Source organism: Pipistrellus kuhlii, unplaced genomic scaffold, assembly GCF_014108245.1.
Source record: "Pipistrellus kuhlii isolate mPipKuh1 unplaced genomic scaffold, mPipKuh1.p scaffold_m20_p_12, whole genome shotgun sequence".
Classification (NCBI taxonomy): Eukaryota; Metazoa; Chordata; class Mammalia; order Chiroptera; family Vespertilionidae; genus Pipistrellus; species Pipistrellus kuhlii.
The window spans coordinates 35,092,611-35,236,789 of record NW_023425427.1 but is presented as its reverse complement, the minus strand read 5'-3'; the positions used below and the strand labels follow the sequence as shown (position 1 = coordinate 35,236,789).

The 144,179-nt window shown below is 42.3% G+C and overlaps 4 protein-coding genes and 1 non-coding gene across 17 annotated transcripts; 2 read left to right on the top strand and 3 right to left on the bottom strand.

Annotated features, from left to right (window-relative positions):
- Positions 1–2,563: 2,563 nt before the first annotated feature.
- SPATA6L (spermatogenesis associated 6 like) lies at positions 2,564–37,516 on the top strand. Of its 3 annotated transcripts, none has more exons than XM_045580166.1 (13): positions 2,565–2,734; positions 6,898–7,035; positions 10,894–10,942; positions 11,398–11,439; positions 18,265–18,389; positions 20,196–20,273; positions 23,098–23,340; positions 25,541–25,643; positions 28,711–28,745; positions 29,553–29,749; positions 32,157–32,250; positions 33,001–33,103; positions 37,304–37,516. In XM_045580166.1, exons 1-12 carry the CDS (start codon positions 2,696–2,698, stop codon positions 33,088–33,090), a joined length of 1,233 nt encoding a protein of 410 aa, XP_045436122.1. In that variant the 5' UTR covers positions 2,565–2,695; the 3' UTR covers positions 33,091–33,103; positions 37,304–37,516. The 3 variants fall into 3 exon arrangements, with proteins under 3 accessions (XP_045436123.1, XP_045436122.1, XP_036289845.1); XM_036433952.2 differs by having other exon boundaries at positions 32,154–32,250; XM_045580167.1 differs by lacking the exon at positions 23,098–23,340 and having other exon boundaries at positions 2,564–2,734; positions 32,154–32,250.
- Positions 4,725–6,710, bottom strand: PLPP6 (phospholipid phosphatase 6). Its single transcript, XM_036433953.2, has one exon. The coding sequence runs from the start codon at positions 6,552–6,554 to the stop codon at positions 5,661–5,663; it is 894 nt and encodes a 297-aa protein (XP_036289846.1). The 5' UTR covers positions 6,555–6,710; the 3' UTR covers positions 4,725–5,660.
- Positions 29,900–30,003, bottom strand: LOC118716802. Its single transcript, XR_004987263.1, has one exon. It is a non-coding gene; the product is annotated as a small nucleolar RNA U13 (small nucleolar RNA).
- A 16,006-nt stretch (positions 37,517–53,522) lies between the features above and the next one.
- On the bottom strand, positions 53,523–119,997 carry SLC1A1 (solute carrier family 1 member 1). Of its 11 annotated transcripts, none has more exons than XM_036433945.2 (12): positions 119,767–119,990; positions 93,633–93,773; positions 77,781–77,961; positions 74,751–74,843; positions 72,424–72,466; positions 70,766–70,870; positions 66,966–67,150; positions 65,695–65,802; positions 63,523–63,645; positions 62,748–62,942; positions 57,234–57,367; positions 53,523–53,927 (listed from the first exon to the last, which is right to left on the bottom strand). In XM_036433945.2, the coding sequence occupies exons 1-12, from the start codon at positions 119,855–119,857 to the stop codon at positions 53,857–53,859; spliced, it is 1,470 nt and encodes a 489-aa protein (XP_036289838.1). In that variant the 5' UTR covers positions 119,858–119,990; the 3' UTR covers positions 53,523–53,856. The 11 variants fall into 11 exon arrangements, with proteins under 11 accessions (XP_036289838.1, XP_036289832.1, XP_045436120.1 ...); XM_036433939.2 differs by lacking the exon at positions 53,523–53,927 and adding an exon at positions 54,899–55,874 and having other exon boundaries at positions 57,233–57,367; positions 119,767–119,987; XM_045580164.1 differs by lacking the exon at positions 53,523–53,927 and adding an exon at positions 54,899–55,874 and having other exon boundaries at positions 57,233–57,367; positions 77,781–77,958; positions 119,767–119,987.
- LOC118716543 (60S ribosomal protein L30) lies at positions 82,767–83,243 on the top strand. The gene has a single exon (XM_036433954.2). It carries the CDS (start codon positions 82,846–82,848, stop codon positions 83,191–83,193), a length of 348 nt encoding a protein of 115 aa, XP_036289847.1. The 5' UTR covers positions 82,767–82,845; the 3' UTR covers positions 83,194–83,243.
- Positions 119,998–144,179: the final 24,182 nt, after the last annotated feature.

Sequence of the window (144,179 nt, the reverse complement as noted above, 5' to 3'; positions counted from 1 at the left end):
AATACAATAGCCCCCTAGCAACATGTAGCCATTGAACACTTTAAATTGTGACTAGTGAGCCTGGTTGGAGTGGCTCAGTGGTTGAGTATCTACCTATGAACCAGGAGGTCATAGTTTGATTTCCAACCAGGGTACATGCCTGGTGTCTGGGTTGCAGGCTCGATCCCCAGTGTGGGGCATACAGGAGGCAGCCAATCAATAATTTTCTCTCATCATTGAAGTTTCTGTCTTTCCCTCTCCTTTCCTCTCTGAAATCAATAAAGATTTTTTTTTTAATGTGACTAGTGGGGGTGGGGAGTGAAGAATTGAATTTTAAATTTAGTTTTAGTTTATTTAAGTTTAAATATATGTGTGTGTGTGTGTGTATATATATATATATATATATATATTTGTAATCATGAGATTCCACCTTGTCACCTTGTCAGGGAGAGTGGCCTGGTTGGGATTTGTAAATCTGTGTGCCTATGCTAATCCGTACATATAGTGAATGACATCCTAGATAAAGAGTATTGTGAGGAAAGAAAAGGGTCTAGAAATGTTGCTTAGGCAGGTAGAGGAGGATGAACAGAGACAGAGGAAGAATAGCCAAGGAGTTGGAGGGAAACCAGAAGAGGGCTATGTCCTAGAAGCCAAGCAAGAAGAGCCCAGTTTTATCCAGGAGAGTTCAGTTGAGCAAGGAGAGTCCAGTTAAATCTAAGAAGAGCATAAGATGGGATATAGAGTCTCTAGAAAGTCTGTGTTACAGGGACAGTGACATGGCAGGATATACCTGGATTCAAGTGTGGCTGCTTCCCTGTAGTTAGCTGTGTGGCCTTGGGCAAAAGGCCATCTGATCTCATTCTACAAATTCTGCATATATAAAATAGGGATATCTTCCTCAAAAAGTTATTGTGGGGGTTAAATGAATTATGCATATGCAATGTGTCTAGCACTTTGTAGGTTCTCAATAAAGACTGATTCATCCCTGCTGAAACCGGTTTGGCTCAATGGATGGAGCGTCGGCTTGGGGACTGAAAAGTCCCGGGTTCAATTCAGATCAAAGGCATGTTCCTTGGTTGTGGGCACATCCCCAGTCGGGGGTGTGCAGGAGGCAACTGATCGATGTTTCTCATCGATGTTTCTAGTTCTCTATTCCTCTCTCTTTCTCTCTGTGAAAAATCAATAAAATATATATATATATAAAAAGACTGATTCATCCCATTTTGTCTCTGACCACTTATTCATTTGTTTGACTCATTCTCCTTGATTGATGACTTAGCTGTGGTGTTGATGATGACTCACTTGTAAGGTTCAACACAGGTCTGTTCCTCATATATCACTATACTTGTCTGCATGCCAGCAAGCTGTTATGAGCTGACAAATCAGTGCTCTGGATACTGTAGGGAGTCAACCACCCACTTATGTACCTTTTGATCTGTAGACAGAGCACCCAGGATTGGATAAGGACACAATATATACCCTTCTTCATCATCATATTCATCATACTCAGTTTTTCCCTTCCAGGGAAAGGAACTCCAATTACCAAATGAATACCTAATTTTTGTCTCAAGACATCGTTTTGCACTTGCATTTTGCAATTATATAAATCTCTAATACAAAATATTAATAATAAATGACTCATCACAATTAAATATTTTTAGAGTCAGCCTTGGCCCTGCCAGATTTTTCCAATTTGCTAGAAGCAGCCATTCCCTTAATTTTTATCTGTTAAATACAGTGAATGGGGGGAGGGGAGGAGGGGAGGAAATGCAATTTTCCCTACTGGTTAATAACTCTTGCCCTGCCTGCCACCACTGAGGATTTTTGCAGTGTAAGCCTGGTTCCCAACTACCCATTGGGAGATAATTCATTGTTAAGCCCCCAAAAGAGAGACTGACAATTTCTATTGTGGCTAAAGTGGGATACCTTTTTTAAAACCTCTTTAGAAATTATCCTTATATTTCTAAATAGCACACGTTGAATTTCTTACCGACAGTGTGTGCTTTCCGAACCAAACATGAGGACATAGCATTTCATAAACAAGAAGAGTACCTTTAGGGACAGGCTGCTATGTTAACGGAAACATCTATGTGAGAGAGACATATAGATTGGTGTCCTCCCACACAAACACCCGGGCAGGGGCCAGGAATGAATTTCCAACCCAGATAAGTGCCCTCGACCTGGAATCAAACCGTCGACCTTACGAGGTGCACGTGCCCACGCTCACCGGCCAGGGCCACATCCACTTTTAGACGGACACTGTCAGCATTTGGTGTAAAGGGAACCAGGTCCCTTAGCATCTCCCCACCTGGCCACCATCTCCTCAGTACCTGGTCCTTCTCTCCCTCTAGCGTACAGTCTGGCGAGCGGACCTTGGGACCGGGATTTCCTAGCTGAGCATTGAAGACGTGCATGCACGCCTGCGCCTTAGACCTCGCTGGCGTTCCAAGGTGGAAGATTGCGAGTTTGAGTTTCCATGGCAACGCGACGCTTCCGCCTTCTGGAAGCCTTAGCTCCCGCTCCGGCTGTGTGAGACCCCGTCCGGGAGGGAGGGAACCTGGGCACTGGGGAGCAGATGGGGGTAGGAGGGGTTGTGGGGGCTGGGAAGCTGCTGGGGACATTTGCCCCAGGGACTGAACTAAACTAAGAAAGATCGGTCCTAGGCTCAGCACGAAAGGATCTTTTCATTCCGGTCCTTTCGCCCACGCAGGGAACGATGCCTCTGGAGGTGGTGGTGGAGTTGCAGATCCGGGCGGTAAGAAAGATCAACGAACCTCCCCCTCCCCTGGCCCCCAACTCCTACTCTTCCCCCAGGTTCTGAAAGGGTCCCTGGTCATTCCCACCACCCCCTCCCATCCACCACACAAACATCATCTTCTTTTGGAACAAATAGTACTGTGTCTCTGCGATTTTCCACACTGGTCTTCCCTGACTTCCTGACCTTTACTTCAGCTCAACCTCTTCCCACTTTCCTCCCCCTTAAAGCCACTTGTTTCTTAGCTTTATTTTCTGTTCTTTAAAAATAATCCTGTATTAAGTCCAAGAAGGATTTTATTTTATTTTATTTTATTTTATTTTATTTTATTTGCAGGATAAAGATTTGGGAAAGGTTTAAAAATCTCTTAAATAACCAGGTTAGAATTTTATTTTATAAAGCCCCATCACTTCCTGATAATTTTTCCCTTCTAGGAACCAGTAAAATATTTCAAAGCTATTTCCCCTATTAGCTCTTGTTTGCTAATTCCAAAGGGGAAATCAATCAACTTTTATAATTATCCACTGAATCTTGCTTGCTTAAGTGAGATACTGTGGGAAAGTGACTCCCTTGTTCCTATTTGGGGTCAGTCATTCCGCTTATTTCAGTTCCCGTTTTCTGATCCTTCCATCTGTAGTGACAGGCTGTGTGCAGCTTTGCCTCCTCACTGTAGGGGCTTCTCTCCTGGCCATGATTACAAGCAAAAACACCACACAGGTTATGGCTGTGGAAAATACGGTTAGTCTCTATACAATTGACAAATGCAGTTTCATTACACACGCAGCTACAAAATAAAGAGCAGAATTTCCTGGATGTTCCACTTTGACAGCAAATAGAACCAGGCTGTATCAGCCATGCAATATCAATTTCGAGCTCTCAAAGTGTGTAGTAAGATGAAGGAATTCTTGAGAAGCTGAGTGATAAATCAATCTTCCTCTTCATCAAGGCAAAAATTAAGCACTTTCATTTCATTCAACATTATTGGTTAATTTTATTTTCATTCTTAAAAGGCATTCCTCAGTATACAATTAACAGTGAAATCAGTTTTCTACCCTACGGTACTTGGAATCCTCCAAATATAGGGTGAGTTGATTTGTGCTTATAGCCAGCAAACTAGGCCCCAGCAACTAAGATAGGGAATTCCAGAACTGTATATAGCCAGTACCCAGAGGTAAGCCTAATTTTGAGCCTCTAATATTCAGACTTGTGGACACTGCAAGAAATGTCAGGCTTCCAAATATCTGGCCTTGAATATTGTTACCATTAAACTAAAGGATCCTCTAAGATTAAACAACAAAGCAAACTACTTACTGCTTCAGCAAGTGAAGAGGTAGTCTGTGTTCAGATAAGGGAATGAAAATTTTATTTGAAAAAGCTACTCTTTTATTTTGAAGAGTAGCTATTCCTCTCTCAGTGTGCCTCTCACACTCAGAAAATTTGTTTCCACCCAATCATAGACTACTTGTGACAACCATTCTCCAGATTCCTATGTGCCCTTCTACTAGCATTCAACAGATCAAAGTTTATAATCCATTCTATTTATAAATGTCAAAACAACTGGTCAAAGGTTCTTAAAGTTTCTTTTCTTTAAGAAGAGAAGCATGTAAAGCTTACCCTTTCAGTTTCTCTTGGTCAAAGGATAATGAGCAGAGTCCACTCTACATATGGTGGTCTTGGCTCTTGTGATTTGGGGGGAGGCACCATGAAAAAACTGCTTTAAATGTAAAGGTCAATGTAAATTTAGGAGTCAGTTGTACCTTGTATAGCAGCAGACTCCCCTGATTAATTTCAAATGAAATACTGTTACTTATAGTGTGCTGTGCATAGGGAAACAGAATTCCATATGAAAAACTATTGATACACAAGGTCATCCTTGTGGTATATATGGAAAAGCTCACACTTTTGAATTGCAAAGATTCACATTATTTTCCCATTTTATTACCTCAGTGGAGGAACCCTTTTTTTTTTTTTTTTTTTTTTTTTTTTTTTAATTCAGTAGAGATGACAGGTAGCAGGGCCCCATCTCTTGCCATACTGGTCCATTGACATACTAGTAGTATGTGGTTAGCAACCCCCAAACTCTCAGTTCCCCCTGGACATCTCAGTAGCTTATCTTTTCTGTGTAAGGCCATTGTTCTACCCTTCCTTTTTGTCCTCGAGACTATAGATACGCACGTCTTTAAGCGCATCTTCTTCAAGTAAGTTCCTGGCTTGTTCTCTGAACGCTAAAAGATAATATTAGAGAATAGTGGGAACTAAATATAAATGTAAAGATCTTTTGAAGAGGTAAAAGAAAGATATGTAATATAATATCTCTTCTCACTACCAAGTCCACAAAGATGGAAGAGACAATAAGCTAAAGATGCTTACCAAGAAAATCAAGATTAAGAGGAACTCTCCCCAGCTGTGATAACGGATCTTCGGAGAATAAACTAGAAAAAGCTATGTCTTAGACTCTTAAATAACTAAGAACTATGACTAGTATGCAGCTTATCTGCCTGTATATTCATGGAATGAAGATCCTGTTTCTTTTTTTCAAAGTTCAGTTTACAAGTGATATATTGACATACAGGATCACTGCAAAATACAATTTTTCTGACGTCAGTTTTGAAAAAACAGCAACATTACAATCACCCCAGCTTGGTTTCTTTGCAGTTATCCTGGAGATACAAACAGTTGTTGAATGTATAATAGTGGGATTTCTTTCTTTCTTTCTTTCTGTAATATGGCTGTGGCTTCAGCCTAGCAGCCCATCAAGAGGGACACCTAAAACTCCAAAGGAAGCCTGAAAATGTCCTAAGAGGGCCAAGCGGTGTGGAATGGCTGCTGGTTTATGTCAAGCAGGATGGCCGCTGGGTTACGTCAGCGTGATCGCACGTGGAAAACATTGCTCTCTCCCTCGGTGCCGCAAGGAATAAGACGGTGTTCATTGTTGGCTCCACAGTACAAAGAGGACTGGAGCATTGTGCGGTGACAGCCAGCAGTAGTCCACGACGCTGTACTGCAGGTAGCCCAGAAAAAAGCCACAAGCCACGTCGGTGACATTGTGTCGCCCCAGCATGACCCGGGACAGGCCCAGGATAAAGGCCCACAGCACCACCAGCACCCTCAGCGGGATGGCCAGCACCAGGTGGTTCAAGATGAACCGCGACACCAGGGCGGCCCGGGTGGCATGGCCCGAGGGGAAGGAGTACTTGTCCACCGAGAGGGTCACAAACATGTCCATCTGGTTGTGGGCGGGGCGGCGCCTGCGGACCAGCCCCTTGAGCAGGGACACCAGCAGCAGGTCCAGCAGCAGCGCGAAGAGCAGGTTCATGAGCACCTCGCGCCCGGCCCAGCTGTCGCTCCGGGACAGGCAGTAGAGGGTGCCCAGCAGCCAGGGGATGCCGTGCCCGGAGATCTCCAGCAGCTTCATCAGGGGCCGCACGCTGCCCCAGGACGAGCTCTCCCCGGCGCACACGCCCAGCTTCTTGGACAGCCACAGGTCGATGGCGAGCAGGGAGCGCAGCGCGATGGCCAGGAAGGACGGGTTCAGGTCCAGGCGGCCCTCCTCGGGCAGCGGGGGCGGGGGCGCCTGCGCGGGGGCGGCGCCCGCCAGCGGGAAGGAGCCGCGCCGGTGCACCGGGCTGTCGGACACGCGGAGCCGGGCGCCGGCGGGGGGCTCCCCGCCCGGAGCGCGGCTGCTGAGCAGGGACTGGAACTCGAACCTGCCGCCGCCGCCGCCGCCGTGGGCCGGGCTGCTGGGGCTGCTGCTGCTGGAGGCAGAGACGCCCAGGGCGCCCAGGGCGCGAACCTCCGCGTTCCTCCGGGGGCTCGGCATCGCGGCGGGCGAGCGGCCCGGACCCCAAAACCCGGACGGCCGACGACCAGGCTCCCCGGCCCTGCAGCCTCTTCCGCTTCCGCACGGCTCCCCGGGAGGGGCGGGGAGAGGAGGGAGCGGGAGGACGATTGTGACACCTGGCGGAGACGCGGGATGAAGCTGGCATTCCAATGGGAAGAAGCAGAGGAGTGGGAGGGTGTGATGGGGGGCATCTATCAGGGGGTCGTGGGAGGAGCTTTGACCTTGTCTGTGGTTGGTTAGGGGAAAAGAGAGTCCCGTTTAAAAGCAAACCAACCCTGTTCTCTTTTTTTGTGTGTGTGTATTTTGTATTGTTCTTTTTAAGATTTCCTGCCCAGGGGTGTTCCTTCCTGACAAGCAAGATGTGTACCTTGGGGTGTACCTCCTGAATCAGTACCTGGAGACAAACTGCTTCCCCTCTGTGTTCCCTATTATGATTCAGCAGAGGATGAGATTTCAAAAGGTGATCTTTGGCTTTCTCCCTGCTACATAGACATGGGAATGTTGCGGTCTGGAGATCATGTTAGTGGTTCTCATAAAGGACACAGGTTTTATAAAGTTGTTTTGCAAATTTCCCAGTTTAAAACATTGCTAGAAGGCCCCTGAGCACGGGGCAGAACCATTAGTTGGAAGACGACGTGCTTTTGCAGCCCAGGTCAGAGCCAAGTTTCTGTCAGCCTAGTGCTAACCACCCTGGTCAATGACGTTTTCTATTCTGGGAACTCCCATGGCACTTTCTAACTGGAGCAGAGAGAGCAGTTTCTGAATGTTCTTGGAGATGTTAGAGGCAGTGGCATGGTATTTACGACAGGGATAATCAATAAACTAGTGGACCTTAGAAACAAACTTTTTAACTAAAAAACAACAACAACAACAAAAAAAACTATAACCAAATTAGTTACATCCTGTATCTGAAATCCAATAACAAAACAAAAAGCCTCCTCAGACTTGAGTTTTCTTAGGCCACACCTGGTTTACTTGTGATAATGATATAAACTAGAGGCCCATGAAATTCGTGCACAGGGAGGGGGTGCCCCTCAGCCCGGCCTGCACCCTCTCGGAATCCGGGACCCCTCGGGGGATGTCTGACTGCTGGTTTAGGTCCAGTCCCTGCAGCCTAACTGGTAGTCGGACATCTCACTTGCAATCCGGGACCACTGGCTCTTAACCACTGGCCTGCCTGCCTGATTGCTCCTAACCACCTCTGCCTCGGCCCCCACCGTGGCAGCTTCATCTGGAAGGTTGTTCGGCTGTCTGGTCTAATTAGCATATTATGCTTTTATTTTTTAGATAGTCAAGAACATGACCAATCTTTCCCCTACTTTGAAATATTAATCACACAATCACAGTCCTTTGAAGTTTTTGTTTTGGAATTTGGAAATTAACCTGATTTATTGAATCTTGATAAATCTGATGGTTTTGCCCCAAACAATATCACTGAGGTGGTTCTTTGGGGGAAGAAGGTGAGTATGGGAAGGCTCCAGGTGGTCCATCACTTTTAAAGGTATGGATGGTGGTGCCCAGAAAATGACCTGTTTTTGCCGAAACTGGTTTGGCTCAGTGGTAGAGCATCGGTCTGCGGACTGAAAGGTCCCAGGTTCGATTCTGGTCAAGGGCATGTACCTTGGTTGCAGGCACATCCCCGGTAGGGGGTGTGCAAGAGGCAACTGGTCGATGTTTCTCTCTCATCGACCTTTCTAGCTCTCTATCTCTCTCCCTTCCTCTCTGTAAAAAATCAATAAAATATATTAAAAAAATAAAAAGATAAAAATGAAGTGATGTCATTAGCAAACTAGAAATGTTCATTAAAAAAAAATGACCTGTTTTGACATGAGACTACTAGAGGAGATGAGGATTGATTGCCTAAAGGGCTAGCGTTATATGTAATATTTTAATACATTACAGTATTAATTTAAATACAGTCTACAAAACTGGTTGGATGATAAAGAAGAGGAACAAATGGATATTACCTTGGAACACTCAGTTAGAATCCAAAGTCGCCCACTTCTACCATTTAAATGTTAGTAGTGGTAAAAAGTGGGTGGTAGAAATCTAGTCTATTTCTCTCCCCCCCCCCCCCCTTAAGAATGTCCTTATGTTATCAATTTTAACTTTGCTGCTATAAAATATTTTTAAAATCTTTTTTTAATATATATTTTATTGATTTTTTTTACAGAGAGGAAGAGAGAGGGACAGAGAATTAGAAACATCGATGAGAGAGAATCATCGATCAGCTGCCTCTTACATAGCCCCTACTGGGGATGTGCCCACAGCCAAGGTACATGCCCTTGACTGGAATCGAACCAGGACCCTTCAGTTCGTAGGCTGATGCTCTATCCAATGAGCCAAATCAGTTTTGGCTAATTTTTTTTTTTTTTTTTTTTTTGTAAGAAGCCCAAAGATACAAAGTCATAGAAGCACAGAGTGATAAATTTGTAAATGACTTTGAGTCATTTAGTCCAGCCTCCTTGACTTGTAGAAGAGGAGAGTGAGCCTCAGAGTGACATTCTGGAGGCCACTATTGCTCTGTTGCAAAGCTGTGCTTATGAGATTACTAGTTAGACATACCATGGAATATTTTTCATCTTATACATTTTAATTAAATAAATGCTATATTTTGTATTTAAAATGCTTTTCTTTAAAATTTGAAAATTGCCCTCTTGTGTGAGCTGATTGGGTTCACATTCCAGCTTTCTTTCAGTTTGCTCCAGTTTTGGCTGTACCTGTTCCATTCTTTTGTTGCAAGTTCTTGCGTCTGTCCCAGCAAGTAGAGAAAACCCTTTCTCCTTGGACCGTCTGTTATTCAGAATTGAATGCTCTAAAGTAGGGGTGTCGAACTCAATCAGAGAAGGGGCCAAAATCTAAAATCCAGCCTAAATCGCAGGCCGAATGGTTTATTGAACAGTCATAAACTGTCACTGTGATGGAAATGCAGCGGAGTGCAGTGATGACAGCGTGGTGCGGGCCACATTGCAAGGCCTGGCGGGACGGATTTGGCCCGCGGGCCTTGTGTTTGACACATGTGCTCTAAAGCATTTGGATAAACACATTACTCCTCAAGACTGCATGAGCCATTGTGTTTGAACAGTTCATGTTGGTCATTTACTCCCTAAGATCATACTTGAGGATATCCTTAGACAGATGAAGTGAAGGGCTGAAATAGTTTGGGGTGGGGGGTGGTGGCGATATCACCCAAATTTGCTTGGTAAATCCAAGTCAGTAACACAAAAATTACAGGGGACAGCCTCATTTTTGTAGTTAAAAATAGACCTAGTTTTGAATTAAGAGCAGAGTTTAACCATGCATAGGTTTAAATACTATTTCAATCAGAACTTTAAAGCCTGAAATTAAACTCTGCTGAAAACTTTTTTATTTTTTATTTTTTTTATAATGCACCAGAATTTGGGAAGAGGGAAATAGTATGCCTTTTATTTCAGTCCTATCCCAGGCCCTTTTAATCTGAAAGACAAAATATGAGAGTTGGCATTGGCTAGACAGATATCCCAGTTATTTTCTGGTGCTTCATGATACACTTAATTTATGAGGCTTTCCCTCTCTCTAGTTATTTTTGAATTTTGTGGGAGTGTAGCTTCTAGCACTTAGCTTTCCTTTTGTGATTCACATAGTTAGAATTTTTATTTATGTGTAGATGTTTTTTAGCACAACCAATTCCTTGACAAGATATAAGTCATTCATTCAGTTAACATTTTATGAATATCTGTGGCATGCAGACTGTGTTTTAGGTATTCAACACTCTTTGAGGTTGATGCCAGATATGCTTTTAGCAACAAACTGTAGGGTTAGGTCAAGTTGATGACATTTTGAGCATGTGGTACATTCAGCTAACTTAGATTTTCCTGGCTCTTGGTATTGTTTTGCTAATTCTCATTCATTTATCCCATAGTCATTTGTTGAACTTTTTTTTTTTTTTTTTTAAATATATTTTATTGATTTTGTACAGAGAGGAAGGGAGAGAGATAGAGAGTTAGAAACATCGATGAGAGAGAGCCATCGATCAGTTGCCTCTTGCACACCCCCTACTGGGGATATGCCCGCAACCAAGGTACATGCCCTTGACCGGAATCGAACCCGGGTCCCTTCAGTCCCCAAGCAGACGCTCTATCCATTGAGCTAAACCGGTTGCGGCCATTTGTTGAACTTTTAACCACATACCTGTTAAAGGTATTTCTGCTGAATTCTAAAATACTATATGGCTGGATTTAATGTGTGTTAATTATTTGGAAGAATGTGATCTATAATTTCTATAAGTATATATTAATGAAACTTTGAAATTTATTTTCCTCATTTTCCTCCCCTGCAGTTATTTGAAAATGCAATAGATCCTGGAGCTGTAGTAGACATTTTAGAAAGTAGGTACTTTTTATCCCTTCTCACCCCCCCCCCCACCCTCCAAATAAAATAGAGAGACTATTATATTGTGTGTCTGTAATTCACAGATATAAAATTCTACTATTTTCTAAGTTGTGATACTTCCATGTTTGATCTATGTTAATATTCAAGAGAATCTGTAAAATTTGAATCACATTTTTTTATTTGATTACAAATTCTTTTCTAGATATAGATGGGATATACTAGAAGGTGCAATTCAACTTGTTTATTTTTTATTTTTTAAAAAGAACAATATATTTAAGTCCCATTTAATTTTACTGTTGAGAATTCAAAGCTGGTTAATTCCGCCTAACCATGGTGCTGTTTAAATTAAATGGGAATTAAATGGATTTTATAGCAGTTTTAAACCTAGTAATTAATGAAAAATTCTGGCAATTTTCTAAACTATTAAAATCTATTTTTTTTTCTTTTGTAGGCATTTTAACCAGGTTTGAATTAATACAGCTAGTGTCTCCAGGTAATGTGCCAGTAAATGCATTTCTAATTTGCTTTTTTTTTTTTTTTTTTTTTTTTTTTTTTTTTTTAAAGTTTAAAAGGATTTTGGCATGACACAATGAGGACTGGTATTTAAAAGCCATCCCTTATATAAAACTCACTATTTCCCACTGCACCTCCTGCGCCCCCCCACCCCCACCCCAAACCACCAGTATGTTTCATTTTGTCCTCTTCCAGAAAAGTAACTTTATGGGTTTGGTGGTTTTTTTACTTTCCATTTTAAAAAATATATATTTTATTGATTTTTCACAGAGAGGAAGAGAGAGGAATAGAGAGTTAGAAACATCGATGAGAGGGAATCATCGATCAGTTGCCTCTTGCACACCCCCTACCGGGGATGTGCCCGCAACCAAGGTACATGCCCTTGCCCGGAATCGAACCCGGTATCAGTCCACAGACTAACGCTCTACCACTGAGCCAAACCGGTTTCAGCTAAATCTCTACACTTTTAAAATTGAGTTTATTCATATACTATAAAATTTATCATTTTAAATTCAATAAAGTTGTTTTAGTATATTTATAAGGTAGGGCAAACATGATCACTATCTAATGCCAGAAATTTTTACTACCTGGAAACAGACCCCATACTCATTAGCAGTCACTCATTATTCCTTCTGCCCCATAGCCCCTGGCTACCATTAATCTACCTTCTGTCTCTATCGATTTGCCCATTCTGGATATTTCATATAAATGGAACCAGACTACATATGGTTTTTTATGTCTGGCTTCTTTAAGGTAGCATGCTTCAAAGTTTATCCATGCTATAAAATATATCAGTAGTTCACTCATTTTTATGGTAGAATAATATTATTATATATGGATATATCACATATACAATTCTATTCTTTTATATGGATAAGTTTGCTTGCCCATTCATCAGTTGATGAACACTGGGTTGTTCCTACATTTTGAATATTATGAATAATTCTGCTATCAGCATTCATTTACAAGTTGTTGGGTGAGTACATGTTTTCAGTTCACTTGGGTAGACACCAAGGAGTGGAATTATTGGGTAGCTCTGTGCTTAACTTTTTAAGGAATTACCAAACTGTCTTCAGTTGTTACATTTCTAAAGGGTTGGAAATAAATTAAAAAATACAAATATTTAGTGATGTGAAAATTTTTAAATTCAAATTTCATTGTTCATAAAGTTTTATTGGAACACACCCATGTCCATTTGTTTAAGTGTTGTTCAATGGCTGCTTTCACACTGCAGTGAGAGTTGAATAGTTATGACCATGCTTAAAGCCTAACATTTTTACTGTTCTGCCCCCTGCCTCAGAGAAAAACAAAAACAAAACAAAATCTTTACTGTCTAGATTTTTGAAGTACTGGAATCATGGAGCTTTGGTGGGGAACATTCTATATGATGCCTTTGCTTTGTGGTACGTCTAAAATGCCTGGCGACCCGAGCTAGTGAGAGCGTAGAAACTGCCATCTGATCGCATCAGTTCTCATACATAGTCTCTCAATGTAGCTAATTATCTGGTAATTTTAGAGTCGTGTGTGTGTGTGTGTGTGTGTGTGTGTGTGTGTGTGAGAGAGAGAGAGAGAGAGAGGGAGAATGAATATACCTAAAAATTTCTAATTCTCTTCTGATCTTTGCTATTATACATTTTTACCTTTTCCCTTCCCCCAAATGAAAGAATCTTCATGGTTTTACCTTGTCATAAGTAGCATCCCCAAATGATGAGAAAACCTAGTTCTACACCATTATTTTAAATAGCTATAAAAAGCTTCATTAACTTACTTATGTGTTTTTATAGGTTTACTAGAGGCCCGATCACGAATTCATGCACCAGTGGGGTCCCTCCACCTGGCCTGGCCTGTGGGATTAGGTCAAAACTGGCTCTCTGACATCCCCCAAGGGTTCCACATTGTGAGAGGGTGCAGGCCAGGCCAAGGGACCCCACTGGTGCACAATCGGGGCCGGGGAGGGATCTGGAAGGTTGGCCAACTGGCATGTCTGGCCCATCTCACTCAGTCCTAATTTGCCAGACCCCAGCTGCAAGCTAACCTACCGGTTGGAGCATCTGCCCCCTGGTGGTCAGTGCACATCATAGAGACTGGTCGACAGGTTGATTGTCTGCCCTATGGTGGCCAGTGTGTGTCATAGCGAGAAGTTGAGCGGCTTTAGCATATCATTAGCATATTATGCTTTGATTGGTTGAATCGACGACCAGTGACTGGATACTTAACATATTAGGCCTTTATTACATAAGATAAACAGTATGTAATAACATTTTGGGTTTTGTTCTTTCATTCTGCATTGTTTACTTGCTTATAGTTTACTTGTTTGTCATTTTCAATAGCTATATATTTTTCTGTAGTTATAATTGTTTTTAAATTGGTATTGTGGAGCATTTAGTTTTCTTTGCCTTTCACATCTATATAAAAATTATTTTTCCTTTTGGTATACTTGCAAAGGACAGAATTACTAGATTGAACCATGTCTTGTAACCTGGGAGTAAACCAATCCCCAGCAAGTTTCCATTACTTCACTGGCAGATGCCTCAGCTAAAGCAGAGGTAGCTGTGGAGGTTTTATGAGGATCATAGGCCTGTCTACTGTTGCTGTCCTTGGAGCAGGTCAAAGCTCCCAGAGGAGTGGATCCAGGAGTCTGTAGTTCTTTTGTTTGCATCTTGGTTCATTAGCAGAAGCAGGCTCTGAAAATAGACAAGAACCCCATTCTCCATGGATCTAGGGATAGACACTTTTGTTAATGCCATTTATTTTTGTAGGTAGGCATAACAGAGGGAAGATCAGAGATGTCTCCTACCTTCTTTTCAGAAGTTTTCAGTGAATGTTTTTCAGCCTGAAAGTGACAGGCCAAAATCAGGGCATTGAGTTGTGTTTTTCCCCCCATAAGATTTTTTTCTTATCTGACCTAATTTTATGTTGAGACATAAATCTGCTAACAAGTTTTATTTTAGTGTGCTAGTAAAATAGAAGCAGGCCCAGTTTAGTCTTATTCCATTTTACATGAATTGAAAAACTACCCAGTACCTAATATTCTCACTATAACACCTTTAATTAACACAAATCCTGTAAAATAAAAGGCTAATATATGCAAGTAGACTAAATGGCAGAACGAGCAGTCACTATGATGCTCACTGACTACCACAGGGCAGACTCTCAACACAGGAGCTGCCCCCTGGTGGTCAATGTGCTCCCACAGGGGGAATGCAGCTCAGCCAGAAGCTGGGGTCATTGCTGGCGAGGGCAACAGCTGGCTGCCTGCATAGTTTTTACATAATTATCTAGCATCATAGACTAGAAGATCAAGAGGGACATCCCCCGAGGGCTCCTGGACTGCAAGGGGGCACAAGCTAGGTTGAGGGACTCCCCCAACCCAGTGCAAGAATTCTGTGCACCGGGCCTGTAGTTTTGTAAGATAAAAAACCAAAAGCCACAGCCATCAACAACTCCTGAAAATAATTACTATTAACAATTTGTTGTATATCTTTTTAGGCCTTCAAGATATATTTAGCATATATAATGCATTCAGTATATTCAAACAACCCTAAATTATATATCTATATATCTATATATATATCTCTATATCTATCTATCTCTATATCTATCTATCTATATCTATCTATCTATATATATATATATATATAATGTATCCAGTATTTATTATATGTATATTTAGTATTACACTTTGGTTGAATATATATATATTCTACAACTTGCTTTTGAAATTTTAATATATTTTAGGCTGCCATATGTTTTTCACATGAGCAGAAATTCATCTGTGGGAAGGTTGCAAAAATTGTTTAAAACTGTGGGAAGGTTGGAAGAATTGTTTAAAACTATGATGACTGGAGAATATTGAAGCTGGGTATATGCAAACTGTTATAACGCAAAAGTTAATCAGATACAAAATGGAGGCTTTATTATATTCTTATTTTTCTTTTGTCTACATTTCCTTAATTTCAGAGTGCAATTAAATTTGAATTGCTCAAAATAACAATTTTACCCAGTTTCAGATGTATTATAGACTGATCCATTACTTTGTCTAACATATGTTTATTGAGGGCATATATGCCCTACACTATGGCACTTCCTGGTATCACTAGGAATGTGGTGGCACTAGTCACAGAGTGGCAGTGATAAACCCTATTGATCTGTTAGTCCGTGATGCTTGATAATTATGTAAAAACTAGAGGCCCAGTGCATGAAATTCGTGCACTGAGGTTAGGGTGTCCCTCAGGTTGACCTGCTCAGTCCATGAGCCCTCAGGGATGTCCTACTGACAGCTTAGCCCTCCCCTTGGGGAGTGGGACTAAGCTGTAGTCTGGTCTCCCTCTGTGGGAAATGACCAGGCTGATCAGGTGAAGGTGCCACCTCCATCACCCTGCTGCTGCTGCCACTGCTGGTTGCTGCAGCTGCCAAGGTGCTTTTATCAACACAGTCTCCAGTCCCTTCAGCATGAAAAAAATGACAACTTTCTTTAGGCATTTTCAAGACGTGTCTTTCATGGAATATGACATTTCTTTTTTATTTTTAATTCTCACCTGAGGATATGTTTCCATTGATATTTAAAGAGTGGGGAAGAGAGAGGGAAAGACTGAGAGAAACATCACTGTGAGAGGGACACTTTTGATTGGTTGCCTCCTGCATGAGCCCTGACCTAGGCCCCAGCCAGGGAGGAGCCTGCAACCTAGGTACATACTCTTGATCAGAATCGAACCCAGACCCTGAGATCTGCAGGCTGAGGCTCTATCCACTGAGCCAAACCAACTAGAGCAGGATATGACATTTCTTAGCCCCTACAGCAATGGACTTTGGTTTTTTCCTTTAGCAGTGAGGTGGAAAAACCCTAGATCACCTTCTTGGATTTTTTTTTTAATATATTTTATTGATTTTCCACAGAGAGGAAGGGCGAGGGACAGAGAGTAAGAAACATCCATGAGAGAGAAACATCAATCAGCCACCTCCCACACACACGCCACTGGGGGATATGCCCTCAACCAAGATACATGCCCTTGACCAGAACTGAACCTGGGACCCTTCAGTCTATAGGCTGACACTCTATCCACTGAGCCAAACTGGTTTTGGCTCTTCTTGAATTCTTATTACCCAAGTTACCAAGAACAATGTGAATGGCGGTGTACAGGGAGTTTAGCCAATGAGCGGTCAGAAAAGGTGTTTCCTCTGCAGCTCACGCACAGAGGTCCCCCTGATGTGTGTCCGCTGGGGTGGGAGCATGCTCCAAGCTGGACCATGGCTGCTCATTGCACGCCCCACCTCTGTGTGTGTCCGCTGGGGGCCTGCTCCCTGCCGTGCCATGGAGGCTCAGAGCAGGTGCCCTGTGTGTTGTGTCTCCACAGCCCGTCCCCAGCCCAGCCTCCCTGCTGCCACTAGGGCTGGGGGCGGCAGGCAGTTCCCTCCTGCCCATCTGAGCAGGCAGCTCCTCCTGAGCCTGGCTAATTTGCATATTCTCTCTCTCTCTCTCTCTCTCTCTCTCTCTCTCTCTCTCTCTCTGTCTCTCTAGATGTGGTCATATGAGCCACATCAGGTTTTATAGGGACCAGTTCTTCATTGGCTGAATGGTTACTTTTCATTTTGCTGTATATATCACTTTACTGTTTTATGCGTTTTCATGTGGTTTTCAAACTGACTTATAGACAGAAGACAGATTATGATAATTAAACTAATGATACAGGTACCTCAGATTTGCATACAGCTTTGCTGCTTAGGAAAGAAGAGGTCCAATATTTGGCTTAGAAGCAACAGACTCCTCCTCCCTGGTTCTTTCGTTTACAAAGATGGGAAAGAGTGAATGAACGCAGGGAGGCAGCATAATCTTGGTTGACAGTGAGCTTGGTGCTTTTATTGACTTTAAACCTCTACTTTGGAATGTGTTATATATTCAGCCCAGATGTAAATGCTATTTTAGTGGGCACCTGTTCTCTGACTCAGAGTTGGACTTTATACTCTGTCATGATCTTACTAGCATCCCTATGTCACAGAACACATGGAACTCCAGTCTGCACTGTATCATTTGCATGAACAGGGCATTGTCGGCCTTATTCCTATTCTACCCTTAGGCCTGGCCCATGGTATGTCCTTAGAAAACATTTGTTGAATTTAAGAATGGATGGATGGTTGGATGGATGGGTGGGTGGATAGATGGATGAAAAGGAATTTTCCTCTTTGTTCTGTTTTGTAGAATAACCCTTAAAATCAGTGGTTCTCAACCTTCCTAATGCAGCGACCCTTTAATACAGTTCCTCATGTTGTGGTGACCCCCAACCATAAAATTATTTTTGTTGCTACTTCATAACTTCATAATTTTGCTACTGTTATGAATTGTAATGTAAATATCTGTGTTTTCCAATGGTTTTAGGCTCTACAGCATCGGTTCCCACAGGTTGAGAACCGATAGCAGGGTCAGAAAACACAGATATTTACTTTACAATTCATAACAGTAGCAAAATTACAGTCAGGAAGTAGCAACGAAAGTAATTTTATGGTTAGTGGTCACCACAACATGAGGAACTGTATTAAAGGGTCTCAGCATTGGAAAGGTTGAGAGCCACTGCTGTAGATTTTATCTCTCTCATAATTTGGGGAGGGTTCTAAAACTTGTCCATGAGATAGAGGGTAGTAGAAGTCATCTGACTCTTGGATAACAGGTACTGCATTCAAAATGTCTGTTTTTATCTGTGTGCCTTCTCTGCTGTCACCTATCCAAGCTTTTATGTTGTTGAACTTGGGATGAAGATACATCATTTTCCAGAACATAAATCTACTTCTGGACTTTTCTTTTCCTTCCTAGTGTGGGAAGAGTTGGCCTACTATGAAGAGAACACACGGGAATTTCTTTTTCCTGAGCCCAAGCTGACGCCTTCGAGCCCTGGCGTAGGCAGGGAGGTGCTCATGAAAACGGCCGCAGGTTTCCCAGTAAGTGATCTGTGCCCAGCTGGCTTCTGTGGGAAAAGCACTTCTTGGGGCCTGAGCGTTTTGTTCCTGATAGGGCTTGTTCTTGGACTGGTCACTTTATCTTGGGCAGTACCCCTGTTATTCTGTTTAGCAGTCTTGTTTATTTTTAATTTTTATTTTTTTAAATATATTTTATTGATTTTTTACAGAGAGGAAGAGAGAGGGATAGAGAGTCAGAAACATCGATGAGAGAGAAACATCAATTAGCTGCCTCTTGCACACCCCCTACTGAGGATGTGCCTGCAACCAAGGTACATGCCCTTGACCGGAATCGAACCTGGGACCCTTGAGTCTGCAGGCTGACGCCCTATCCATTGAGCCAAACCAGTTTCGGCAGCAGTCTTGTTTAGATGCCCCACTCGGAATGCCAAATTACACTGATTCCCATTATTGATCTGAGAGGTGAGAGTTTTACCTAATCTGGCTAAATCATTGCCATAGTCGCACTGTCACATAATTATAAGGATGATACATATATTTTTTAAACCTCCTCTTAATGCAGGTTAGCTGGAAGATTTTGTCAGTTTATTTAATTGCAGCTATTATTTTAGCAATAATAAGAGTAAGTAGGGCAGTAATAGTAATAATGCTACTTCTCATTTATTTTGCCAATTGGTTTTTCATATGATATCTTGTTTTCCTCATAACAGCTCTCAAGTGAGCTGAGGCAGATGCTAAGGCCTCCACTTAATGGAGGAGAAATGGACAGAGGTTCCCTGACTGACTAATGAATGTTATTAAAAGATAGGGCAGTCATTCAATCGATAACCTAACTGTTTGTGGGCATTATCTGAACCCAAATTTGAATATTCATTTTGATGTTATTTGTGATAATTTCTGACTTTGCAACAACTCTGTTGTTGGAATGCCTGGGTTCAGTAACCAGCTTTGCCATCACTAGCTGGACAAGTTACTATCTGCGTCTTAGTTTCCTCCTCTACAAAGTATAGAAACTAGATATTATTAGGACCCAACTTATGGGTTGTTTTGAGGATTAGATGAGTTACTATATGCAAAGCACTTAGGTCAGGGCATATAATACAATTTATGTGTTTAGCTATTCTTATTAAGTATATGCTATACTAGTATTTTATTTTTCATCTTTATGGCTATCTAATTGACAACTAAAAATTATACCCATTTAAAGTGTACAACTTGATGTTTTCATATATATCTACATTATGAAATAATTGCCACAGCTAATTATCATATCCATCATTTACTGTTACTAGTTACCATTTTCTTTTCTTTTGTGGTGAGAACTCTTAAGGTCTACCTTCTTAGAAATTTCAAATATGCAACATAGTATTGTTAACTATAGTCATATTGCTATACATTAGATCTCCAGAATTTATTCATCTTGCATAATGAAGCATTGTACCCTTTGACCAACATCTACCCATTTCCCCCATCCTCCAGCCCCTGGCAACCAGCATTATACATTTTGTGAGTCTGACTGTATTAGATTCCTTATATAAGTGAGATAATGCAATATTAATTTTTTCGTGTCTGGCTTTCATTTAGCATAATGTCTTTCAGCTTCTTCTGTGTTGTTGAAAATAGTAAGATGTCCTTCTTTTTAAAGGCCGAATAATATTTCATTGTGTACATATATTTGTTATGTGCATATTTTAGGTAATGTATATGGATAATGCCAACCACACAAAAGAGCAATTAAGTTCTTGCACAATTTCAAATTAGGATGGGATAGGCAAAAATACTGTTCCAATAATTTTGCTTGCTTCTTTTATGCTGTTTTATTTTTAGGGTATTGCTCCAAAAATAGAGTTTTCTACAAGGACAGCCATCAGAGAATGTGTGTTTCTGCATAGAAACAGATTTCTTGTAAGTATAATCAAGAAGCCAGTAATAGAAATGTCAGAAATTTTCAGTTTACCAAGTTTAGATACATCTAGATAAGTAAAAATGTGGAGACTTATTTCTAGTTTTGAATTTATTCAAACTATTTGCTCTGCCTGTCACATTAGACTGATTATGCTTGGCACATATTCATCAAGGTATAACTGGTAGAGCAGAATGGTCTAGGGCACATGTGTCAAACACAAGGCCCGCGGGCCAAATCCGTCCCGCCAGGCCTTGCAACGTGGCCCGCACCGCGCTGTCGTTACTGCACTCCGCTGCGTTTCCATCACAATGACAGTTTATGACTGTTCAGTAAACCATTCGGCCTGCGATTTAGGCTGGATTTTAGATTTTCACCCCTTCTCTGATTGAGTTTGACACCCCTAGTCTAGGGTTAAGATCACAAGTTTGATGTGTAAGCTAGTTAGCTTTTTTGTTTTTTGTTTGGTTTTATTCTTTTTGTTGTTGTTGTTAATCCTCACCTGAGGTTACTTTTCCATTTTTGGAGAGAGTAGAAGGAACAGGGAGAGAGACAGAGAGAAACATCGATTTGAGAGAGATACATCGATTGGTCACCTCCTGCAAGTGCCCCAACCACGGCTGGGATCGAGTCTGCAACGGAGGTACATGTCCTTAATTGGTATAGAACTTGGGACCTTTTAATCCGTGGGCCAATGCTCTATCCACTGAGCCAAACCGGCTAGGGCAATGGCGTTTATTCTTGATCTTATGAACAGTAATGTTTTTTTCTTCCTTATGCTGAAGCTGAAGCTCAGAGTTGTATTCATGGCCATCGGCAGTAGCTGTGAAGGGTCTTGGGCATCCATAAGCACTACCTCTATTATACTCTCTTGTTCAGTCCTAAGTTCCCCTTCATTCTGATTTATTTCCATGCTTCTTTTATCTTATTGCACACAAATTTTGTAACCATTTAAAGTCCTTTCTAGAACATTATGGAAGTGAATGAATGTGATATCCTTCTATAAATACTTGTCATCCTAAATCTTGCCTGATTCAGTCTAGAAGACCTTGAAATGTGTGCTGTGGATACTGAGTGACAAGGGTCTGTGCAGATCCATCAATCCTCTGGGCATTATAATTCATATAATTGGAGACCAATGATTCATTTATGGAAAGCATTAGCTGCTTTTTAGTTTTTCTTTCTTTACCCACTACTTTCTTCATTCTGTTTGATATGTGTGCACAGTGAGTTTTTCAATCTCTTTTTCATATCTCCTAATATATATCTTCATTTAAAGCCTTAACTTTTAAAAGTAGTATCTTTTATTTTTCTTGTAAGTACCACACTTGTTTTGGAAAATTATAAAATTTGAATAAGCAAAAAGATATAAAATTATGTTATTCTTACTATCTATAGATGATATGACTAATTTTTGAGTCTATTCTTCTCTACAACACACTTTTATTTTAAAGGATTAAGATCATACCATTTTGTACCCTTTCTTTTTCACTTAATATGCCATGATCATGTCCTGATGTCCTTAAGTACTTTTATACCAGGCAAATCTTCATGGCTTCATTGTATGCCATTGCATGGTAGTGCCATAATTTGTTTGGTAAATCATTTTCCTATTGCTGGGCACTTAGCTGATATGTCACAGTCCAGTGAGGAAAACAAACCACACATGTTATTTTAACAGAAAGATTTAATGTAAAAAAGGAAGGCTAACTAGGAGATAGAATGCTGAGAGGTAAAGGGTAACACTGAAGTGATGGGGGTAGTGACTACAGGAAGCAGCTCCACCCCTAAGGCTGAGGAAACAAAGGGAAGAGCCTAGAAGCTTGAGGAAGAGACCCCATAGAAAGGGGGTCCCATAGCAAAGGGACTCTGGGGAGAGGCTGCCTTCCTGGGTGCTTCTTCAGAAAATCAAAGTCTGACTCCCAGACTTTGATGAGCTGGGAGTCAGACCTCTAGGAGGGACACTACTCATCGCTGGTGCCTCAGATTCCATGGGGCGAGATTCAAATCCCTGAGTGCCGGTATGCCTGAGGGGGGCACAATGAGACTAGTTCCGGGATTATTGGAGTGGGGAGAACTATGAACTGGAACCATTTGCTGTTGCCAAGGTGAAGAATGGTTGCTGGGGTAGGATGCTGTCTGGAATAGAATGCAAAACTGGAAGTGGCCAGCTCCGTCTTCCTGATTCCATCCCGCTGTCTCCCTCTAGTGCTTTCTAGTGGTAGAGCCTAACAATAGCTGGAAAAGCAGAAGGGGTTTGCAGAGTGCCAGTGCTCCTCTAATAAAGCTGAGTATAAAAGGTGGGTTTGGGAGCTGGAAGACAATTGTTTACTCACCATTCACCAATCTGGTTGGTTTCTCACTTTGGAACTGTTTTAAGAATTTTTTTTTTAAAGCTAATACAAAGCGATAATTATTTCATTATCATAAATTAATTGAAGTGAAATGGCTGGATCCAAGTATATGCCAGTTCCCCCCCCCCCCTCTCTCAATCTCTCTTGATGTCTTTTTATCGATCAATCATCTATCTGTAACCAGGGGAAGTGTCTGATACTTTCCAACTGTCTCCTAATGCAAATAAACCTCACTGGTATTTGAAATGTAACATACTAGTGAGTTATAAATACTAGTGATGTTAAGCTGAACTGAAGAAAAATTAAGTAGAGAAATGCCCTTCCTTGAATTCCTATTTTATAAATCTAAGATGTGCAGTCTTCTACCTTAGTTAACAAAGTTCAATTAAATACAGTCATATTCTGTTTGAATTATTTTGCCCTCCACCCCCATTTTTGTTTTTAAAAGAATTGTTTCTCTTTTTGGTTCCAGGGAGAAAGATATAAGTCACAAAGGCCTTTATTTACATCATATGAACCAACATTCCTCTTAAATAATACACATATGAAGCCAAGAGAAACTAATCTCAAGAGACTGCCCCAAAGCGTACACTTCCAGGATCCCTTTCCATATTCTACCAAACGTTTCTTCCAGGACCAACCAGCAGCTCAACTGAACCTTGGAAATAATTCCAGAATCCCTGGAGAAAGCAAACCTCCATTTGTAGTTAGACATGTGAGCCTAAAATTCTTTATCAGAATTCTTTGGAATGGTGAGGTTGTGAATGAGTTCAGAATACAAGAAGTTTGGGTTATAAAAATAATTGGAATATATATATTCCAATTATATATGCATATATATATATATATATATATATAAGCAACCATTATGACAATGACTGAAATGACTGATCAACTAGTGGCTATGATACTCACTGACCACCAGGGGGCAGTTGCTCAATGCAGGAGCTACCCTCGTGGTCAGTATGCTCCCACAGACAACCTCCTGAAGCTGACCAACCTCTCCCAGTCCCTTACTGTAGCCCGCCAACCTCCTGCAGTCCCTCCTCCTAGCCAGCTGGCCAACCTCCCAAGGTCCCTCCCCCTATCCATCCACTGTCCAGCAGGTCCTGATTAGCCTGGCCCTGGTAGGGACTGGGCGATATGGCCCCAATTGGCCCTGATCTCTAGCCAGGTTTAGGGACCCCACCATGCACAATTTCATGCATCAGGCCTCTAGTATTAAATAAAGAGGGAATTCAAACTGAATAATAATGATGATTAAGTTATGTTATCTTTCTAGAGCCATATTCAGAAAGCTCTTATAAAGATGTCTTGTATAGAGGATTTTCTCAGTAAATATCAGCCATCCCTATGTTTAATTTTTGAGAATTATTGAGTGTGATGTCTACACATGGCAACTCACCATTTATCCACAAGAATTAGTGAACTGATGGGTGGAAGACAAAGTTCAATTATTATGCATAACAAAGTCTGGCATATAATCTGTACAATCTAAAACTAAAACTTCATCAGTTTTAAAGAAAACTGCTTGAGTTTTTTAATAAGGTTGTTGCTCATTAACCATACTTTAAAGAGCAGGGGAAAAAATATATCTGCAGGAAGAAGCAATGATGTGTCATATTCAAAGCACTTGATCCAACGTACCTTAGATTTAACCTTCAGGGAGAAGTGGGCAAATTTAATAGCATTAGTTCTTTTAGTCTCCTTAATTTTTTTTAACTATTATAAAAGTAATGGAAATACAGAAATGTTAAAAAAAATTACCCATAGTTTCACCAGTATAATAAAAATAAGTAATTCATTTTCTTTAATCTTTTTAATATTCATAAGACTTGATTTTTTCCTACAAAGTCATAGTCAATACTGTAGTATATACTGATTAGTTTCTCAACATATACAATTAATATTACATTAAAAACATTTTAAAAATATATTTTATTGATTTTTTACAGAGAGAAAGGGAGAGGGACAGAGAGCTAGAAACATTGATGAGAGAGAAACAATAACCAGCTGCCTCCTGCACACCCCCTACCAGGGATCTGCCCGCAACCAATGTACATGACCTTCACTGGAATGGAACCTGGGACCATTCAGTCCACAGACTGACTCTATTCACTAAGCCAAACCGGTTTCGGCCATTAAAAGTGTTTTGATATTATTTTCTATTCTTCATTAGCATCAGTCCATGTTCTAGTTCTCCAGTCGTTCTTATAACTCCAGTAATTAACTACTGATAATGTAAAGTTGATAATTTGACTTAAAGTCACTAGTGGTGATGTTTGTGGATCCCTGTTTGCAGATCATGTTGTCCCATTTATGAAAATATGTTCACTTAAGTAAAATAATGTAGTCAACACTATTCTTCTTTTCAAGGGTACAGACACTCAGATTGGCCCGGAATGTGAAAGACTGAACGGTGACCTTGTGATTAATCCCCAGGCTAGCACTGCCCAGACTGTTTAGGAACATGAAACTCTGTCCTATATTTATGTATTTATGTATTTATGTATTTATATTGTTGATAGTATTACAGATATCCCTCATCCCTGCCCCGCTTCCCCCCGCCCCCTTACTCCCTTGTCCTGTTTTTAAAGAATGTAAAATAAGCTTCACTTAGTCTCTTCTGGGCTTGACTTACCAGTGGTTAGACTATAACATGTGCCCATGGTTATTTATTTATGCTAACATTTAAATTTTAGCCTATCTCTTCGTGTTAGCCTTAGTGAAGAGAGGGACAAACAGCTTCCCCTATCAGGATAACGTTCAGCGTACATTGAGATTGTGATTTAATTTGTTCCCAGCTCTCTTTTCTCACCTGCATGACTGACAGGGAGGAAGGCATTACAGAGACTGTGGAGAAGGTAATACAAACCATGGTGGATTTACGTCTTATTTCTTTCCTTTTCTTTCAGGTGGACAGTGCAAAGCCCTTTGGTGAGGATATTTCAGAGCATTGTTCCCGGAAGTCTAGAAGAAAATCTAAGTTTCCAAATTTCCCCTTTCCTGTGAGAAGAGGTACTCAAGTTTTTTGTTACCCCTGTAATTTCTCTATGGAAGCAAATGCATCCTATTTCTAGATCTTCTTTCATTCTGTGGAATGGTTTTTTTGTTTTGTTTTTTGTTTTGTTTTTGTTTTTAACTTGGAGTTTAATTCTCAAGTACTCTCCAGCGGTGCAGTTTCCAGGGAAGGAGTTCTCATGGAGCAGAATCAGCAGAGAAGCTGTGTGAGAGTTCCCCTAGAGAACTCTGGGCACCCAGGGTGCTCTGGTTGCATCAGTTTCCTAGCTGGGCTAGAAAAGCAGAGAGCAGCTTGTTCTGGGGTGAACTTCTTGCAAAAGCACCATTGTTAGCCAACAAATAAGACTGGCCATTTCTGTGGATGGGAAAGAGCAGGAGATTGGCGATCAAAAGAGTGTATAACATTTGCTTTACAAGATTCCATGTTAGGGAGGAGGGGAGTCAACTCTGTCTGAAGCAGTTAGGTTAAGGCAGGGGATCTCAAACTGTCAGGTGTCAGGACCCTTCTGCATTCTTCTTTTAAAAATGTTTTTATTGACTTGAAAGGGAGAGGGAGAAGGAGGGAGGGAGGAAGGGAGAGAGAGAGAGAAGAGAGGAGAGAGGAGAGAGGAGAGAGGAGAGAGGAGAGAGGAGAGAGAGAGAGGTCAGAGAAAAACATCAACCTGTTGCCTCTCCCACAAACCCTGATTGGGGATCAAACCTGAAACTTGAAACCTAAAACCTGGGCACGTACCCAGACCAGGAATTGAACTGTGACCTCCTGGTTCATAGATCGATGCTCAACCACTGAGCCATGCCGGCTTGGCTAAAGGTTTATTCTTTTTTGGGGGGTGGAGGTGGAGGTCAATCCTCACCCGAGGATATTTTTCCATTGTTTTTTAGGGAGAGCAGAAGGGAGAGGAAAGACAGAGAAAACGTCTATGTGAGAGAGACATATTGATTGGTTGCCTCCTCCATGCACCCTGACCAGGGCCAAGGTACGTGCCCTTGACAGGAATCGAACCTGGGACCCTTCAGTTCGAGGGCTGAGGCTTTATCCACTGGGCCAAACCGGCGAGGGTCAAAGGCGTATACTTTTAAAGGACGGCACAGATCCTTATGTAACTCAAGCCAGTGCTCTTGGATCACAGTGACTGCAGCCAACGAAGGACAGAGTACAATTTGATGCAGAAAGTGCTTTATCACCTCTGACATTTAAGTCCTTTGGTTTGAAAATCACCGGGGTGGCCTAGAAAGGCAGCACTGCCTGCCCTATTACTGGGAAACCAAGCAAAAGCAAATGTCCTTTCCCAATTATGATAGCACTCGCACATCACACTGGTCTCGGCCTTTATCTGTTTCTAATCCTGGCAGGTGGGGAAGTAAGATTCCAGAGAGGTTATAGAATGTGTACAGGTCACACACCAAGTTTTTGGCAAACCTACATTTAGAGAAGACGTTCAGACCTCTGGGCTCAGATCCTGTAGCTTCCTAGCCGGACCTTTGCTTAGGTTACCTGTCAGCTCATTCATCCGGGCCTAAGATAGAATAAAGCGGTGCTTCTCCAGTTTGAATGTGCATTGGAATCACCTCGGGATCTTGTTAAACTGCGGATTCTGAGTCAGTGGGGCTGGGGTGAGGGCCTGTGATCTTTCTTTTCTAACAAGCTTCCAGGTGACACCGGTATCATGGGTCCATGGCCTGCACTTTGCGAAGCACAGGCACAAAGGCGAGCCCCCTGGGGAAGTAAGCACTCAACATCAGGCACAGGGGACTGGAGGGCAGGTTTGTGGCTAAAACTGGGAAGGGCCTTAGCACTGCTGGTTCCCTGAGAGCTTCTGGGACAAGAGGGACACACACACATACAGGCATGCCAAGAGGATGTGACAATCGCCAGGCTTTAAATTACCTTTTTATAGCTTCCTTCTTACTGCCAGTGGCACAAGGGGAATCAAACAATTCAGGAAAAGTTCCTTGTCGCTGCGTAAGCCCAGGCATTCGGCGTGGGGTGGGGGGAGAGCACCGTGACCATAGCATGGCCTTGCACATACTCATTTCAAAAGCATTTATTTTTTTCTCAACCCGGAAAAGTCCAATTTATTCTTGGTTTCATTTTTGTACATTCATATATTCACTTTCTAGTCCGTCTTACCATTAGATCTGGCATTAGATCTATTTACTTATTATGAGTATTTAGGGTAATCCTAACGACTTAAACTTTTGCTGCATCATGTTTCTGCAAGCTCTTGCATATTCATTGTCTCAACCTAACATTTATGTCGACCTTGGACAAGTATACTTAAGAGTTTCTGCATCAATAAGATTCCACGGAAACCAAATGTGAAGGGAATGACCGAAGAGGAAGAGTATATGCATTTTATATTTGAGCCACAACGGCTTTCTTATAGGCTCTGGGCTCCTGAGCAAATAAGAGTTTTCCAGGCTGTTGAAGGGTTACTGAACTCAGGGCTTCACTTTCTTCTTCTTCTTCTCCTCCTCCTCCTCCTCCTCCTCCTCCTCCTCCTCCTCCTCCTCCTTCTTCTTCTTCTTCTTCTTCTTCTTCTTCTTCTTTTTTAATATACATTTTACTGATTTTTCACAGAGAGGAAGAGAGAGGGATAGAGAGTTAGAAACATCAGTGAGAGAGAAACATCGATCAGCCGCCTCTTGCACACCCCCAACTGGGGATATACCCGCAACCAACATACATGCCCTTGACCGGAATCGAACCTGGGACCTTTCAGTCCGCAGGCCAATGCTCTATCCACTGAGCCAGACCGGTTTCGGCATGGCTTCACTTTAGACTTTCTTTTACTTTTCTCAAAGCCATGCATGCTATGGGAAGTAATTGATTGATAACCTCATTGTTGAGCTCAGGAGGACAGAAAAACTTGGAGAGAGTGAGTTGCTGTGACCCAAGGGAGATTTAAAAGTGATAGTGTCACTTATAAGGGAGCATTTAAGTTCTATCACAATTCATTCATTGTGTAATATTTTTGTGCTGCTGTGGAATATGTGGAACAGTAGTTTTTAAGGGTGATTGATAACAATAAGTCATTGAATCACCTGTTCCTCTTTCTTCTAGCTTCTTCTCTTGACAACCTTGCAGCTAACGTAAAGGTAATTTTAGAAGTAGCATTGGTTACGTAACTTATTTCCAGCTATCTAATGTTAACGCCTGTGCTTCCCCCAATGAGTGGTGAAAGTGTACTTCTAGCCAGCTGCTGATGGGATTGCTGTGGTTAGAATGGAGTTCAAGAGGTGCGCTGGCTCCGTTGGCTGCTTTGCTTCACCTTGTTTGTTCCCTCATGTACACTTTTCTTTCTCAGCAGGAGCGAGGGTGTATGTAGGCCCAATACCTACTTTATCAGTAGAATCTTCATTGATTTTTCTCTAATCAAATACCTTTATACCTAGTGGTGATAAAGCACTTGTTCTTGAGGCTTGAATGGCTTGTCAAGGTGAAGAGGCAGAGTTCTGTAATAAATGTATATATACAAAGAAAACGAAGTATACCGTGCTTCTTATGCCAGAGCATTTAAATATTTTGTTTCAAAAGGAAATCTTTGTAGCTTGGTAAAAAAAAGAATTTTTTTCCCCCCCAAACCCAATAATCTCCAGGCCTCCCAAATTAAAATTAAAGTTCAGAGCATGAATTTATTTTGGCTTGTTAACTCATGCCAGACAGAGATTTTAGTTATCTTTCCTTGTCCTCTTCTCCTGAGCATTTGTCTTTAGTCTTCTCTGCACACCCTCCCCCCCTCTCTTTTATTGCAGGAGAATCCTAGGGCAGGTATTCCATCTTGCTCACAATTCTCTTTCTTGTCCCACCCCACCCCACCCCACCCCACCCCACCCCACCCCAGCTTTGAATTAAGCAAACAAAAGTAAAACTATAACTAAAGAAGAATGCACATTGTCACACAGGTTATCAAAGAGCCAGATGAACGGATTTTTTTAAGGAATCAATCACCATCACCGTCAGGTCCGAGAAAGTTTAGAAAGCCCTCCCCCCATTACTGTAACCAAGGGGACGCGGATTTCCACCGGGGAACTTGGTTCGCCACCCCCCAGCACTCCAGGTCTCCCAGCCCTGCTCTGGATCAGCCCCGTCTCCGAGAAAGGTCAGTGGCAAGCGCCTGTCTCTTTGCTTGAAGAGTGTCTTGTGTTCTGGAAGGAGTAAAGCCCTGTCACCTCACCTGTTCACTTCCTCAGGAATAACCTGTTGGGGACACCTTGATATAAAAATTTATTATTTCTTTTTTTTTTTTTCACGTCAGACGGGTCATGTGCCATAGGCGTAACAAGGTTAATGGGCGGCACACCTCACACAGCCGCGTGAACACCCAATCATCACGCTTATGAACTCCGAAAGGATCGAAAAATTTATTATTTCTTTAAATATCTTCCTCAAAGTAAAAATTCTGCTTTTCTCTTGCCCCTTGGAAATCATATCTCAGGATGTTTGCTGGGAATGGGATAAATAGCTAACTTGACATAAGTGCTATTTATCTATCCATTTTTAGATGGGTATGCATTTTAAAACTCAATCTTTTCAACAGTGTGAAAGTAGTGTTCACTATTTAAATTTTGGAAACTACAGAAAAACAAAAATAAGTGGGGGGAAAAAATCACCCATAGTCTCGTCACCTAAAGACAAACATAAACAACACATGGATATATTTTCTTTCTCTCTTTCTAGACATGGTTTCCTGGTTTGTTTATATTATTGTTACAAATTTTAAAAACTGTGATTGCATATGTCTAGAGGGCAGGCCAGAGATGAACAGGACTCTTGATTTTCCAAATTTCATTCTCTAGTAACATGATTAACCATCTGGTCTGCCCAGGACTATCCTGATTTTAACCCTGACAGTCTGGCATTCTGGGGAAACCCCATAGTCCCAGGCAAACAGGACAGTTGATCACCTTCACTCCAGGGAAGTGGCACCAAGGGTAACATTAGTGAGATAATATTGTTCTGAATAAAGGATATGCAGTCTGCTTTACTCTGCAATATTAGTGATGAGAATAAGGTAAATCCTTATATCACAATAACACAGTTGCTCACAAATGGACTCAGTAAGTATCACTAAACAAGATTTTCATAATCAATTTGCTAATTCTGCCTCAGAATTTAGGAGTTCATACTTACCCCCTCCCAAAAATGAATGAATGAATTCAATCACTCAATAAATACTTATTAAACTAGAGACCCAGTGCATGAAATTCATGCAGGGAAAAGGTCTCTCAGTCAAGCCTGCAACCTCTCCAATCTGGGATCCCTCAAGGGATATCTGACTGCCTGTTTATGCCCTATCCTGGCTGTCAGACATCCCTCTCACAATCCAGGACTGCTGGCTCCCAATCACTCACCTGCTGCCCGCCCTGATTGCCCCTTACTACTTATGCCTGCCAACCTGATCACCCCCTAATCACTCCCCTGCCAGCCTATTCAATGCCTAACTGCTCTCCTGCTGGCCCAATTGCCCCTAACTGCCCTCCCCTGCCAGCCTGGTCATCTTTAACGGCCCTCCCCTGCAGGCCCAGTCACCCCCAAATACCCTCCCCTGCAAGCCTGGTTACCCACAACTGCCCTTTCCTGCAGGCCATCTTATGGCAGCCATCTGTGTCCACATGGGGGTGGCCATCTTTGACCAGATGGGAGCAGCCACCTTGTATGTTGGAGTGATGGTCAATTTGCATATTATTCTTTTATTAGATAGAATACCTACCATGATATTCAATACCTTTGAGACTCCAGGATGAACTATTAATCTAAGTGTTTCAGTCCCAATTTCAGGCTAGGAGTAGAAAGAGACATTAATCAAATAATGACAAAATGTCCACTAGGAGAAGTGCTGTAAATAAGGGGTAAATGAACTCTAAATGCATAAAATAGGGAAGCGGAACTCCCTCTTCATGAAGGGGATTGGGAAGGCCCTTCCCAGAATTCAGTAGTTGAACTAAGCTCTGGAGGGTGGGTAGGAGTTACAGGAGTGGAGACGGGCTGGAGGTGGCAGCCTTCTAGTCGGAGTGAGCAGGGCTGGGAAATGCCTCCGGAAGGAGAAAATGCTTTATGTTTGAGGAACTGGAAGATGCTGTGAGACCCGTAGTTAAGGCTGGGTCTGACTGGCCTAAAGTCAATGAGATAGCAAATTACATTCTTACGGTGGAAAACAATGGGATTAAATCTGGTAGGGAAATTTTTGGATTAAATTCTTAAATGTCAAAGCAAGATTTGTCCTTTAGAGAGAAATCTAAAATACATAGAAAAGGATGAAGAAGAAAGTCCCTCACAGCCATACTCCCAAACACAAGCCATTCTTCCACCTTGGTGGTTTTTATTCCCAGTGATGGTCTAGGCACAGGTTTAATAAAGACATTGAAACCACCTGTACACTATTCTTCCTGGTGCTGTGTTTTTCTTACTATTAAGTTATGAACACCAACCCACCCACACTGTTATGTGCTCTCACTATCCTTTTTATTAGCTGCATAATACGTCACCCTGTTTAATCTGTCCAGCAGGTTCCACCCTGGACCTCAGTCCACATGGAAGAAGATCCATGAAAGGGTATGCAGTCTTCTGACGTCCCACAGAGCTCGGCAACACCCAAACAAGGTTAGGGCTTCTAGCCAAACGGCATCTTTGCTGACAGAATAAGATGGGCCCTGGGAGACTTAGAGTTAAGCGTGATAGGCAGACATTAATGAAGTAATCACAGAAATCAATGTAAAATTTTGTGACACTGTCCAAGGAGGTACATGGTGTCCTGGGAGTGTAAGAAAAGGGGTATTTGATTTGGTTGGGAGTCAGGGTGGGTTTCCATGCAGAAGGTACAGTGGCACTTCTTCTGGACATTCGGCAAGGTGTGCATCCAGAGAAGGTTCTGCAGCAAGAGGGAGCAGGGGCCTTTCAAAGGACTAAGAGAAGATTGCGTAACTGGCCCCAAGCACATTCCCTTCCACCACACACAGGAGTTCTGGTCCAGGGAAGAATCCAGAGAAGTGTGTGTGGTCTGTGTAAGGCCACAGCATGGAAGAAAAGTTTTCCTAAAAACTGTTGAACAAACTCAAAAAGAGTCTGGAGGTTTTACTAGAAGTAAATGATAGATTTATTCAAGGGTTCTAGAGTTTGCAAATTGGGAACACAGAAAGAAAGAAGAAGAAAAAAGGAAGAAGAAGAAAAAAAAGTTACACTGAGAAGACAGTAACAGGAGTTTGCAAATTGTAACTTCTTCATATATGGGAACCCTGCATATACAGCATATATGGGATTCACAGACCTCTGAAACGCAAAACTATACATCCTGTTATCATTGCTCTGTTTTACATTATGAATAATGCAGTTGCTGCATTTGTTTTGTTATAGGATGATTTTATCTCTGACGTAAATTATACCCTAGAAAGACCAAGCTACCCTCTGAAGAACTACCCAGTGCATGCACAGAGATATTTTTAAGCTGATGTCTTATGTAAGTAAGCAGCTTAAGTGCTGCTTATTATGGTTTTCTAAAATAATTTTAGTTTCCAGCAGCCAAAATGAGGTAACTAGAAAACGTTGTGGACAAGAGATGAGGGAGAATTCTAAGAACCACATTCTTCTTTCACACAGTATAATAATGACAGGGCATATGTGGGTCTGCCAGCTCGCTCGCGCTCTCTCTCTCTCTCTCTCTCTCTCTCTCTCTCCTCCTACCCCAGCTCTTTCAGTTCCTTGAACACAAGCTCTTTCTGTTCTAAGGTCTTGGCACATGCTTTTCTCTCTGCCTGTGTCACACACACACACACACCCCTTCCGGGGCATACCTTCTTTGGTGCCCTGCACTTTCATAGAGTGTGACACAGTTTGTTGTTCTATGTTTATATGGGTTGATTGCTTACACACCTGCCTCTTCTAATTCAGTGAAACCTGTCTCTCCTGCTCCCTGTGTTATAGCCGGCATGTAGTGCATGACAATGGGCTCTCATTTAACTCGGGTGAATTCAGCCACACATGCCAGGCTTGTGCCCTCAACAGACTCCCAGTCCCACTCCCTACCTGCCGCTGTCTTTGTTTCAGACGACTCTACACTGTGCTTGGTGCTCAGTAAATATTTTTTGAACGAAGGTTTAATGAGGGAATGAGGTAGCTCTAGAATTCAGATAAGTGGCAAGTAGTTGGCTATAGAGTGGGGTATTGTCATTCTTCAGGTATTCTCTTCTTTTCCATTTCTAGCCCAGGGCCCAAGTAACACTTGCTCTTCATTATCAAGTCCTCCCGGGAGTGCCAGGACCCCAATACTCCACATCTATTAAACGAGTTAACATTGAATCCTCACAATCCTGTGAAGTAGTTATTATCACTACTTCCATTTTACAGCTAGGGAAACCAAGGCACAGAGCACTCAGGTGCCTTGCTCAAGGTGACATGGCTAGTGAATGGAAGTTGAACCTGGGGATGAGTCTGGCTTCAGCGCACACGTTGTGAACCATTACCTTCTAGGGCTTCTCCAAACCTCAAGTGTGTGATAGGAGAACCTGGGGGGGAGGGGGGCGGGGGGGGGCGGAGACAGAGCGAGCCCTTTGGAACCCCAGCAGAGCTCGTGGACATGCCCATGACCGTCTCCCACAAGGACCCTGTGGTGCTGTGTTATGAAGTCCCTCATTCTAGCCACTTGAAAATAGTCACGAGCCTTTTTTAAACAATAAAGGAGTGTGGGATGACAAGATAAGGATTTCCTTAGTTACGGTCAGGCTCCCAGCGTTGGCCAGGACTCCCTGCCTTCAGCGCGGAGGAATGTGGAGGACAGCTCAGTGATTGCCTATTCTGCGGGCTTCCACCTCAGAATGTTCTGCTTGGTAGATTAAAGGATGGATTCTGGGCCACTTAATGTCCCGTAGCCAAAACTGCCATCTAGGCATTTATTAGGTGGTTATTCGGAACATAACCCACGTAATTACCACTTAGGGAACACGGCCACCTAATTACCAAATGCCAGATCGCGTCGGATTTCAACATAGGTGACATCGAGTTACAGAGAGTCCTGGAACAGCGGATATGTGCTCACTGATGTGAGGGGATAGAGTGAAGGTGAGAAAAGCATTAGTAAATTCTGTCTTACAAAATAGGCTTCCAAGGTAACATGAGATCCACGCCACTGGCTTCTACCCCCACTTGCTGGGCCATGGATGGGTCATGGATTCCTGGTGAGGCAGGGGGCCTGGAGGGCTGGGTTAGCGAAGGTTTTCATGCTTGTAAAACACCCAGGCGACTTTGGCTGTCGTGAGCAAATAGGGCGTGTATTAGAAAGATGCCGAGTATCACAGGGAATCCAGGGAAGACCCAAATAAGCAGGGCCAAGCAGCTAATGCTGGGCCCCGCAGCCAACACAAACGTTGGGAATGCAGGCCGAGAGGAGCGCTCGGCAGAGGACCCGGTGGGTTTCCACGGCACGCCTCCTTCCCTGCTGCTCTTTTGAAAACAGTGCTGCACGAACATGCCGCATGTCCTAATAGCCGATCCCTCCCACCCCAGAGTAAGCCCCTGGGTGCTCATCTCTGGAGCGGAATGTTTTGTCAGACAGCGCAGATATGACACTTAAGGTGCTGTCATTATTCAGCTAACACACTGACTAGTGTGCTTCATCATTGACCACCCCAAATTCTGCTCTAAACACGCCCCCCCCCCCCCAAACACACACACTGATGGCGCTTATGTCCCACGTCCTGGCACAAGTCAGGGGGATTGGAGGGCAGCACCATTTCTCATCTCTTCCGGACCTTCTCCGCTTCCACTGTTTCATTGGTGATCAGCCTGCCCTCTCCTGGTTTCCTGGTGATCTCAAGATTAGGGGGAATTGAAAAAGTACGTAGATTCTTGCCACAGAAAGGCCAGGGATTTTTGAACCAACAAATAATGAGTCCAATGGTCTGACCAGGGAATGGGTAGAGGAAACGAGTCAAAGGGGTTGGAATATATTTCTTCTTATTCTGAGTGGGTTGGGATTTGATATTTTTGGTGTAAAGTAGATGATCCCTTGTATACTTTTAAGTGGTTAAAATGGTGAACTTTGTGTTATGTGAATTTTATCACAAAAAATTCCTATAAGCGCATGTGCATGCGCGCGCACACACTCTTCCTAGCTCTCTTAGAAGCTTCATGGCCTCTGTGTCCTTGTTCTTCCCATGTGTGAGCTGATCGCCCATGTCCACTGAGATGCCACTCGGGAGGATGGGCCTGTGAGGCCCTCTTCTGTGAAACCTCTGGGTCCCTCATGAACCAGGGCCTCTGCACTTGTCCTCCGCATGCTCTTGTTTCCCTCAGCCTTGTACTGTAATTGGGTTTCCTTATAACACTCTCCCAAGAAAGGGACAGAGGGCGGGAGGGGAAGTTCTCCAGGGAAGGAGAGGAGACTGCCCACATGGAGTGTTCCACACCTGTGAGCAGCGTCCTGTGATCCATTTCCACCACCACTGCTGGCCTTCAGGGGGCGCTAGTCCACCTGTAATGCTCCCAATCTGACGGTGAGCCAGGAAATCAGACACAGACAAGAATGATAGAATAAACTTTTCTAGAATTAAAGAATAGCCAACAGGAAATAAACCAAGAAAAAATAAATAAAGGACAACAATTAACTGAAGCACAAGTTTCTGATTCTGTCACCTTCAGCTCCTAAGAGTATGGTTTCCACCCTTACCTGGCAGCTGGCAGGCAGGAGCTGTTTTATTCCACCCACAGGGCCCCCTTCACCTCCAATATAACCAAAGCAAAAAGCAAACCGGACTATAGATTCTGAACTCCACCTGGGGGACCCTCCCTCTTTGACCTGGTCAGCAGTTTCTGCGGGATTTATCATTTGGTGGCTTGTGGGGATTGGCTCAATGGGTAATGATGCACCTCCCTTCATCGTTACCCATTGAGCTCCTGGTCCTGTCAGAGTCCAAGAGACCCCATAGGCTTGGCTGCATCCCTGAATCACAAGACAGACTCCACAAATGACAGAATCACGGGGAGCTGGGAGTGGGGCCCAGGCCCCACTGCAAACCAATTCAATTGAAATCCCCGTGGTAGTGCCCAGTATTTTTATAAAGGTCCTTTGGGGGATTCTGATGCACATTTAGAATTGAGAATCTCTACAGTAGGCTGCCAGTGCCTGAGGGTGAGGGACTTGGAACACCCCCCAATCCCATACTGACCCCACTCCACGTTCAAAAATAATTGTTTCAAAGAATAGAACTGATTGGGGGAATGGTTAACAGTTTAGCTCAGTGACACCTGACAGTTTGTAGTGTGCCAGGGACTAGCCCACGAGTGTTGTTCGGCAAACTGCGACTCATGAGTCACATGCAGCTCTTTGGCCTTTTGAGTTTTTAGCAAAGGTCAGCTTAGGAGTAACCTAATTAAGTTAATAACAGTGTACCTACCTGTATAGTTTAAGTTTAAAAAAATTGGCTCTCAAAAGAAATTTCAATCGTTGTACTGTACACTCTCCATAGGTGGCTCCACTGCTGATTATCATACTCATACACTTTCCAGAGACCACACATCTGCCTTGTCATGCTCACTCTGCACTGTGAGTGTATGATAGAAGGGGCTCAGACACCAAGTGATCCCTAGGGAGAGAGACAGGCCAAGATCAGGGTAGAGTGAGATCATCGCCTTGGTCCTGTTGACTGTTGGCTCTTTTTCTCAGTCCCACCTGTAGGGGAAGCTGAAAGAACGCTGGAGGAACGTCACGAAGAACTCCCTTCAACCAGACAACTAGCACGTCCTTAGGGAAATGAACAATTGTTTGTTATGTGTATGGAGTTGCCGGTTTCTAACCCCTTTAAATCAAACCCCGTACTCATACTTTTGTACCCAGGTAAGAGTCGTTGATTAAAGTCTTCGTCATTTGGGGCTCAGATTTTCTTGTCAACATGGAACATTTGTGTTTTGTTTGTTTTGAGCTTGAAATAGGAAAAAACAATGGTTGAGTGGTGGGTGCTTGGAAAGTACTTCTTAGATTTCTACTGAAAATGTCAAGATGCCTTTTCAGTGTTCCTCATCTGGGCAGTGGAGTGTCCTTGAAAAGTTCTCTCTTTCCCCCCCTTCTTTCCCTCCCTTATTGCCTCCTTGATTTCCTTCCTCTTCCCTCCTTCCTCCCAGCCTGCCCCTTTCTTTCCAAATCAACTTACAGTTTGCATGAGTTAGAGAAAGCTGCTTTTTAGAGGAATAAACCCAGTCAATCTTCTAGGAAAAGATTTTCTCTTTTAGGTAAATCTGCTTTTTGTGCTTTTCATTTGTTTCTTAGTAGTGTTAGGTTCAATGTACCTGAAGTTCACTGAATACCTAGGAAGAGGGAGGACGGTATCTGGACAATTCAGATCTTGCATTAAAGGTTTAATTTCTATGATACATTTGTAGGAGGAGGCTAATTTCTTTGGCCCATAGTTTAAACTTTTTTCTGTCACTATCCCTCCTTTTGTTCAGCGATTCTGAATAAATTCACACGAGGAACAACAGCTTCCTCAAATAGATCTACTTGAAGTCAATAGGCTCTGTAAATATGACTGCCAAACTGAATTTAAAATCGGTTAGACTCCTAGCTTGTTTTGCTCAATGGATAGAGCGTTGGCCTGCAGACTGAGGAGTCCCAAGTTCGATCTCTGTCAAAGGCAAATGCCAGGGTTTCAGGCTCAATCCCCAGTAGAGGGTGTGCAGGAGGCAGCCGATCAATGATTCTCTGTCATCATTGATGCTTCTGTCTCTCTCTCCCCCTCTCCCTTCCTCTCTGAAATCAATAAAATATATATATGTGTATATATATATATATATATATATATATATATATATATACACACACACACACACACACACACACACACACATATATATATATTTAAATATATTTTATTGATTTTTTTACAGAGAGGAAGGGAGAGTTAGAAACATCGATGAGAGAGAAACATCCATCAGCTGCCTCCTGCACACCCCCCTACTGGGGTACATGCCCTTGACTGGAATCGAACCCGGGACCCTTCAGTCCATAGGCCAATGCTCTATCCACTGGATAGGGCTAGTGACATTTAAAAACCAAGATCTGAGCACTAGGTTGCTTATTGATGTTGGGATTTTATTTCAAAAATAAAAATACATTTTTTTAAAAAATTGTTAGAAAGTTGCCTTTATGAAAGCTTACACAGTTTGAGGGAGCAGGAAGAGGACGGAGGGGGAGGAAGTGGGACTAGAGGCACATTTGTCTTCATGGGAATAGACCCAGAGAAGAGGGGCCTGAAATGGAGACCGTTCTCTTTCAGACTACAGCCTGGGCACTTCGCTCTACCTTACACTGAAACCACTTTTGATTTTGGAAGATTCAATAAAGAGTCCAGTTTCCTTTTCTCATTATGACCACAGGAATTAGGTAATTTAGGAAAAGGAAATTGTAAAACAAAACTCATTAATCCTCTTCTCAGAGTTTTAGCCAAACAAAGGTATACATTACAACAAACATTGTTTCTTTGGAAAACAGACAGCATGTTTAAATTACACCTGTTTATCTGTTCTCAAAGTGTTTGAAACTATAGTTGTCAATTTATTATTTCATTAAGGAGTCACCAAAAATAAAAATAAAAATACTGTATTATATTAAGACTGAGGTACAAGTCTCAGAAAAGGGTCTTATAAAGCAGGACAGAGGCAGCCAAAGGAGATCAGTTCTGATGAATTAGTTTCGCCCGCCAGGTATTGCTCAAATATAATCTGTGACACTCATGTTCAAGTGTTTTTTTAATGTTCATTTTTTAAGCATAATTCCTTAATTTGATTAATGGTTAAGATCTTAAATGCCCATTCTTACTTTTTTTTTTTTTTTTTTTTTTAAATTTGCACAACTCAGTGCAAATTTTTTTAAATTTGCCTTTTTCTCATTTTTGGTCTGCTAACTCTATTGTTTAAATGGGTCCTATTTAATGTTTTATTTTTCCAGGAATTTAGTTTTGGGTAATCACTTTGGGCCAGGATTACAGTTGAGACATTTTGTGTGTGTGTGTTTGTTTGTTTGTTTTGTGAATCCTCACTTGAGGATATTTTTTCCATTGAATTTTAGAGAGAATGGAAGGAAAGGAGGGAGGGGGAAGGAGAAGGAGAGAGAAAGAGAGAGAGAGGGAGAGAGAGGGAGAGAGAGAGAGGTGAGAGACACATTGATTGGTTGCTTCCCACAGGCACCCTGACCAGGGCTAGGGATTGAATCTGCAGTTCAGGAACATGCTCTTGACTGGGAATTGAACCCGTGACCCCCACGATCCTTTGCTCTAACCACTGACCAGGCCAATACATGTTGCTTTTGGAGTATATAACAACATGAATAATTTTGTGACACATTGGGGTATGGATTTCTATTATAAAGGTCTGTGTCATTAACCATAATAAAAATTCCCGCTTGTCTTCAATTTATTATTCATTTATTGAGTTTCACAGTTGCTGACCTTTGAAAGCTGGGACCATATTTTACAAGCATGTTTCACAGGGGCTGGGTTTTCGGAGACTCTTGAGACAATCTCTTGTGGAGCTGGGCCCTCTAAGCAAAAGTCATCATCCAGTGAGGCCATTTCCCTATGTCACCTGACTGACTCTAAATAAGTTGAAGCCTGAAAACGCTGAATTATAAATAGGATTTAAAAAATGAGAATGCATATGTCTGTTTTTTAAAAAAATATTATTTTTATTGATTTCAGAGAGGAAGGGAGAGAGAGAGATGTAGAAATATTAATGAGAGAGAATCATTGACCACTGCCTCCTGCATGCCCCCTACCGGAGACCAAGCCTGCAACGCAAGCATGCGCCCTGACCAGGAATCTTCCTGGGTCATAGCTTGATGCTCCCACACTGAGCAACCCCAGAGGAGTAAGAGAGAATATATAAGTTTAACATAAAGGAAGGTGGTTGGCTTTCAGTGTATAATTAGAGGATGAATGGGTTACATGTGCAAGTTCAGCCCCCGAATGCCTGGCCACCCTCAGTAAGAGCCCTGGCTCTCTTTGATTGGTTCCATTAAGGGAGCCCTCGGGCCTCTCTGAGGGAAACCTGAGGAAAGGCCGTGCCCTCTAGTCTGTGTGTGAGCAATGAACCCGCTAGCACTGCCTGGTGGAACCTCCGTGCTGCTCAGAACAGGGGTCCTAGCCCAGCCCTCTGCTGGGATGTGCAGGTCTTGGGGAGAAGCCCCTCCTCCCTCTCGCCACGTCCTTGGAACAATGCTGACTGTGGGAAGAGCTAACACCCTCAGGCTCCCCAGGGTCTGTTTCCTCCCATGCCTCCACACTGGGGCTAGGCACAGCAGAGGAAAGACCTGTGCTTAGTCTCACCTTCAGAACTGGGAAATTTGGCAAAAACTGGCTCTTGCCTAGGACACGAGCTTTTCCGTGGGGCACATGGGTTCTTTCCGGGGTGGCTGGGTTGTTGGAGCTTCTTCAGCAGAGTGAGGAGCTCCCACTCTGAAATTTCCCTCTGAGGTTCCGTGTCTTTTAGAGAGATCCTCCTGCACCCGGTAAGTCTCTATATTTTCTTCCTCCTTACCTTTATTTTAAAAGTAGCTCATAGCTAGTAGTATCAACTACCCATAAGAACCACCTGCTGGGGCTCATTTGCTCTCTGTATTGATCACAGCTTTGCCTCCTCTCCAAGAGCAGGCCAGCCAATAGGACAGCCAGAATACAGCCCATTGCCTGGCGGGGTTTGCTTTGTTTGCGTGGGACTGGCAGGTGGGGAGGGCGCTAATCTTCATCTGGGCAGCGGGAGCTTTGAGGAGGAAGCACGGGATGACTCAGCATTTCATGGCCTGCCCCAGAAATAATGAAGGGAATCTGAGGGCTGTTGGGTTGCTGGGTCACCAGCATTAGGACTTTCCAGTGAAAAGGGAGAAGGAAGACCCTGATGAGGCACAGAGTTGGCTCCAAGGTAAGCAAGTTGAAGTACATGTGTGTTCCTGGGCCTTTGTTTTGTGTTTGGTTGTGGATGCTTTTGAACCAGCTACTTCATGGATGGGTGTAGAGGGTGATTTATTCTAGGTTCTGTCACAGGAGAGGCCAGGACAAGAGCAAGGTAGAGGGCCCTAACCGGTTTGGCTCAGTGGATAGAGCATCGGTCTGTGGACTGAAAGGTCCCAGGTTCGATTCTGATCAAGGGCATGTACCAGCAAGAGAGTCCAGTGGGGAGTACCAGTGGGGAGTGTGCAAGAGGCAGCTGATCGATGTTTCTCTCTCATCGATGTTTCTAACTCTCTATCACTCTCCCTTCCTCTCTTTAAAAAATCAACAAAATATATTAAAAAAGAAGAAAAAAAGAGCAAGCTAGAGAGGCTTGGGAGAGCTACATTCTTTTAAAGATCTTCCCATCTAACCTTGGTAAACCCAAATCCCAGCGAAGAATTGGAAAAAGGGCTTTTCCCTACTTTCTTCCCTCTTTCTCTCATTTTGTTATTCCTTTGTTTAGCGCCTCAGTCTGCCAGGCTGTATCAAATGCTTCATGAGGGCATTATTGTGTGGGTGCGAAGACTGAGGCTCTGGAGGTAGAACACCTAGGTTTGAATCTTGATTCTGCCACTTAGCGGCTGAGTGACTTGGGCAAACAACTTAACCTCCTTGTGCCTCAGTGTCCTTCTTTGTGAAATGCAGACAGTGATAGTATCTACATTGTAATGCTGTCATAAATAGATGAGTCAACACATTTAAATAAAGCACTTTGAATTAGTGCTTGGAATATAAAAAGCACTGAGTATTAGTTATTATTATTATTATTATTTGCAGAAAATATCTTCCCCTCACCCCCACCCCCCTTTTTTTCCCCTAAGGACATAAAGGCTCAGAAAAACTAATGTGTATCAGAAGCAATTTCCAACCTGGTTTGTCTTGTTTCCAAAACTTTTTTTTTGTTTTTCTTCTACCACTTTTTACCACTTCTGGGTTGTCAACCTGATTGTTCCTGAGGTTGGTGCATGCTGAATAATTCAACCTAAAGGGGTTGAAAAGTGAACTTAGCATTTCAGTAGAGTGATGGGACAATTAAGGTCTCTTGACTGGAGTTGGAATGAGGTTGACCACTTCTTGTTTAGGGCAACAAAAGATGATTTCTGCTCTTATTTCCTGTCATTGGGATATTATGTTTGTAAACAGCCACCCACCACCCCAAAATAAATATAACCTGTTCCTTTCCCTCCAGGAACTAACACTCAAATTGCTATCTTGAACTGAGATAAATATCACACCTATTTTAGTGGATTTCCAGGAATAGATTGTATGTGAGAGGTGCCATTGTTGGAAGTGCTGAATTTGTGGTGAGAGTTCCTTGTCATGAAAGCTCATTTGTCATTGCATAAGGGAAGTTCAACCAGGTTGAATGATGACATCCTTTGTTCACTGAATCATGCGGTCTCTTAGCCCTGACAAATAGCTAAACGGATTCCATAGCCTTGCATGAAATCACTCAACTTGTATTTATTCAGCTCCTACTATGTGCTCAGAATTGTACTGGGCCCTGTGGGGTAGGGGAAGCGTTATTCTAAGGAATGTCCTTCTGGAGTCTCTGGAATTATTAGGGCAATGTGATGTTTCAAGTGTGACTGTCTAAAAGTGTTCCAAACCCCAGTGCCTTCAGAACCAGGCAGGATTTGTGATTGCCAGAAGTAGTGGGGTTGGAAATAATGGTGAGTGATGGGCGCTGGGGTGAAATGGAACTATAACTTCATCCCCTTCACCTTTGGCAAGGTGTTCAGATTATTCAAATTTAAATTCAAAAAAATAAAAGGCTTGATGGCCACAAGCCTTTTATTTTATTTTTTTTATTTATTTTTTAAAAATATATTTTATTGATTTTTTACAGAGAGGAAGGGAGAAAGAGAGCTAGAAATGTCGATGAGAGAGTAACATCGACCAGCTGCCTCTTGCACACACCCTACCGGGGATGTGCCCGCAACCAAGGTACATGCCCTTGACCGGAATCGAACCTGGGACCCTTCAGTCTCTACCACTGAGCCAAACCGGTTTCTGCACAAGCTTTTTATTGAAGCTAGTCTTGCCTACAGCCACCAGTTAATAATATGGAATAATACCTGAAGTTTGTGGAACTCAATTTATTACATTATAATCAAATCTCATATTGATTAACTTAATAATAAAAGTCAATATCTGATTATGCACCAAGATTATTACTTCTCTAGCTTCCATAATGGGGTCTTGCCCTAGCTGCTGTTGCTAATTGATTAGATAGAGCATTGCCCCTCAGACTGAAGGGTCATGGATTCTATTCCTGGTCAAGGGCAAGTATCTGAGTTGCAGGTTCCATCCCCTGCCCTGTTTGGAGTGTGTCTGGGAGGCAACCAATCAACGTGTCTCTCTCACATCAATGTTTTTCTCCCTCCCTCCTTTCCTTTCTTCCTCATTCCCTTCCACTGCCTCTAAAAAAAAAAAAATCAATGGAAAACATATCCTGGGGCTGGGGTGGGGTGGAGGCAATTAACAACAACAGAACAAGAAATAATGGTATCTTGGGGCCAGGGGCCAAGAATTTATTTTTGACGTTGAGAACTGGAAGGACCAGGTGGAGAAGAGGTTTGGGAGAAGTGAGGAAACTGGAGTCTAATGAAGGATATGTGTATGGAGAAGAAGGGACTGTCCTCTAGGGACGGCTTCTGAAGTGTCTTAACTATTGGGCCTGCTATTTTAGACTGTGCTGTAGACAATACGAACCCATTAGAGTTTTGTGATAGGAAAGCGGACCATTAATCGTATGATCTTGCTCAGGTGGTTGGGGAGTGGGTAGAGGCTGGCGGCAGGGAGACTGTGACAAAGCCACTAAAAAGTCTGGATGTTAGAGCCTGGAAAGGGGCTTATTAAACATGGGGGTGAGAAGAAATCAGGCAACTTTGGTTGAAGGTGCTTTAGAGGTGTGTGGGGGGAGGGGAGGGAGAGTCTGGTTCCTTTAAGGAAGAAACAGTTAAGTCAGAAGGCGTGGGGGAAGTTGCAAAGTGAAGGCGAACTATGTCATCATCAGGAGTGAAGTATTGATTGAAAGAGTAATGTACTCTGCAGATAGAAGGACACAGTGTCCTTCATTTTGTAGATTCACATTCTTTATGACATGAGGTAAGATGAACTCAAGACCAAGAGAACAAAGTAGGAGGCCAAATAATACCTTTTTGGGAGGATTCTTTCCCCCATAATGTCTTTTTGGCAATAAGGTCACAGGGAACACTCAGAATTACAGGGTGTGTGTGTGGGGGGGTGCGGGGGGTGCTGTGAGGCAGGTTGGTTGCTCAGAGGCAATGGGCACCTTCTTTTGAATTTAGATTTGTGTTGTGTTTGTTCTTGCTTTGAAGCTGTCATTGTTGTAAGTAGAACCGAGGATTGTTAAAGTGCACATTATTTAAGAATGATGTGGGGAGATAAAGCACAGGAAGGCGCGATGTGTAGCTGTTTATGTCTGACCTGAGGCTAAGCCATAGGCCACCCACTGTCACTCAGGGGCAACATGTGGAGGGATTCACATACATGGACAAACCTCTGTAGACCTGCCTTACCACCGCCAACCTCAAAGAAATTATGAAGTTGCAGAGGAAATCATGGGGATTTTAAAAGCACAATGCTCAATTTAGGAAAGAGCGACTGCAGAAGAAATTTATAAGTTTGATTTTGGGTAAATTCAGTTTAAAAAGAGGATGCAAAAGTCAAAGGGAAATGTCTAGTAATAGTTGGAAATATGGATCTGAAGTTTGGCTGGGAGGTCAGGACTGGCAAAGTCAATGGCAGCTATGATTTGTTAATTATCTGAATAGAGATAGCATTCGAAGCCATAATGATGGATGTACCTCCGGTGGAGAGAATGGAGAGAGACCAGAAGGAAGTGGAGCTTTTCACTCATCCCACACTTGAGGGACCCCCGTGTGCTTGGCACAGGTGGAGCAATGGGCAGAGATGAGGCCCACAGGAGGAGAGCAGGAGGAGGAGGAGGTCACAACGGTTACTGAAGAATGCGGGAAGAGGTTTGGGATGGAACCCAGTCACGTCTTAGAATTCAAAGAGAGAGAACTTAGTGGGGATGAGCTAATTTACAGCGACAAATGTTGCAAAGGGGTAAAAATTAATGCCTAAGAAATTGCTTGTTGGGTTTTACAAGCAGGACATTGGTTTGTTGACCTTTGAGCTTATGTTGTTCCTGACCTTGAAAGGAAATACCTAAGCTTTGCACCATGGAGTATATTAGCCGTGGGCTTGTCAGGCATGGACTTCGTTATGTTGAGAAACGTTCCTTCTATTCCCAATTTGTTAAGAGTTTTTATCATGAATGGATATTGAATTTTGTCGATTTCCTTTTCTACATATGTTGAGATGCTCATATGATTTTTATTCTTCAAGTTAGTTAATGTGATGTATCATATTTATTGATTTACCTACGCTGAACCATCCTGTATCCTACCTGATCATGGTTTATGATTTTTTGAATGTTCTATTGAATTCAGTTTGCTAATATTTTGTTAAGTATTTTTGCATCTATGTTCATCAAGTATATTGATCTGCAAATAGTTTTTTTCTTGTAATTGTCCTTGTTTGGCTTTGTTTCAGGGTAACGCTGACCTCATAAAACAAGTTTGACAATGTTCTCTCCTGCTGCCTCTTCTATTTTTTGGAAGAGTTACAGAAGGATTGGTATTAATTCCTTAAATGTTAGATTTTACTAGTGAGGCCATCAGGACCTGGATTTTCCTTGTTGGGAGACTTTTGACTAAACCTGCTTTCTTTTGGTGGAATTTTTAGGCATTTCCAAGTACCATATCTAAATGATTAGGAACACAGATTTGGGAATCAGGTTTGAGTTCCAGCTGTGTGAATTTGGGTGGGCTAAACTCTCCAAGCCACAGATTCCTCATATGGAAAATGGAGGGTAATAATACCTGCCTGATGGGTCTGTTGAAAAGAATACGTGAAATTAAGCATGTAGAATATTTAATTTTTTAAAAATATATTTTATTGATTTTTTACATAGAGGAAGGGAGAAAGATAGAGAGTTAGAAACATCAATCAGCTACCTCCTGCACACCTCCTACTGGGGATGTGCCTGCAACCAAGGTACATGCCCTTGACCAGAATGGAACCTGGGACTCTTCAGTTCACTGGCCAACATTCTATCCATTGAGCTAAATTGGTTAGGGCAAGCATGTAGAATATTTAGTACAGTGCCAGGCATGTTGTTAACACTTAGCAAATATTAACAATGATTTTAATTTGTCTTGAAAATGTTAGGCCAGTGGTCGGCAAACTGCGAGCCGCGGTTCGCCGCTCGGTTGACTGAGTTTGCCGACCACTGACTTAGGGAAAAACACTTAAAAAACATTTTAATAATGTACTAATGTCTTTAACCTGAAGTCAAAACTTCTGGGTAAGGGTAATGCCTTACACAGTGGTCGGCAAACTTATTAGTCAACAAAGCAGCAAACCTTGGCTCGAAAGCCACATGTGGCTCGTGAGCCACAGTTTGCCGACCACTGTGTTAGGCCATCCCAGACTTGAGTTAGAATTATTGTTCAATGCCTCGTAAAGAATGTTGACACTGGAGCCAAATTGCTGTGCCACCTATTCGTTGTGTGATCTTGGGGGCAAGTTATTTGACCTTTTGTACCAGCTTCTCGTCTATAGTACTTGCTTCATGATGCTGATGAGATCAAATTAGTTAATATTTGTTAAGTGCTGAGAACAGTGCTTGTCACATAGTAACTGCTATGCAAACATTGTCAGGTAAATAAAAATGCCTTTCCTCTGTGTTGTAGTTGCAGTTTTTAGTTCTGGGGAGACATGACATCCCATCCTCTTCTGTGTGTACCCTGGCAGGGGGAAAGCTCCTTACTCAGAGCCTGCAGCAATTAGGTGATGGTCAAGCCCTTAAAAGACATTGAACCTTGTCCTGGCTGGTTGGTTGGGCATCATCCCATGCACTACAACACTGGCAGTTTGATTCCCCGGCGGAGCACGTGCCTAAGTTGCAGGCTTGATCCCCTCGAGGGGCATGCAGGAGGCAGCTGCTCTCACGTTGATGTTTCTTTCTCTCTTCCCTTTCTCTAAGAATCAATAAAGAATATTTACAAAAAACACACAAAAGAAACTGGATCTTTATTTGCCTGAGAGTGTCATCTCTATGACAGTGTCCAAGAGTGGGGTGAGTGGCTGTCTGCCTGGAATGGTATGGGAGCAAACTTTTCCGAGACTGCCTTGCTGTCTGTCCTGCTAGTTTTCTCATTAACTGCAGAGGACATATTTTTCTAATTGGCCCCTCTTGAGCAGAGTCTTGAGGCTGTATGTGTTTAATGTAAAGCTGACACATTCTCGCCTGGCTAAATAAGAAATGGACGATTAGTTGGTCAACCCTGGGAGTTAAAGCCAGTTTAGCATTCTGGTAAGACAAAAGCAAGTTTTGGGGCAGGATCAGCCACTGTCCTTCTGTTGCTAACCACTACTGCTTTTATTCATAACAAAACTATTAAGTGTGTTATTTTCTCTGACATCAAACCCACCAAGTTTCCTAAAGACCTGAAATTTCATTGTCCTCAGATTCATATCAGAGAACCTTTTTTCCCCCCAAAGACCTCAGCTCTGATGAAGTTCTTTTTTTTTCTTTCTTTTTCTGGCTGCTTCTTCTTCTTCTTCTTGCCAAGCTGAACTGATGACTTTGGAAACACAACACGATTGCCGAAACCGGTTTGGCTCAGTGGATAGAGAATTGGCCTGTGGACTGAAAGATCCCAGGTTCGATTCCGGTCAAGGGCATGTACCTTGGTTGCGGGCATATCCCCAGTGGGGAGTGTGCAGGAGGCAGCTGATCGATGATTCTCTCTCATCAATGTCTCTAACTCTCTATCCCTCTCTCTTCCTCTCTGTGGAAAATCAATAAAATATATTTTAAAAAACAAATAAGCAAACAACAAGAGGACCCCTTAAATGAAAGTCACATTCATTTAGTGATCCAGGTCATCTCTAAAAGGTGCATGTCTTCAGGATTTGTGACCGTGTGTCCATAAGGGAAGCACCTGTGCAATGACCGAGTGGTGCCTTTTCTCCTGTGACTACCCTCTGGGGACTACTCGATTCACTTCCATCAGTCTCATCCTCATCTTGGAAAAGGCATCTTTCCACAGGGTCTGGACAAAATAAAGTAGGTCCTGGTTAATGCCTCATTTTTTTCCCCTTGGCAACCAGACCTTTGATTCTGAAACACCCAGGTGAAATAACTCCTCAAATGCCCTGAAGTGAGGGATGAGGATGTGACATACTCATAACCTTGCTGATAGAACAACAACTACCAGATTCTATGGTCTGCAAATGGGGTGTGCGTGTGTGTGTGTGTGTGTGTGTGTGTGCGTGTGCTGGGATCCAGACACTACTCTTCGGGAGTCTGATTAGGTATGTTAGTTTCTAGTGTCTTTGGGTAATATGCTGGTTCTGCTCTCTTGAGGACAGTTTTCTATCGGGTCTAGTAATAATTAATGTCGTTTTTTAACATTTGTTTAAAATCTTGCTTGGCGTTGACTTGTATTGACATAACCTTCAAACACGTGGTATCTACAGAACGTGTGAAGTGCAATTAACAAGTTTTGCTTGAAAAAGTTTGTGTTTGGTTTGGTTTTTGTTGCAAAACTAGGGCTAAGAAGATGGCGGATGAAGAGCATATTAGGCACTGCATGCTTTACGAGTTCCAATTAGGAAGAAAAGCAAGTGAGGCTGCAAAAAACATCTGTAGTGCTCTTGGTCAAGATGCAGTTAGTGCCAGAAAATGCCAGCGTTGGTTTGAGAAATTTCGCGAGGGAAATTTTTCGTTAGATGACAAGAGTGGTCGAGGCCGTGTGTCCAATTTTGATCAAGAAGCTCTTCAAGCTCTTTTGGTGCAAAATCCTCAAATTACCCAACAAGAGCTTGCGACAACTTTAAATTGTTCACAAAAAACAATTTCCAATCAATTGCGTGCACTTGGCAAAGTCCAAAAGTTTGGAAAATGGGTTCCTCATGAGTTGACTGACAACAACCGTAATCAAAGAGTCACAATTTGCAGTTCGCTCCTCTCTCGTCAAAACCGTTTGCCGTTTTTAGAGCAAATTGTTACCAGAGGTGAACAATGGGTGCTGTATGTTAATTTGAAAAGGCGGCCTCAATGGTTGGACAAAAATGAGGCTCCGCAGCCCATGCCAAAACCTGACTTGCATGCGAAAAAAGTGATGTTGTGTGTTTGGTGGAATTTTAAAGGAATTCTTCAGTATGAACTTTTACCATCTAACCAAACCATTACAAGTGCAGTGTATAGTGCCCAATTGGAAAGGTTAGCCCAAGCTTTAAGAGAAAAAGAACCCGCGCTGATTAATCGGAAGGGCGTAATTCTTCACCACGATAACGCACGACCACATACTGCAAGAATCACTGCTGAAAAACTGCGCCAGTTGGAATGGGAAGTTCTCCCTCAACCTGCATATTCTCCTGATATTGCCCCTTCCGATTACCATTTGTTTTGTCCTTTGCAAAACTTTCTTCTTGGAAAAAAATTTAATAATGAAGAATGCCTCAAAAATGCATTGACTGAATTTTTTGCATCAAAATCACAAGAATTTTACAACAGAGGGATTAAAATGCTTCCTGAGCGTTGGGCACAAGTAGTAGAAAACAACGGCAACTATATTGTTGATTACATTTTGTTGTATTGTTTAAATAAATTCGATTTTAAAAAAGTATTAGAAAACGACATTAATTATTACTAGACCTAATAGCTTCAGGCTGGTGAGGCCTTCTGGAAACCAAACTTCTCTAGAAGAGGCCACAGCTTTCCTTTTTCCTTTTCTTCAACAGAATAAGAAAAGGGGTGTTGATTTTATCTTAGCTTTGGGGGTTTACTAATAACTGTTCTGTGTGGTATCTTAAGATTGGCACTGGTTTCCCCAGCGAGGAGAAATGGACCTGTCAGCAGGTGTGAGATTAATCTGAATGCTTCCTTAGGACTTTTGGGGTGTTATTTAGCCTGGACCACTGAGAAATGTCCCCAGTCCTCTCCATTCATGGGCAATAAATTTATACACTTAATGTACAGTCATCTAATTAGATACATGTGGGTCAATATGTGTTGTTCCCAAAGCTACTTTAACAAGGCTTGCTTCTTATTTATATTATATAGCTTTTACTTAAAAAGTTAAGATTGCAGAGGGGAGAGAGACACATTTCCTACCACAGAGGGTATTTTTAAAACCTCACGTGGGGCTCAGAGCCAAGTCTCAGCATGGGGAGGACAGTCTCATGAGACTTCCAAGCCGACCTGGCAGAAGTGAATTGCATGTCACAAATCTCAGAACTTAATAGGAAGGGTGCCATGTGAATGAATGCACAGCTCCGCCTCACACCACCCGATCTCAAACCTCTCTGTCGCAAGCCACAGACAAAAAATTGTGAATGCTTTTTGTCCAATGCCTATGTGATACTTTATAGGAGAGAATATTTCAAGTCTTACGCTATTTTTAAAAAATATATATTTTATTGATTTCTTACAGAGGAAGAGAGAGGGATAGAGAGTTAGAAACATCGTTGAGAGAGAATCATCGATCAGCTGCCTCTTGCACAACCCCTAATGGGGATGTGCCCGCAACCAAGGCACATGCCCTTCACTGGAATCGAACCCGGGACCTTTCAGTCTGCAGGCCGATGCTCTATCCACTGAGCCAAACCGGTTTCAGCAAGTCTTACACTATTTATATCAAAATGTCCTGTTTTCCCTTCATAGAATGGGACTTGTTAATATATTAAGTCTCACTAGTTTGGATGCATTTTGCTTTAATAACTGAGACAGGTCTCAAAACACTGACTAGCAACCAAAGTTGCATCTCTATGGGTTGCCCATGAAAATGTGGAGTGAGTTGTTTAGGGATTTTGTGTGGTGTGGGGGGCACTAGCATTCACCAGACATGTGACAGAGTCTCTGCTAAATGAATTATATGCATTTTCTCATTTAACTTAAATGATAAAATGCATATAACCTCAAGGGGCAAGATTTACCACCATTTCACAGAAGATTAAACCAAGGCCTAGATTATTGGCAAGGGTCACAAAACGGTTAAGACACCAGCTGCATTCCTACGCATGGGTCTCTTGCTGGCAGTTAAGAGTATACAGAATATTCTGTTGCATAGAACTTTCTAGAATTCTGCCAAGGCTCTGCATGACCATTTTTTTCTGTACCAGGAGGGAAGGTTCCTAAATACCTATAAAGTCAACACAGTTGCTGGCCCACTGCCAACAAGAAGCCAAACACAGTTTCCTCATACTATTCTAAGAATGCTATAGTTAACAGGCCTTGTACCCAGTGGGCTCACTAAGATTTTTTTTTTGGGGGAAAAAGTTATTTTCTAGAGCTAATAACACCTTTGCTCTGTTCACAAGTATACTTTGGGCAGATCAAAATCACATGGGGGTCCCTACCCAGGTTCACTAACTTTTCCAAACAGATCTCTAAGAAATTGTGTTGTTGGGTATTTTATCCCATGTTGCCCAAAGAGAAGACTATTCTGAATTAGTTTGGTCAGGTAGTGATAAGCATTTTTATGAGACACATTCAGGGGGCAGAGAGAGCCATCCATTCCGAATAGTCTCACTAACTAGTGGGTCTGCTGGAGGAACCCCGTCATGACTGAGGTTCCAGGGAGGGCTGTGCACTTCCTTTGAAGAACTCCCTAAAGCCCAGCTGGTGTGGCTCAGTGGTTGAGTATTGACCTATGAACCAGGAGCTGACAGTTCGATTCCCAGTGAAGGCACATGCCAGTATGGGATGTATAAGAGTCAGCCAATCAATGATTCTCATCATTGATGTTTCTATTTTTCTCTCTCCATTTCCCTTCCTCTCTGACATCAATAAAAATATATTTTAGAAAATGGAACTCCCATTTGATCCAGTAATCCCACTCCTAGGAATATATCCCAAGAAACTAGAAACACCAATCAGAAAGGATATATGCACCCCTATGTTCATAGCAGCACAATCTACAATAGCCAGAATTTGGAAACAGCCTAGGTGCCCGTCAGCAGATGATTGGATCCAAAAACTATGGTACATCTACACAATGGAATACTATGCTGCCATAAAAAAGAAGGAATTCTCATCATTTGCAGCAACCTGGATGGAATTGGAGAACATCATGCTGAGTGAAATAAGCCAATCAATGAAAGAGAAACACCACATGACTTCACTCATTTGTGGATAATAAAGATCATTATAAACTGATGAACCAAAAGATAGATACAGAGACAGTAAAGCAACAAGCAGATTGTCAAATTTCAGCGGGGAGGGGAGGAGGATCTGGGGGAGATAATCGATCAACTGAAGGACTTGTATACATGCATATAAGTACAACCAATGGACATAAAGCTCTGGGGAGGGAGGGGATGTGTGGGAGGGAGGGAGGGGGGAAAAATCAATAAAATATGTAAAAATAAATAAATAAATAAAAAAAGAATTAAGGATTAAAAAAAAAATAAAAATATATTTTAGAAATAAAGGGCACTCTGAATACAGCCATTTGTCGTTTATAGGAGCATTTCAGAGGTCAGGATCAGTCCTTCAGGGAAACCAAGTCCCCATCAATATGGTGACTTTCCCCCATTACAGTAATATCTAACCAAATTCTACTTTCCTTTTCATCTCCATCAATTGTGGGCAAGTACTCATAATGACACTGAATTTCAACCTTTTAATCCCCACTAATTAACATGAAGAATTAGATTACTTCCCCTAAGCCCTGCTTTTTCATTCTTGGCTATAAACACAGTTTGGGAAATGCAATCTGTGTACAATCTGAATTAACTGACCATGTCTCCACCTTCCCACACCCATCAGAGTGAGATGAAACAGAGACAAGCAGGGAAGAAAGAATGATTGAATGTTTATTGAGACTGAAATGGAACATTGTTCTCTTTGATGCGTTAACAGCACTGTGTGTTAAGAGGTCAGTTACAAATGGACTCCAAAATAAGGATGACCTGCAGTTCATGAACAGCTCTGCAACTCTGGTGCCTCAAATCGGAGAAACCTGCCAGGGGGGTAGAACCATCCAGCCCAAGATAAATTACCGACTCAACTGCATTATATTTAAATTGACTTTCTATAAACAATTCCATTCTTTGCATTTAAAAACTCACATTGAATTACTGGTTCATACTTAGGTTTACGGGACAATTCGGGATCATTCTCCTGTAGCCTTCAGGTGCAGGTGGTCAATACTGAACACGGAGACATGAATACACAATTTGGCACAATTTCTGGTTTCTTAAATAAGAAAGCACAGGCTTAAATTGGCTACTCAGTACTGCAGAAGCACGGGTATTTTAGATCTCAGTGTAAATACAAAAGTCATGTTAAGCATTATTTACAAGATGGTGAGCTGAAGCACAGACTTTAATAAGATATTTTCATAAATTAGCAGGAGAATGGCAAATGATGGATTTTAAGGAGCAGGGCCAAGATCACAAGACTGCTAGTTGAGTGGTAGGTAAACTCATTAGTCAACAGAGCCAAATATCAACAGTACAACGATTGGAATTTCTTCTGAGAGCCAATTTTGTTTACACTTAAACTTCTTCTAATGCCACTTCTTCAAAATAGACTCGCCCAGGCCATGGTATATGGTGGAAGAGCCACACTCAAGGGGCCAAAAAGCCGCATGTGGCTTGTGAGCCGCAGTTTGCAGACCCTGGTGCTAGTCGATTAGAACAATTCTCCCTGGAGGAAGACACAAGTACCACACAAATGAAGGATTTTCCTGAACCACTGATCCCAACATCTCAGGCTGTGGGAGTTACTCTGTAAGAATCCAGGGAAGGGATAGTGCTTTTCTGGGCAGTGTGGCTTGTTCAACTTACCAAATTCGTATTGAAATACAGTTATCAGGTAGCTTGCCACTGTTGCTTGGGCCCTGTCGGGGACAAAAGGGCAAAGGACTATCATTTTTTAAGTGTGTATTACTGACCTTGGAAGAATGAAGCCTTCCAGCTGGATAAACACACATCCAGCCTTACGTGAGTGACACCTTTGAACATAATCTCACATGGAGCTGCTACGACCCCCTCTGGGCAGGAGAATTTGGAAGTTGTAATGAATGGCTATGCCACCTCTGAGTATCACCATAACACATCTCTGCTTTCGGGCAGAAATGATCAAACAACACGATTTCTCAGTGTAGTGCTCCTGAGAGAGGAGTTCTGATAAGCCTCAGAGTAGGTCTGGATTGGAATCATAGTTATTATTCAAGTATTAGGAGAGCTCTTTATTTCACATTGACTGTTCCATTCTGATCTCTGTCTGGCAATTTTTATGAAAATAATATATATATTATCTAGTTCTACCCTGAACACTGGGTTAATAGTTACCAGTGTCCCAGTACAGTACTTTGAAAAAAATGATTTCCCTTCCCCACAAACCTGACACTCATCTTAAAATTGTTATTGCAGAACTGTGTTGATCTGCTTTCTTTCAAAGCAGTGTTTTTTTTTAATTGGCTGGAGATGAGTTCAAAATGGACAGTTTGGCACATTAACTAGGGAAGGGGGATGGTTTGGATGCATTATCATCTATAAAAAACGTGAGACATCAAAGGAAATCCATGCCAATAGAAAGCCTGAGTAAAAAATTTGTAATCACTGACAGAATAGTTTTTTAAAAACCCAAAACACTGGTCTGTGCGTGAGAAAGCAATTGCGCTTTCACATCTGTTACCTAATTCCAACAACTGCTATGTTATATATTTCTAAACTTTGTCTCTTGTAAAGTTTTAAAACTCCAGATAATATAGCTTGCCTTTTCATCAATTTCCTTTCCTCTTACCCCAACCCCAAGTCCCAGAACAGAGAGAGCAAAAGCTCCGAATCCAAATATAGAAATAGTCTGGAGGTCTGTGAATCAGGTCAAATGTACAATTGGCCATTAGTGTTCTTCTTTTCCTTAATGTTTGAATTTGCTAAGAGATGTCCTTCCTCTAGAACTGTGAGGTCTGGGTGAACGAGATGGTGTCAGATCTGTCTATGGCAAAGCCTCCGTTGACATAGGACTTCTTGGCGTCTGAGTCTTCATTATCGAGTGTTGTGGTTTCCACAGCAAAGGGGTTCGTGAAGTTGACGTCAGAGGCAACAGTCATCTGCTCCAGCTCCTTCTTAGAGAGCTTCTCCACTATGCCCGTCCCAAAGGCGTCACCGAGGACATTCACCATGGTCCTGAACCGGTCCCTGCGGAAGGGAGAGGGTGAATCAGACAGGAGGCCCAGATTTCATTTCCCTGCCCATTGGACAGAAGACAGGACCTGAAATGTTGAGTTACAAGTCAAGCAAATGCAGAAAGTACTGTCCTCATGGCTGGCTGACCAGAGGCTCCTCTCCTCACAGGCCTGAAGCAGAAGTTGGTTCATAAAGGCACAGAATGAGCAAACCAGATCCCCCAGGCCCATTCTCCCAAGTCACAATGACTCCCCAAACTTCACCAATTACCACTGACCTCTGTCTTGTGAACATTTCTGGGCTCTCTTGGCTAAGCTGAGAGAGAGGAAGGGAGAGAGAGAGAGAGAGAGAGAGAGAGAGAGAGAGAGAGAGAGAGAGAGAGAGAGAGAGAGAGAGAGAGAATATGATTGGTTGAGGCTTGAATGGTCTAACTCCATGGTTGGCAAACTGTGGCTTGCGAGTCACATGCAGCTCTTTGGCCCCTTGAGTGTGGCTCTTCCACAAAATACCACGGCCTGGGTGAAGAAGTGGTGTTAGAAGAAGTTTAAGTTTAAAAAATTTGGCTCTCAAAAGGAATTTCAATTGCTGTACTGTTAATATTTGGCTCTGTTGACTAATGCGTTTGCCCATCATGGAGTTAGACCATTCAAGCCTCAACCAATACTTCTCCTTCTCCTTCTCTCTCCCTCCCTCCCTCCCGCGCGCCCGCGCGCGTGCGCGCGCTCTCTCTCTCTCTCTCTCTCTCTCTCTCTCTCGTTATAACAATTAAGACTTGCCTTTTATTGAGCACATACTGCCTTCCAGACACTCCTCCCATATTAGCTCACTCAGTTCTTAAACCAACCCAATGAGACAGACGGAATCTTTTCCATCTTACAGATTATACAACAAGACCTCAGAGAGGTTAAGGAACTAAAGGTCAAAAGCCAGTAAGACACTGCTCAGAGATTCAAACCCAAGTCAGTCTTATTGCAAAGCCAATGCTTATGCCACTGCCCCTGATGGTCTGAAGCTGGGAAGATGGGCTGATTTTGAAGTGGTCTGAACCTATGCTGCTAGGGCTGGGATAGGCCAGGGTGGCCTAAGGGGTTTGGAATGTCTGGGGTCTTGCCTACCTTCTTCACCATGTTATTTTGTGTTTATCTTGCCCAATGCCTGGCTTTTAACCTTGAGCATTACCAGGTATAATGCGCTACTACAGATCACGGGCTTTTTAAAATCACTGCTTGAAGTTTCTGAGGAGTTAATTTTTAACCACATTATCAGATGGCCTGGTTAGAGGGAAATGAAAGCAGCAACAGATGGCTCATTAGGCAATCTGAAGAGAGAATGACAGACTTAAGATTCTGCAGCACGTTTATCAAACTCACAGGAACCAGTCGACAGCGATGATCAGGGTGACATCCTCAGTGGGCAGGCCCACAGCGCTCAGCACGATCACCATGGTCACCAGGCCGGCCTGGGGTACACCCGCAGCTCCGATGCTGGCAGCTGTGGCTGTGACACTGTAGCCAAAACACACCAGCACAAAAGGAGTTAGATACCCATTTCTTCCTTCAGGGCCCGTGGCCCGAAACAGTCCCGATACTATTACTGCTGTGTCCCCAAATTGGCCAGTCAAAATCTCTTATCTACTGAGCACCAGCTCTGCCTTGTTAAAGGGCGGTGGGAGACAGAGGGGAGTATTATCTTCCAGGGGGAAAGAGGGCAGCCCTCCCTAATGCAAGGACTGCATGAGGCACACAACGTGCAAGAGCGAGATTCAAGAGGAAGGCAAGTGTTTACCAACTGGGATGGATGACTATCTGCCCATCCCTCCGAAACAAATGACAAATGTCTCTCCACCTACTTTTTCTGTCTACTCATCCATTAAGCATTTAAGGAGAATGTAATATTTGCCAGGGATTTACGTTGCCTCGAAGGATAGTAAAGGGAGAGTGGTATGGACAGATGGTCAAGGGCATTTTAGGTGAAGCTAAAATTTCAAGTGTTTAAGGAGGTTTTATTCACTTTCTCAACATCATTAGACTCTTGACATCTCTGGCACTGACTTAAGAAATAGCTGACTGCTGTCCAAGGTACAAGTGTTCATTCAGAAGGCTCCTTTTTGCCAGAGGATGCACTTTGTACAAAAGAAAGGTCTGGAATTCAGGAGAGGCAGCCATGGGAACTTTGTGAAGTATTTAAAAAGATCCCGCTTGGGCAGATAAAATGTGGCACAAAGAATTTTCCCCTTTGGAATGTGCAGTTTTTCATCAGCAACTTCCTTACATCTGGTCACTTTGGAGGGAGCAAGAGCTCTCCTCCAGTCCGGAAAAAGTCCCTTGATTTGAGTCAGCTTGAAGGGGACAGCCACGACATTCTTCTCGAGACATGTCCTTACTCTGGGCCAAGGCCTGAACTGCCTCCAGGATGTCGCTGAGTTGAAAGGTGAAGATGCAGAAACTGCCGATTTAGACTAGAAGAATCCCCGATTCTAGCCACAAGTCCATATTCTTGTGAGTTCATAAAGCCTCACCGTTCTTACAAAGCTGATCCCAGTGCCCATTCTTCTGCCCAGTACGGGTCACAGGGAGTGTTTGAGGGTATGGTTAAACTCAGGCCAGAGTTCTTTGACAAGTAAGTTTTTTCTTAGTGGCTATGGCCACCCAATTTCTAGTAAGTTAGAGATTTCTGGGGCTGTCCCAATTACTCTCAAAGTTCCAGGCCTACACAACCCTTTGGATCTCTTCTGCCTTAAGTATTCTTTGTTAAATCCAAGTTTTTTTCAATGCTGGTTGAAAAAATTTAAACGGACTGCAATGAGGGGTTTTCTCTGTCAGAAGTAGTAGGTGCCCATGCCCACTGCTCCTTCTTGGAACCCTCAACACATCACTGTTAACCATGGGGTCACTACAGCCTGAGGCTGGGCTTGAGACTCAAAATCCATTTAGTCAAACTCTGCTCTTTGACCTTGACCTTACTTTACTGAATTTCAGCTAACTTGCTTTCATCTGAAGTATGAATCTTCTGATAGGGGGGAAAATTTTATTAACAGCCTGTCCTTAGGCAAGTTACTTCTCTGAATCTGTTTGTCCCCTGTAAGATGGAACTGATGTGTTTGCTTTGTAGTGCTGCTGTGGATTCAATGAGGTAACACATTTAAGGCATCCAGCATAGCACCTGGACCTAGGAGATGCTTAAAAACTGATGCCACTTTGGCTACGTCAGCAGCTGCTGCTACTGTGTTTCCCTGAAAATAAGACATCCTCTGAAAATAAGCCCCCCCCCCCCCCCAGGCTAACCATGAGAGATTTGGTCCACTGATTCTGAAAGAAATGGAGTCACAAGAAATTCACCAGGAAATTCAGGAATTGGATTGTTATGATGATGTTCCAGAAGATAATGACATGATTGTCATTGAATAAGTGAGTAAATTCTTGATACTGTAGGATTCACAGTTAAGTCTGGTTTGTGTTGACAACTACCGTACTACTGTACCGTATACAGGTAATAAATTTCCTTTATTTTCATTTAACAATAAATGTGTACTGTATTCTTTTTCATGGAAAAATAAGACATCCCCCGAAAATAAGACCTAGCGCATCTTTGGGAACAAAAATTAATACAAGACACTGTCTTATTTTTGGGGAAACAGAGTATTACTTCTACCACTGCTGCTAGTATTATTACTACCACCACAAAAACTATTACTGCTACTTTTTCCTCCAAGCTCTTTCTCGGCCCCAAATTCTATAATTATCTTTCATTATAAGAAACTGTATCTTACTTTAATCAGTTATAACCTTTGATAAATGAGTGTTATGAGGAAACCACAACAGGGTGTGTTTTGGGTAGAGGGTGCCTACATTTTTTGATGTCCAGTCCAAAATGGTCAGGAAAAGAGATAAACTATAGGTCCCCAAATCTCTTTAACCATCAATTACAGCCACAACTATAACTTGTCAAGTTTAATGTTTATTATTTTATTCTTTCCCAGGCAGAGCCAGAGAGGATACTTTAGTTTAAGTCAATGATTACCCCGGCCAGGCAGGTGTAATTGGCTTTGGGCCAGTATTAGCAGCCAAGTCTGAGACAAGAATACCCCAGAGCAGGGAGAGAGATTTTTTATGTGAATTGAGTATGTAGCCTCGAGGCCCAAAGTTTATTCCTCTAGCAGTTGTTGTTGTTTTTTAAAGGTTACAAAGATCCAGGAAACTTATGACTGAGGCATATCCCTATGCAATTCATCACAAAGTGGCAAAGACCCAAAAGAACTGGCATCTCATACAACCACTCCTTAGAAGCCAGTTCAGTGCAGATGGGGACCCACAGTCCAAGGTGAGGGAGGTGGGGAAAGGCACTGGGGAGTCTAAAAGTAACAACTGCTTGCCCTGACCGGTTGGCTCAGTGGATAGAGCATCCGCCTGTGGACCAGGTTCGATTCTGGTCAAGGGCATGTATGTTGGTTGTGGGCACATCCCTAGTGGGAAATGTGCAAGAGGCAGCTAATTGGTGTTTCTCTCCCATCGATGTTTCTAACTATCCCTCTCTGTAAATAAAATCAATAAAATATATTAAAAAATAAATAAATAAAAGTAACAACTGCTGGAACCACCGTGGCTGTGGATAAGGATTTAAATTTTTTTTTTTTTTTAAGGATTTAAATTTTAACATACTTGTTGCTGTTCAAACTATAGGACTTGATTCAAGCTCTTTCTGATGGAAAACATTTAAAATGACTGCAGTGATGGGTTTTCTTTGTTAGAAGTAGTAGGTGCCCATGCCCACTGCTCCCTCTTGGAACCCCCAACATATCCCTGCCAACCATGCAGTCACTACAGCCCGAGGATCTTTAGCCACTAACAAGGGCTCCTTAGCCACTAACACTTGAAGACTATGCAGCATTCATGCAGTTGCCCAGTTAATATGCCAGATAGTCCAGTTTGCACTTGTCTTCAGTTAATTTCAAGCAAACTGCAATAAGTATGTTATGACTTGGGGTCGGGGAAGATTTAAAAATGTACTGTATTAAAACAGTTAGAATTTATTGTTTGCCTGGAACATATGCCTATACCAAGTGCTTGGGATGCAAGAATGAATTAACTCTGAAATGTTCATGTTCAGCCTCACGTAGGTGCAAGAACTCAGCTTAGTCTCAAACTCCCACTTTAAAGCCTCCGACTAATCACAATCCACTCTTCAAAGCAGCGCTGACCAGTAGGAGTTTCTTCAACGACAGCACCTGTTTCTATAATACAATGATAGAACCTTCTGTGTCTGCTCCATCCAATTTGTGTGAGTAGCTAATGGTACTATATTGAGAAGGGCTGTTCCAGAGAAACAGCTCTGGCAAAATTCACTAAGGACATTTTCACTACCTACTTGAGTAGACAATTTCAGTCTTCATGTGACTAGGATTCTCTGCAGTATTTGACTCCACTGGCCATTTAATCTTTGGAAATCTCTCTTCTCTGGGTGTCAATGATACCATGGTTTCAGGGCTCTCTTCTTATTTTTCTTTCCTTTTCACTCTTCTGCTTGTGCTCTTCCTTCCCTGCCTCTAATATTAGGATTTTCTAGGCCTCAGTCCTTAGTCCTTTTCTCTTCCCTATGGACTCTCCCTATGCAATGCCATCCATTTCAAACATTTACCGAATGCTCACTACAGTGGCATCATTCTAAGCATTTTATATGCATCGTCTGACTTAACGATCATTACTTGCACAAAATGTAGATACTATTATCATCCTCATTTTATGGGTGAGAAACAGAAGCTTAGAGAATGCAATCAGCTTGGTCACAGTTACAGCTAATCATGGTAAAGCTCAGAATCAAACTCAGATAATTAACTCCCTATCAAGCTGAGGACCCTGGCTTCTGTATCTACAGTGAAGACCTGGCTTCTATAGCTACATTTCTCTCACTGCATACTTCTACCTGGGTGTCTTAAAGGCATTTCAAATTCAGTGTCTAAAAGTATAAACTCTATCTTCCTATCTAGACTTGCTTCTCCTACACTAGATTCTGTTCTGGTAAGCACCATCCACCAATCCAGAAACACCCACCAATCCTGGGGGGCATCCTATCTGTCCCCTGCCCCTCACTCCAAATCTACCTGATGCCTCTTTCACTAGCTCATCTCCATCTCTCATGTCAGTGCCCTGATGTGGGCCTTTTCATACTGTACCTGGACTTCTGTAATAGTCTCCTAATTGGTCTTCCGGCTATGGTTTCTGCTCCCATCCAGTTGCCTTTTAAAATGAAAATCTGTCCGTGGTATGAAAAATTGTCAAAGACCTTTCCATGAGCTCCCCATACAAAGCTTTCATGACATGATCCCTGACTCCTCATTTCTTTGTTCTCCACATCGCACTCATACAAAATAATCTGTACTTGCTATTCCTTTTATCTAAAATGCTCTTAGTTTCCTTCTTTCCCTATGAAATTCTTAATTCCTTTTAGCTAAACTTTCTCCAGGAAGCCTTTCCTCACCTTCCCAGGTACAGCCAACCCTTCCTTCGTTGGTGTCCTATAGCCCTTATCACACCACTCAGCATTTATTTAGGTATGCGTATCCCTTATCTACCTACTGGGAACCCTTTGAAAGCAGAGACTGGCCCTTGTTCAATCTTGAACCCTTGGTACCTACTCTGTGCCTAGGACCCAGGAAGGCAGTGAACTGAGATCAGAATGATGCTTTTGGCTTATTCAGGCCTTGAAGCAGAAATCTTGTGCAGTACAATCCCACTGCGTGTAACAGAGTTGTGCTTAGTTTTGAGAACAGACTTTGTAGACCAAGAAAATCAACCCACTGCTGGACCACTCTCGATCTTTCACAGACAGCTTTTACTAGAGGCAATTCCAGTAACGAAGATGAGAATGAATGTGACATCATGCCCCTACCTGATAGTGACTATCTGCCCAATGCTCAAGTCCATGTCATTCAACTGTGCAATGAACACAGCTGCTACTGCTTCGTAGAGGGCAGTCCCGTCCATGTTGATTGTAGCACCAACGGGTAACACAAATCTAGTGATCCTTTTGTCCACCTGGTTGTTTTCTTCAGCACAGCGGAAAGTGACAGGCAGGGTTGCTGAACTGTGTGATAAAAAGACAAAGGACTTATAGTTTAGAAATGCTGGTCCTCAGTCCCTGCCTGAAGAAGGGACACCTCCATCCCAAAAACTAACCAGGAGCACAAAGCATGCTGGCACCTTTGACAGGCTCAGGAATCCGAAGGTGCTATGGTTGCCACTGCTCCAAGATACAATATAATCCCTCCCTGGACTGCAGGCTGTGCCAAGAGGGCCAGGAATATCCCACATGGTGAAGAACTACATTCAAGGACGTGGGCAGAGACTATGGAGATCATTTCTTTATGTTTTTAATTGATCTCAAAGAGAGAGGGAGAGAAACCGATTGGTTGCTTCCTGCATGTGTTCCAACTGGTGATTGAACCCACCACCTAGTTATGTGCCCTGACTGGGAATCGAACCGCCACCATTGGATGAATGGACTGGTACTCCAACCAACTGAGCCACACTGGCTGGGGCAAATCATTCCTTGGATTAAAGTAGCTACAAAAACTGTAAGCTGCAGATACCGCTTTATCAAGTGAGGTGAGGGTTGATAAAAGCTTGGTTCAGACTCTTCCTCTAGACACCCCTCTTCTGTTTACCTGGAAGAGATCATGAGAGCTGTCAGGAGAGCCTGGGCCATCCCCATGGCAAACCGGAAGGGGTTCTTTCTTACCACGATGAAATATATCAGAGGGAGAATTACAATGGAGTGGATTGCAAGCCTGAAAATGAGAAAGGAACAGGTTCATGGATGATACCACCTCTTCATATTAATCCTTTCTTTCAAACAGCTTTTTCATTCATAGTGTCATTCAACTTGCATATGGACCTAATGAGAAAATGAGAAGCAGGGCAGGAATATGTCTCCAGTCCACATATGAGGACGAGGAGATTCATTCAGCAAATGAAGTATCTTATCAGAGTTATGGCAAAGCCAGTAGCCGAATGCACATTCCGGGGCTCACAGAACAATCACATCGTGCTTCCAAGCCCCGATCGTGCTGTTCCGGCTAAATGTGATAAAATGCTTTCACTTCCTTCTGCTGCCGAATTCTCCTCTAAGAGCCCTCTCCTTCAGAAAACCTTCCCTCAACCTCCCAGCTCCTGCTGACCCCTCCCTTCTTGGTGACTCTGTGGCCCCCTCACAAACCTCTATCATAGCCCTTCACAGGCTCAGCCGCTCTGCTCCCGGGCCCTCACCACTGTTTGTGAGATGGTGCCCACTGTCTAAGAGGGAAGTGAGGATTGCGATGAGGAGGAGGAAGCCCTGGCTCTTCCATTTTCATACTTTGGACCGACTCTCTTTGTTATTCCTGTCTTCCAAAACTGTTCCTTGTCCCACATGGGAATACATGGGTTACACACAACAGGGGGCTTCAGAAAGGAGACTGATTCAGCAGATGCCATCTATGTGGCAGCTTAGAGTTTAAAGATATGTGAAGCTCAAGTAGTAAGAAGTAGTCATTGAAATGCAGCTTCCCGGAGAGGGGGTAGTAGAGAGAGGGCCTCCTGGATAGAGAGCTTGTGGCTACGGAATCTGAGGAAATGACTTCGTTTACTCTTAGGAACCTAGCTAGGATAAGAGAACAGAAACCAGCAGAACCCCGTTATGAAGTGGTTCAGTTTCATAAGCCGCAGCCCCATCACTGCCTGGACACAGCCTCTGGCCTCTAGTAAGGTGGATGATCCTGCCTCCCTTTGCACCAGGCCCTGGGATTTGACTGACCCTCACACTGTAGGAATCCAGGCTGCGTCAGGGTTGTGCTCTTGGTAAACACAGATTAAGTACCAAATGCTGTGCAGTGGAAACCCCTCAATACAATCGAGTCCCAATAGGCAAGCTGATTGTTCAAGCGGGTGTTTGGAGGCATTGACCAGTGGGAGTCAAATGGACGATGTTTACTCATTCCCATGGTCCATATTTCAAGGCCCATGTGATGTATCCCACCCTTGGCTAGATATCTGGGAGCACCATTTATCATCGATTCCCCTCAAGGAACCAATAACTGGACTGTAATAAGTATGCAAATGACCTGCTACTGCTGCCCTCCTGCTTTACCCAATTCCTTCTAGCACACATGTGTCAAACACAAATCCGTCCCGCCAGGCCTTGCAATGTGGCCCGCACCGCGCTGTCATCACTGCACTCCGCTGCGTTTCCATCACAATGACAGTTTATGACTGTTCAGTAAACCATTCAGCCCGCGATTTAGGCTGGATTTTAGATTTTGGCCCCTTCTCTGATTGAGTTCGACACCCCTATTCTAGCATGAAGATTTCCCCCGAACCCTGTCTGGCCCTGTGAGGATGCAGGGGGTGACCCCACCAACAGGGTCCTGGAACTGACCAGCCATCCTGCTCCTACTTGCTCGAGTCTGATTTTGTTGAGGCCTGCCTAATTTCTTTCAGGCCCAGGGTACATGGGTTTATTCTTACTTGCTTGGTTAGTTTATATCCTTGAGGAAGTGAAGGCCAGGAGACAGCCAAGATAGGCTACCAGTGGGTTTAAAAAAAATTATTTGAATACAACTAATAGAGGCAGTGACAAAGCCAGGTCCAGGCTGTTCTGCCAAGATATGGCACTGAGCACAGTGCGAACCACCCCCAGGACAGCTGTTAAAGGGCAGTCCCCCTCCCCCCGACCCAGCTGTCTCTCTTATCGCTGCTGAACCCCATTTCCCCCTGCATGTGGGAGAGAAGCCAATGTTAACCCTCCGAAGCCCAGACTCTCATGAGCTCAAGTGAGGTTTCTTCTCTTGGGTCTGACGTACCCAGTTAGGACGGTGACCATGTAAAGGCCCAGCTTGCGGAATATGTCCCAGTCTTCAACTTCTATGATCTTTCCGGCAATCAGGAATAAAATGCCGATGGGCATGTAGCTAGGAAGTAAGCACAACGGAGTCAGCAGGTGTGTTCTCAGGGTGGGATTGTTGGGGAAGAAACAAGCCCCTGCCTGCACCTTGGCTTTGTGCCCACCCTCCGCTGGGAGGTGCGCTGGGTGCACAATGAAGCGAAGGTCTCAGTTTCATCTCAGTTCCAGGCTCTGGGGGACCACACTGGCTCCAGCTTTCAACACCTGTGTGTGCCTTAAATTCTACCCACCTAAGCTACCGTGATGGGACACACGTGGCAAGGAGGCATGGTTATTGCATACCTGAAACCTATGTAATTTTATTAACCAATGCTATCCAATACATTCAGTAAAATAAATACATAAAAGGTGTAACTAAACTACTGCATATCCCATTTCTTGTTACCATTTTAGCTTGATCCTCCAAATATGGTCACTAGGCTCTTTCTAGCCATGGTCACCTTGTCTCCCAGATTGCAATATCAGCTAAGAGCCATAGGGTTCGTAGTGAAAATGGTCATAAAAGCTGTTTGTGGAGCTTTCATTACAGGTCTTGTGTTGGCTTAAGTATTTTACATGCATCAATTCAATTAGTGTGCTTCTCCCAATCCTAGTGGGAGATTTGATTACCCTTTTTTTATTCATCATGAAGCTGAGGTGCAGTGGGATTAAGTGACTGAAATAGCTGAACCCTTTACATCACTGTCAATGCCTATAATCTGGAGTAAATAACGTTAACCCACTTCAATATGAGATAAGTGGGACAGAGGTCCCCGAAGAAAGGTGGGCTTTTAGGCATCTCCGAGACAGGGCAGGCACTCCGGCAGCTTTCGTTTGGATGGGTTAGTGCTCGCGCTGTACCTGTTGTAAGTATCTGGAATATCTCTTCTGCATGGGGCCTACTAAGGAAAGCACTTCGTGTTTTGATGTGCAGGCAACCCCTTCAAATCATGCCTTTAAAAGCTACCTCTTACATGAATGCTAGCTGGGTACAAGATGAGCAAGAGCTTTGGCAGTAAACACAATGGCTGATATCTAGACTCTCATTAGTGAACAAAATATAACACGTGTCATGATTTAATACCCTTGTAAGTGTCTGATATTCAGGGTTCCCCTTTTCTAAGGTGAGTCAGTTGAGAAACTTGGTTCTAATTCAGGGGAACAAGATGGCATTAACAAGCATTTGCTCACCACATAATGATCTGAATGATTTTCATGGTTGCATCGGTCAGAGCATTGAAGAAATCCACCAGAATCTGTCCCTTTTCTCCCATTTTTCCAATGACAAGTCCAAAGACAAGGCAAAAGACAATCAAGCCGAGGACATTGATGCCATCTGAGTACATGCCTACGACTTTGTATTCCTTTGTTTCATTCTGTGAATCGAAACCAAGAAAATATATTGATACGTGATTATAATCTTGTTAGACTGCATAGGTATTGAAATAAGAAGAAACAATAGCCAAACATAATAAACTAGTGATCTACCTGTGAGAGTCAACAATACTTTGGAAATATAACTAAAAATACAAAAAACAAAACCCACCTATGCAATTTTTATTGCCCCTACCTTTAGACATTGAAGTTTAAAGTGTTTTTTTCCTCCTCTTTCTCTCAACAAATCCATATTTGAGTATTTCTTTTGAAGATTTCTTATTATGGAATGTTTTACATTTTTTTATTTTAATTTTTTATTGTTTAAAGTATTACATATGTCTCCTCCCCACCCCTATTGTGTTTTACATTTTTAGTAAAAACTTCAGAATCAAGGCACTTTTCAGGGTTATTTTAACTACTCACTATATTTTGAGGCTATATAAAAATAATATAAATTAGTAATGCAGGAAACAGAAAATATTGACCAGTGTGGACATTTTTAGGACATTTACTGGTTTATTCTGATAATGAGCCATGAGAACATTCTTGCCCTGGCTGGTGTGGTTCAGTTCATTAAGCATTGTCCCACGCACCAAAAAGTCACTGGTCAGGGCACGTGCCCAGGTTATGAGCTCAATCCCCAGTAGGGGCAGGCAGGAGGCAGCCAATAGATATTTCTTGCACATACGGGTTTTTCTCTCCCTCTCCCTTCCTCTCTAACATAAATAAAAACATATTTTAAAAAAGAACATTCTTTACCGCCTCTAGTTTTGAATGGCAAACAGGATTTTGGAAACATAAAAGTTTACCAGCCCGACAGCGTGGCTCAGTGGTTAAATATTGACCTATGAACCAGATGGTCATGGTTCAATTCCCAGTCAGGGCACACACCTGGGTTGTGGGCTCTATCTCAAGTGGGGGGTATATAGGAGAGAGTTGATCAATGATTCTCATTGATGTTTCTCTCTCTCTCCTTCTCTTAAACCAATAAAAAAAATATTTAAAAGAGTTAACCAAGTTCCTACTATTAGGAGCCATTTGTTTGCTTTATCCTGTGTAAAAAAACAGCATGAGATTTACTGCGAGATTTTATAAGGACATAACATAAATGGACAAGCCCCTGGGGCACCAGTCATTTCTTCATTATGATGTGATTTAATCAAATATTTACCAAGCAGCTGGAGTGTGCCAACTGCAGTGGCTACAGCATAAGGTCATCAGTAAAAGGGGAAAGATTTATTCGTTTTGAAGAGAAACACTAGAGCATAAGGTCTTAAAATGCAGCTGGAAAGACAAAACTAACCATGAGAGACACAAGCCAATGACAGTGAGATGGTGTGTAATTAACTGCACGGCCACGCTGTGAGTTATGGACATCCTATGGAACCTTGGGACATGGATGAGGGCTGAGAGGTTAACATTAAGAAATGATTTGGGCCGAAACCGGTTTGGCTCAGTGGTAGAGCGTCGGTCTGCGGACTGAAGGGTCCAGGGTTCGATTCCGGTCAAGGGCATGTACATTGGTTGCGGGCATATCCCTGGTGGGGGGTTTGCAGGAGGCAGCTGGTCGATGTTTCTCTCTCATCGACGTTTCTAGCTCTCTCTCTCCCTTCCTCTCTGTAAAAATCAATAAATTAAAAAAAAAGAAAAAGAAAAAGAAAGAAATGATTTGGTGCCAAAACCGGTTTGGCTCAGTGGTAGAGCGTTGGTCTGCGGACTGAAGGGTCCAGGGTTCGATTCCGGTCAAGGGCATGTACGTTGGTTGCGGGCACATCCCCGTGGGGGGTGTGCAAGAGGCAGCTGGTCGATGTTTCTCTCTCATCGATGTTTCTAGCTCTCTATCTCTCTCCCTTCCTCTCTGTAAAAAATCAATAAAATATATTAAAAAAAAAGAAAAAAAAAGAAATGATTTGGTAAGAAAAGGCAAAAGTCATCCTGCACCAGACTTCTGTATCCTGCTACGAATTTAAACCACCCTATTGGATGCCCCAGAGTACTCTGTTCTTCCCTATTGTAATATTCATCACTCTTCATATGAGGGCAGATGTCACGTCTATCTTTTCACCATTGTAATCCAATGTTCAGCAGGGCCTGGCTCAGGTAGGGTGATCAGAAAATCCTTGTGGAACCACATCAAAGGCAGGAATAACGAGGAATGAAGGAGGCTGATGGAGATAGAACAGAGGGGGCCCACTGGGAAGTGAGCCTGGAAACAAGGGAGGAGCCAGGGGCACTGGACCTGCCAGAGGGGTAAACTGGAGAGTGAAGGCTTTCTGTAGGTGGAAGCAGGGAGCCAACGGTGGCCTAGATAATCTGAAATCTTAAGCCTATTGAACATTTATCTTTTCCTTAAATTTTTCCTTCCTGTGTACAGGCAGAGAGCATTCAGGAAAAAATCTGCTAGAGTAGTAAAAATGTACTACTTCAGGCCCATACATTCTAAGCCTCCAATAGGGGAAGAAACCCCCAAAGCTGTCAAAGCCCATCCATTTTATCCATGAGTTTATGGCAAACTCTAGGTGGCAAAACCTAACCTAAACTGAAACGGGGCCACGTATGACCTGTTTCTTTTAACGTGGCAGAACAGTCACAAATTTGGTGCAAGAATATTGATGTGCTTGACTCTAGAGTGTTGTTGCCAATCCCACTTCAGGGAAATGTTCAACGTGTGCACTCACCGCCTGGCCCATCTAACGCGGAAAACCATGGATCTGTATCGCATGTGGGCAGAGGGTTTCAGAAAAGAAACTGTGGGCCTGTGATCTGCGTCTACGTAGTCGTGCAAACCTAACGCAGTTCCCAGAGGTTGCGCACCTCAACTCTACGGAGTGGCAGAGACACAGAGGCAACTGGGCCCTTTCTTTCCTCCGCGTGGTTCGCCCACTGCTCATTATTCTTGGTAGTTGGGTTCTATGAAGTGGTCACCGCTATTGAATTATCGAATACTAACTCATTGTTTCTAGGGAACATGTCTGAGTAAGTTCTTGGGAATCAATGTTCGCAACATTTCCATCACGTAATCCACACCTGACCTACTTTATGCAAATTTCTGTTCAGAGACGACCTTATTTCACATATACTGTTGCTTCACTAACATTGAATTCACAACCCACACATTAGAGCACCTGCCTAAATGAAGTGTAGCTAACCTACTGTATTCTCTGGAAGGCACGTTGCAGCCCTCTTGCATTTAGGAACCACAGACAGCACTTCAGCACTGTGGTTGGGGGATATTTTAAACAGTGAGATTACCATGAAAAGTACAAAACTGTGAAAATGTGGCATACGCGCACCACGGAAAGACAGGTGTTAATATGTATGAGAGCTGAAACAAGAAGGCAGAGCACAGCTGTGTTCAGCCTCAGCTGGAAACACATGTGCATTGGGTGACTTAAATTTTTCACCGCTCCGTGCACATCTGCAAATGACATTAAAGCGCCTGAGTGTTGGTTTTTGAGGTCGCCAATCCCGTTTAGCAAGTAGGTGAATTCACAAAGTGTGGAATGCTCAAGTAATGAGGATGGACTATATACTCCCATCTCCTGCTCCCTCACAGCTCAGGCCCTGACTCCTGGGGAGGGAGTGTGGGTGACAAGGAAGGAAGCAGTCAGTACCTTGGCAACAGTCACAGCAGTTGTCATGACGGCCGTGACAGATGCTCCCGTCATATTCATCCCTGGCTCACTGGGAGGACTCACTTCTTTCCGTGTGGTCTTATACTGCAGGTTAGGAGAAAGAAAACACAGGAAACAAATGAAGAAAGTTTTTAAGCACCTGAGGCTAAATCACAGGAAATATTGTTACTTTGGGCAAACCAGCACCACTGAAAGATTCTACCTCTGATTCTTCTGTTGGCTCCAGGTGTTGACAGAACCTCCTATGAGGCTTTGGAACCAAAAGTGGGATTGAGAAATCCAAACCCCTGATGCCCCCAGCCACCATTCAATGATGTCAAAATGCTCTCTCACTTTCATAAGAAAGGACAAGTTAATGGAAGTATTGGTGTTATTTGTAGGTGCTTTCATAGACAGACTCTACAAGAATCCTGTGCATCATTTTTTATTCTATTTATTATTTTTAACCTGGGAGAAAACTCACCATTTTGGTAAATGTAGTCACTATGACTTTAATAAACATCAACAACTATATGGTTGTTCCAAAATCAACAGTCTTTTAGGGCTACTCCATGAGATTTCTGTGGACTCTCCCTCTTTCAGCCCCATCAGGTTCTGTGGAGCTTCAGCAGACAGGCTGAAGAAAGAGCTAATATACCCTCACACCAGGCAGAAAAGTCATGCCTACCAGCTCTGCCAGCACCGAGGACCTCACAAATGACCACTGTGGCTGAGGCACAGAGGCAGCCCTGAGATAGAGGTGGTTCTGTGCTGCCTGGAGATCGGCAGCAGGCAGCTTAATTGAGGTGCCTGCTGGTACACACAGGGGTCTCTGTTCGTGTAATTTATGTAAATCAATTCAGCAGTTTGTGATAGACTCAGCTGTCTAAGTGCATAGACAAACAGGAGAACAAGATGTGAGGAGAATGGAGTAGAGAGATTTTTAAACTTTCCTAAACTTTCCTAGAGAATAAAATAATCAAATAATTATAGTGTTCCTTAGAGTGTCAGCAATGGGGACAGAATGATTAAGGAAAAGACCAAATACCAGGAACACCAGCCACCTTGTGGGTCCGATACTGATCTGCCTGCAGAGTGAAAGAGGAGATGGGGGCTACTTTTCCCTCTGCGTGGCATCTCCTGACAGTCTACATCTATTCACAAATACAGTATAATGTGGCTCTACAAAAATAGGTATGAGAAGCCATGTTCTAAAACATTCATTGGCAGGGCAGAGGAGTCAATGGTGGAAAAAGGGGCTATCTGTAATACTTTGAATGATAAAGAGAAATTAAAAAAGAAAATATTCATTGCTTGACATTTTTTTCTGACTTGCTCCATTTGAGCCCCCCAAAATGGAGCAAGTCAGGAGCTTATTCTGCTCCCTTTTCCTTTATGTCCCCCTCCACACCCCTTTTTTGGGGTGTGGAGGGGGACATAAAGGAAAAGGGAGCAGAATAAGCTACAACAGGCACTTAGTTCACTGTGACTGAAAGACCAGGATACAGTCCAGAGGAGGCACCTGAAATTGCTCCATTCCCAGGAACATCTCCTGCCATTTTGATGGGCTAATTCCATTTGCTGGGTTATGGCAGGAAAAAAAAAAATGTAACTGATAGTGGGAAGAGGGGAGCAATGTGGGCAAAAGTCAGTATTACCTGCTGAAAACAGGCTTGGACAAGGTTCTCAGGGAACATATTCCTGTTGGAGACATAAAAAGCAGTATTATGTTAAGGCAAAAGTGTTCTGTTTTTTTTTGTTTGTCATATCCAGTACAGGGGCGAAAATGAGTGTAACATAGAATCAGTCCTCTGGTTTCTCTTCTGGCTTTTCTTGTTGTAAGATTTATTCTTCTCTGCTAAGCTCCAACCAAAAATAGAAAGCTCTCCTAACCAACCGTTCCTTAACTGTTCCTTAAGAGGAGCTGGTACACATCCTGTCCTGGGGAAACACCACACTGGCAGGTGGACACCCGAAGTGAAGAGAAAACTTTAATATTCTGCACATTTCTGTTTTCATCCATGAGAGTATATGCTTACGAAGAGTCTACTGCATTTCTTCCCAAATTCTTGATGCCAACTGCAAATATCATTGCTCTTACTGAACTTAAAATTATGTAAATCAAGGAGATATGGGTGTGAGAAGGAAGGTATGATTTCAATAAAAATTTTCTATAAGCCGAGTGCCTGGAAACTCAGTCAAGCCAAGTGACTAAAACTTCTGCGGTTAAGTTAGGTGTGGGAAGGCAACTAGAATAAAAAGGAAAACTGGAAGGATTCGGCACTCCGCTTTCTTTGCAAGTCTAAGGGTTTCTGTTGCTCCGCTTCACAGAATCTGAGGCCTGAAATTCTAGACGACACATTTCTGTTACATCCTGCAGCATATGCAGCAGAAGTGGTAGGAAATTACAATCAACTGACACACTCGAAGAAAAGACCTTGACCCTACATTAAAAAATTAGCAAATAAATTCATTTAAGTTGTAACTATAAACAAAATACGTCATGCGTATCTATCATTTTTTTTATGATTCTCTTCCTTAATTGCTATTCATGAATTAACCAATTTCCAGCCCTGACTGCTTAAAATTAAGAAGTTTTTCCCCCTGTACAATTAAAAAAAAATGTGTTTCTTCAAATGTGCTTCAGAACTGACTACCCAGCATCTTTATCCAACAAGCACAGTTTCTGCATCTCTATCCACGCTAAGTCCTGATGGAGGAGCTCATTCCCTCCATGCCCTTGTGGAGCCATGGCTCAGCAGGCAGCCCTGGCTATGTAATTTGCAGGGTCCAGGGCGAAATGAAAACGCACAATCATTTAAAAATTATTAAAAATCTCAAGATGGCAACAGCAGATTGTTAGAGTAAGCATGGGCCCTGAGTGACCACACAGGCTGAATGCCAATGAAGCCACCCTGATGGCAAGACACTCACCTGATCAAGTCTAACATGGCGTCCACAGTACTGACTTCAGGGCTGCTGCCTTGCCTGTCAATTTCACCCACTTTCTGGCTGACACCGGGCTTGATGGTCACCACCAGCACGATACCTGTGGCCAAGGAGAGTACCCACAGAGCAATGAGACCCTTCCAGGGCACCCAGCACCCCCAGTGCATCCTTCTTTGACCTGCTGGACGTGGTGGGACCCCGAGGTCCAGCCAAAAGGCTGACTCACAGGTGCGGCAGCCTTAATTATTACATGAAGCAGAAGGAACTCTTCTCCCATATCTTTTTTTTTTTTTTAAGTGAAGGGGCTACTCCTCTCTGTCCATTCTCATTCTCCCTCTCTCTCTCTCTCTCTCTCTCAAAAAAAAAAAAAAATCAATAGAAAAAATAGGGGCTGTATTCCAGAATTGTTTCTGAAAACTCCTGCTGACAAGATGTTCTTTTTTCTTTATTTTCTTTATTTTAGCTTATAAGGTCAACCTTGGCATGGCATCCTTAAAATATCAAGCTAGGTCACAATGGATGGACCATATTTTCTTCACAAAAGAATGCCAAAAGTATAAGAGTAGCTCTGTTCCCTTAGATCTTTCTCCTTCTTTCAAGTAGAGTTTATACTTAGCAAGACTCAGCCATTAGCTCTCAGTACTATGTGAAGTCTGAAATGCACTCAAATGCTATCTTTCCAGAAATCTTTTATAATTATACTCAACTCCACTTCTATAGACTCACTGCTTTAAAGATTATATGAGCTCTTGGATCCACTTCCTTCTACCCAATGATCATGGAGACGTATAGAGCTGTCACCCTCTTTCTGTTCTTACTAGAGACTTTAATAAAGAATACTACAGCTGGAATTCAGTCAGTATTACATTTTCTTCGTATAAAAGGTACATGTAGACTTTAAGCCAAAAAGCTGCATGGTAGTGCAACAATAATGCTTCCTAATTTTATAAAAAATGCACATTATAAAAAGCCCAATCACGTTTAAGTGAAAAGTCACAATTATATAGAGGAATAAGAATTCAGCGATAAATTTTACCTAGAATGACAGCAATGAGAGTGGTGCAGAAATAATATGCAACCGCACGCAGCCCGATTTTCCCAGATACGTTGGAATCCAATGCAGCGACACCTGAAAGGGGGGAGAAGTCACAATTCTTTTAGAAAGACTAATTTACAGGACTAGTGGTGATTCAATCCTTAAGGTATGAAATAAAGAACTGAGAGCTGCCGAGACCGGTTTGGCTCAATGGATAGAGCGTTGGCTTGGAGACTGAAAGATCCCGGGTTCGATTCCGGTCAAGGACAGGTACATTGGTTGCGGGAAAATCCCCGGTAGGGGGTGTACAGGAGGCAGCTGATCGATGATTCTCTCTCATCGATGTTTCTAACTCTCTATCCCTCTCTCTTCCTCTCTGTTAAAAAAAAAATCAATAAAAAAAAGAGCTCTTGAGCATATTGCACACATTTGGACGAGTAAGCAAAATTCCAAACACAGAATTAAGAGAAATTCCAAACATAGAATTAAGGGATGGGAGGCTCGTGAGAGCTAAGTTCCCCTTCCCGGCAAGCCCTCACTGCCGCTGCCCTTAGTGAGTGTCCTGTTTGGGGTTCCTCTTGAGGGATGGTCATGAGACACAGTCAGAAGGAGTCCTCCTTCTACATTTGCTTGCCATGTGGGGTGGGGGAAAGGTGGGAGAGGGCATAAAGGGGATACATGATGATGGAAAAAAAATTTAAATAAATGAAAAAGAAGAACGTTATCAAGTTTGTATACTATGTCACTCAATATCCTTTTGGATCAAGAAAGTTTATTTTAAAGAACTGAGATAATTCTTTCCTCAAATAACCCCTTCTGCCTTTTGTTAGGAAGCTCAGGGTCAACTAAAAAGATGACTTTTACATATGTGTTCATGATAATTATCTGATTAAAAAGAGAGAAATATATATAAAAAAAATTACTTCAGGTCATTAGCCATAGTCAATATTCTGGTGAATTATCTACTAATATGTTTTCTTCAATTCTTTGTAAGCATAGCTGAGATAATTTTATAGTTTTTAATCCTCTCTCTTCTTAATACTGTATTATAAACATTTTTCCTTATTGTTATAAATTCACCCTGAGGAAGACTACATAATTTGTCATGGTGCTGTGTCATAATGCATTTAATCATCTACTCATTGCTAGATCTTTAGGTAGTCTCAGGGCCAAAGTCAGTAATAAATCACAGTAATTTCACTAACCATCCTGGCTAGCATATTTTCTTCTTCTTTTATTGATTTTCTAATTGCTTCTATGTTAATTTTATTGTGTGTGGTTTCAATTGTGACACACCTAAAAATTCCCCCTTTTTTTATTGTTAAAATGTTTTCATTGATTTTCAGAGAGAGATGAAGGGAGAGGAAGGGAGAGAAACATCGATGAGAGAAAGAAACATGGATGGGCTGCCTTTCGCATACCCCCATTGGGGATCGAGCCCACAACCTGGGCATGTGCCATGACCAGGAATCAAATTGGTGACCTCTCTCTGCAGGGGACAATGTTCAACCAACTGAGCCACACCTGCCAGGACTAACAAAGATTCCATTTTATAGAGGCAGGATAAAAATAAAAATTTCTGAAAGCATAGGAGTTTTAAGAGATATATGGCCATGTTGTTAGATGCAGTTTCAAATGAACTTTGACTGCCAATAAAAATATTGAATGTTGCCTGGACTTGCAAGGGTTGTCTAAAATGCCAAGAATGGCTGCAGAGATGGAAGGCATACACCTCTCCTCGCTAGAAGGAGTTGCCGTCCATCAAGGATACTCATATAAATGGAGTCAATGACGCAGCTCCCTAACTAGATCTCTCCTATGTGGGACACATGAGTAAGAACCAAACCACCTTTCAGCAAGCTGTCACTTAGAGGTTTCAGACTACCCCGCCTGATTTCCAAAAAGAGAATCACATTTTGATCACCAAAGAAAATGATTTCTTGAGCTTGCCACATGCGTGAGTTGTGTCATACTGTTTGTAAAACCTGAAGTACAGGGCAGCGGGAAAATGAAGAGGTTGTCATGAAGCAACCCCAGAGAAAAGGTAGTAAATCTGTAGGCTATTAGTACACACAAGTAGCTTTTATATTCACTCCTCACACTATAAAAGGCTGTCTATTTTTTTTTTAAGTGACTGAAGGATTATGCTCATCACATACAATTGAAGATATTTGATACAGGAAAAATCTATAAGGAAGCTATCACCTCTCACTCTAACCACATCATTCTTCTGACTGTTGATTGCTTCTTTGGAAGTTAACATTTTGAGCGAAGGGCTTTGGCTTCTTTAACAGCCGCCCAGAATGTTGTTAAAGGCCTATTCTTCAACATCTGGGACAAGCTTGTGCAATTACTTTATACATTGAGTGGCCAGATTATATGATCTCTGATCGCATAATAATCTGGCCACTCAGTGTTGCATACACACACACACACACACACACACACACGTATGTATGAGGCCTGGTGCATGAATTCGTGCATGGGTGGGGTCTAGCCAGCCTGGCCAGGGGAAGGGGACATGAGCGGTTGGCTGTCCTGCCTGCTAGTCGAACTCCTGGTAGAGGGACAATTTGCATATTAGCCTGTTATTATATAGGATATACAATGAGTGGTCAGATTATTATGCGTTCAGAGATCATAATAATCTGGCCACTCAGTGTATATACATATGGTGGGAACCCTGTAACAGTCACATCCTAGAACAACCGTGATCATCTTTTTCTCTTTCTTTGGGAAAAATGCAGTTTTGTGTACTCAGAAGACTTTCTTTTCCTAAAGGCAAGATAATGAAAAATAACAATTCTGCAAGAAACACCAACAACAAAATCAAGAGATTCAAGGCTACAATTCTTAAAAAGAGAGCAAACAATAATGCAAACATATAATTTTGTTAAGCATATTATGTAGCTATAAAATGTGCCTATTTCATTTTAGAACTCTGCATATTATTCTGATAAGCAATTATGTATAATAAGCTAGGTTAAAAAGACAAACGAGAAAATCATCAAATTAACAGAACTGAGTCACCTATATAAGCACCTATATCCCTGACCTAAGTGAAGACGTATTTTCAGGTATATTGGCCCTTGGTAGATGTCCAAGTTAAGCAGCTCACAGCCCCCATGGTGCTGATAAGTGACAGGCTCACAGGGAGGTTGCAGAACTGTTCTTGGGTAGTATGTGTTTCCTGTCTCCTCAGGATTTTCTTCCAGCAGTGAAACAAATTAAATCTGTGTGGATAACTGTTTCCAGCACATGTCTTCATCTGTCTTAATGATGTGGGCGAGGGCTCGTGCCTCTGCTTCTATTCCAGGACCCAGCTGCCAATAAAAGGCTTTGTACTAATGAGCTTCTCAGTGGAAATATCTTAAACAAATACATCCCCAACGCAGGCAGCAAGCTTCTTCCTTCTGGAGAACAGCAACTATCTTGTAGTTCTTTGCAGGAAGAGCTTTGTTTTCCATTCCTCAATTCACCTTAGTCCTACAATTCTCCTTGACATATCAGAAAAGCATTCAAATCAACAAATGTACTTCTCTTCCTCTCTCTGGAGTTACCCTCTACCTCCCAACCATCACTGACTGAGAGCAGAGCTGCCCCCAAATCCAGACTTTTGAACAGTTTGTAATGTAATGTTGAGAATAGGGGCAGTGACCACTAGAGAGGGAAGGAACATAGTCAAGGAAACAGCCTAATCTTTGTAAACCTCTATAATAGGTACATTATTGAAGTTAACGTAAATATAAAATGCCTGTCTGCATGGTCCAAACATAAACACCCCACCTGCCAAAGACAACAATGATGATGATGATAATTATACACAATGGTGATGATAAGGATAACAACAGACAATGTGTACTGAGCAGTGACTTAATGTTGAGTGCATCATCTGTAATTCTCACTATAACTCTATGAGATCAGGCATTATTCCCCCCATTTTATAGAGGAGAAAGCTGTGGCTCAGAAAGGCTAAGTATCATGCCAGGGTCCTATAGCTGGTGAATGAAGCCAGGAGCTTAAACCCAAGTTTGATCCAAAGGCCATATTCTTTTTTTTTTTAAATATATTCTATTGATTTTTTACAGAGAGGAAGGGAGAAGAGATGGAGAGCTAGAAACGTTGATGAGAGAGAAACATCAACCAGCTGCCTCCTGCACACCCCCCACCGGGAATGTGCCCGCAACCAGTGTACATGCCCTTGACCGGAATCGAACCTGGGACCCCTCAGTCCGCAGACCAACGCTCTACCGCTGAGCCAAACCGGTTTGGGCCAAAGGCCATATTCTTAACCACTATGTCATTCTGGCTCTACCAACATGCTACAGAGTTCTACTAGGGGTACCAGTTAATAATAGCAGGTTTTGTAATAAAAAAAAAAAGCACGGTAATTTTAAGAGAAACATCAAAAGTGCTTTATTCAAAGTAATGTCCGTCGCTAGCTACACATTCCCCCATCTTTCGGGTAATTTGTGGAGGCCATCCCAATAGAACTTCTCTTGTTTTGAGGCAAACCATTCAGAGACCCAATTTTCCACTTCTTCATATGTTTTGAAGTGCTGCTCAGAAAGTGCGTGTCATCGATCGGAACAAGTGGTAATCTGAAGAAGCATGGTCTGGTGAATACAGTGGGTGGGTTAATACTTCCCAGGCAAGATCTTTTAATATGTCTTGAACTGGTTTTGAAGTGTGTGATGGTGTGTCATCATGGAGCAAAATTACTTTGCCATGTCTTCTGGAACATTCTGGTCATTTCATGATCAAAGCATTGTTTAAATTGATTATTTGTTGTTGGTAGCGAGCATTGTTTAAATTGATTGTTGTTGGTAGCGATCAGTATTAACGGTTTCACCTGATTTTAGAAGCTCATAATATACCATACCTTCCTGATCCCACCAAATGGAGGGCATTGTCTTCTTTCCGAAGTGATTTGGCCTCACAGTCGATGTTGATGGTTGACTTGGATCAACCCATGATTTTTGTGCATTTGGGATTCTAAAAATAAATCCACTTTTCATTGCCAGTCACAATTCAATGCAAAAAATTCTTTCGTGCCGTTGAAGCAACATTTTACTGATGATTTTTCAGTTTTCCATCTGTCTTTCCTTCAGTTGATGTGGCACCCATTTTCCTTCCTTTAAAACCTTCCCCATTGCTAGTGAACGATCAGAAATGATTTACTGAGCAATGTTTAATCTTTCTGCAAGTTGTTCTTGAGTGTGACATGCATCTTCATCCAATAAAACTTGTAATTGTTAGTCTTCAAACTTTTGGTTGATCTGGACGTCTGTCTTTCTCATGGAACTCATCACTTTTAAAGCATTTAAACCAGCATTCACAAGTATCTAGAGATGGAGCATGTTCACCATAGGCTTCCCAAAGTATTCAGCAGCACTTTTTTTTTCTTCAGAATAAATGAATTAAAACTTCCTGCAAATGCTCTTTTTTTGGCATGAAATTTGACATATGAAGTTTTGAAGCTTGTTGTCAACATAACAAAATAGCATACATATCAAATCACATATATATCAACATATGTGTAACTCCATCTATTGAAGAAAAAAACTGCATTATTAACTGGTACACCTAGAATTTCTGCTCAATAGAATTCCCTGTGATTATGGAAATGTTCTCTGTTTGTGCTGTCTACTGCAGCAGTCACAAGCCACATGTGGCTAGTAAGCACCTGAAATGTGGCTAGCGTGAGTGAGGATCTGAATTTTTATTTTAATTAACCTCAATTTAAACAGCCACATGTGGGTAATGGCTACAATATTGGACAGCATAATCTCCAAACCTTCCTAGAGTCCAACGTTTAGTGGATGCTCAACAATGTTGAATAAACAAACTGAAGCTTGATTCCATTACAAGGACACCCTCTCCACCTTTCCAGCAGGAAAGGATGAAGGTAAACATCTTCTCCAAGTATGCATTTCCATCACCACACTAGCCATATTGCTCCAAGGCCTGCAGTGGCTGCTTCACCGGCCCCCAGTGCAATAAATAAATAAGGTGCTCTGTGAATTTTGTGTTCAATGCCTTCCATGTGAAGAACAGAGCTGCCCTTTTTATGGGTGGTGGTCTTACAAAGTGAGCTCATTTCAAAGACCCACATGTGTGTCCGAGATTAGGAACTCGACAGGTAGTCTCCTTAGAAACCATGTGTGCAGGGCAGTTTAGCTCCAGGGCGACCATCCATGATAGACCTCCATTTGAGAATACATTTAGCATCTTAGTGCCTCTCCCCCATTTTTTTTTTTTTTTCATTATTGGGTACCCTACCCCACACCCCACCCACTCCCAGCCTTTTAGACACTTTTTTCTTATGGCCAACCCTAAAATTTTAATACCATAGACAAACTTTACATCTGTTTAGGTACTAAATAAATACATGTACTTTTTTTTTTCCATAAAAAGAATAGGTTTTTGGGAGAAACCAAGATGGCGGCATAGGGTAGACACCCGAATGCAGCCTATCACAACAAATTTGAATTTAGAACTGAAAAACAGGGGAGGCATTGCCCTGAAGCACCAGACTGAACCTCAGGAACTGTGAAGGTACGGAGAACTGTGTGCGCGAAAAGGCGCTGGCTTAATCCCAGTGCAGAGAGGAAGGGCCGGACCGAGATTGCTGCTGGCTTACTCCCTGCATGCAGAGAGGGCGGGCCGGGCTGAGTTTGCTACTGGCTTACTCCTGGCGCAGAGAGGGCCAACAGCTAATGCGGCTGGCTTTCTTGTCTGAGAGGAAAACAGAATCAGCCTATTGCTCTGATAAACGGCCCCAGACAGGAAGAGGGCAGACTGTCAGGCAGTGGGCAGAGATCTCTTGGAGGTGTGTGAAGCCAGAGGCCATTACTGCGGGACTTGGGGAGGAGCCGAAGGGAAAACAAAGTTTGTCTGCACCAACCCGAGACTCCGCCCTACCTGTGGCCGAGCACAGAAGCTCTCCCAGAGGCTGGCTTTCTCTAAGGAGGGACTTGCAGGAATCCAAAGCTTGTCTGCGCCTTTACCAAAGAGGTGCGTGCGCGCCTGCAACCAATCTTCCAACACTCTGCACGAACAGGACTTTTCTAAGGCGAGACTGACAGGGAACCAAAGATTGTCTGCGCCACCCCGAGACCCCGCCCTATTCAAGCAGAGTAGGAAACCCTCCTAGCTGAGACACTGCTGATCCTCACAGCCAATTGGCTTGGAGATCAACGCTTCCCAGTGATACCAACAATAAGCAAGGCTTAACAACAAGACTGCACCCACAGCCCACAAAGGGCTACACCAAGACTGTCCACCGCAGGTAACTGGGAAGGCTGTGCTACTGGGCTCTACCAGAACACCTAGCACACAAAGCTATTCCATCAAATCAGGGAAACAACTAAAATGCAGACAAGAAGAAGGACACAAAGGAAGGAGATGGAGGAAAAGAAAAGATTGGACATTGAGTTCAAAACTACAGTTATAAGGTTATTCAACAATATCCTAAAAAAGGCCGATAAAATAAATGAGACCTATGAGGATATGAAAAGGGAACAACTAGAAATAATAAGGGATCAACAAGAAATGAAGAAAACATTGTCTGAAATAAAAAATATTATACAAAGTCCTAAAAACAGATTGGAAGATCGCAAGAATCAAGACAAAGATTTAGAACACAAAGAGCCAGAGGACACTCCTCTGCAGAAGGGAGAAGATAAGAGAATCCAGAAAGTTGAAGATAGTGTAAGAAACCTCTGGGACAATTTCAAGAGAACCAACATCAGAATTATGGGGATTCCCAGAAGAGAGAGAGCAAGATACCGAAAGAGTACTAGAAGAAATAGTGACAGAAAACTTCCCCCACCTGGGGAAAGAAATAGACTTACAAGTCCAGGAAGCCCGCAGAACCCCAAACAAAAGGAATCCAAGGAGGACCACACCAAGACATATCATAATTAAAATTCCAAGAGCAAAAGACAAAGAGAGAATATTAAAAGCAGCAAGAGAAAAGCAGGTAGTGACCTATAAAGGAGCACCCATAAGATTGTCAGCTGAGCTTTCTCGCTCCCCGGCCATCTTGACGGCTGCATCTGGTTGGGGGCCGTCCCGCACTTGAGGCAGGAAGATGGTGGCCGCAAAGAAGACGAAAAAGTCGCTGGAGTCCATCAACTCTAGGCTCCAGCTGGTGATGAAAAGCGGCAAGTACGTGCTGGGGTACAAGCAGACGCTGAAGATGATCCGGCAAGGCAAAGCGAAGCTGGTCATCCTGGCCAACAACTGCCCGGCCCTGAGGAAATCTGAAATAGAGTACTATGCCATGTTGGCCAAGACTGGTGTCCATCACTACAGTGGCAATAATATTGAATTGGGCACAGCGTGTGGAAAGTACTACAGGGTATGCACACTGGCTATCATTGACCCAGGTGATTCTGATATCATTAGAAGCATGCCAGAACAGACTGGTGAAAAGTAAATCATGGGAAATTTTTCTTTAATAAAATTGACCAGAGTTTGGTTTAAAAAAAAAAAAAAAAAAAAAAAAAAAAAAAAAAAAAAAAAAGATTGTCAGCTGATTTCTCAACAGAAACCATGCAGGCCAGACAGGAATGGCAAGAAATATTCAAGGTGATGAATAACAAGAACCTACAGCCAAAAATAATCTACCCAGCAAAGCTATCACTCAGAATCAAAGGACAGATAAAGAGCTTCACAAATAAAAAAAAGCTAAAAGAGTTCATCACCACCAAACCAGAATTATATGAATTGCTGAAGGAGGTTATTTAGGAAGAGGAAGAAGATAAAGATAAAAATTATGTTCAACAAATACGTAGCTATCAACAAGGTAATCTAAAAAGCAAGGGAATTTAAAAATCTGATGAACAATATTAACTGGTGAATATAATAGAATCAGAGGTATGGAAGGGGAGTGGACTGACGATTCTCAGGGAAAAGGGGAGTGGGGGTGCGGGAAGAGACTGAACATAAACTGTGCACCTATGGATGAGGACAATGGGGGATGGGGAAAGGACAGAGGGTGGGGTGGGAACCTGGTGAAGGGGAGCAATTGAGGGGGGGAAGAGGATCACATTTGTAATAATCTGAACAATAAAGATTTATTAAAAAAAGAAAAAGAAAAAAAAAAAGAATAGGTTTTTATCCCTTAACTCCTAACCTAAACCAGCTTTTGTTTTCTTCGGGGCAATATTGATCCTGTTGAGAACATGGAGTCTAGCTTGAGGGATATTATTGTGTGAATAACACCTTAATCCAGAAGGCAGTGCCTTTTCATCAGTTCCTCTGTCACACTAGTTACCTTCCAGTAACTAGCTTGTGTCTACCGCAGTGAACAGCACCAGCAGAGATCATATTGGGCAGTGCTGGTCTAGAATCTGTAGCAGGTGGATAGAGCCAGTGTGACACAATGGTTAAGAGTATGGCCCCACCCCGTACTGGGGAAGGTCAGTTCCAAACAAGTGAAACATCACCATGCTTTATCCTGGGGTCTTACTCTCAATAGTCAGGAACAGTTCTGAGGCTGGGCTGTGTCCTAGAAACAGGAATACAATCTGTCCTTGGAAGTTGGGGGCACCTGCTAGCTCTTTATTTTAAGAAACCACACTTGCTTTTTCGCTGTTGGGAGGAGGTTCTGATGAGCTGAGTTGCTGGCTCCTGGCCCAAACAGTAATAATTGATTAGAACTTTTTATAAAAACACTACTAAGGAAGCAGCTGCCATGGACTAAACAATAGCATGTTTTAAAAATAAACACGCGAGGGCAAAAGACTCCTCCGAGAGCTCCCTGATGTAGCTTACCACCCACTGGAGAACAAAGTTTTCATGACAGTCTCTCCATGTTGCCACTGAGTTCAGCACTAAGTATGATTGGAAGTTTTTTGGTCTGGCAGCTGATGGTGCTTCATAATTTGGAATGGACACAGCCAGGAAACTCACTGTTGCATCCTTGTATCCTGATGGCTCCTGTCTCTCTGTCACCTGCAGAGAGCCACTGGTATGGGGAGAAACAAACATTGGCTTTGGCGGGACAGATTGGGTTCAAATCTCAGCCTTCTCCTACCAGACTCAGTTTCCCCAACTATCAAATGGAGGTTTAAGTGGCTCTACATCTTAAGGGTAATTGTGAGGAGCACATGGACAATCTCATCTTGTACAGCTATTGGACAATCTCATCTCATCCTGTACAGCTGTTGTGAGGATTAGACATAGTATCTGGGACATGCCTAGCACAGTGCCTAGAACTTAATTTGTACTAGTGAGTAGCTTCCATTATTCTTGAACGGAATGATCACTATCAAGTGTGTCACCGAGCAAACGGAAGGCATTTAACAAGTGTCAGCTCATTCATTCCCTCATTCTTTCTTTCATCATCCTTCTGGACTCCTTCATCACATGGTCACCAAAGAGAGCTCTAAAAAACATGAATCAGGCCATTTCACATGCATGTATAACCCTCTTAAACCAGAAAATCCTTAATTCGGCTAACGAGGCCCCACATGAAGGCTGCCTGCCTGCCTCCCTGTTCCAGCTGGTGCCACCTTCCTGTCACCTCCTCCAACCCTCTGGAGCCCAGGGAGCTCCACCACTTCCAGGCTTTTGCACAGGCTCCTCCCTCCGTCGGAGTACTCCCCCTCCCCGCCCCTTCTGCCCCCTTTGTTTGGCTCCTTTCAAGTCCTTTCCTCAGTCCTCAGGTCTCAGGATGAACCAGGCTACTTTGTTTTCCTCACGTGCATCTTGCTTATGTCGTGTTTCACATAGATTATCAACGGGTTCAGTTAATTTCTGTCTTTCTCACTGAACTAGAAGCTCCGTGATGGCAGGAGGCTATCTGCCTGCTAACCAGTGTGGACGGAGGAGCTTGAGAAACGGGAGGACAGAATGAATGACCCGGTTATTTATGGACAGCTACCTGCCCTCAGGGCAGCTCTTCCCAGGGTCTGGTCCCTGGGTAGCAGAAGGTTCCAGAATGAAATTCCAAAACCTGTGTCAGTCCAAGGGGCTGCCCGTAAGGGTCTGTGTGACCTTGCAAAAGCGGCTTCATTTCTGTTCAACCCCCAGTTTCCTTATCTCTGAAGATGGAGATAAGGTCCTACCTAATGTACTGTTATTTGGGGCTGCTAAAACAAGGCTGGATATGAGTTCACTTTGTTCATCCAGGGGCCAGGGAAATCTCTGCAGGTTCGGTTTTACCTGGGGTGATGAAAGGGAAGAGAAAAGGCTGAGGGGAACAGGCAAAATGTATTTCTGTGCATGCTTCACCTGGGACATCTATTTTTCTTAGAGACACAAATACAAAAAACTCCCCTAAAATAGTTACATCACCAGCATAGACTATTCTGTGAAGTTAAGGAAATAACCTGGTCCTCAGGCAGAACCAACGAAAGGTCACTTTGCAGCTTCAGTCAGCAGGTCCACATCTGATGTTCAAAGCGTGTCAAGAAGCTGCGGGCCGGTCTGCTTTCTCAGCAGTCTGGGGAGCCGTTTGAACACTTTTTTTCAATACCACAAAGTGTCGTGGTATTTGCATTGGGACCAATTTCTTAGAAGACCCCGCGAGCTTTTAGAGGAGGCTTAGTGTCTACATAAGAGCATTAAACAGAGGATCTGGGGACTCAGCCACTCCCTTCAAAGCTCATAGGAATGCTCTGACATCAGGATAGCTAAGAGCTCTGACACATCCCTGGTTTTCTACCGCACCCTAATTATCACCTAGCTCTCTCTCTACTTCTCCTTATGAAACTGCGTAGAAGCTACCTGAATGCTGATGAACATCATAAACCAGCCACAGAGCAAGTCCTTTTATATTGTTTTCATCTCCAGAATGGGCGCATTGTGTGTACTCCCAGTGTATGGCTCCATTCTCATTCTGGCCTGATAGCTTCTGCCAATGCAGGGACTTTCTCGAAACTTATGTGGATGAAAGAAAAACAGGTTTTATGGAAGGAGCCTCAGAAGGTGATCTGATCATAAATTCCTAACCGAGCAGGTCATGGTGGTAGTCACGTTCCAGACACATAACTATCTCAGTAAAAGATGCATCTTTGCCTTAAGCGAACCCTGTCCATTGTTTTTGTGCACCTGGTTAACACACCTTTGAAGGGAACACAGCCACCCTGAAGAGAGAAAGTGCAAAACTGTCATCCTCCGGAGCATTTGAGATCTCGCTTCCTGGCAATTGTCATCCACTTTGGCTCAAATAAACTCTTACAGACATTCTCTGCAAGTTTGGATGTTTCTTACACCAACACTTCTGACAGGATTAGACAAAAGATTAAATAACTAGATAGCACTTCAAAAGCACCAGGACAGTTATGTAACCCGGTACTGTCACTTCCCTGCTTTACAGTCGAGGAAAGGTTAAGTAGCTGGTTCAAGGTTTCACAGCTAGTTAATGGCAAAGCCAGGATTCAAACCCAGGAAGTCTGTCTCCTTTGGCTGCACTCTTAACCCCTAGACTCCTTTGCCTTCCTCTCTATGTCTGATACTAACAAAGACTCTTTGCTTGACCAAACTTTAGTCAGGGTCCTGTACCTTCTTCTAGGCCCGTTTATACTTCCTTGTAAAATCTAGTTTCAGCAAGAACCCTGCTAAGTCAATTTAATCAGAACCCTCCACTCTGGATATTGGACCACTGACATCTACTTAGGCTCCTTAGTCTCCACCATCTCCCAGGTGATGTCTGATTACCCTGGCCTACCTTCAGCAAGAATCAGGTTAGGCCAATTCAGCCAGAGTCCTCTTTACCCGCTGATGCCTCCGCTTAGTTATCCATCCACTGATCCCTCCCTTTCCAGGTGGACATCAATTCCTTCTTGCTCAGTATCTCCCCCACAACCCCCCACTGCAAAACCCCATGGCAGTGGTCCTGGTACCTATCACAGTGGGCCTGAGTAAAGTCTGCCTGACCACTTTTACCCAGGATCACTGAATTTTCTTTTCTTTCAGAACACTTCCCCACCTGAAAATTGTTCACAGCGTCCCTTTGGGGAGAATGGCACAGTGGGAAGTCACTGCTAAAACTTGCTTCCCCACACCTGCAGGCTCCGGTCCAAACTCTTGGAAGCCACATGCTCACCTTTCATTTCCACTCCTCCTCCCCATGTTTCCAGCATCCCAGAGTCTCACGGTCCTCCCAAGATGCCATGTCTTCTGCTATTTTCTTCTTCTGAGAATGTCCACCCCCGCTCCCACATCAACCAATTTCTATTTTTAATTCAAAACTGCACCCCACTGTCCCCTCTGCTGTCCTCATCTGCACAAAGCACTTATCACACAGAACTGCAATGCACTCTCTCCCCCTTTCTTGTGGGACAGGACTTCTCTTTATATCTGTGTGCCTAGCACGGTGCCTGGGACACCGAAGAATGGAGGCGTGGTCTCCCATGCCCATGCATTCAACACATAGGAGGTTCCTTAGAATCCCTGCAAGGTTCCTTGGATCCTTTTTTTATTTTTATTTTTTTAAAGAAAAAAACCTAGGTTAATTCATCGTCAAACAGAGCTGTGAACCAGTATAGTACCAGTTTAGGCAGAAGGGACAGCCTGGTGGATTCTTCAGGCTTTACTATCTTGGAGAGAGAGCAAAGCAGGGCATACTGATCTCTTGCCAATTTTCATTTTATTACTGTTTCAAGTGGCACGTTCCCTTCTTCATACACTACATGCCCCCTCCTTCTTTGGATAAAAGGCACTGTTGAAATCCCATTGATATAATTAAGTCCTCTGGCTTCAATAGTTGTATTCTAACTCAACACAAACTTCTTGATGGTCTTAGGGAAACAGTTACTTCATGTGTGCAGAACTGCTCAGGCCATCTTATTTTCTTGGTTCCCAAACAAGGCTGAGGAAAGAAAAAAGAGGTGCTCCTTGAAATGCAGGCAGGACCCAGTGGTCCCAGATGTTGCCACTGAGGCAAAGTGTTCATTTTCAGCCTGTAGAAGTTTTAAGTTTATAAGCCACTTTGAAATGGCAATTTTTATAGAGACTGAACTATATAAAAAAACAAAACCCCACCATGTTTCAAGAAAAGCATGCACACTTTCCCTCAGAGGTAAGTACCATATGACTTCACTCATATGTGGAATCTAATGAACAAATAAACTAACAAGCAAAATAGAGACAGACTCATAGATGGAGAGAGCAGACTGACAGCTGTGTGTGGGGGGGGGGGGGGGGGAGAGGAAGAGGAAAGAGATTGAAGAGAAAAAAAAAGAGGGAGAGAGGAAATGTTTGTTGGTTTGTCACCAGGATTCCACCTGACGAGATTGTATCTTTGAAGGTCAGCCATGCCCGATCATTTATATAACGTCTATCTTTTCTTTTTTTCTTTCTTTTTCTTTTTTTAATGTCTGTCTTTTCTATGACAACTAGCTGGGTAGCTGGACAGAGACACAATGTCCTGAAAAGCCTCAAACATGCACTGCCTGGCTCTTTACAAGAAGCTTACATTCTCCCACCAAAAAGAAACTGACTCACATAGGTATCCTCCAGCCGGCTGTTTAAGAAACACTTTCCTTTCTTTTCTTTGTTAAAAAGTAGTGGGAAACCTCTGCCCTGCCAGATGAGATTAAGCCCTAATAATTTTGAAATCCTGATACAGAAGTTGGAGTAACAACCATTTCAAAGTTTGGAGCCTTTTTAAAAAACAATTTCACCCCCTCACAGTGGGGTCTTAAATTTATCTTTGGGAGAAGCTCCCCACAAAGGTAAACCCGTTACCCAATCGGTGCTCTTGTGGATACTGGGAAGTCACTGACAAACATCACAAAAGTTTTTATCGAAGTCATCAGTCTAGGGTCCAGGTCTCAGGGGCCTGAGGTGGTGGGAAAGGGAGAGGTTTGGTGTAAAAGTGGGGTGCACAGAGCTGCACACAGGTCCCGCTTCTCAAGGAGCCAGCATCTGTAGGAAATCCAGAGTAAGATGCCACAGGAGGGGGTGGGAATGAGCATCTTGCTCTGGAGAGGGACCATGCACAGGAACCATGTGGACTTGGTGTAGCCCAAACTGGACAAACTCCAAGTCTGCCAAGTTGGGTGGGTGTGCCACCACACAGCTGGTACTGAAGGTATTCATTGTATTCATTCCAGTGTGAGTCTCCTGACGAGGCCCACGCCACAAAGCCAGCCCCCTGAGGCTGTGTGGGGGTTTTCTCTGACGTGGATATTCCGTAATAGCAATCCAGCTTGCTCCTGGCCAACACAAGAGGGCCTCTGTGATGATGAGACTTTTCACTCTTAGAATCTAGTGTTGGGTGATGGGTCTGGGGCGCAGCAATGCCTAGGACATCTTTGTGTATAAGAATAAGCTGGTCCCAGACGCATGGAGGCAGATCCACAGCTAAGTGAGGGCAGCCCTCTTAGGGGACCCTGAGGTTCTCAGAAGAACCCCTTCAGGGAGCAGCTCTATGCCACTGTGGATGTTTCACCTCCTGTTAGCCCTCAACCTTCCATAAAACTTTGTCCCAAAGAGCAGCCTAGCCTTTGCTGCACTATGAAGAATTAAATTCCCATCCTGTGCTGCTCGTAGGTAGTGAAAGTCATCATCATTTGGGTCTGAGAGAAAATGTGATCCAAATTTACACTCACTGGCTGGGTGAGACTGGAGCAGGATTTCCTGGGGACCCAGTTCTCAGGCACGTTCATAAGACGTTTCCCCTGCTCATTCCCTCCTGGTTTGATGGAAATAGAGCTTTCAAACCCAAATGTTAACAGGGCCCACCGTGTGCATGGCACCAGCGTCCCTCAGATATAAATTATGGGTAACATTTTTGTGAGTGCCTACATTGTCTGTCTGTAAAAATGCGCTGAGATTATGTCTCCTGTCCCTTCTCGCTCTCTCCCTTTTTAAGGCAAATTCCAGACATCGTCATTTCAAACCTACATAATCCCGTATACATTTAAAAATGACATTTTCCTTACATAACTAATGCCATCATCAACATAAACAAACTTTTATCAACCATTTCTTGGCGCCATCTAATAGCCAGACTGTATTCAAATGTTCCTGATTAATATGATATCAGATCCTCACCATCACAGGAAGAGGGATTCTCATATTTTTTTTAAAGCTATAAAGAAAGTACTTTTATGTCAGCAGAGGCTTTGACAACAGAGGGTTTTTTTCCCCACTTGTTACTTTGACGAGAGCATTTCCTTTATGCAAGAGCACAGATTCTTAGTCTTGGGCCTCAATTTTTTTTGCTGTGTCTCTATCTTTAGTTAATGCAACCCCGGAGCTCATTCAACTCACCCAGCTTCCAAAATGCATCCTCTGCTGGCCTACTGGATGTATAAGTCAAGCTACTGATCTGTGGATTTATAAAGACTTAAAATGTGAAAACAGCTCCTCCTGTGTATTTCCTAACTTCTGCTTTACCTCCCGACTGCATTAGTATTATTACTTTTTTCCTTTAGTCTAACAACTTAAAACATGAATATGGAATTACTGTTCCCATCCTGCTTTGCTCATGTCCCTTGAATCTTTGATCATTTTATTGATCTATGTCAGTTATGGGTAGTGGTTCTGCTCTCTGAGTCCTGTTTAACTGTTGAGGGTTTAGTAAAGGAAAAATGTAGTTTTGTGTTATTGCTCCAAAAAACAGCTGGGTTATGTGAGTGGAATGCTCAAGGTTGTAAATTATTTCCTAGATTATATGCAAGGCTAAGTAGCAACGGAAAACAGCCAGACTGCAAAAATCTTACTACTTACTGACTGCCAGGAGCAGTACATGTTTTCAAACATTATACAACTAGTATATTCATACATGTATTATCTCTTCTTCTAAAACCTGGTTCACTGCATGAGCTTTGGATTTGCTGACTAATCTGGATCAACCCTCCATACCTTCCTCCATAGACACAAAATTTAAATAGTATCGATCACCAAGTGGGTTATGAACTTTGCGAAACTGCATGTAAAACACTGTATGTAAGTACAACTGTGAACATTTTTCTTGGGAGAGATTCCAAAACTTTCATCATGGTTTCAAAGGAACCTAAGAAAACACTAAGGAACCTCTGATAAGGAAAAAATTCTAAAATTCTAATGAGTTGTCACAACAGCAATGTTTATAGGCGCCAGAGGTCAACCTAAACGAGTGAAGTGGATGAGGTATTAGGCAATAGGGAGTGGCAGAAACTGGTAGCCTCAACTACATTCACTCCAACTAAATAGAGTAGCTAGCTACCTTTAAGCTCCAGATCACCATTGGTATGTGGGAACACAGGTTTAAGTGTTTACTGGTCTTACTTTTTCCACCCCCACCCCACCCCCCAGAGGAAGCCAGAAATCTGGATGCTTACATGAAATCTTCCAAATTTTAAATGCTGATAATAATTTCAAGTTAAATAAACAAACATAGTGCATAGCTCTATCTGTTCTATCTGTTGTGATGTTTGCCTTAACGCTACTTGCATAGAGTATTTAATAACTAGAATTCTGATACAATATTTGCTGATTGTTAATTGATAACATGATAGTGTCATTAATGCCTTAATAAATGAATATTCAACATGTAAAAAATAAAAAAAAATAAAAGAGGCTAAAAGTTAAAAAAAAATTAAAAATAAACAAACATTGTATGGTACCAACAATTGGTCTGCTGACTTGGTCCTCAGGCTGCAGGGCCTAACAAAAGCCAAGCATTTAAAAACATAATTAAATTCATAAATAAATATAATGCTTTCTTTAGATCTGTAATAAGCCAACAACACCAAGACCATTTATGAACAAGGTTCCCAAGGGATTCTAGTCAGATGATTTGGCATTTGAAAACTTCAACGGCCAAATCTATAGCAATGCAACTGCTGAATGCAGCGGATCCTGACATCCACCCTTCCTTCCCCAGTCAATGGCCAGTACTCACCTAGATCAATCCCAGAGGCAGTGGAGAAAATGTCCCAGAAGAGGACATGTCAAGAATCCTAAATATAGACCATTGAACCACTACAGTACACTTGAAACTAATACAAAAAATAACATGGAATATAAACTGTTACAGAAAAATAAGAATCCTAATTACATAGTTATATAACACCTTGGTTGTCAAGCTGACAGCACTAATAGATTGTCATGCCAATTTTGCTTATTGCCAGAATAGGGTAAGTACAAGAAACTATGAAATGCACAGGGAAGTTTACCAGAACTAGACAAGTATCTTTTGTAAACCAAATTAATCTCAATCTATATGAGTGTGAGTCTCCTGACGAAATCTTGCTCTTTGAAGGGAATCTGCTCTATAATGATCAGCAAGGGAAAAATAATTTCCAAATTTAACTGCGTCACAAGATTAGATTTTAAAATACTAGGCTTTTAAAATATGGTGCAAACCTATAATTGAACCTGTCCCACAGGATGTGGCTGCTGGCACCCTGGGACAATTTGTAGGGCTGGTATGTAGCAAGTTCTGAGTTCTGTGGAGGATTGCAAGTGGGTGAGGAGAAGGGGGAGAGGACCCTGAAGGCAGCTGCTGAGAGGACTGAGGGCAGGCCAGGCTGCAGCGGGGAAACCAATACGTGAACTATGGGAAACGTGATCAAAACTGACAGCCACATGTCGCTGAGAACACTGGCTGACATTTCAGTGAAAAACAAAACTTGCCTTTTTTTTTTTTTTAATTGTCACCTTCCCTCTCCCTCTCCCTCTCCTTCTCCCTCTCCCTTTTGTGCCCTGGATACAGTTTTACTTATAATATGTTTGAAAATGGTCATATGAATATTTGAGCTCTGGTGGATAGTTCTCTAGGCAGAGCCATGCCACAAAGCAATGCCACTTTGTGGATAATGGAATATCTCCACTCACGCGATTATACACTTTCCAAGGAAGGTATGTGAGAGAGTGTGTGTAACATCAAATACATTTTGATTTTTCCCAAAACTAGAAAAGATCGATTTAAGGGACCTGTGATCATGCTGGATACAATTAGTGGTAAAATGACGAGCTTCAGCATCCTCATTAGGATTTCTCCGGGAAAGGCGAAGTAGAACTTCTCCAGGTTAGAGAGCTTGCTGTACTCTCGAACCAAGACTCCTATGCCAATCCCTAAAAAAGAAAAAAAAAATTGTTGAGTTCTCTTGTATAAATTTTTATGGAAAAATACTCCCCCCAAATGCAAATTTTAATGACAAGTTTAGATAATCTCCCAGGAGTCTGTAAATTTTAAAAACCAAATCACATTTTAACGAATGGGAAGTACACATTATTTGGTAAACCTGTAAAAAATATTCTTCACATGAAAAATTGGTTTTAATTTATTTTCTTCTTCAATCATGTTTATTATAATGACAAAACATCACAAAATATTATAAGAAAATAATCATCTTAGTCAACCCAATATAACTTTTGTTTTTACACACCGACCTTATTCTTTGTCTGGCTTAGATAGCTTATGTATTTTTATAGTTTACATAACTGTTTTCATTTTCTCCTATTTTATCATAATTTTTATTAAAAAAAACTCTTCTGCTTATGCAACTTTTATAATTTTAATAGCAACATAAGATTCTGTTGGTTTGATATATATATATATATATATATTTTTTTAAATATATCTTATTGATTTTGTACAGAGAGGAAGGGAGAGAGATAGTTAGAAACATCGATGAGAGAAAGTCATCGATCAGCTGCCTCTTGCACACCTCCTACCGGGGGTATGCCCGCAACCAAGGTACATGCCCTTGACCGGAATCGAACCCGGGACCCTTCAGTCCCCAAGCTGACGTTCTATCCATTGAGCCAAACTGGTTTCGGTTGGTTTGATATATTTACCATATTGTTGAACAATTATGTTCTCTAGTGCCTTTCATTCTTTTAGATCTTTCTAGATGATGATGTGCTCAAGTGTGTGTGGTCAAGAGCTTTTTACAAGTTTCTAATCCTGGACATTTAGGCTTATTATGTGAATAGGGGGATGTTTAATATCAAGGCATGTTATACATTCTCTGAAAGCTTGCCTTATCTACATGAAATCCTTCTGTTGTGATGACTTGGATAACTAAAAATCACAACTTTTAAAGTCTTCTTTACCCTCTTCCAAATGGTTCCAATAAACTGCCCTTTGACACCACATTCTCCATAAACCCCATTCAGAATCTCCCCCCCCCCCCCCCCGCCCTTTTAAGACCAAGAAATAAAATGGGCTGGGATGACTAGTGCATCACCTTCTGAGGATGACAGGCTAATTGGAGGTAAAATGACGAAGGAGCAAGAAGATTCCAGGAGGATATAACTGGATATGCTAATTTACGAATGTGAAAACTTAGAGTTGTTTGGGCACAGTTAAGAACTCCAGGGCAATGAAAAGAGATGTGAATTATAATCAGGATTAGAGTTTTCATTTAAATTCAGGTATACATCCCATACCTAGTAGACCAAGTAGACATTTGTGTAGTAACCTTATTCTTAGCTTAATCTAAAAAAAAAAATGTTTTATTGATTTTTCACAGAAAGAAAGAGAGAGGGATAAAGAGTTAGAAACATCGATGAGAGAGAATCATCGATCAGCTGCCTCTTCCACACCCCCTACTGGGGATGTGCCCGCAACCAAGGTACATGCCCTTGCCCGGAATCGAACCCGGGACCTTTCAGTCTGCAGGCCAACGCTCGCTCTATCCACTGAGCCAAACTGGTTTAGGCATTCTTAGCTTATTTTATATTCCCACATATTTTACTTTTGCTTTTATCTCCTTATTTTGTGTATGCATTACTGATTTCTGATCAGCCACTTTAAATTATTTTGGGAACAAATATAGACATAAACATTTTTCCAAAATGTAGCTAAAACAAAAAAACAAACAAAAGAGAGACTTTATTATCAAACCCATTTGGTTGGTATTTCAAAACCTAGTGTTAGAGACTCCTGAGTAATTAAGGTACACCAAGGGTTCAAAATATTTTAAGTGAATTTAAAAAGCTTTTTGGGCTCACTCTCTACTTAATAAATTGCTTATATTCAGCTGGTCTATACGGAACACACCTACATTATGCTGTAAGGATACTCTGTAATGCTCAGTGTTTTAAAAACAGAAACTAACCAAAGAGACATTTTTTTCTCTCATACTGTTTAGGTTCCTTCAAGTAAATTTCTGGCTGGTATGTCAAAGAGAGCTCTGTATGTAAAAATAAAGGAGATGTGTCTGTGCTCAAAAACCAGTCACAAAAGCACTCTGTTGAGTAGCAAAGAACCCAAAGTGTTCTGACATTAGGGTTTACAGTGCTAACAATTAACTGTGCTTCTAATCATCTCCGCCCCAAATGAATGCAGGGCAGTGAGAAAGAAACGTGCCTGCTTTTCCAGCCTTTAGCTAGATATGGGTTTTCATGGCAGAGATAATAGAGTCACCACAAGGAGTCATTTGAAAGCAATCAAAGGTGACAAACACTATAAATAGGTTACTGTGCTTAGTAATGAAAGCTTTCTTTCAAGCTTGTGCTTGAGTTATTACAAATTGTATTCCAGTCGTCGTTGTCGTCGTCGTCCTCCTCCTCCTCCTCCTCCTCCTCCTCCTCCTCCTCCTCCTCCTCCTCCTCCTCCTTCTTCTTCTCTCTCTCTCTCTCTCTCTCTCTCTCTCTCTCTCTCTCTCTCTCTCTCTCTCTCTCTCTCTCTCTCTTTCTCTCTCTTTCTCGTTTACTGAAAAGAATATAAAAAACAACCGAGACCTGGAGAAGCAGTGGGGGCGACTCACCCTGAGCCACAAATGTCATCCCTGGGATCCTCAAGTCTAGGAAGTGGTTGGTGAATGACCAGGAGTTACACCTAGGAAATGGATGTGCTTTATTTTGGTCTCAAATCTGGAAAAAGATGTGAGATAAGAAAAATCACTGGAAGATTTTCCAGGTTCTAAGATAAGGTCAGGATTTTCACAGGGCACAATCTTTCCCTATCCTTTTCCAGAGACAGAACCTTGGACTGGATTAAGGAGCATGGAGAGGTCTCCCAATCTAAAGGATGCTGGGAATAAGTGTCTGTCTGAGGGTTCACAGGTCAGATCCACATGGTAGGGTCCCTCCCAGAGCTAGAGAAGAAGCTCAAGATTAGGCATTGCTCTCTGAAGGCCTTCAGCAGGGCCCGCAAGACCCAAAGGTAAAATTGGTACTTAGCCCCTGAAAATACCAGGAACTGACTTCCGGGCTGCCTTCCTCCACACAAGCAAGAAAATCCCAAGCAGGCACTGAGGCAGGCTGGGAAGAACACAGTGTTGGAAGGACAGGCTTGAATTTTGCTTCCACCACTTACAAGGTGTTAACCTTCCTCATTGTCAAGTGGTCAAATGAGAGGTAGGGGCAAAAGGGTTGGATTAGACGCCTTCAAAGGCCCCTCTTCATGCCTAAAATGCTGTGATCATCTCAGCCTGGGTATCCTCAACTTTAACATGGGATCATAGGGGCAGCTCATTAGCTCCAAGAGAGCTGGCCGTGCTTTCTTCAGTTTTTACACAAAATGTTATGTACTCTGGTAAAACAGGAAAGGGAGAAATTAGGGAGGAAAGCAATTAAGATCTTAGCTAGAGATTTTTTTCTTTAAGCTCATATTCAAAAATTTAAGCTTAAAAGAGAATATGCTATCTCTTCATGTCCATGTGGCCCCAAACAACTGTTAGTTCAAGAGCCTTATTTTGGAGATAATGTGTAACTCCCACCCCCTCATCCCTGATGACGTTTATAAAAAACGGTTTAAAAAAAAGTTAAAATAATTATTGTTCAAGAAATAATTCTGGCAATCAAAATAAAGAAAAAGTAATGATTTCATGAACCTATCCAGTCCTTTAACCACCCCATCACCCCAATTCCAGGCCCTACCTCCCCAGACTTCATTCTTTTTTTAAAAATATATTTTATTGATTTTGTACAGAGAAGAAGGGAGAGAGATAGAGAGTTAGAAACATAGATGAGAGAGAGTCATCAATCAGCTGCCTCTTGCACACCCCCTACTGGGGATATGCCCACAACCAAGGTACATGCCCTTGACCAGAATCGAACCCGGGACCTTTCAGTCCCCAAGCCGACGCTCTATCCATTGAGCCAAACCGGTTTCGGCCCAGACCTCATTCTTATATATATTTTTTTAATGAGTTATAACAATTTAATCCAGGGATAGTAGTTGATTTGCATTTGATTCATATTCATGGAAATAGCATTGTTTCCATTCTAGGATATTTGCAGTAAGGAGATTAAAACCTTCTGTGATTTTTAATCAAAGTCTTAGAATAGTGCTGTGATCCACAGATTGATTTTGGCTTGGCTAAACAAGAATTATTGGTAGAGGAAAAAAATATTTTTAACCATTACTTAAATAGTTACCTAGCCATGCCATTATTCTAAACATTATATTAAGCAAATACAATGTGGGTTTTTTGTGTGTGTTTTTTTCTCTCCCTAATGTTAATGCTGATAACCAGAAAATAAAAAGTACAGAATGAATAGAGTTATCAACAAATAACTACTTGTGTACCCTGAATGAAAGGGGGATTGGGGGAAAGGACGGTCTCTCTATCCTGTCCTCCAATGAAATATCTGTCCCTTTTCTCGTCTTTTTTCTTTAGAGCTGAGTAGTTTTACCAATGCAAGCTCTTACATGAACTCTGGCTCAAAAATAGATGTCTCTGAGTCAGTACAGCTTTGCTTTATTTTTTATTTTTTAACCCTCGATGTATTTACTGCACAAGCAATATTATCACAGCTGTACTGGAAATAAGAAGTGCAAAAATTCACCCATAACTTTATCAACATAAATATGTGAAAAGTGAAATTGTTTCCACGTTCCATATACTAATGCAGTTAATCATAATAGAATGGTTAACAGTTATTGAGTATCTGTATATATAAAAGCCTAAGCAACTGGACAACCAGTTGACCGATTGCTATGACGTGCACTGACCACCAGGGGGAAGACACTCAATGCAGGAGCTATCCCCTTGTGGTCAGTGTGCTCCCATAGCTGGAGCATCGCTCAGCTGACTGACACAGCGGGGCCGGAATGAGCCAGAGTGGCACGGCGCTCAGCTGGGACTCGGGCTCCTTCCCGGCTGCCTGAAGCTTTGTGCACTACTACATGCCTCAGGGTATGTTGGACTGCCGGCTTCGGCCCAGGCCTATGGGGATCGAGCCAAAACCAGCAGTCCAACATCCCTTGAGGGCCCCAGATTGCAAAAGGGCACAGGCCAAGCTGAGGGACCCCACTGGTGCATGAATCCATGTACTGGGCATCTAGTACTCTATATGCCAGAATCTGTGCTAAGTACTTCAAATAAATGTTTTCTTGTATACTGTTATTTTTTTTGTTTGTTTTACCAACAGCTTTTGTTTAATTAAAATATATGTATATGTAATTCTTTATTGTTTATAATATTACAGATGTCTCCTTTTTTTCCCCATTGACCTCTCCCAGGCCACTCCCACCCCCCAGCACATGCCCTCACCCCCCTACGTCTGTGTCCATTGGTTATGCTTATAGGCATGCATACAAATCCTTTGGTTGATCTCTTATCTCCCCACTCCCACCATCCCTGCCTTCCCTCTGAAGGTTGACGGTCTGTTCAATGCTTCTCTGTCTCTGAATCTATTTCTGTTCATTATGTTTGTTTATGTTGTTGATTATATTCCACAAATGAGTGAGATTATGTGATATTTATCTTTCTCCAACTGGCTTATTTCATTTAGCATAATGATCTCCATGTCCAACCATACTGTTGCAAATGGTAAGAATTCTTTATTTTTTTTTTTTACTGCAGCATAGTATTCCATTGTGTGGATGGACCATAGTGTTCTAACCCACTCATCTGCTGATAGGCACTTAGGCTGTTTCCAAATATTAGCTATTGTAAATTCTGCTACTGTGAACATAGGGGTGTATCCTTTCTGATTTGTGTTTCTGATTTCTTGGGAAATATTCCTAGAAGTGGAATCACTGAGTCAAATGGGAGTTCCATTTTTAATTTTTTGAGGAAACTCAATACTGTTTTCCACAGTGGCTGTACCAGCCTGCATTCCCACCAGCAATGCATGAGGGTTCCTTTTTCTCCATATCCTCGCCAGCACTGGTCATTTGTTGATTTGTTGATGATAGCCATTCTGACAGGTGTGAGATGGTACCTCATTGTTGTTTAGATTTGCTTCTCTTGGAAGATTAGTGACTTTGAACGTTTTCATATGTCTCTTGGCCTTCTGTATGTCCCCTTTTGAAAAATAATGTCTATTTAGGTCCTTAGCCCATTTTTAAAATTAAATTGTTTATCTTCCTTTTGTTAAGATGTATGAGTTCCCTATATATTTTGGAGATTAAACCCTTATCAGAGATAACATTGGCAAATATATTCTCCCATGCAATGGGCTTTCTTGTTGTTTTGTTGATGTTTCTTTTGCTGTGCAGAAGCCTTTTATTTTGATATAGTCCCATTTGTTTATTTTCTTCTTAGTTTCCATTGCCCTAGGAGCAGTATCGGTAAAGATATTGCTACGACATATGTCTGCTATTTTGTTGCCTGTGGACTCTTCTAACATTTTTATGGTTTCCCATCTTATATTTAAGTCCTTTATCCATATTGAGTTTATTTTTGTGTACAGTGTAAGTTGGTGATCTAGTTAATTTTTTTTGCATGTATCTGTCCAATTATTCCAACACCGTTATTGAAGAGACTGTCTTGACTCCATTGTATGCTCTTGCCTCCTTTGTCAAATATTAATTGAGTATAATGGCTTGGGTGATTTCTGAGCTCTCTGTTCTGTTCCATTGGTTTATATGTCTGTTTTTGTGGCAGTACAAGGCAGTTTTGAGAACAATGGCTTTATTATATAGCTTGATATCTGGTATTGTGATCCCTCCAACTTTGTTCTTCTTTCTCGGGATTGCTGCAGCTATTAAGGTTTTTATTCCATATGACTTTTTAGAGAGTTTGTTCTAGGTCTGTGAAATATGCCATTGGTATTTTAATGGGGATTGCATTGAATCTATACATTGCTTTGGGTAGTATGGACATTTTTATAATGTTGATTCTATCAATCCACGAACATGGTATATTCTTCAATTTCATTATGTCTTCCTTTTATCTTTTTTCAGTGTCCTATAATTTTCTGAGTACAGGTCTATTACCTCCTTAGTTAAGTTATTCCTAGGTATCTTAATTTTTTTGTTGCAATGGTAAATGGGATTGTTTATTTGGTTTCTTTTTTCCATGAGTTCATTATCCTATATAATAAAAGGCTAATATGCAAATTGACGGAACAGTGGAACATCCGAACTGGTTGCTATGATGTGCACTGACCTCCAGGGTGTGTGTGCAGAACATGGTGGGCATTGGCTGTGGTGGGATGGTGGAGCAGCTGAGCAGGGGCACCAGTTGCTGTCATCAGGGTGAGCCTCTAGTGGTTACTGAAAATTCTTTGCTGCTGGTTCCAGAGCCGCTGCTCACATCCACTGCTGGCTCTAATCGCTTGGCACTGTCAGCAGGTGCGAGTGGCTGCCAGCCCCTTAGGGCCTCTCCACCTGCCCCTGCTCCTGAGGGGAGCTTGGGGCCAGCAGTTGCCTCTCATATCTGCTGGGGGCACAGGGGATGGGCTGAGACCTGCCCCTGTTCCCAGTGCAGCCTTATGGCCCACAGATCCTTTCAAGGTGCATGAATTTGTGCATTGGGCCTCTAGTAAAGTATAAAGTACCGGTAAGAAGATTCTCTTCCTCTTCTTCCTTTTCTCCCTGCATGAGGTTGGGCGTTCCCTGTGGCTTCTGGGGGAACTGCCACAGAATGGAGTTGAAAGGTGACCAGTGTTGAAAGGTGACTAGAGAAGAAGAGTGACCTATTGTTTTTACTCTTCCCTGAGGGACAGAATGAGCCTGCTGGTTTCTCCATCTGAAAGAAGCATAGACAGGTGCTGAAGAATAACCTTTCACCCCAGGAAATAACAACTCCTTGGTCACCTTTTCTAAAATAGGAAGAAGGAACTACTCTGCCCTTAAATATGAATTTTAAATATGTTTGAATGATTTTCACTGTTTACAACAAAGATTATAAAAGTCCAAAGGGGTCAGGGCAGTAGTGAGACCCAGGCCTGAGAGGTCTGTGGTGGTCCTCACAGTTCCAGCCAAGCACCCTTACATTGAAATGAGGATCTAGGGTGGCCTCACTGTCTGCATTTTTAAAGGAGAAACTAAGAATCTGGGTCTTTGTGTGAAACTGCTCAATTTTTAAATGTTCAAAGCTTAAAAACAATTGTTAAAAACTCTTAAGGTCACAGCAACTACCTCTGTAAGCCAATTTCACCAGGAGGAAGAGAGAGAAAGAGAAGGCAAGAGGATGAGAATCCAAGATCCATGAAATGGGTCAGGGAAAGGTTTGGTAAGATGATGTTGGTGGTTTTTTTCAGAGCGTGGGTGAGACAGAGAATGAATCAGTTCATTAACTCATCTGTTTTCTAGAGAGAAGCGGAGGTCAGAGAAAGCCCTGTTGATTATCCCATGTCCCAACGGCAAGCCCCGTTTTATCTCACCTGTTTCCTCAAACTAAATCCACCAGACAGATGAATGGTTCCTCTGTCAGGAACCATTGGATGTGTATTGTATTCCATTGTCCAAATGTTCTGGCCCATCCAGGGTAAGTTTACACTGTGTCTTTGGAGGCACCACTGGGACGAAGGGCTCAGCCCTGAAGTCAGATTTGTCACCTGGCTCCCTCACTGACTTACAGGTTACCTTCTCTTTCCTTGCGGCAATTCACAAAGGAGGAACCAGGCTAGTTCTAGTACCAGTGGTTCTCTAAAAAGGATCTGGAACTGAAAGCCAATTTACAAGAACGTGGCTTAAATTCTGAAGGACATTTTGAAGTGCTTGAAGGGAAGGAACTTGCCTAACAACTTCAAGTACTCTTTTAGTTCAGAAAACACCTGATGGGGAGGAGGGAAGAGGACAGAAGTAATCAGAACCCAGTACTCCCTGCATGGACTGCCTGGCCTGCAGGGGAGGCAGGGGAGTCTGACAATTTTAGCAACCTGGTGGGAGATGTGGGAGAGGATGCTTGATGTGAACGAGGGTCCACTCTGGCTGGAAAGACAACTCTTTTGTCAAGAAGATCCTGAGACCCAGAGAAAGAATTATCAGACTGCAACACCTTAGGGGTAAAACAAGATGGGTTTCTGGAGGACCCCAGCCAGGCTGAGTAAGCTCTCCATCTCCCCACCACTGGCCATTCCCCCATGAATTGATGTGTTTCCCAAGGAAACCTCTTCTTGGGCTGCACACTCTCCCAGAATGATCCTATCTGCTCTTAGAGATTCCATTTCCACCTGTACCTCCTGCCTCATTCTGACTGCCAACTGCCTTCAGGGCTCCTCTGCCCATCTTTCTTTTCCCTAGAAGACCCCTGACTTTTCTTCCTGGGTTACCCTGGTGATTTTAAAATAAACCTACAAATCATTTGATACTTCTCCCATCAGGAGATGAAGTCTCTGTCCCCTTCCCTTAAATCTGGGTAGGCCTTTGGGACAGCCTTGACAAAGAGAAGGAACAAAAGTGAGGCTCGAAGGCTGGGTCGGGAAGGGCCATTTCTGATGGTTTGTCTTCCCGAGACACTCACTGTAAAAAGTCCAGCAACCCTCAAGCTGCTGTTGGAGAGACCATATGGGAAACGAGAGAGAGAGAGAGAGAGAGAGAGAGAGAGAGAGAGAGAGAGAGAGAGAGAGAGAGAGAGAGAGAGAGAGAGAGAGAGAGAGAGAGAGAGAGAGAGAGAGAGAGAGAGAGACCCCAGAGTTTGAGTCTTCCAGGTAACAGACAAGTAGTAGTAGGTCATGCAATGCACATGTAGCTGCTTCTAGCCCCAGCTGCCATCACCCTGTAATCACAAAAGAGAACCCAAGGGAGAAATGCCTAACTGAGCCAGTCAACTCTCAGAACCGAAAGGAATAATATGATCATTGTATGTTAAGCCACTAAAGTTTGGGAGTGATTAGTTACATAGAAATAGAGATCTGAAAGGGTCTCCTATCTCTCGAAATTGTGTTATAATTGCAAACCTTTATTGAGGGCTGCAGAGTATGTATCAGGTATTGGTCTAAGCATAATTAACCGTGATCTTCAACAACTCTGTGAGGTAACTTCATTTTTCAGGTGCAAAACTGAAGCACAAGGAAGTGAAGTAACTTGCCTGAGGGGCCCCACAGGAAATAAGTGACACAACTGAGATAAATAAGCCATTTGGGTGTACACATTCTAGATGACGCTGAGTCACATTCCAGCCTACAGTATTGAGCAGTGACCAATTCCACTGATTCTACTGGGTAAACAACTCTCAACTCTCTCTCTCTCTCCCTTCCATCCTCAATGACACTTGCCATGGTTCAGGTCCACCTCATTTCTTACCAAAACTGTTTCAATAACTTCCTAAAGCTCTTCCTATTTCTAGTTTTGTCTCTACCAATTCACCCTCCATATCAAAACCAGTGCGATCTTCCCAAGATGTACATCGGGTTAAATCACTACTTAATGCCCTTTCAATGGTTCCCCATCACGAGTGGTATCCAAGCTCCTTGGTCCAACCCGGCTCTGCACCAACTGTATCACTTGTGCTAAGATCCAGTTCTCGGGACCTTTGCACATTGCTCCCTCTACTTTTCCACTTGACCTGATCACCACTTCAGCAACTTAAAAAACGCAGCTGCAAGGTGTTTGGAAAGCCTTCCCAACTTCCTCAATGATCCATGTGACATGTGTGTCCCTGGGCCAGATAACCAGGCAGGCCTTAGCTGGCCCTGCAGATGTGGAATTAAGAAGTCCCCTTACTTTCCATACCCAACAGTGCCCAAAGCAATCAGAGCAGATGTGGCTGGGGAAGGGCACATAATAGGAATAAAACCAGAGTTTTTTCATGATTCTTCACCTTACTAACTATAGAGATGAGGTTTTCTTACAGACCATGGGAAACTGGGGATGTGTTGCAAGGAGAAGCACAGGGCTGTAAAAAGACAGGATGCCTTGGAGCCCAGATGGGTCCATTACTCAGAAAAGAAAATACATTTTGAGAGCAAAGGACAGGACACACTTTGACTTGGTTGCTGTGCCTGGACCTTGATCCTCTCTGGGTATTTGCCTCAGGAATGCTGACCATTCTCTGGTCCCAGGAATGGGCTGAGCTGGTTTTTAACGTCAGAGAAAATTAACTACCTTGTTATTGGACTTCAAGATCCTGGAAGGAAACACATGAACCACAGACCCTGCAGCCCTTATCCGGTCCCTCTTCCCTCTTGCATGTAGCCCTTCTTCCTTATCCCTATATAATCACCAGCTAGTAGGAGATGTTAGAGCAGAATTTTCAGGATGACCTGCTGCTCTCTCCATACTGCTCCATTATTGGAATAAATGCTCATATATGATTCAACCTTGCCTCTGCTTAATTTGGCTTAAGTAGTGAAGCCCCATACCCATTTTGTGTCCATGTCTCTGCCTCCAGCTCCTCTCCCCCCCCCCACACCACCCTGTCTTAAGCTCTTGAGGCATAAGCATTGTATACGCACTTCTGTACCCACCCATTGCCCCAGGCATTGAGCCTGACACTCCATGCATATTTGATTAATACCTACTGCACTGAACTGAACCAGGAATATACTGTAATTGCTATTTAAGGCATATGCCCAGGAAGCCACTGCAATTTTTATATTTTCTCTTTTGTAATCATCAAACATAATTACAAAAGGCAGGAGAATATATAGGATGACATTAGCAGAGCAAAAAAACTGAGTCAGAGGACAATGGGTATAAACTCTGTTATATTGCCCCAAGGCCTTCATACCCAAACATACCCTATTCTCCACTAGTCCTGACTCTTGAAATTGTCCTCCTTGGACAATGGCTATGGTGATGCACCCATGAGAAGTTGGGTGCCTGGTTCCTAGGCCTTGGGACTTCTCCCAGCCTTCTGGGGACCCCCTCCAAAGAGCCCCTTGGATTCAAATGAGGATGAGGCTGGTTGTAGGACCAGCCCACAGGAACCCGTCTCTCCAGCAAGCATACAACTGGCTTACAGGTCCAGCTTGTGAGTGAACCTGTCAATCTAGGAGCAACCAGACTCTCTTACCTTCCAGAAGGAGGTGTGTTTGGGTTATCTCCTGAGATAATATCTATGACTTGACCTGTGGATTCTAAAACAAACAAACAAAAAACCCTTTCTTTTTTTAAACCTCCGGTCTATTCTATTGTACTCCCCGCCCCCCACCCACCCACACACACACACACCTTTTAGAAATGGTTTATATCTGATAATCTCATGGGTGATTCATGCATTCCTGTGAAAGACCTTTTATCTACTTTGTGGTTACAATCTACTCTCTCCCAGTCTGGAGATCTCAGCAAATATTTGGCCTCCAAGGCACTGAAGGAATGACAAGTCCTCTCACCCCAACTTATACAATTTGGAAAGACTCTGGATTCCTATGCTCGAAGGACACACCTCTTCCTGAGGCTTAACACCAATTGTCTGGGAATAATACCTCTTTGTAATAACCAGTTTCACAACTCCCATAAATACCTTCTTGGTTCATTATACAATCATAGAAAGCCTTCTCCCCAGGTGTAGATGAAATCTGACCATCTCCCCCACAGTGAGTTTTAGTCAGGAACAATTTGAAGGCAGAGAAAGAGATGGACCTCTGGGAAAAACAAGCCAGTCATCCTGGACTTACTAGACCTGTCAACAAGGCTGGAACTCCCCATTTGATGAACCCTGCATCCAGAATGCTAAGTCTAAGTAACTGGGACTCAGCCTGCTCTTCACCTTTGCTTCAAACACTTGTGTCTCCCTGAACTCTATTCTCCATGATTCCTAACCACCAGTCCTGCCGGCCAGCTGTATACCCTTCCCTCCTGATCCCAACCCCCAATTTCTGTGGAGCTGTACCTCTCACTTCTCCTTCCCCACTCCAAGGACCGCAGGAAAGTTTACTTCTGTTTCCAAGTAGTTAAGACATATTTGAAGAATTCTATGATATTTCTCCTTTTTAAAAATTTTTTTTAGTGACTTCAGAGAGGAAGGAAGAGGGGGGGAGAGAGAAACATCAGCGATGAGAGAGAATCATTGATCAGCTACCTCCTGCAAAACCCCACACTGAGGATTGAGCCCGCAACCCAGGAACATGCTCCTGACCGGAATTGAACCTGGAACCCTTCAGTCCACAGGCCGATGTTTCATCCACTGAGGCAAACCAGCCAGGGCTATGAATTTTCTTAAAATGAAAGTGGTCTGTAATGTTGAAAGGCTGGGTCTGCAATCTCTGTCTGTAATAGCTCAGATGCTTCTCATAATCCTCACTGGGAGAATAAAGGCTAAACCAGGCCAGCTTGTTTGTGAAAGGAAAGAACACTTACATGGATAACGTTAAAGAGGCCATATAGCCATTGAAAAGGGCCCAGCTGCCTATTGGTGCAGGATGAGAGCTGGACCCCAGCAAACCCACAAAGATGGCCTCGTCTTCTAGGGTCTTCAAACATGGGGAGTACAGTCTTTTCACAGCAACACTGAGGGTTTTTATTCTTGGAATCTCAAAATGTTTTATGTTTATGGGGATCTTTAATCTCCTTTCTCAGTATTTCCCTCACAGACAACAGATGTTCCCTGAGGCATTGGGTGGAGATAAAATCTGTCTGTAGGAAGAAAGAGAAAATCCAAGCAAAAAGTCACAGGTGCACACCCCTCCCACTGCACTGGCCAGCCCCTTTTCGCAGAGCACAGAGCACAGAGGAGTACTGAGCGGGATTTACAGATCCTGCAAGAGCTCAGAGATGAGCACCACTTCAGGGAACTCCAGGGTTCTAGGTCTAAGAGTCAGTGAGTCCAGACTCCTATGGTTACTCATTGGAAGTTGAAAAAGCAACCAAACCTTACTCTCCATCATTTTCACTGAAACAATAGTTTATAAACTTTTAGTTTTTAGATTTTTTTCCCTTTCAAAATAAACAAGCTAGCTAAAGATTAGTAGAAAATACTAATATTCGGTGCAGGTGGCAAACCAGTTCCAGGGGTGATCTGGGTATGTTTCTCAGGGTCTGTGGGTTCTGGATCTCAAGCTCCATTACTCAGGGGACCTCAGACTCTCCTCCATTAGTGAAAACTTAAGTCGTTCTCTAGATGTAAAAAAGAAATAAATGAAGGGGACGCAGAGATGGAGCAAACCTATGATGTCTCCTGGTTGACAATTAACTTCTGCTGATAAAAAAAAAAGTAAAATCCCATTTTCAGACTCTTAATGACCAAGTTTAGTGCTTATCCAAGCAGAACAAGCAGCGCAGACAGGCTGATTACTTGTCACAAAAATAATCTCCAGACAGGGAGAAAGATGGGCAGAAAATGGACAAGGATGTGAGAGGATGCATGAAGGGAGAAAAACAAGTTCGCTAAAGGAAACTGGAATTGCTCACAAAGACATAAAGTACAGAGCAGGGAACACAGTCAATAATATTGTAATAACTATGCTGTACAGTGTCAGATAAGGACTAGATTTATTGGGGTGATCACTTCATAAGTTATATAAATGTCTAACCACTATATTGTACACCTGAAACTAGTATAATATTGTATGTTAACTGTAACTCCCCCCCCCCCTTTTTAGATATATTTTTATTGATTTCAGAGAGGAAGGGAGAGGGAGAGAGGGATAGAAACATCAATGATGAGAGAGAATCATTGAACGGCTCCTGCAAGCCCCTACTGGGGATCAAGACCGAAACCTGGGCATGTGCACTGATCAGAAATCAAACTGTGACTTTCTGGTTCCTAGGTCAATGCTCAACTACTGAGCCACACAGGCCAGGTGGTGTCAACCATAATTGAAAAAACAAAAAAGAGAGAGGTTGCTAAAGACTACATTCGAAAAGACTGTACCATCCACAGCTGATTCAGCTCCAGCCATGGTCCAACTTCGGGAAACCAGATGGATCTTCCATTCTTTCTAGTCCAGAGAGCTCTCTGAAGATTAGACTGTTCTGGCACTGGTCTGGGCACCCTCAGGTCTTCCTCAGGTAGAGAGATGCCCTCCAGTCTGGGAGTTTCAGGGCCAGGCTAAGCTCATAATAAAATGGCTTCAAAAATGTTCAAGGCTTGCTCTTCTGGGATCCCCAAACTAGTAAAGTATATTTAGGATATTTCAGCTTGGGCAAGAATTCCCCCGAGTCTTCACTCAAAAAACTGATACAAATAGGTAGGTAAGTAGGGGATCAGTGGGATAGGTTTGTCAAGGATTTGCCTCTTATTCAATGAAGGTTTTGTAATCAATCAAAAATACTTGAAGCACCTCCTCTAAGTAGGTGCAATGCTATGAGTGTGCACTTTTTTTTTTTTAATTCTCAGGAAACTGAGTTAAGAAAGAGAAGTCATAATAGTAGTAGTAGTAGTAGTAGTAGTAATAGTAGTTCCACACAATACTGAAATTGGACTCAAGATAGGATAAAGACCTCCTTACTCATATGCTTATCTTTACTTGGGTTTGTACTCTCCCCAATTCTCAGGCCTAGGAATCCAGGCACAGCTGCTCAAGGCCATTCCTGGCATCCTTCAGGACCCTTTCTCAATCCCATCTCTTGCTGAAGGACCGTGGTACATTGTAGCTTTCTTATAGCACTTACCACATGTGGGATCATGTTATTTTTTAATTTTTATCTATCAGGCTCGTGTTATTAATATTTGTGCACATACTGAATCTGACAGACCAAGACAAAACACAGACCTCAACTCTGCATCTCTTACCAGGAACATCAATACTTTTTTGATTTAAATCGAGTTTCTAATTAAATGCTAAATGAGTAGATTTTCACAGTAATGCACAATACTTTTCATCTTACCTGCACATTCCCTTTGATTAACAGAGGTTGTCTGGAGTATAGTTTTGGGGATTCTGAGGCCGTCACAAAGCTCCGAGGCAAAGAGGGCTGTAATCAATTAGTGATGTCTGCCTCGAGCAGGACTGGGAGTGGTGGTGCAAATGCAGTGTAACTTGGGGATGTAAATTAAGTGTTATTGGAGTACAGCAAAGAGAGATTATCTCTGACTGTGGTAGTCAGAAAAGTCTATATGATGAAAGTAAAAATTAGACCCATCTTCAAGGATGGGTGGGACCGCAGTGGGTGAAACACAAGCAAAAATACTAGGGTAGGAAAGTACAACACATCAGGGTAAAGCAAGGATGAGGCAAGTTCAAATGGAAGGTTTACAAAGAATAGTGAAAGGACTAAATGCTGTGAATGCTCCAAGTTAAGGGACAGAATAAAGAATAGGCAAGAGACAAAGAGAAGGAATGGAGAAAGAGGGATGATAACAGGTTTTATTTAGTTACTAGGAGCCCAATGCACGAATTCGTGCACCTTGAAAGGAACTGTGGGCCATGAGGCTATGGTGGGCACAGGGGTAGGTCTCACAGCCTATCCTCCACGTCCCTGCATGGCCCATCCCTCCCACCACAGCCCCCAGTCCCCTGTCTGCCTGCAGCCCCACTCCTACTGCTGCCAGGAGCTGGCAGCTGGTGCGAGCACCCGGTGGGACCGTGGCGTGTGGAAGCAAAGAATTTTCAGTAACCACCAGAGGCTTGCCCCAATGACAGTGACCAGCACCTCGCCCTGGCCTGGCATCCCTGCTCACCTGCTCCACCCTCTCACTGTAGCCAATGCCATCCATGTTCCATGCTCGGAGGCCTGCTGTTGATGCCCACCATGTACTGCATGCGCCCACTGATGGTCAGTGCACATCATAGCAACCGGTTGTTCAGTCGTTCTGCCGTTTGGTCTATTTGCATATTAGCCTTTTATTATCTAGGATGCCAAGAGTGAAGTCTGCAAGAATGATTTGAACTCTCTTTTTTAAATCCTCACCCAAGGATATTTTTCCCATTGTTTTTTTTTCTTTTCAGTTTTTATTATCCCCACAGTCCACTGATTTTTTTTAAAAAGCATGAAAGGGAGGGGAGGGGAGGGGAGGGGAGGGGAGGGGAAGGGGAAGGGGAAGGGGAAGGGGAAAAGGGGAAGGAGAAGGAGAAGGAGAAGGGAAGGGAAGGGGAAGGGGAAGGGGAAGGGAAAGGGAAGGGGAAGGAAAGAGAGAGAGAGAGAGAGAGAGAGAGAGAGAGAGAGAGAGAGAGAGAGAGAAGCATTGAAGTGAGAAAGGCACATTGATTAGTTGGCTCCTGTACACACTCCAACAAAGACCAGGGATGGAATCTGCAACTGAGGCACATGCCTTTGACTGGGAATGAAACCAGTCACCCTTTGGTGTGTGGAACAATGCTCTAACTACTGAGAAACACGGGCCAGTTCTGAACTGAAATTTCAATTAGGTATATCAAGGTTTGCCAGGAAGTAGCCTTGCTTAATGGTGAATAACCTAAGTTTTGCAGTCAAGCAGTCCCGGGTATAAATCCCAGCTCTGACTCTGACCTTGGCTAGATAACTTAAGCCTTGTAAGTCTCAGTCCCCTCATCTGTAAAATAAGTAAATGCTCTACTTCATTGTCTAAAGGTCAAATGGAGAAGAAATGTGCATCCATCTCATAGCAAGCCCTCACTAAATATTAGCTATTACACTTGGCTAACCATAAGAGAAAGAACTTTTCAAAAGGGAAAATGTCTACCTCTTTGTCTATAATTTGGGGAATCTCATATGAAACCTATACCATAGTTAGATGGCTCGGAAAACAATTAAGTATATGAAATACGCAGAGAAATAGCGCCAGATCACTTTATTTCCCAGGAATGCGAAGAGGCTTGGACTTTAGGCTTTCTATAGTTAAGCATTTCTGGGGCTGGTGGATTTTTTTGTTGACTTAATTCTTTACTGAGTTATAAGGAACCAGGTAACTCTAAAGCAATAGAACCGTGATAGAAAAGTAATTTAATGACTAGTGTATGATCTCACTTAAGCTATCTCCGGCAAGGGATTCCCTCTTATTTGAGTAACTAAATGCAGTTTTAGCCACTTGAGAGCACTGAGGCCAGAGATGTTGTCTCAGGGCCGTAATAAGAGTAAAGACACACAGTGTGGACCCCTCGAAGGCGCTTTCTGAATTGAAATTCTGACCCCAAAGGCCATCTCTTTGCTTCAACATGCAGATCTAGTGGAAAGTCCCATCATGCTAGATCCAGGAGCCTTCCTGGACACATGATCTGCTGTCACAACCGTTCTGTCTGTGGATATGGTTAGGGACTCTGCAACCCAAAGGGCCCTGGGAACCAACCCTTCAACTTGAGCATGCGGTGACTGGTGAGAGGGTCTTATCTCCTCACTGCGGTCCCGGGTCTCCAGGTGGAAAATGAGGCATAGTGTCCTCCCAGCCTGAGTGGGATGGCGGCCGTGAGCTCACCCAGCTGGGCCTACCCCCGGGGAGAAGAATGATCTGGGACCCAGCGTGAACTCTCTGTGACTGAGCCTGGGTCCATCCATCCCAGAAAATTCAGGAGGATTTGCTGGGAAGGAAATAGCCTACCCCTGGTAGGTAATGGGGCAGGCGGTGCAAACCCAGGGTTAGCAAAACTTCTGGCAAGGAGCACGTCACAGAAACACTTCCTTTCCATTAACAGAGGTGTCCCTGTGCAGCCCATTAATTGCCACAGAGCACTCTTTGTTGCAATGCGGGGCTGTTGCCTCAGCAAGTGTAATGAGTTACCTCCTTCCAAATCTGTCCGTGAGCTAACCTACAGCTCCGAAGTGAGTTATTGGCTTAACAGGACTGTCCCCAACGCTGCCTTCTCTTAGACTGTATGGGTAACATTCAAAACAGGGAAGGCCACTGAAACACGTGCTACTCTAACAGACACTGCTGCAGGGGAGTTTAAATGGGCCACTCGACGTCATCTAAAATGAGTGCACTTTCTTTGACAGGGCTCCAGTCCCCACAGTAAACGTGACCCCCGATCTCCAGCGACACCAACACCAGGGAGGTCTGCAAATCCCTCAGGCCAACAGAGCTCCCCTGGCAGGAGGCGTGTCACCGACTCCCTCCCTCCAGGACAGTTATTTAAGGTAATCACAATTTCTCACAGTTAATTAATGTGGAAATCCTTTTCTCACTCATTTACATCCGCCTTGTCTCGCTAACTCAGGGTTTTTACCCTAAATCTCAGGCACTGCACAAGCCCTACCACATCCTGACTTAGCACACAGTCATTTCTTACTTCTTGAGTCATGTGAAGCTTCCCTTATCTCTTATGCCTGCTGCTCAAATCTGTAAACACTGCATCACCGATTAAGCAACATCTAACAAGATACTGAGTATTTATCAACAACCTTCTCTTTTCTGAGTACTAAAGCTGAAGGAGTCAGACAGACAGACAGACACACAGCCTCTTAGCCCCTTTGCTTTTTCTATGCACTTTTAGCGATTTACATTCAAAGTCCTCCCCAACAGATACACGAAGAATGTTTATACCAACCCTGATGTAAGGTGTCTAACACTTAAAATGAAATTTTAAGGTTTATTTTATAATTTTGTGTGAGGTTTTGGTTTGATAGACTTAAGGCACATACTATGCATAGAACAACCAAAAAATCAGAATCATCTTAGTGATTCCCTAAATCTGGTGGGTTCTGATTTGATTTAAAAAATAGTCACTCAAAGCCCAAAATTCCTTTCCTAATTGTTCACTATGTGGAACTCCAAGCCAGCTAAAGGACCTTTCTTTCTAAGGTACATAGGGTAGCTATGTGCAAAATACATATACACATCTAGAAATAACATAGGCTTACTGAACTCATATTACTACTCTAATGGATAATCCAATGCTGTCACAGAACATTGCCCTCATAATAGCCCCATATACCATTTACATTATTATACTCAAGTCACTGATTAAACAGTTCAAATGCAGAACAACTGAGTCAATGTCAAGGTCATTTTATCCTCCAATAATGGCTTTTAACCCTCCCTTATTTCCTTATGGAAGAGGTTCTCTGCCTCCTAGCAATGAACCAAGGAATTACAGTACAATCATAGAACTAAAGGTTCATAAAGCTAAAAGGAACCTCAAGAGATTTTCTATCCAGAACACGTGCTACTACTTCCCGATCCTAAGCCTTTGACAGACATAAGCAATCAATTTCAGAACTTTTGTTTCCAATCCATTCTCAACAAGCGTAGCATAAGGGACATAAATGGGAGTTGGCACATGAGTGAAATCCTCTTTGCTCTTCTACCTAATCCAAACCCCTCTTCTTTCTGATAAGAAACAAATGCCCAGAGAGTTTAACTATCAGATATACTTTCTTACATAACTTTTTAGAGTCTCATTTACTTTATGTTCTCACTTTATTTTCAAGTTAGACTTTGAGCTCATTTATTCACTCAATAAACCAAAACAATGCCTTACTAACTCTCTGGGTCTAACTCAACAATTCAACTCATGTATTGAGACTACTAGCCATGTGACGGGTGCTGTGGGTACTAAGAGGACCAACACAGAATTCCTTCCCTCAGACTTACGGGCAGTAAGACAGACAGAAAATTAGAATATAGTCTAACTAATAAATACTAAGTAGACATTGGCTCTGTACAGTGAGAGAGCATCGTAATTCTTTTCAAGCTGGTGTCCCTCCCAGGATGCCCTCTTCTGCTAGAGGTCACCTTCTCCTCCTATGGACCAAACCCAGCCATACCCCCTCAGGTTAACCCACTGAAGACATGGCACAGCTGTCTTTTCCCTTCCCCTCCCAATGCTGCTGCCTAGTGGGGGGTCTCCATCTCTCCCTGCCTGGACCTTCACAGTAAACCCTTGGGGGTCAGCCCACCTGCACGTTTGCTTCCTTTTTGGATTCATTTTCCACATCCATCCACCTCAGTGACCTTTTCTAAGCAGAGCTCAGAGCTTGTTACTACTCAATTCAATTCATCCTCAGGATCATGTCCAAACTCGTCAACATGGCATTGCAGGTCCCCCAGTATCTACCCCCGACCTCCTGCGCAGCCTTGCTTTTTTTGTTTTTCCCCTGTCACTTAATCGCACCCTCTACTCCCGTCACACCAAGTCACCTAATTAAAAGGTAGGAAGGGCAGAATTTGGAGGCGGAAAGAAAAGCAAGGCAGGCTCATAGGCAGAGGGGTGAGGGTAGGTCTGAGCCGGAGTGGAGATCAGACTGCTCATCAAATGCCACTGGAGTGATGTTTCTCCACTGCCTTTGAGAGTCCCTTGGAGACACACTGCTGCCCCTTCTCAGTCTCAGTTCGTGGTACAGAACTCCTACTCCCCACTCCGCCTCAGCACTCAGCCAGAGGACCACGACTCCCAGGTGGATCAGCAAGGAGATGGGGTGCAAGACGTAGGAGGAGAAGCAGCCTGGAGGAGAAGGGAAGGAACAGGACCATCCGGTATTGCCAATTATTATCTGAATCTCAGTTTTCTCATCTATATAATCGCAACAATGGCTACCTTATAATTGCACACTTTTTTTCCATAAGCATTTCCTAAGATTTCACTAGCCATGATGGAAATGAGATTAGACAAGGGTAACAAGTAAAATACATACATAGGTTAACTGTGCTAGCCTCCTAAACTGGTATCTCTTTTTGTTTATGATAAAAAAAAAAAAAAAAAAAAAGGTGCCCAGGAGAGCTGATTAAAATACAACCAGACCAAGTCGCTTCTCTGCTCAAATGGTCTTAGGCTACAGCAGCAGTTCTCAACCTGTGGTTCGCCTACGACCATCAGAAAACACACATTTACATTACTATTCATAACAGTAGCAAAATTACAGTTATGAAGTAGCAAGAAAAGTAATTTTATGGTTGGGGGTCACCACAACATGAGGAGCTGCATTAAAGGGTCGCGGCATACAAGGGTTGAGAACCACTGCTCTAGAACCACTCCTCCCCCTCCAATAAACTCCATTGTCTTTTACCAGTTTATTCTGTTTACTGAATAAATTACCTCTCTCCACTTACACAAAAGTTCCAGAAAGACAGGGTTTTTATTGTTTTGTTCACTGCTGTATGCCCTAGCCCGAGAGCAGTCCCTGGCACACAGTAGGTGCCTAATATATACTTGTTGAATGAATGAAAGATTTAAGCGTTGGCTATTGCAGGCACATTCCAAGGCTGAGCTAGCTGGTTAGAGGCCCAGCAGTACCAGGCCTGGGTTCTGCCACAACAAATGATCTTCCTGAAAAACAAGATCTATTTTGAACATTGCGGTACGCAAGGTTCCGTATGCAAGGTTCCGCGCAGGTGATGAGCTGGGCCTGGAACTAGCCTGAGCTGCGGCTCGCCCCTGTCCTCAGGGGTTTCACAGACACATAAAAACAGGCAGAGCAAGAAAGCATATCCCGTGACTCAAAATCAGCACTGCCAGATATGCATCTACAGGAATTCCAGTGCAGGAAGTGCAAGGCTGAGGCAAGGGTATTCCTAAGAACGGTTCTTGGTTGTAGGCAATGGAATCTGAATCTAGAAAGGATTGCTTCCTTGGGTACTCCAAAGAAAATTATTCAGAATAAATAAGCTCGCTAGCTCTGTGGTGTAAGTAACATCTATTTCCTTTCCTGAAAAAAAAAAAAAAAAAAAATCCGTAAGCTAGAAATCAGATTTTCCCAATGACTGAGATAAAGCACAACCTGTCTGGACAGAAAGACCAGGCTTTATGCTGTGAACAGGGTGCGGACCCCTGAGTGCTTTACCAACATTCGGCCCAATATGAGTATTGGGTGACCGGAATTACAATAGAATGCCCTGGCACAGCGTTCTCATCCCGCGATTCTGTGTGAACAGAATTCCCTCTTGAAGCACAAAAATTCTTCCCTCACTGTTTCAGCCTGTTAAATGAATTGAGAATCGAGCTATGGGGCACAAGACAAAACGATTAAGTCTTTAAAAAAAATCATTTAAAAAATATCCTTTAAAAAAAATGAATAGTGCCCCGGAGGCTGGTATTTGGGGAACATATGGCCCATGGGCTGTTTAAGATCCGAGAAATCATTTGGTCTGGCCCTGCCAAGGCATTAGGGGCGAGTTAATTAAATGTTTGGCCAAATATAGCAGGCTGGTTTTTAAGGTGAGAATTTTGTATGGCCCAAGAATGATGTTATAAATATCCAAATGGCCCTTGGCAGACAAAAAAGGTTCTCTACTCCTGGGCCTTAGATACAGCATGCCATCAAACACTCGGATCACCTTGGACTCTGTAGTATAAGGCAGATACAAAGCAGAACAGAAATACCAGGAGACTTTATTTCGTAAGAAAATATTAACTTCCTCAAAATAAAATTATTGCGATTTACCTTAAGATAACACTTATGAAGTGCTTATTCTGTGCTACAACTGTGTGTTTTCACACTATATTAATCAACCCTAATAACAGATGAAGTCATGAAAAATACCTCTATTTTCCAGATGAGGACATTGAGGATCCCAGAGAATGAGAGATTTGGCTAAATGGTAGAGTCTGGTAGTGCCAGAATTCAAATCCAGCATTATCAACTCCAGGCTCTGTGCTCATTCTACTACACCACAGAAGCACGATAAAGAAGCACGATAAAGCCTGTAAGAACTGCCACGAAGGCAACGAAAACTGTCCGTAATAGTTTTTTGTGTAAAGGCCTCTCAGTTGAATAGCCAAGATATTATTTCTAGCTTTGTAGGCTTTCACAGAAATTAACAAATTTGGTTATTTAACTATACAGTCCCATTATCTCCTGACTAAGAATCTGAGAAAAATGTTCAGCAGTTAGTATCTTCTTGTCCATGGAAAGAATGAACTTTCACACCTAATAAAGATATACTATGTCTTGAAAAATCAAAGACTTTAAGCTGCTTCATACTTTTGCCCCTCATTTTAATAATAAAAATATTTGAATGTTGTCAAGGCTGCTGAATTACAGCATGGACCAACATTTTAATGGATGCAATCAGCCCTTCATTATTTAAGAGTTCATACATCTTTAAGATCCACGTGCTAACAGGCCCAGAAGGGAAACTGCATGACAGTATTTGTGATTTTCTGTACCAACTAAGATCATAAAAATAAACTTAATATCATGAACTAGTAAGTTCTTAGGAATGGACTCTGTGTCACTGCTATAAGTTGGCTGGAATTTCACTTCTGGTTAAACTAATGAGATAGCATAAACAGGTGTACTAGTAATATCCACACAGGCCCAGTGCTCCGAAGAAAGGGGGAAAAAAGAGGATCTTGGGAAGTGCCCGTGATGGATGGGTACACTGGGGGTGGCCCAGGCTTGACACTTCTCAGACCAGGAGCAGAAACACTAGGGAACTACCCTGTGTTGCTCCTGGAGGGGAAAATGTCTAGGAAGACTTCAGCTGGGCCTTTACAATGTTTATATGGGGGTTTCTTTCTGAATCAAGATCCTGGGCTCACTCACATTAGAAGTGAAGGGAAAATGACCATCAGGACCAAATGCCAGGTTTACAAAACAGGCAAGCAATCCTTCTTGACTCCAAAGGTGTACCTACGCAACAGGCTCTAATGGCCAGGGGACAACTGCTCAAAACCCTTTCCAAGCCAGCAACACTCGGTTAACAGGCGAGTCTCTCTGGAGAACCCCATGGCTGAAAAAGCAGGATTCCACTTCCACAGGGAATTGGGAGGGAAATGTCAGACTAGGGTTACCCTTGAAAAATGTTCTTAAACAGAGATAGCATCAATTCTGGACTCTCTTCATGAAGAAAACAATCAAGATCCTCTCATCTATTTGACCGCAGGGAATTCTAATGACTGTCTTTGCGACAAGTGTCATTTGAACACGGCGGGGAAAGAGAAATCTTCCCTAAAACCACCCGAAGCCACTTCGCCTTTCTAGGGGGAGACACAGTAGAGGTAAGTGGTCAAGACTTGGTTCTCTACTTCTCTGCTTTCCTCCCACAAATGGCCTCTGCTAAGACAGAGAACGATAACTTATTTACTAGAAACCTGACTTTACTTTGCACAAGTTTCTGGAGGGTTACGTGAGGGAGCAGGCAACCCCAAATATTCTGAGATGCAGAAGTAGCAGCTGCAGAGGGAGGTGCCGACTGCACTCTGACCAGGAATCAAACCAAGACCTCCTGGTTCATAGGTTGACACTCAAGTCCTGAACCATGCCAGCGGGAGGGTCCCAGCTTCTGTTTCCAAGTGGAAGGTGGGGACTTAGAAGGAGTCTCGCCTCCTGTGTGTCCTCACCTGTGAGAACTCAGAGTGAAGGAGACAGAGCTGGCTCCAACTCAAAGAGGAGCATCCCCAGAGCCCAAGTTGTAAAACAGACAACCTGGCAGAAATCCAGAGCCCAAACAGGAACAACTCATACCTCTGAGCAATGGCTCAGACATCCACCCAGTCCAGAGATCTGCCAGGCGTGAATCACTGCAATACATTTTTATTGAAAAAACAAATATGACTTGAAAAATTATTTTCAATAGAAGAACAGTGTGGAGAGTAAGGAAGGTCAGGGAGCCGATGTCTACACCATTGGGGATTAGAGAAGGGGGAAAACAGTTCTGCTAGGTAGGTCTCTTCTCCCCACTCCCATCACCCAGGAATTTGGCACCAATGCGGCAGGTTTTCAGAAACGGGGTGCCAGCAGTCAGTTCGTGCTCGCTGCCTAGGAAGGCACCTTTCCAGACATTGCCCCCTGGGAAGCAGGGGCAACACCCCACTCTACCGCCCTGGCAGTCCAGTCCAATGGGAACTGTAATCCACATCTCTGTCTGGGTAGCGCGGTTCAGACCAAAAATTGGAGAGCAGATACCATTCAACACCCTCTCCCCCATGTTTGTTTCCACTTGGGGAAGAACCAGAACCGAGAGCTACTTGCTTCCTTTTTCCCCTTCCAAACCCTTTTGATAGTTTTTTTTTTTTTTGGGGGGGGGGGAAGGGGTAAAGCAGGACCCGGCAGCTCAGCTCCTGGGGCACCCATACATGGGAGCTCCAATGAGCTTTGTTCTTCTTCCCGTGCACAAAACAACACCGTGGGCGAGGCAAGCTCCCGCGTGGGGTCGCTCCGAAGCCACGGGGACCCGGGCACTGGGTGCGCACGCCCGGCCCACCCCTGCACCCGCCCGCCCGCACGAGGCCTGGGCGCCGGGGCGCGTGCCATTCCGCTCACCTAGCACCACGGCGGCCACGGTGGAGAGCAGCAGCCAGTTGTTCTTCAGGAAGCGCTTGGGGTCGCATCCCTTCCTCGCCAGCTTCTTCATGGCGGGCGGCAGGGCTCGGGGCCGCCGGGGCGGCTGCTACAGCGCGCGCGGGGCTCGGGGGTGCGCGCCGGGGCCGCGGGGGGATCGGGGGCCGGCGGGGCTCCGCGGCGCAGAGAGGAGGCGGGACGCGGCGGCGTCGGGGAGCTGCGGGGAGAGGGTGTGAGCTGCCTGCCGTCCCCGCTGCTGTCACCGCCGCCACCTGAGATCAGTGCGCCGCGCCTCCTGCGCCTCCTGCTCGGTGACTGCGCGGCGGGGCGCCCGGCTCCTCCTGGGCGGCGCGCGTGCCAACCAGCGAGAGGGGAGGGCGGAGCGGGCCGCGGGAGGCGGGCGGTGCGTGTGCGGCGCCCGCGGGGCCGGGGGAAGCCAGCCGTGGGAGCGCGCCCTGCGCTGGGCTGCAGCCCAGGAGCTCCTCCGGGGACTTGCGGGACCCCGCCTTCTCCCGGAATGTCTCGCCTTAAAAAAAAAAAAAAAAAAAAAGTCTGGCTAGGTTTTCGCATTTAGGGTTCCCTCCTCAGCGTAATCCAGAGCGGGAGGAGCCACTGACCCCTTTGCTTTGGCCTTGACCCTGCACACTCCTTCTGGTCCCCTTTCTCCACACCAGCCATTGTCAGCGCATCCCTGGGGAACGTGGCGCTCTTCTGGGCAGGAGGAGTTGGGGGGAAACTGAGTTCCCTCTTGGGTCCCCTTTGCTTTCCCATGCAGCCTCCAGGAGGAGGGAAAGGAAGAGACCTGGACTTTCATAGGGGATCCCCTCGCCCCCTCGACCCCAGGTATTATTAAGTCTCCTCCTTGAGTGGCGGGGAGGTGAAGGGCCAACAAGACCATCTGTGGACCCAGGTCTTGGAACAGGCCCTCTTAGAACTTTACTTTTCCTCCTTGCGAGTGGTTCTGTGGCTGACAAAGGCCCCAAAACTGTGAGTCTTGGCAGAGAGGTTAGGACTGAGATCCGGTTCTGAGGAGTGGGCGGGCCCCATCCTAAAGCCAAATGGATTGGAAAGGCTGACAGGAGAGTTGGGGAAAAGAGGTAAGGGGTCCCGAATTTACTCTGTACTGCGGAATCGATTTCCTAGTTCTCTTCCATTCTTCTAGCCAGTGTTTCACCGCTGTTGGTTATACAAATTCGTTCCCTCCTCTCACCACATGTCCACCTTCACAGCTCTGGCTGCCTTCTCTTCAGATTTACTAACATTAGGTAAGCCCTGAACCTGTTTGGCTATTGTGGAGTCTACTCTCTGATTGGGGAAGTAGGAGGATCTCCCCAGCTAGGGTTTTTTTTGTTTTGTTTTTTTGTCACTAAAATCTCACAATTAGAACTTCATTCTTTTGGCTTAAATTGATACAGCTATCTTTGAAGAGATAATACACTAAGCTTCACAAACCATATGCACTTTAGTATGAATGAGTTTCCTTTCCAGAAAGTAAAGGAAGGGTAGAGGGATATCAAGGTCATTGTGTGCTGAGGAAGGCATGAGGAAATGCCAAAAAAAAAAAGGAAATTCAGAAAGAGGGGGACGTAGATTTTCACCCCAGAGTAAAAAAGCTGGAAGTACTCAGATGTCCAACATGAAAGGAATAGGAAATATTATTATGGAACTGCCATGGGATGGCACATTACGCAGCCTATAAAGCTCATAAGGAACTTTTTGAACTTTCTAAACCACATGTTATAGTATTTTGAGGGGGAAGATTAAAATTGTATATACAATTTGATCACAACTTAAAGCAAACATGTAAAACAAAACCACAAACTTAGAAACATGTCTAGAAGGACATGCACCAAAAATTTAACAACGGTCATCTTTGAGTGATAATATCATTATTGATTCTTTTTGCTTTCTATCTTTCTGTGTTTTCAAAAATGTTTATTTAGCACACCCATGCCTATTACAGTTGTAATGGCAGTATTTAAGAAGTACTAGTAAACAGATCCCAAAGGGGGAAAGGGGTCATATGTAATGCTTTCAACAATAAAGAATTTTTTAAAAAAAAGAAGTAAACAAACCCTGAAGAGTGAAAAAAGTAGGACAACCTAAAACGAACTTTTTACATCATAACTTTTTGAGGTATAGTAAGAAAAGTACATCTCAGTTTTCGGAGTAGAATATCTAGGTTTAAATCCTAGCACCACTACTTATCAGCTGGGTGACCTGGGCAAGTTGCTTAAACATTTTGTCTCGGTTTTTATATCTGTAAAATGGAGGTATTGTGAGAATTGAATACAATGCGTATAAAATACTTAAACCAGCCCTGGCCCATGTGGCTCAATTGGTTGAAACGTTGTCACATACATCAAAAGGTAGTGGGTTCAATTCTTCGTCAGGGCACGTATCCAGGTTACAGGTTCAATCCCTGGTGGTGGGGTGGGTACAAGAGGCAACCAACTGATCTCTCTCTCTCTCTCTCTCTCTCTCTCTCTCTCTCTCTCTCTCTCTCCCTCCCTCCCTCCCTCCCTCCCCCCTTTCCTTGCTCTAAAAAACAACAATAAAGTTAAATATAACAATAAAGTTATATTTAACTTTAAAATTTTTAAAAAGACTTAGACCAGTGTCTAGACCACAAGAATTATTATCACTAGTTTTCCTTTGAGTCAACCCTCGCTCTTGTTGCCTGCCTTTTGTGTATATATCCAGAACCACTTCAGAACCACTTGTATATTGATTGATAGTAATTGCCCTTTAGAATTGCAATGAACCCTAAATCTATTGCACATTCATGCCCAAAGCCCATATAGTACACATCTGTTTGTTGCTTATTTAAATTATAGAAATTTAAAATAGTGCAACATAAAAAAGTCTAAATATATACACTCATTTTGAAATAATGGAGATCTCCTAAATAAATCTAAAAAGTTCAAAGTGGGTGGGCCAAGTGAATTATAAACTGCATTTATGCTATTGCTACATGGCTGTTCCTCTTTAGCTGGTAATAAAAAATAATTAGTAAGCAAATAGTTCTAATGCACTTATGTGCTAGGCATCTTTTTAAACCACTCTACACATATTAACTCATTAGGATTCCTGAAACAACTTAATGAGATAGGGACTATTGCTACCTCATGGAGCCATTTGAAGAATTAATCAAATGAGATCTTGTGTATTATCATCAACTTCACTCTACAGCTGAGGAATCTAAAGCAAGAAGAGGTTAAGTAACTTGCATAAGTTCTCTTCATTAGTAGGAGGAGGAGCAAGGATTGGACTAGGTAGTCTGCCTCAAACTAAATGCAGCAATCCATGCCTTAAACTTCTGCCTCTTATCTAAGGAACAAATACAGAATTGTTGTGGGAAAATTACTCTTGAATTATGTGAATTTTACTTTATGCAAGACCTTCAAGAACCCAGCCACCCGTAACTAAGATGTCCCAACATGCTGTGCTCCACTGGAAACTGCATGCATTTCATAGGGACAGTGATTGAATTCTCACATTTCTGTCTCCATTGCTGCTACTGGAGCCTAATTCTGTATGATTTATTTACTTAAAATGAGGAGTGGTATAGGAAGCAGCATTTTGGGGAAGGGGTAGAGTAGAAACCCCATGGGATAGTCATGAACACAAATGATCTCAAACTGGACATGTGTTAAAAGGCATTTTCCTCTTCTTGAGGGAACTTGAACCCTCAGATCCAGGAACGAAAACTTCACTTTCCTGGGATACAAATTTAAAGTCAAATAGAAAGAATTGTTAGGAGTCTTCCTTTCCCCCAAAAGAATGTTAACATCTCCCTTTTCCAGGTCCCTCAGATTCCTTTCTCTTGCTGAAATACACCTTTGGTCAGTTCTTACTAGATTAAATTTGGCCAGTGTGGTTTTTAAAGTATTTTTTTAAAAAAAAACATTTTAGTAACTCTAGCATTTCCTTTATTGTTATTCTTTTATTATTATTGTTGTTGGCTCATGAACTCTTTTGTTAGTTATTACAGAAAGAAATCTTTGACTTTGCCACACAAAGTTAAAGCAGCAGGTAACAGCCTGGTTTTACATGTCAATTGCTATAGAAATGAAAAAAAAAAAAGGCATTCAGAAACAAAATCAGGTATCAGCTTCTGTGCATCCCTGGAAACAGTTTGCTGGTTGCATTCTACCATCATAAAACATATTCAATTGGCTGCTTTGTCCTCGTGATGTGGTAATGGGGAGAAGGAGATCATGGAGTACCAGAGTCTCCTTCAGCATCTACAACTGTGTAGCCATTCATGACCAATGGATGATAAGAAGGATGCTGTCAACATAGACACTTTTTAACAGTCTCTTCTTTATCTCCCAATCTTTTTTTAAAAATATATTTTATTGATTTTTATACAGAGAGAAAGGGAGAGAGATAGAGAGTTAGAGACATCGATGAGAGAGAGTCAGCGATTAGCTGCCTCTTGCACACCCCCTACTGGGGATATGCCCACAACCAAGGTACATGCCCTTGACCGGAATCGAACCCGGGACCCTTCAGTCCCCAAGCTATCCATTGAGCCAAACCGGTCCCGGCTATCTCCCAATCTTGATCTGGATTTAATTTATCTGAAACTGATAAGTTAAAGAGTAAAATAACTGTAGTTCATTAAATCTTCATAATAATTCTCCAAGCAATATTTTATAAAGATGATTTGGCCTGAAGAGTCTTATATATTAGATATCCCTGAACTCTTGGATTAAACAGAACTTTGCTCTATAGGCTTTATTGCTCACTCTGACAAACTGAAGAACAATCCCATTTCATTTTAGAATATGAAAAAAAAAGTTATTTTCTTCTTAGAATCTGTGTATGCTTAAACAAATCATTTTACCTCTTAGCAGTTTCCTCATCTGCTAAGTTTCCTCATCTGAAGATACTATTTAAAATAATAAACACAAATGGTCAATACATATTTGAAATATATGAAAAAACTTTCAGTCTCACTAGTAGTCAACAAAATAACAATTTAAACTAATATTTGCTCACCAGCTGAATAAAGATAATTTTAAAATTCATAATTATAAAATTTATCATTTTAACATGATAAGTTGTAAACTTAGAGAAGGTATGGAGAAATGAGTAGTGTCATACACTACTGGTAGTCTTAAAAAATTCTGTAACTTGTCTGAGGATAATTACACAATTTGTAACATTTTCCATCAAAAGGGTTTATACTCTTTAACTCAACCATTCTACCTCTAGAAATCTGTACCAACAAATATCAAAGGATTGTTCATCTCAGTTCAGTTGGAAACAACCTAACTGTCCAGTAAGGTGGATTGGCTAAAGATTGAGAGATTAGGATTTGTTACAGAAAGAATAAAAAAAAAAAAGGTAGTAACATTCCACGTTTGCATACTATCCAGGATTATGTAGTAGGAAAGACTATTATCCTGAGAAAGAATGTTCCATATTCCTTTGTTGGGGGCAGCAAGAACACACCAGGTGTTAGGCCAGTGAGGTCAGACTGACTTGGGTTCAGCAACCTCCACATGATACTTGAGCTTGGCTAGGAAAGAATTCAAAGTCAAGGCTCAAACAATAAGAGAACATTTGTTTGGAAAATCACAGAGGTAGAAAAAATAATTTGTAGAAGAAATGGGCTTAGGAAACAAGTTACAGAGGTAAAGGAAGGGCTCTTGGAGCTTAGAAGTGAGGGAGAGGGTGGAGAGAGGGAAAGACATGGGCATGCTCCCAGGAGGGAGAGTGCCCTGGGTCCTCTGTCCTAAGGGTTTTGAGGGTGGATATTTTTGGAGAGGCCCCAGGAGAGATCTCAATAGAATATCTAGCAGCTTTCTAGGTGTGTCTCTTCAGGATCTGGGTCTCCACTGATGGATTGGTCACCACCAGAGCAGAGGGTCATTACTCAATGTAGCTGGTCCTGAGGGCAGCCATAGTGTTGCTTATCTGGTTTTGTTGCTTTTCTGGACCTGGAGCTGAAATACAACTAAGGCCTAGATATTAACTCAACAGAGGAAAGGTCAGGAGGTCTAAGCCACATGACCAGAGAAATGCTAGGGGAGGGAAGGTCACCCTGAGGAAAAGGTCCCACAATTGTCCTTTGCTAGGCACCCGGGGCTTTCTACCCTGGTGACCTTCTGAACTTGGCTCATTGTCTTTGCTCTGCTCGTGTCTGTTTAGCTGCCTACCACACCTACATCTCCCTATTAGAATATCGAAATCCCAGCATGGAAGACCCACCACACAGTATTCTCCTGTAGTGGAGGAAAAACATTCTCTACCTGAAGCAGCTGTCACTCTGTCGCAGCAGAAGATGAAGCCATCAGGGAATTAGAAGTAAAACTCACCACTTTCTGGTTAAGGGAATGGTAGGAAGATGCAAGGGAGAGGAGGAAATTGGTCCTGCTTTCTCTCTCCAGGCTTCTTCCTGGAAGGGGGTGTAAGAGGAAAGAGGGTGCATCTCTGTCTTCTACCTCCTATTGGCAGGCTGCCTCCCAGGCATCAACGCAAATGTGTCAGGGCAGTGTGGTCAGGCAGAGAGAGGCTCTGAGATTTCACTTCCTAACCACCTGGTTCCTCATGGCAGGGATGCTGAGCCAACGACCGTGGAATGGTTATAGCAGGATGAAGTGACCATCCTGAGTCTGAGGGAAAGCCATGCGAACTGGCTTAATGAAGAGACTCACTTACTTGTTACTAGCAGTAGCTGAGATGAGACCAAGGATGTGCCTCTCAGCTCCAAGGGAAGCCAAGAGTAAGGACAGAAAACTTCACAGCTGCAGATTTTCAACCACAAATGCTGCAGGGCAGGTTGCAGCCAGGAACAAAGAGGATAATGCTCTGGACACCAGGATCCAAATAAGTCCACACTACAATGGGTTGTTAATTTTTTAAAAAAATTTATTTTATTCTACAACAGATACCGCTCATCTCATTTGCTTGTTAAAGGGATGAATCTTTTGTCCTACAAAATTCCTCACATTCGGATTTGGCTGAGTGCTTCTTCACAGGAGCATCTAATGAGTTCTCTACCCCCACACTTTCCTCTAAGGTGGTGGTTAGAACTAGAGGTTTGATATTTAGCAATGATAAACTTGAACAGTGAATTCCGATATAGTCAGCCTGATTCATCTGTGATAAATTCATGATCAACCTTTTGAATATGGCTTTGGCATCTGTTGGTGATGGTTGCTTGAGACCATTTTATTTAATCTATTTTAATTTTATCATTCCTTCTCAACATATTTTTGGAATTCTTGCATAAAAAGATTTTTTTTAACCTTATCAACTATTTGGTTACCTTGAAATTCAGTTTGTACAGAAAAGGCAGGATCCATGCTTAATTTTTTTCTTTCTTGGTTTTCTTAATAATGAATATGGTGTACTAGCAACCTCCAATGATGACTGATGAAGTTTTGTGTTCTTGTTTTTCATTAGTGTTATTATGGACATGTGGATTTATATGTGTTTTGGATGGAGTAATGTGCTTCAATCCATTATAATCATGATGCTTTTCCTTGCTCAGGTTGTTCCATATTTGGTAATGGGGTGCCCCTTCATTTTGGCTTCTATGTTCTTTTGACAGGACCATTTGTCTTCAATAGTGTCCTTATTTTTTGGATCAGCAAGGTGTCCCAAGAAATTTCTTGCCGAAACCAGTTTGACTCAGTGGATAGAGCATCGGTCTGCGGACTGAAGGGTCCCAGGTTCGATTCCGGTCAGGGGCATGTACATTGGTTGCGGGCACATCCCCGGTAGAGGGTGTGCAGGAGGCAGCTGGTCGATGTTTCTCTCTCATTGATGTTTCTAGCTCTCTATCCCTCTTCCTTCCTCTCTGTGGAAAATCAATAAAATATATTTTTTAAAAAATTTCTTGCCCTGGAACTATAACCAGCCACTTCTTCAAAGGGTCCGGGTTCCTTTTAGGTGAAAATAACATTTGGAAAATACAGTCTTGCTGATGGGGAAACTCAGTGCCACTGGGTTGTCAATGTTGCTATGCCTTTTTAGTGGCCAGCACTCAGAAATACATGGTTTATAGTAATAGACAAAGAAATAATGAGTTCATGCTATGATAATATTGTCTATTCAAAATTTTTAGTTATGGTAAAATGTTCGTAAAATATTTTACCCTTAAAAAAATACATTTTATTGATTTTTTACAGAGAGGAAGAGAGAGGGACAGAGTTAGAAACATCCATGAGCTGCCTCTTGCACACCCCCTACTGGGTATGTGCCTGCAACCAAGGTACATGCCTTTGACCGGAATCGAACCTGGGACTTTTCAGTCTGCAGGCCACTGAGCCAAACCGGTTTTGGCATTTTAACCATTTTTTAAATGTATGGTTTTGTGGCATTGCATACATTCGCATTGTAGCAACCATCAACATTATCTGTTGCTACGACTTTTTCATCTTCCTGAATTAAAACCTGTACCCATTAAACATCAACTCCCACTCCCTTTTTTTCTCTAGTTCCTGGCAACCACCATTCTACTCTCTGTATCTATGAATGTGTGACTTTTTGTGGCAGGTGTGGTTTTTTTTTCTTTTTTTTTTTTTTTCTTTTTCCCCATTTAGCATAATGTTCTAGAGACTGAATAATATCCTATTGTATGTATATAGCACATTCTGTTTACCCATTCATCCATTGATGAACATTTGGATTGTTTCCACTTTTTGGCTATTGTGAATAATGTTGCAATGCAAATGGGTGTACAAATAAATATCTGTTCAAGTCCCCGCCTTCATTGATTTTGTGTATATACCTAGAAGTGGAATTGCTGGGTAATTCTTTGTTTAATATTTTGAAGAACAGCCACACTGCGTTCCATTTTACATTTTCACCAGCAATGAATAGGGTTATAATTTCGCCACATTCTTATCAACTCTTGTTATTTTCTCTTTGTTTTAGTAATAGCCATCCTAATGGGTGTGAACCAGTTCAAATGTAAGATGATAGTTTTGGTTAAACTTTGATTTACTTTGTATACTTTTTCCTCTTTACTCTGAAAATCTTGGTTCTTAAAGATATTGATCCAAGTATTTATTTCCTATTCTTAAATGTACATATTATAGTTTAAAAAGCAATATCAGCCAAAACCGGTTTGGCTCAATGGATAGAGCGTCGGCTTGGAGACTGAAGGGACCCAGGTTCGATTCCGGTCAAAGGCATGTACCTTGGTTGCGGGCACATCCCCAGTAGGGGGTGTGCAGGAGGCAGCTGATCGATGACTCTCTCTCATCGATGTTTCTAACTCTCTATCTCTCTTCCTTTCTCTCTGTACAAAATCAATAAAGTATATTAAAAAAAAAAGCAATATCAATATTACTTCCAATAATAAGACCACTGAATGCAGCTTAAGATTTCTTTGTCATTCTTCTATCCCCATGGTATATCCCCTGAGGGATATATAATGTTTAGTCAAATTACTGTGTCTAAATGTCACTTGAAATACAATATTTTCCCCCCTTGTGGTTATGCTGTCAGTTTGATATACAGTTGGGGTTATAGGTTTCCATTTGTTTTCAAATTTTACAAATTGGTTTTTAAATTTTTTAAAAATATATTTTTTATTGATTTTTTTTTTTTTTTTTTTTTACAGAGAGGAAGGGAGAAGGATAGAGAGTTAGAAACATCAAAGGGAGAGAAACATCGATCAGCTGCTTCCTGCATACCCCCTACAGGGGATATGCCTGCAACCAAGGTACATGCCCTTGACCAGAATCAAACTTGGGACCCTTCAGTCTGCAGACCGATGCTCTATCCACTGAGCCAAACCAGTTAGGGCTGGTTTTTAAATTTTTAATAATTTAAAAAGTATATGAAACATTTAGATAGTTCAGTCAAAAATATAAAACAGCATAATCAGAGACTTTTCATTTTAATCTCTATTTGACTTTAGGGGATGCCAGGCGAGAGTCATTAGATATTCTTAGTCTTACGGACTCTTATAGAAAGGTGAAGAGGACACAATTACTTTTATGAAATATCTTAATCTTTAGTAATACTTTCTATCAAAGTCTCCTTTTCTAATATTAGTAAAGTTATACCACCTTTATTTTAATTAGTATTTTCATGATATATAATTTTCCATACTTTTAAAAACTTCTCTGTCCTTCTTATTTGAAGTATGTTTTTTAAAAGCAGAAAACAGCTGGCTTTGAGTTCATTATCAGTCTGAAAAATCTTAGCTTTCCTGAATAGACACTTCTCCAAAGAGGACATTCAATAGATGTGAAAAAAATGCTTGAATGTCATTAATTGTCAGAGAAATGCAAAATAAAAACCACAATGAGATGCCATCTTACACCTGTCAGAATTGCTGTCATTGTTTTGCTGGTGTGGTTCAGTGGTTGAGCATTAACCCATGTACCAGGAGGAGGTCACTGTCTATCCCCCTCTCCCTCCCTCTCTCTGGAAGAAGAAAAAAAAAATATATCACTAACCTAGCTGGTGATATTATGAATTGCCTGTGGTGTGGCTCAATGGTTGACTGTAGACCTATAAACTGGGAGGTCACAGTTTGATTCCCAGTCAGTGGGCACATGCCAGGGTTGAGGGGTCAATCCTCAGTAGGGGGTGTTCAGGAGGCAGCCAATCAATGATTCTCTATCATCATTGATATTTTCTTCTCTTTTTCCTCCTTTCCTCTCTGAAATCAATAAAAAACATTTAAAAAAGTAGAATTGTTATAATCAGCCCTAACAGGTTTGGCTCAGTAGATAGAGTGTTGGCCTGCGGACTGAAGGGTCCCAGGTTCGATTCCAGTCAAGGGCATGTACCTTGGTTGCAGGCGCATCCCCAGTAGGGGGTGTGCAGAAGGCAGCTGATGTATGTTTCTCTCTCATCAATGTTTCTAACTCTCTATACCACTCCCTTCCTCTCTGTAAAAGATCAATAAAATATATTAAAAATAAAAAAATAAAAAATAGAATTGTTATAATCAATAAATCAACTAATAAGTGTTGGTGAGGATATGGAGAAAAGGGAACTCTTGTGCACTGTTGCGGAAGAAATACAGATTGGTATACCAGTAGCCACTATGGAAAGCAATATGGAGTTACTTCAAAAAATTAAAAATGGAACTGCCTTATAAACCAGTGATTCCATTTCTGGGTATGTATTTCAAATTAATGTATTTGAAAACATTAATTCAAAAGAATATATGCACCCCTCTGTTCATTGCAGCATTATTTACAATAGCCAAGATATGGAAGCAACCCAAGCGCCCACCAATAGACTAGTGGTGGTACATATACACAATGGAATATTACTTGGCCATGAAAAGAATGAAATCTTACCATTTTTGGTAGCATGGAGGGACATCGAGGGTATTATGCTAAGTGATATGAATCAGTTAAAGACATATCATCTGATTTCACTTCTATGTGGAATATAAAGAACAGAACAAACAAACAAACAACAATAATAATAGATTCATATAGAAAATAGACTGATGATTGACCAAGGGGAGAGGATTTATGGAGTTCAGGGTGAAAAATGTAAAAGGATTAAGAAGTACATATTGATAGTTAAAAAGTCAAGGGGATGTAAAGTACAGCACAGGGAATGTAGTCAATAATTCTATATAACAAAAGCCTAATATGCTAAGTGTCTGGTCATCAGGTCATCCGTACAACCAATCAAAGCATAATATGCTAATGATATGCTAAGGCCACTCAACCATTTGCTATGACATGCACTGACCAACAGGGGGCAGACAGTAGACTGGTTGACCAGTCACTATGATGTACACTGACCATAGGGGTCAGATGCTCCGGGTGGTAGGTTAGCCTGCTGCTGGGATCTGGCTGATTGCGACTGAGCAAGATGGGATGGACAAGTCTCTGAAGCCCTCCCACTGTCCCTCCCCAGCTGGCCAACCTGCAGTGCCCATCCCTGGCCTTTGATCATGTACCCGTGGGGTCCATCAGCCTGGCCTGTGACCTCTTGCAATCAGGGACCCTTCAGGGGATGTCAGAGAGCCCATTTTGGCCCTATCCTGCTCAACACAGGAGCTACCCCCTGGTTGTCAGTGCTCCCACAGAGAGAGCGCTGCTTAGTCAGAGCCGGGCTCACCACTGGCAAGTGCAGAGGTGGTGGCAGGAGCCTCTCCCACTTCCATGGCAGCACTAAGGATGTTCGACTGCCAGCTTAAACTGTAAGTCAGACATCCCCTGAGGGCTCCCAGACTGCGAGAGGGCACAGGTTGGGCTGAATTTCATGCATGAATGTTGTGCATCTGGCCTCTAGTATTGTAATAACTATATATGGTGCCAAGTAGGTACTGGAACTATCAGGAAGAACACTTTGTAAAGAATATGATTGTGCCAAAACCGGTTTGGCTCAATGGATAGAGTGTCGGCCTGCAGACTAAAAATTCCCAGGTTCAATTCTAATCAAGGGCATGTACCTTGGTTGTGGGCACATCCCCGGTAGGGGGTGTGCAAGAGGCAGCTGATTGGTGATTCTCTCATTGATGTTTCTAACTCTCTATCCCTCTCTCTTCCTCTCTGTAAAAAATAAATTATATATATATATATATATATATATATATATATATATACACACACACATTATATATATATATATATATATATATATATATATATATATATATGAATATGATTGTTTAACTACTGTGCTGTACACCTAAAACTAATTCTATATAAAAAAGGCTAGGTGGCAACACACGGTATCATCACAAGATGGCCATCACAAGATGGCTGGAAGGGGAGGGCAGTTGTGGGTGAGAAGGCTGGCAGAGAAGGACAGTTCGGGGCAGCTGGGGGTGATCAGGACAGCAGGAAAGGGCAGTTGGGGGCCATCAGGCTGGCAGGGGAGGGTAGTTGGGGCGATCAGGCCAGCAGGGGCATGATTACGAGGCTATCAGGCTAGCAGACAGAAACGGTTAGGGGCAATCAGGCAGTCAGGCAGGCAAGTGGTTAGGAGTCAGCCATTCCAGATTGTGAGATGGATGTCCGACTGCCGGTTTAGGCCCAATCCCTACCAGCAGTCAGACATCCCCTGAGGGGTACCAGATTGGAGGGGGTGTGGGCCAGGTTGAGGAACACCACCCCCATGCAAGAATTTTGTGCAACGGCCCTCTAGTATAAAATAATATTTAATGCAAACTATAATTGGAGAATAGAATTTAAAAAATCTTAGTTTTTACATTGAGTATTTTTATTTAATGAAATTACAAATATATTTGGATTCTATCAACTTAATATTTGTCCTACCTGTTTTATGCTCTTTTTTGCTCTTATTATTTCTTTTTGGCTTAATCAACTATTTTGTTCATGCCAATCAACTTGTTGGTCATACATTCTTTATGCCTTTTGAGGTTACACTGGAGATGACTGCATTCATACAATCATTCTTGAGTTATTAGTGGTTAATATAAATCAATATTTCTCACATAATGAGAGAACCTTGGAATATATGAACTCTACCTTTTCTATGTTTATGTTGTCGTGCATTTTAATTTGACATAAGTATAAATACCTAATAAGACAGAATTAGTTGTATTAATATTAGTACTATTTTTATATATTTCATATTCATTATGTTTACTCATATATTTACCCTTTCTGGTTCTTTTAATTTCTTTCTATATTTTATATTTCTGCCTGAGATCATTTTTCTTTTTCTTGAAGAATTCCTTTTAATAGTTCTTGCTATGTTGGTCTCATGGCAATGAATTATCTTTGTCTTTGTCTGGAAATGTCTTTGTTTTACTTTCACTTTTGAAAAATGTTTTTGTTCTTGTTTTATCTCCTGCTGTGGCCCAATGCAGACACTTTATGTCCCAGGGTTTGTGCTGCTCCGCTGGTGATGGGCCACTGATTCCTGACTCCCTCTTCATGTCCATGTACCAGCTTTGGCCTACCTGAACTAAAGGATGGTATTTCTTACTGGGCTGGTAACTGTGAACCAGTTCTTACCTGGAAAACCCAGAAAACCTTTACACCATCCGTTGGGCTATAACCGTATTTTCTCCAACTAGGCTTCTTTCCAGCCTTTCTAAGTTTTCCATCCTTGGGTACTTTCCTCAGCGCTGTTGTATTGTTTACAGTACAACAGCCCTGAAGAGAGAGATTGTGAATTTTATCAGTTTCACCCCCTGAGGACCAGATTTTGGTTTTATTGATTTTCTGCATTGTTTTCCTGTCTGGTAGGCCACACTTTGACATTCCTTCATCTCTGTAATCTTATACTCTAAAAATCTTGGCTGCTAAGGCAATTTTTCTAATGATGTCCAATAGGCACAATGCCTCCAAATAGGTTTTATTTTTGCATTCTTTCTGGCTATTCAAGTTGTTCTCAGCAGGAACACATGCTACTTCATTACAGCCAGAAACAAATCTGAGAGGAATAATTTTGGGAGGCTGGTATTGCAGGCAGAGCACTGATTTGGAGGCAGGATTCGCAGGTTCAGACTTTCCTCTGTTGCTTACTAATATGCTATTAATAACCTTGGGCAAGTCAACTTGACTAGTTTTAGTTTCCTTGTATGTAAAATGGGGATAACAATAATATCTCACATCATAATGTTTCTCTAAGTATTAAGTAATTTCAACATGAAACTTTATGAATTATAACAAGTTTTATAAATAAAGGGTGACTCATATTTAATATGTACAACTGTGGATGCCTTAAAGTCAGGGACTGAGTCTTTTTTAATCATGATTCTTCAACACTTAGCACAATTTCTAGAATATATTTTAATGTTTAATAAACATTTGTTGAGCTCAAACAAAGCTATTTTACATTAATGATTTAAAATGTTCACATACTGGCTCAGAATAAATGAATACTGTATGTCCATGGTTATGGACAATATCTGAATTAATCTAGTTAATTATCATCATTTAGACTAAAAGTGTATATGATACTATATGTAAATTTCCTGTATTATTCTTATAGGATTATCCTCTTTCTGGTCACAAGCAGAAACAAGTGCTAAAAGAGCAATACACAGTGGGAAATCCCCAAGGATTATCTCCAAGGAGGAGGAGGTAGAAACACACCCTGATTCTGGGAATGCTGGAGATGGAATTTACATATAAAATGAGGTTCCTGAGAGATGAGGCACTGAAGTGTGTAAGCTCTCATCTTATAACCACATCTTTTCACCTTGTGTTGCTGGTGTGTTCAGAGGAATTAACTACACTGCTTTCAGGTGATAGCTTTGTGTTTGATCTTAACACCATTTCTGTTTTTTTGTTTTGTGTTTTTTCCCCTCTCCCACATGTCATCAGTTTTAAATTCAGGGTGAAGCTCATTCAGGCTATGTCAGTGTTTCCCCCGCTTCAGTGTTCTGGATATCACATTCATAATTCTTTTCTACATCTATGTACCACTTATACTACTAAGATTTTTTTTGAACTTGCTTTATCCTAAATGAATGCGTCTTAAAAGAAACTTAATGTCATCATCACCAATGGGAAATCAATACCACTTTTCGAGATTATAGTAAAAATAAATAATAGTAAAAACGATTTTATTATTTGCTACAAAGAGACCATTGCCTATTGATTGTGAACCCTAGGCCTGCTCTTTATGAAAATAAGCAACAGAGAGGTGTTAAAGCCTTTATATTATAAGTTGAGCTGTTATCCTTGATATAATTTTTAAAAACTTGAAAAAGAATTGAAAGGGAGTGATTCCATTTAATTTAATGATTTTACAGCATGCTACCTGAATGTATTTCATGTACAATACTTTGTGATATACTAGTTAGTATATCTAGTAGTCCTAGTAATCTCCAAGGTCTCTTTCAGCTTTCAATATTTGTAGTGTTTCAAACATTTTCTCTTCCAGTATTTGTGTAGCTCCTCTCTTAGTTCTCATTCAAACTGTCCTTGACTTACATACATCATGTATAGACAATTCCTTTTTTAAAAAATATATCTTATTGATTTTTTTTACAGAGAGGAAAGGAGAGAGATAGCTAGAAATGTCGAAGAGAGAGAAACATCGACCAGCTGCCTCTTGCACGCCCCCTACTGGGGATGTGCCCGCAACCAATGTACATGCCCTTGACCTGAATCGAACCTGGGACCTTTCAGTCCGCAGACCTACGCTCTATCCACTGAGCCAAACTGGTTTCAGCCAGACAATTCCTTTTCATCAATGACCATCTCCGCTCCTAGTGCTAAGAGTCACTATGAAAACAATTGGGAATTTCATGTATTGTAGTAAACCGAAAAAGGAGGGAAACCGAAAATCAGGAAGTGATTGAGAGAAGGCAACTTAGACAAAAGTCATCCTGTTTTCTTTCTTTTGAAAATATATCTTCTTATTATAATACTTTCAGAGAGGAAAGGAGAGCGAGATAGATAGGAACATCAATGATGAGAGAGAATCATTGATTGGCTGCACACACCCTACTGGGGATCCAGTCTGCAACCCTGAATGTGTCTTTGACTGGAACTGTACTCGGAACCCCTCAGTCCGCAGGCCCATGCTTTATCCAATGAGCCAAACCAGCCAGGGCTATTCTGCTTTCTTGACCTAGAATGATTTCATATATTTTCTCAAACATCTTCTTTTAATTCCCTTGCACATTTCCTTTGAGGGTTATTTGAGTTAAAATAAGCATATTCTCCACAAAAACAGACATGTAGGAGGATAAGATGTTATTAGTCATCCATCCCTTACTATAAATTAATCCAATATGCTTATTTCTTTAATACCTGTGATTACCTACCCGTATTTTCCGGCGTATAAGACGACCCCCTAAATTTTACAGTTAAAACATAGGTTTAGGCCTATATTCGCTGTATAAGACTACCCCCCACTTCGAAGAAAAGACTTACTTTGCCGTCAAGATCTGCAGGTAATTTTTGTGCAATTTTGGTCTTTTGCCCCCGATTTTCGGTTGATTTTTTTTTGTTTTGTTTCAAAAGTCGTCTTATACGCGGGAAAATACGGTACATTGAAGGAAAGGGAATGAAATAACTTTGATGAGTAATGTATTTTGGGAGTCTGGGGAGCATAAGAGGAGAGAGGATTGGTTGAGAAGTCATGGAGAGTCAGAAGAGACACAAAGAAGGCAAGTCTTAAAAGTTTAGTGTGATTTAACATTTTCTCTGTTTCCCCTTGTTCTCACTCTGTCACCGTAATTTCTGTTCTAGAGACCCAAAAGTCAGGTTAGTGCAGTCCTGACTTCTAGAAGTAAAACCATACAGTTTACCCACTTCTTAGGTTAAGACAACTTTTATAGGCCTGAGTACTCCCCACCATTTAGTAAAACTGTGTCTAAGAAAAAATGTATTATTTTCTGTAACATATTATAGTATTTTGTAACCTGAGAACTGTCTGTACAGTGCTCCACACACAAAGGGTAATTAAGAAGTGTTATTACTTCTGTCTGCCTTTGTAAATCTCCAGTGGGATAGAAAATGTCAGGCAGAATGTTAGTACAGACATGGATTTTCCCAAGAAAACAGTTCAATTTTACATATAGCGTGCCGTGTTTTAGGTCCTGTTTTCTTATTATGCTAAGTGCAATGGTTCTTTTGATGACTGTCAAACAGGTTCTAGATCAGTGCTTTTCAAACTATCTGTGGTAAAGGATAGGATGTTTTCTTTTCTTTTCCTTTTTTTGGTCTCTGATCTGTGGCAGATGAATCCTGGTATGCAGCTTGGGCCAGATTTGACTCACCCCGCCCATGCAACAACACACCCAGTTCTGTTTACCTCGCTCAGTCAGATAACTCATCCAATCTTGAGTTTGGATGTTGCTGGCAATGTCAAATTGCATTAAGAGCTTCTACACACATATTCCTAATTTCTGGTTTATCTAATTGAAGACTAGTGAAAAAGGTTCACTGACCACACTTTGTGTAGACTTGGTCTAGTAAGTGTGCTCTTAGAGTTCCTCTTATAAAATGACAAGACCCCTCCAACCCTGGCAGTCCTTTTGTTGACCTAAAATCAATGTAATCTAACATTCCATCGACAAAAATTATCTGAGTACTACTGGTTTGCAGTATGAATTTTCCAACTCACTTGGCATACTCTTGTTGCTATTTTCATTCTTTTGAACTCTACCAGAAAATTGGGAACACAGAAAACCTATAGATCTTATTATTCTGTTTTGCCCTTGATAATATTTATATTATATAAACATAATATGTAAAATAATTGATAAAGCTTTATCCAGTCAGGTCTCAGAACTTTATAACAATGCACATTTATTTCTTGTTCATGCTCTGTGTCCATCATGGGCCTGTTTTAGCTCAGCTTCAATTTACCTTCATTTTAGGACCCATACTCAGAATAGTCCAAGCTGGGACACTGCTGGTCTTGTGCTTAGAGAAAAGAAAAAAATGGCACCATGTGATGACTTCTAAAACTCTCCCCAAAACTATACACATTACTTTCTCTCATATTTCAATGACTAACAAGTCACATGACCAAGGCTGAAGTCAATGAGTCAGGGATGTATAACTTTCCAGAGGGAGGGCCGGAAAGGAAGGGCAGCAAAGAATTCAAGTACTGATAAGATCGGTGACACTCACTGTTAAAATAGAGTGAGAGTTGTCAGAAGAATAGAGAGGCGTTCCATAATCAAGAAAGATGAAATTACTTTTACTATTTTCAATACCAATTTGAGAACGTTGTACTCTCTTTTCCAGTTTCATTGAGATATAATTGACTATAACATCATACAAGTTTAAGGTATACAATGCAATGATTTTTACATATGTATATATTGTGAAATGATTACCACAATAAGGTTATTTAGCATATCCATTACCTCACATAGTGATAATTTTTCACTATTTATTAAAGGAATTACCTTTTCTTGATTGAATAGTCTTAATTTCTTTGTCAAATATTTAGATGACCATATATGTGTGCATTTATTTCTTGGTTCTCAATTCTGTTGCATTGATCTATGTGTCTGTTTTATGCCAGTACTATATTGTTTTGATTACTATGACTTTGTAATATAGTTTGAAACCTGGAAGCATGGTGCCTCCAGTTTTGTTTTTCTTTCTCAGGATTACTTTGGCCACTCAGGTCTTTTGTGGTTTTATATTAACTTTAGAATTTTTTTTTTCTATTTCTATAAAAATTGTCATTGGAATCTTGACAGAGATTGCATTGAATCTATAGATGGGTTGGGGTAGTATGGCCATTTTAACAGTATTAATTTTTCATCTTACTCTGTTTTAAAGGCTTTGTAAGATTAGTTCTTTGAATGTCATAAATGGAAAATGTATCCCTTATGTTAATTATAGATTTATATTAAAAAGAGAAACATCTTGGGAATTTATCCATCTCTCTAGAGTATTTGAGGATGACATATAAATAAGCATGACTATAAAGTAAAAATGAAAGAGAATAAAGTCCAATCTTATATTCACTCAAATTATATCTGAGGTTTCAAAATTGAACATCTTTTATCTCTATGATGAAAATGAGGATATAACAGAAAAAGAGTAATATATTCATGTTCTAAGACTTGTTGGAGAATTCCTGATTTGGTAAATTAAGATTGGACATGTTCAATTCCCAGAGAAGAAGTCAGACTGGTATTAGCAGTTCTTAAAAATTCTTATTTCTCTGAGGATAGGAACAAAATTTCCTCAAACCTTTCTTCAAATAGGGCCCATTTCATATCAAAGGATTAATAACCCTCCTTAAGCACCTAACATATAGCCATGGACTAATTAGGACCATTTGGGGTTAGAGCTCTTTAAGATCTCTTATGTTTTAAAAAATTTATTTTATTGATTTTATACAGACAAGAAGGGAGAGAGATAGAGAGTTAGAAACATCGATGAGAGAGAGTCATCGATCAGCTGCCTCTTGCACACCCCCTACTGGGGATATGCCCGCAACCAAGGTACATGCCCTTGACAGGAATCGAACCCGGGACCCTTCAGTCCCCAAGCCAACGCTCTTTCCATTGAGCCAAACCGGTCCCGCCAAGATCTCTTATGTTTTAAAAATACATCAGATTTGAAATGCTTTGTCAGAACTAGGCAAAAAAGAACTAGAACAAATCCCTCTGTATGTAGACATGTAGTTGGGTGTGTGTGTGTGTCTTATTTGCCTCTTTCCTTTACCTTCTTACCAGTAATCTCCCCCCTCCCCCCCCCCCCACTTTGAGCCTATGCTATTCCCTTAAGCTCTTCTTGGAATGGCTTTTTATATTTTCTGTTTTGAGATATATTAACAGTGCATTTTCTTAGGAGCCCCAATGTTTAAACTTGGGAAAAATAATTATATTGTTTTAGCAAGAATATCCAGCTACTTGTTTTAAATATATGTGTGTACAGCGTCTTAATAGGGCACAATGCCTACACTTCTCCAGAGCTCAGTCTTCAAACCTCTTTTATTCTCTACTTTTGCCTATCTGGATTCTCCCTTCTTTTACCTCCATCCAGAATACTCCAGAATATAATGTTGACTACCTTCAAAATACATTCAGTGTATGACCATTTCTTACCAAGTCTACCAGCTGGTCTCTTACCTAGATTATAGAAATAGCTTCCTAAATATTCTCCCTGCCTTCACTTTGCACTCCTACAGTTTACTCTTCATGCATCAGCTAGAGTGATTCTACTGAGAATCAGATCCTGTCACTTCTCAGCTCAATATTTCCCAATGACTTTCCATTCCAGAGTAGAAGCACAAGTTTTTACAATTATAGAGTCTACATGGTCTGGTCATTGTCATCTTTCTGATCTTATCTCTTAGCACTCTCCTTTCCCCCCTTCTACTCTAGCACACTGGCCCCTTGCTTGTCCTTGAATATTTCAAGAGTATGTACCCCTTTAAAAATCTTTGTGTTTGTGGTTCCACCACATATTCTTGTTAATTTCTCCCTAACTTTTTCCTTTGTTCAAATATCATCAAATACCCTGTTTCCCTGAAAATAAGACAGTGTTTTATATTAATTTTTGCTCCCAAAGATGCGCTAGGTCTTATTTTCAGGCGATGTCTTATTTTTCCATGAAGAAGAATATGGTACACATTTATTGTTAAATGAAAATAAAGGAAATTTATTACCTGTATATGGTACGGTAGTATGGTAGTTGTCAATGCAAACCAGACAAATTGTGAATCCTACAGTATCAAGAATTTACTCATTTATTTAATGACAATCATGTCATCATCTTCTGGAACATCATCATAACAATCCAATTCCTGAATTTCCTGGTGAATTTCTTGTGACTCCATTTCTTTCAGAATCAGTGGACCAAATCTCTCATGTTTAGCCTTGGGGGGGGAGGGGGGGAGGGAAGGGCTACTTACCTTGGGGGAGGGAAGGGGGATGCCTTATATTTCACTCAGAAGGAAACCTGTAAGTAGGTCTTATTTTTGGAGGATGTCTTATTTTGGGGAAAACACATTATTAGAAGACGTTCTGTGGCTACTTTTATAAAATAACCAACACCACTACTGCTACTTGGCACTCTTAACTCCTTATGCTCACTCTCTTTCTCTGTAGCAGTTACCACTACCTGGTGTACTATTTGTACTTTTGTTTATTGTGTGACTTTCTTCACTGCATGAGAACAAAAGTTTCCCAAGGGCTGACATTTTCCTTGTCACAACCATGTTCCTAGTGCTGAGAATGCTAGCTACAGGATAGTCAGGCTCAAAAGCAACAGCAGATCAAGTGAGTAAATTATTGTAACATTTATGGTTGTGGAAGGCTATGTTTTCTAGTGAATAGAGAAAGCCAGTCTGCAATAACAGAGACCAAAACCAGCATGCTGTGTGGAGCAGACACCAGGGGACAGATGGGTGCTGGCTGAGCTTGAGTTCCTGATGTTCAGTTGCTTTCCTGATCTCCGGGAGTTTGGTGGCTCAAGCCTCCGTGGAGTACATGGACTTTTGTGTGGAAGTGCATTGAATTGAGTTTTTGTTTCTGCCAGGGTCCTAATAAGTACACCAAGGACATATACACAGAAAGAGCTATAGTCAGAGCCAGAATTCAGGTCTTGGATTTGTTGAAGTATATTTTTATTGATGTCAGAAAGGGAGGGAGAGGGAGAGAGAGATAGAAACATCAGTGTGAGAGAGTATCATTGACCTGCTGCCTCCTGCAGGCTCCTTACTTGGGATTGAGCCCACAACCCCAGCATGTGCCCTGACTGGGAATTGAACCATGACCTCCTGGTTCACAGGTTGACACACAGGTTGAGGCACACCAACCAGGTCATGTCTTGGATTTTTAATTCAGCATTATAATAGGTGTTTCTGCAGTTCAATGACCTTATGTGATTACAAGGTCTGAATATGTATGTGTCAAAATCCACTTGAAACAAAATCACAGAGGGTATCAAATGTGAATGATGTCATTTCACTTACTAATAACCTGCTTCACTCCTGCCAGAGGTTTTAATCAATCTCCTTTATAAATATACTAGAGGCCTGGTGCATGAAAATTCATGCACTAGAGGGGAGGGTGTCCCTCAGCCTGGTCTGCCTCCTCTCATAGTCTGGCAGCCCTCAGGGGTGGGAGGTTACCCAGCAATCAGGGGAAGGTGACACTCCCATCACACCTCTCCTCGGCTGGCCCTGGTCACCTGAGCCTTTGGCAGACATGGGTAACTGGGCAGCCACTATCCACAGCTTGCCTGTACCTTGGGCTGGCCCTGGGTGGTTGGGCAGCCACCATCTGAGGCTTGCCTGTGCCTCTAGCCAGCCATGGGTGGCTGGGAGGCTGAGGAGATTGTGAAACTCCAGAGGCAGACACACGGAGTGGCCAGATCTACTGGGGGTAGGCCCCACTGTGCTGTGTGCCTGCCATCTTGGCAGGGCTGAGGGAACTGGGTGCCACCATCTTTGAGAGTATGACAGTCAATTAGCATATTCCATCCTTATTGGCTGCGGGTGCCACCATCTTTGTGAGGGCATGACAGTCAATTAGCATATTTCCTCTTTATGAGATAGGATATTTTTAGAATATGGAAAGGAATAAACAACACATGACCTTTGAGTGCCTCACTTCATGATGAGATTAATAACTGAGTTTTAAAGAAAATGATTGCATTGCATAAAGAACAGGAGAAGCCCAACAATGTTAGGTTAGAATGAATGTTAAACTTTATCCACCCAGAGAAATCAGAGCAGTGATATGATCTACCCACATTAACTTGGTTAAGTGTAGAGTTAAGGTTAGAACTAAAACCCTAATATCCAAAGTCTGTTTGTTCCTCAATCCAGGCTGTTTGTACTGCACAAAATGCCTAATTCTTACTTTCTTTCTTGCCCTTTCATTCCTGTTGTGTTTTCTGAGGTTGTATATAGCTATGTAAACTCTATTAATAATATCTCCACCAATAAATTGTGGATGATAGTACTTAATTTTCTACAATGAGAGTAGTGACACATTTTAAATGAATTGAGGATAACAGAAAACTATACAGTAATATGGAAGGCAATCTCACACAAGCTGTGAATGAAATATAAGTCAGTCCAAATAGCAATTTATGGGCTTACTCATGTGAAAGAATAATTTTATTTATTTTTTATTGTTTGAAGCATTACAAATAGTAGTACATATGTCTTCTTTTCTCCCCGCTTGACCTCCCCCAGCCTTCCTACTCGCCCCCCCAGCATATGCCTTCACCTCAGTGTCTTGTATCAATTGGTTATGTTTATATGCAAGGAATAATAACTTTAGAATATGCCACAAAGGCAGGTTTAAGATAATCATGAATAGATTTTTTTTGTGTGTGTTATTTCAATTTTAGAATGAAATTATTATCTCAGAGCTAAATTCTACTTTTCAGTATTTGTCCAAAGCTCTGGGAAAAGGTATAAAATTAAAGTTGGTGGTTTTTTTTTTTTAATTTGGAAAATTTAACATCAAGATGCTAATAAGGAAATGTGACACCTCCAATTATTATGTCCTTGTTTTTAGTAACCCCACACATATTGAAATCATGAGAGAGGAAGAACCTAATTGGCCCATTCTGGGATACATCTCATCTACTGACCAGAAGAGAGCAGGGTATATTCTCTGTAATATGTAAATGGAGCTATATTTACCAAAACTAGAGGATATTAATGCTGGAAAGGGAGAAGTAACAGGTGTCCACTGCTGTCCCTTAGATTAGTCCCTTTGCCCTTTCCCCCATGTTATAATAATGTGCAGGTGTAGCACAAAGGGACATGGACTTGAATTTTAAGACTCCCTAATCTTGAACAAGTCATCTGTAACCTTTTTGTGCCCTAGTTTTCTCATTTGTAAAACTAGAGGCCTTTAACATGCTGTTGCAAAATTTTCTTCCTGCTTCATGTACTAAGAATTTATGGTGCAAACTTGGGTGCTGTCCATAGTTCTGACAATTTAAGATGAAATCTTTATAAGTGTAATTCGAAAGCTTTATTATGATAAATAACCCAAATTAGAGTTTTAGTCTCGTTAAATA

Bases quoted from the DNA above. Each gene is read 5' to 3' on its own strand.
- SPATA6L (XM_036433952.2), top strand. From the start codon at position 2,696: ATGCCTCTGGAGGTGGTGGTGGAGTTGCAGATCCGGGCG. The intron at 18,390-20,195 runs GTAAGTGATCTG...TTTTATTTTTAG, and splicing joins AAACGGCCGCAGGTTTCCCA to GGTATTGCTCCAAAAATAGA. The intron at 20,274-23,097 runs GTAAGTATAATC...TTTTGGTTCCAG, and splicing joins TGCATAGAAACAGATTTCTT to GGAGAAAGATATAAGTCACA.
- PLPP6 (XM_036433953.2), bottom strand. From the start codon at position 6,554: ATGCCGAGCCCCCGGAGGAACGCGGAGGTTCGCGCCCTGGGCGCCCTG.
- LOC118716543 (XM_036433954.2), top strand. From the start codon at position 82,846: ATGGTGGCCGCAAAGAAGACGAAAAAGTCGCTGGAGTCCATCAACTCT.
- SLC1A1 (XM_036433939.2), bottom strand. From the start codon at position 119,857: ATGAAGAAGCTGGCGAGGAAGGGATGCGACCCCAAGCGCTTCCTGAAG. The intron at 57,368-62,747 runs GTAGGGGCATGA...TTTTGGCTACAG, and splicing joins GGGCAGATAGTCACTATCAG to TGTCACAGCCACAGCTGCCA. The intron at 55,875-57,232 runs GTGAGTTTGATA...TCCCTTCCGCAG, and splicing joins ATCGCTGTCGACTGGTTCCT to GGACCGGTTCAGGACCATGG.